Genomic DNA, 144,179 nt, shown 5'->3' on the forward strand with positions numbered 1-144,179 from the left:
GACATATATATGAAAATTCACTCCTTATTCTGAACTTCTAATCTACTCTCTGTTAAAAGGTAGAAATCATACTTCCTTCATCTATAATGTTGGAAACAACCTTCCTATCAAGATCTCCACACTGTTACCACTGAAATTCAAGGAAAAAAATATTTTCATTTTAAGTCATTTAGTATGGGTGACCCCTAGGAAAAGTCATGCCCTTTTATACATTTACAAAGCCTTATCACTTACCCTGATTTGCATTTCCCTCCCCTATTCCTCCTTGACTGGGTGCTTCTCATCCTATCCAAAAATACCTAACCCCCCATCCCCACCCCCCAGCCTCAGATACTCGGCACCCACACAAAAATAACTGGCTGTGTAACCTTGAGCAAGTTACTTAACCCTGATTGCTTTAAAAAAAAAAATGTGATTCACCACCTCATTACATTTCATATCTCAGGCCCTACCCCATCCTTATTCTCTTTATACCTTATTTACTAAAAGAATAGCAAGTCATAAATACTTTTTGGTCCTAGTCACTCAGATTTTATGATCTCCATAGCATGAGAAAGGAATTTTCTCAATTACTAAGAGAGTTGACAAAAGTGGTGAGTTGAAGATTCCACCCAAGCTATCCATAAGAAAAGTCCTATTACCTAAGATTGCCTGGATTAATGGGTCTCTCATCCTTAGAGATCTTCACCTGGCTTACCAGTTTTTTTTTTTGACACAGGAAAAAGGCCTTCTCAGAGAACAAAGATAATGGATTCCAAACTACCTCTCTAGCCACAATTTTTATTTCCTGAAGTAACTAATAAGTTTTGAACAAATATGATTCCTTAGGTTTTGCATATTATGTTTTCTGTCGAAACAAAATTCCATCATCCCATACACATAAGTCTTCGGAAGTTGGGATTGGTCACTGTGTTGGCAGTTTTGAAATTTTTCAAGCATTGTTTCCTTTACATTTTTTAAATCATCCTACAAATTGTTCTCTTGGTTATGCTTCCTTCAGCATACACTATTTCTACAACCATTCTTTTCTGAATTTTTCACATTTGTCATTTCTTATTGTGGAGTAATATTACCTCACATTCATATACCTGTTCTGTCAATCCCCTGTCAGTGAAAACCTACTTGTTTTTAGTTCTTTCATACAATAAACTGTGCTTTTATAAAACTTATATTTATGGGGTCTTTTCTCCTGGAGATAGGTAAAATTAAAATTTTTGAGATACATTCTGTTTTGACTCAATGGGCATTTCCTAACAATTACAAGACAGCTTTCCCTCCTCAGAGTACATTTTGCAAAAGCATTTTAATAGCATTTAGGTGATTTATTTAACTTCCAGAAAGAGAAGCTGCTGCCTCCACTTCCTCACTTTTTTTTTTTTTTGGAGGGCAATTGGGGTTAAGTGACTTGCCCAAGCTCATATGGCTAATTTTTGTGTTAAGTGTCTGAGGCCAGATCTGAACCCAGCTCCTCCTGACTCCAGGGTCAGTGCTCTATTCACTGCACCACCTAGCTGCCCCTAACTTCCTCACTTTCTAGTCATTTCTCAACCTCCTATAATCTGAATTCTCTCCCCCATGTTCTGTAACCATGTTTCCAAGGTTACCATTGGCATCATAATTTCCTTATCTAATGACCTTTTCTATTCCTTATGTTCCTTGAACTTTCTGCATCATTTGATGCTATTAACTACCCTTTCTTTAATTCTCTCCTTTTTGGAGAAGTAACTGCTGCTCTAGCCTGATCCTCTTGTCTGACTTAGACACCTTTGCCAGCTCATCTTCCTCCTCCCAACTTTGAAGTGTGAATACTCTTTTCTTATCTCTTGTATACTTCCTCCCTAGACAATTTCATTGTATTCTTATATATAGTAATCACCTATATGCTGATGAACCCCAAATATATACCTCTTGTCCCAACTTTTTCCCGGGGCTTCAGTTCTTCATTTCCAACTATTTGCTGTATGTTTAAATGTGTTCCTAAACCTCAGATTCAGAATGTTCAGGAGAATTCTTTTAAAATAAATAGTAATTAACTAAAGAACAATTAATGTTAATAAAAGTCCTCTAAATGTGTAGATTAAATGACAAAATGCTTCTTAAAAACTTAAAAAACTGGGGGATTATTTTGGTATAATAAAAATGATACTGCCAGTGTCCGTTTAAATATTTAAACTGCCAATGAGATATTTAATCAATCTAGATAAAATAATTCATTTGGAGGAATAAAAAATATAGGTAATCAGGTGAAATAAGGTATGATTGAAGAGGAAATAACACTTCCTAATTTCAAAATATATTGTAAAGTGAGTACTTATCACAACCCTTTGGGATTGGTGAAAAGATGGAAAAATAGGTGTTAACAAGTTAGACAAAGGAAATGGTAAATAATTCATTAACCCAGTATTTGATAAACCTGAATGTAGAAATTACTAGGAAAACTGGAAAGCAGTCCGTCAGATAATACATTTAGATTTTTTTTTTTTAAGGGGCCGTCCCTTGACTCACTTCTTAAAGAGGCCTGTTCACTGAATGGGCCTCACTTCACTCAAAGTGAAAACCTGAAGACCTTAGCCTAAAATGGCCAGAGTCTCCCATTCTTCTCCTGGGCCCTCTCCAGTTGCCCTGATGAATATCAGGCCACTGGACCCAGATGGCTCTGGAGAAGAAAGTGAGACTGGTGACTTTGCACAGCTCTCCCTTACTCCAATCCAAGTCAGCTGCAAGTCATGTCATCATTTCCCTGATGGTTATTTCCCTCATGATCCTCTTCGAACCAGGGACAAACTCAACAGCAATATTTAGATCAGTTAATTAGTAAATATTTATTAAATATCTTCTGTGGGCCTGGACTAAGTGATAGGGGACAGGATCCCAATAGGTTCAGCAGGAATTCTGATCTTATCTAAGACCAGAAAACCTGCAATATCGTCTGGAAAGAATTCAAGGTCTCAGGCTTAATTGGAGTGAGAGTTGTAGAAGTTTATTGTTAACGCTTCTCATGGAAGCGGGCAAGAGTCCTTTAGGGGACCTGCAAGTGAGAGGGGTACATGCTTTTACCTTTAAAGGGTAAGGCTGCCATTGTCAGGGCTGACCAGACTGGAGGGGCCTCAGTGCATAGACAAAGGTCAGAGCTGACCAAGAGGAGCATGTGAAAAGATAGTTTAGATAAGATTTGGGCCAGGTTGAAGGAGACTAAAGGCAAGGACAAAGGAGGGTGTGGGCCAGGCCCAGAAGAAATGAAGAGATTAAGTAAGAGCAAAGGGGTCACAGGGTGTTGCCTAGGTGGAGTGTGGGATAGGGAGAAGGGGCAGAGCTCAAGGATGGGAAAGGACAAATTGCAGTTACAACTTTACAAAACAAAGTGCAGTTACAAAGTCACAGACTGGTTTTACAAGTTGGTTTCACAAATTGACATAGACCCCAGGTACCCCATCACTAAGGACTAGGGATACAAAAAGAGGCAACAGACCAACCCTGCTTTTCAAGGAGCTTACTATCTGTTGGAGAAGAGACACAAATATAAATAAAGCAAGGTATTTAGTGGATAAATAAGAGAGAATTAACAAAAGAAAAGCTTCCTTTAGAAGGTGGGATTTTAGTTGAGACTTAAAGATAGCCACGGAGGTCTGTAGTCCAGAACTAAAGAGGGAAAGAATTCCAGGCCTGAGGGACATTCGGAATCTTTGGAGCAGAGAGAATGGGATATCTTGTTCTTGGAACAGCTAGGAAGCTTTTGTTACTGAATCAGAGTATGCGTCCAGGAGTGATGTATAAGAAGACTGGAAAGGCAAGGGGGGCTAAGTTATGAAGGACTTTAAAAGCCCATCATAAAACCTCATTTTGTTTGATTATGTAGGGAGTAGGGAGCCACTGTAGTTGATTGGGTACACTCAATAATATATCTGACATGATATCAGACCTCCACTATTAGATGATGGATTTGGAGTGGAAAGAGACTCAAGGCAGACCAGGCCACCAACAGGCTATTAAAATAATCCAGGTGTGAGGTGATAAAGGCCTACACTAGAGTGGTGGCAGTGTCAGAACAAGGAGGCTTATATCAGAGATGTTGCAAAGGCAAAATAAACACACCTTAGTGTGTCCTTCCTCTCAGTTCTGACCAGGTCCCCATATGTTCCTCATTTTGCTCTCTCTTCACTGGCACCAGCCCTGGCTTGTCCTTCAACTATATACTGGTCTCTTCTCTCCCTCCCTCCCTTCCCCTTCTCCACAGGCAAATTGACTTTACATAAAAATCACTTTTTGTAGAGGTCTGTGGAACAGTCCACTTACATAAAGTGAGAACTATCTGTAAGAAGAGATGCTATTCCCCAGCAGGGCAACTGTCAAAGGGTATCTACAGTTCTCAAAAGAACTGAAAATTATAGCCATTAAATGTTCTAAATTCTAGTAAGAGAAATGCAAATAAAAATAGCCCTGAAAGAGGTGGCCAGGTAGCACAGTGAATAAGAACACCAGCCCCAGAGTCGGGATGACCTGGGATCGAATCCAGGCTCAGACACTTAGCACCTACCCAGAAACACCTGGCCCTGTAATCTTGAGCAGGTTACTTAACCTCACTTGCTTAGGGGCGGCCAGGTGGCTCAGTGAATAAGAACACCAGCCCCAGAGTCGGGGTGACCTGGGATCGAATCCGGGCTCAGATACTTACCACCACACCCAAAAATAACTGGCCGTATAACCTTGAGCAAGTTACTTAACCCCAATTGCTTAAAAAAAAAGAAAATAGCCCTGAAGTTTTACCTAATAACAAGCAAACGTATAAAGATAACAAAAGACAAGAAGAGTTAATACTATTAGAAGGGTTATGCTAGGATATTCACATTAATAATGCATTATTGGTGAAGCCGTGAACTAGTATGACCATTCTGGAAAATAATTTAAAATTATGAAAATAAAATGACAAAAATGTTCATACTATTTGACCCAGATATTCTACTATGAGATTTATACTCCAAGAAGGTCATTGGTAAGAAGTCTCCATATCTCTTCATATATCAAAAATAAATAGCAGCAAAATCAGACATGTTAGCAAAGAATTTGAAATAAAGTAGATGGCCATTATTTGGGAATTCTTTAAACAAACTAGTACATTCATGTAATGAAATATTACTGTGTTACAAGAAACAGTGAATATTAGTAACAGAGAAACATGGGAAGACTTAGATAAACTGGTGCAAAATGAAATGCGAAGAGCCAGGGAAAGAATGATAGACAAAGACTGTAGCAGTATAAATGGGAAAAAAAACTACAAAACAATTAAAACTGAATGGTGGCAGAAGTGTGGCCTCCAAGAAGCAAGGTGAAAAAGACAGCTCCCTGAACCTTTGCAGAGGTGAAGATTTCATAGGTGTGGAACATTGCTTACATAATACAATGTTAGAGGTCTTTTTGTTTTTTAAGGTGTTGATCAGTTTGCTTTTTTTTTTCCTCTTTTTAAACAAAGTTTTTTGATATGACAGATGGGTCTCTAGAGGAGAAAATGTAGAAATACAGTTGGAAATCTAAGCATGTAAGAACAAGATATCAATAAAAAGCTAGAATTAAAATGTCAATTTATAACCTTCCTACCTATAAAACAAAGTGTGCTCTTCTTTCTAACTTCCTTTTTCTGTTGATGGCACCACCATTTTCTCATAATTATTTTTGCTTCTTCATTCTCCCTCACTTCTGATTTCAAATCAGTAGTAGTCCAGTTATGTTGATTCTACCTCATCAGTATCTGTAGAATCCATCCCTATTCCTGCTTCATTCTTGTCTGAACTGATTTTTAGTCAGTATCAATTCCTCCTTGATGCTTTTCTTTATTCTCAAAGCTAGAAGTGATCCTTCCTGTAAGCTCTCAGCCCTCTCTGACCTCTAAAAGGCACTTGCTTCATCATTTTCAGTCTTGTGTTACTTGTGTACATCTTGCTTTCCACTACTACATTGTAATCTTATTATCAGGGACTGTATTCTCATTTTTTCTGTTCTTTGTACAGTGTTGTCCTTAGCAGGTACTTATATTTGTTGAAATTACTTATGCTTAGTATTAGTAGTCTTATATTTCATAATACTAGTCTCATAAGAGGAATTGTCCTCATAGCTTTTCTTGCCCATAGGGTTCCCATAGTTTTGGAAAAATGAATATGATTTCTCTCTAGGACTTGTTGTGATTGAGTTTGAGATTATGACAGGACATCCAAATGGAGAACTTCTAGAAGATATTTAAAAATCTGGAATTGGAGATAAATGCTTGAAATTTGGAATCCACCTGCATAGAAGTGATAGAAAGCTTGAAGAAAATGCTAAAGAATTGCTAAAAACTATACCTTGGAGAAAGCTTTACATTTAGGGTTAAAATTAGGAAGAGCTGGGGCGGCTAGGTAGCCCAGTGAATAGAGCCCCGGCACTGGAGTCAGGAGGACCTGAATTCAAATGCAGCCTCAGACACTTGACATAATTACTAGCCGTGTGACTTTGGGCAAGTCACTTAATCCCATTTGCCCTCCAAAAAACAAAAAAAAATTTTTTTTTGAAGAGCTGGTGAAGGAGACTGGAGGAACATTGAGAAATAGAACACAGATGATAAAAGCAATGACTGTTCAGTTTTGTCTTTGTACTCTTAAGTTTACCTCACACATTGCCTGACACATAGAAAGTAAGATATCTTTGATTGATTATCAGGGAAGCCAAGTGGAAGAGAGATTCAAAAAAGGCCATGCAAAACCAGCTTATGCTGCCCAAAACTTGAAAAGGAAAAGGGGGTCTTGAGTGAGAAAAGTGTAAGAGGCCTTGCTCTAGATTAAGAGATAGTGAAAAGTACAGTGAAATAAGCCATAAAAACAGGTTTGGGGTTTTTTGTTGTTTTTTTAATAGAGAAGTTTTTGAATAATGGCAAAACAGTGATCTAAAAACAACTGGGCAAAAAAAAGTAATGTTCTACGCCTTTTTTCTCCCTGGTGAATGTGAGAGACAAGCAAGGGCTATAAGGGACATAGCATTGGCAGGGGACGGCCTTTTTTTTTTTTTTTCCCACTAAATAGGAAGAGGTGAAAAGACTGTTCAAGGGGTTTAATACAGGTTGGAAACTTATTTACGTAGCATTAGGGAGCTAATCAAAAGGTTTCATAGAAACAGGAGACCACTACGTTAGACATGTGGAAAGGGTACACTTGAGCTAGAGAAGGAGGAATGGAGGATATTGTGCCTAGGTTGATAATTCTAGATAATAGGAATTAGAGAAACAGAAGTATGAGAGGTAGCCTGAAGATATCAAGAGAAAAAGTTAAAGAGACCGAAATGAGAAACTTGTGTCTAAGTAGAGATCAGTTCCCAGGCTTTAAATGAGGAAGTGTTCTCTAGTTAAACTATTTAGATTCCTATATGAGAAGATGATACTTGGGGGGCAGCCAGGTAGCCCAGCGAGTAAGAGCACCGGCCCCAGAGTCAGGATGACCCAGGGATCAAATCTGGGCTCAGATACTTAGCACCACACCCAGAAATACCCGTGTAACCTTGAACAAGTTACTTAACCCCAATTGCTTTAAAAAAAAAAAAAAGATGATACTTGTAACTCATGAAAACTTTCTCACTGTTAGGGCAGTTAGAAGGAGCCTATATATATAGACAGACCACATGTGTGAATTGAATGTGATGATCTAAAAAAATTAAAGGGTCAGAGGGGAAGGTACTGGGAAAAAGGGAAGGGAAAGAGGTAGAATGGGGTAAATTAGCTCACATAAAAGAGGCAAGAAAAAGCTTCTATAATGGAGGAAAAGTGGGAAGGGGGAAACGAGAGGGAGTGAGTGAACCTTACTCTCATCAGGATTGGCTCTAAGAGGGGATAACACACACACACACTCAATTGGGTATAGAAATCTCTCATACCTAGAAGGGAGGGCAGATTGCAGGAGGGATAGTCAGAAGTGAAACACTTTTGAGGACGAACAGGGTGAAAGGAGAGAGAATAGAATAAACAAGAGAGGGGGATAAGATAGAGGGAAATATAGTTAGCAGTAGTAACTGAAAAAAATTTTGAAGCAAGTTAATCTGATAAAGGCCTCATTTCTCCCCCAAAAAAGTGTTCTTTAAAATGTGAGACATAAGTTATCTGTGACCTGATGTTATAATTCCTAACAAGCTTTACCATGATGTATACAGTTGATATTTAGCCCCTTATCCTATAATTTGTCTTAATACACAGTTTAAATTACACAAAGCTTTCAAGTTGTTATGAAAAATAAAGGGAAAAGGGGGTGGAGATTAAATAAGATATCTTGATACTTAGAAATTTTTAAATTTCTGCATTTTGTCATTACTATAGAATAACATCATCAGGATTTGTCAAAAAACTGAGACCTGGAATTATTTCTCCATCATATATTGTTATACGTTAACAGTGATTAAACATGTTGTTATTTATTACGTCAGATGCTATCAGTTACTTATTCCATTTTTAATATTAACATAAAAGCATAATATATATCCAGCATGTCTTTTCTTGTCAGTTTTAATTCTGTTAACTAAAAATAATATTAAATTAATCTATCTGCAACTTTGTTTCCAATGCAATTGTTTTCTTTTCCTTTTTAGAGGTGCTAACTTTGTTTTTCTCTGACTTTGTTTTAATTCTTCTATCTGATGATGACCTCAAAAGAACAACTAAACCTACACCTCATTTAGATGGGTAAATATTTTTCATTTATTTGTCTTCTGCTACTTAGTTTTAATTTTTTTATTAAAAACCAAAAATTTAACATTTAGTTATTTGAATTTATCTGCATAGGCACCATGTTGTTTTTGGACAAGTGATCTCTGGTCAAGAAGTTGTGAGAGAGATTGAAAACCAGAAAACAGATGCGTCCAGCAAACCATATGCTGAAGTACGAATACTTAGCTGTGGGGAGCTAATTCCCAAATCCAAAGGTGAGGATAAATTAAACATTTCTAAGCATATCACAAATATTTAAAATAAGCAGTAACTCCAGGTTATTAAAAAAAAATCATTACCCCATGACTACTAATACAGAAAACATTCTTTTTAATTATGTCTTCCATTATTATTGTTCGTTCATTTAATTTATAACTGTGTTCCCTAATTTTGATTTCCAAATAATGCACCTTTCTGCTTTTACAATATTTTAATTGTTTCAAAAAAGGAATTAATGAGAAATTGGAAGTAAAAATGGATCAATTTTAGATTAATAAACTTTTAAAGGAATAAATTAATTCCTTTTCCTACTATATGAGCTGAGCTAGCATCTGATTAATGTTTGAGGAAGTATGTTTACTGCAGAAGGTAGTAATTCTATTCCTTACATTCATACTTTTATTGTCAACTCTCTTACATGCTATGCATAATCTATTTGAGATATTTTGTTGGAAAGTCCTTTGATTGAAAAATATCCTCTGTAAAATGGCTGTTACTACCATACACTTTCAACATTTAGTTATTCAAAAGAATGAAGGAAAACTACTTCCAAGATATTAGCATTAAGCAGTATTTAAGTGTTCCAGTATAAAACTAAGTCTGTTTAGTTGAATCATGCATTAGAATACCAATAGAAGCCTCAGAGTTCATAACCTTTCAGTGTCCTTATCAGTGTTGTTCAAAAGGACCCTTGTAAAATTGTGCTCTTGACTTTTTCAGATAAGACTGTTGTCATCAATGTGGAATCTTTAGTATTTTGAGTTTGTACAGAAACCAAAGCAAGATTGACATAGAAAAAGCAGAACCATGGTCCTTACTTAATTTTCTCTGTTTTCCAAGGGTTACAATTTATTTCTCCTTTCACCTAACTCAAGCCTTGATCACCTTGGCAAAGAAAAATTTTCATCCCTTTCTTGTCATTCCATACATAGGCTGGTAGTCTTCAGGGACAAAGCAGTATTAAATTTGGTCAAAGCAGTATTAAATTTGGTCTTGGATTCTTCAACTTCTGAACCATCATTCCTATCTCTTGCCTTGTCTTCCTTACATAAAAACAGTAGATATCATCCATTAGTTTGTCCTGCTTAATGCCCTAGGATACAGTAAAGAATGAAATGTTTGTAGAGCTCTTTTAGCTTCTTGCAGACAGGTATATCATATTAATTTAAGTAAAAAATAAAGGTAGCTGCTAAAGAGGATAAATGAGACTGTGAAACTTAAATTCTAGTATCAGCTTTGCCACTTAGTAGCAATATAAACCTGGGGATAACCTTCAACTTTTCTTGGTCTTAGTTTATCTTTAAAGGTATTGAACTAGAAGATAATCTCTAAGGCCTTCCCAACTCTTAACATTTTGGTGATTCTGGAGTTTTTGTTAATTTTATCATATTGAGGACTGACCCTAGGCTTATTGATGTTAGCTATTAACCATCTTAAAAGATATTCCTACAACTAGGATGTTATGATCTGTTAAGACCTACTTTTTACCATACTCTTAAACATTGATAAATCATTTACTATTAGCTTTTCTTTTAATTTTTTGCTCCTAAGATCTTTTGAGTTGGCATCTGTTCCCCAAAATTCGTTAGTTTAAAATGGTAAATTTCTTTGCAGCTTTAAAAAATAGAGCTTGAAAGAATAAAAAATATCCTTTAATATTTTCCATAAACAATTCATTATGTATTTACATACAGATACACTTTGGCTAATGAAAGGGTAGAGTTGATAGAATTATTTGATAGATAAAGAGATCATGAATTAAGACAAACCCTCATGTAATTTGATTTATATTACTTTAAAACAGCTCTCACTTTGGAAGGGTATTATGGCATCCCCAGGCATTGTTTGGCTCCATGTGACCAAGGCATCACAGTGTCAGGTATATTCTCATCCCTGTCTTCTAGAGACCAGATAAATTTTTAGAGAAGTTGGGGAAGATAGCACTCCTAATTCCTTGTGCAGACCTTTTCTGATGAGGATAGATTTATTCAGGGATGCTTATAAGACAGGTTTTCTGTGCCTCTTCATTTCTGATACACACCTGTTGAAATGAGCAGAAATATTTGTGGCATGAGCTTAATTGTGAACAGAGTGGATGGTATGTGCTTTTTTATGTTTCAGCAGTGCCATTCACAATGTTTGCCAGAGGGGCTTTTACCATGCTTTTGGAGGGTACAGGCAGTATAATGCAAACAGTTTTTAAGCCCTCTTTTCTTTTTGACAATTACACCAAATTGGAAACAAGAGAACAGCTTTGTTTAATATTGTAGGGTGTTCACCATCATTATATTTTAAAAGCCTTGTTTGAGAGTTGTGCAGTGACACCCCCACTTAAAAAAAAAATAAATACAGAATCTTTTTTTTTCTTTTTTTAACTGCCTGAAAGAAAACAAAAAGACTTCTGAAGAAAACTGACTGTCTGGGCCTACCTGTATATTATCTTGGTGAGTCCTGGGCACTCTTCTTGGGTCTTTTTCTCCCTTGCTCTGTTGGAGATCTGCTTCTTATAGTATTCCTATATGCCAGAATGTAACTGTTGAGATCCATGGATTAGGCTCTTATAACAGATGCAGAGATGGAATACTGGTGACTAGTGGAAGCAGGGATACTGTGTAGAGGTTGACAGTCCTCCAAGGGCAGAATGGATGAATAAAGAATATAGGCACATGACCCTCCTTATGATAGATTTATCTTAACAAAGGTACTATGTGGTTTATACAGGAGTTTCTTGTGACTTAAATAATTTTTGCAGATACTTCATAGGCTATTGCCATTGCTAGGAGGGATTTTTAAAATATTTCTTCATAATAGGAAGAAAAATAGTCAATGATAGCCCAAAACTGATTGCTTTTCAACACAAAAAGGAAGGGACAGTAAGAGTAATAAAGTAGAAAGCTACTGACTGTTGTATATAGGAACCAAGTGAAATAAACTAGCAGAGTCTAAATTTTGATGATCCTGGCCACCCAGTCCAGTGCCTTTATGATGTAGTCAAGAATAATGCAGTGAAATTGGTTGAGCAGATTGTTTTAGTGACACTTGTTACTGAAAGCATAGTGGGGAGGTTGAATGTAGAATGTCTAAGAGACACTATTAAGGGTAAATAAAGTTAACTTTAATAAAAGGAGAATTATTTCTAGGTCAAGTGGTATGAAGTTGATGTGGTTTCTTTTTAAGGTTAATTTTATGAAAGTCTAGAAGTAGTTTTCTTTGTGAAGGATAGAAGTGATATTGGTAGAAACAAATTCTGTATGCCACAAGAGTAGAAATTTTTCCCTAAAGATGTCTTCTCTCCCCCCCCCTTTCTTTTGTGGGGAGAAGAGAAGAAAGAGAAAAGGATACCTGACACATGATTTTATTTGTGTAGGGCATTTCTTGATAGAGCTTCCACTACCACATTGGCTCTTCTATAATATTTTTTGGGATGGTTAAGGAACAAGACATGAGAAATTGCCAGTGAGAAAGCTCCCTCTACTAAAGTAAATCTTCAGTTTATATCAGTTTAGAATGGTGGTATCAAACATGTGATCAGCAAGCCACACAGAGCCCACAAGACTCCCAAGATTTTTTTTTTTTAAGCAATCGGGGTTAAGCAATTTGCTCAAGGTTACATGGCCAGTTATTTCTGGGTGTGGTGCTAAATATCTGAGCCCAGATTTGATCCCCAGGTCATCCCGACACTGGAGCCGAGTGCTCTTACTCACTGAGCCACCTGGCTGCCCCTAAACAATTGGGGTTAAGTAACTTGCTCAAGGTTACACGGCCAGGTGTTTCTGGGTGGGTGCTAAGTGACTGAGCCCGGGATTTGATCCCCAGGTCATCCCGACACTGGAGCCGGTGCTCTTACTTGCTGTGCTACCTAGCCACCCCAAGACTCCCAAGATTAATATATAATTGGGAAAATTTAATAAAAATACAGTAATAGGTAATATTAGCATGTGGTTTTCTATGTCAATATATGGTTTACAAGGATCTTTATATATGGTTTAGTGGCCCCCATTTCCATGTGAGTTTGACACCAGTGATTTTAGAGAGTTTATCTGTGGGCACTAACTGTGATCTTGGTCTATGGTCCAGGAAGCCAGTTCTGTCTTATTCTGAGGCTACTTTTCTTTCCTTTGCATGGTACTGCCTTATATCATCTGTAACCCTTTGGTACACTAAGAGGTAAAGTGATTTGCTTATGGTAACAGAGACAGGACTCCAAAGCCTCCTCTCCCCCTTCTGTTCCCAAGTCCCTTAATGGGATCCCAGATTAATTGATTTTCTTTTTTTAAAAAGTTCGACAAAGTTAGGAACTTTTTCAATGTAATGATGAAGTCATAAAAAGGATGCAATAAGGAAAATTATTAAGCAAGTTTGAAGGCACTCATTAGCCAGTTTTCTGGTCTTTATTTAAGGATTAATTCCTACATTGTGAGTATCATCTGCTGTGAAAAATATTTTTAATGCTTTGCACTCCTCTGTCCCCTCTCAGGGGACATCGGAATTCTAGCATATCACTCCGATGTCCCCTCTCAGGGGACATTGCAGTTTATTAGTGATTACGGGGAATTGAGTTATTTCAACGCAACTTTTTGAGACATGCATGTTTCCCCGAAGTTTTATCTTGAAATGGCACAAGAAATTAAATCAAAATATCGTAAAATTACTAAGATATATACAAGAAATGTCAGCGGGTTTTGTGTTGGACGAGAAAGTGAGATGCATGCTCACGACGGTCCAAGCACTTCACGACGCCACTTGAAAAGAGCGATAAGGGGAGTTTGTAGAAGAAAGGTCGGTTTTCGAACATAGCGCGCACTGTATAGTGAGATATATAATTACAAATAAACAAGTCTACATCTGGAGGAAAAGATTTTCAAAGCTGAGCTCATTTTGGTTTGAAGCTTCGAGCAGTGCACATAGATCTAACGAGTGAGAAAATCGGAAAAGTGATTCTTTTCTTAGTGAATAAATTGTTTGGTGAAATCTATTTTGGTAAATATCATCTTGTCAGTCAGTAATAACAATTAGAAATTTTCAACCCATGCATTTATTCATATTTTTTATTAGAACAATGGCAAAGCGTCCAACCACGAATGAGTCTCATGACACAAGTAGTAGTGAAGATGAGCTCCAGATAGACCTCTATACAGACACGTTAGAAAGACTAACTGTAGAACAAAACGACAGCAGTGATAGTGATATCGTTCAACCTAGAAGGCGACGAATTGTTCGCATAGATAGCGAAAGCGATAGTAGTATGGAAGAAAACACACGGCAACATGACAACGTATCGTCAAGTGAAGAGTGGGAAGATGTTACCGAATCGGATGTTCTTCCAGCCACGATAAATTTTGATTTACACGAAGAAATAGCTGGACCACAAGTCCCGAGTAACATAAAAGAGCCCATAGACTATTTCACATTATATTTTACTGAAGAATTAGTAGACAGCATAATAAAAGAGACAAACAATTATGCCAAAGAAGAAATTGGAAAGAAACAGCTTTCCCGAAAGTCAACTTGGCACAAGTGGTATTCCAGGATTCCGCTACATTTATTCAAGAAATTATTAGAAAGAGTTCCTGATGCAAAAGGATACCACATGTTCACCGACAGGTACTATACCAGCATCCTTTTAGCGGAAGAACTGCTAAAGATGAATTGTCATCTTACTGGCACTATAAAGATAAATCGAAAAGGCGTACCGACACAAATAAACCAAAATTTTCAACCAATAAAACAGTTGCATACAGAAAGAATAATACTACGCTTCTTGCGTGGAAAGATAAAATAATTATTACCATGCTCACCAGTTATTATAACACAAACCTACAATCTACCCAGAGAACATTACGCGGTGGACATATCGTAACAGTCAGTAAGCCTGAAATGGTGTTAGAATATACGGCAAATATGGGTGTTGTGGATCGTGCGGATCAATACACTTCGACGTATTGTTTCCTCTGTAAATCGCTCAATGGTGGAGGAAGTTATTTTTTGGGGGGTTGGAAATGTGTGTGATAAACTCATACATAATGTATCGCATCGAAAAACAAACAAGTAATGAAACGCCAATGACACACCACAAGTTTGTCAAGACACTCGTTGACCAATTAAAGGGCGATTTTCGTGTATCAAGAATGCGTCCATCCGCATCTTCTGCGGACAATAGATTAAACAATAAACTACATATTCCCGATGTGGGACAAAGAAAACGGGACTGCATTGTGTGTTCTAACAGGAAAACACCTGGTGGCAGGCGTCAAACTACTTATTACTGTCAAACATGCACTAATCAGCCTGCAATGCATATTGGGGAGTGTTTCAAAACTTATACTGTACAAAATTATAAACAATAAAATATTGGGTTTTTTGCAAATATACATTCTTCGATGTGACCCAATTCATATAAGTCCAATATCATTATAATAAGTTACTTGGTTCCAAAATTATACTAAATAATATGAGGGTGTGTAAATGCATGTTTCTGCCACAAAGTAGCATCGAGTAGCTGGTAGCCTGTGTCCATAATGGTTCAGAGTGCAAAGGGTTAATTAAGGTTCAGATATTAACACTTAGATCACCTAAGAGAGTGGTTCCCATGATAGTAGCTCGGGTAGAAAATAATTTCTTTAGAGTGAGAAAGAAGAATACAAATCCCTGCTAGTTAAATGTTATAAGGACTTTAACCCATGACAGTACTTCAATTTAATTATTTTTCCTTCTTTCTTTTCTAAACACTAACCCTTCTTTGTTCCATTAAAAAATTTTTCTTTGTAGCTCAGCTGTTTAGGACAATATGATATAACAGAAAGAATGATGATAGATTTGGAACCCCAGAAATTGAGGGCTTAAATCCCACCTCCAGCACTTAGCTAAATGACCTTAGACAAGTCACCAAACCTTTTTGAATCTGTTTCCTTACTTGTGCAATGGGGAAAGTAATAGAGCAGGGGCTTTTAACATTTTTGTGTCATGGCCCGCTCTGGCATTGTGGGCAAGCCTGTGAATACCATCTCAGAAAAATGCATAAGATAAAATACGTAAGATTATAAAAGGAACCAAATACAGTTGAAATAGTTGCCACAGCATTTTTTATAGGCCTCAGATGTAAAAATCCTGCTGTAGAATCTGTTTCATAGAGTTTTCAAGGATCAGATGAGATACAATGTATGGTAAAATGCTTTTATAAACCTTAAAATTGGCATGTCATTCATGTTTTATCACATTTTAGGGGTTTGTTTTGCCTGTGTTATTGAACTTAAGAGTAGAGATAATGTCTAGATCACCACAGATAGATTAAAAAGTTCCCCAAATATTCAGGAGTAGGAATGTGTGTCATTTGCAGAACAATCTCACTCCACAGAAAGTACAAAATTGCATAAAGGTGCTCTGAGTGCCCTAAAACAGCCATTTTAACTCCCTCCACTTCCAGGAATCCCCTGTAGTCTTCCAACTAAAGCAGCATCCTCTAGTTTGCACTCCCCTGAAGAAAGGAAACCTATTTGTATTTGCTAAAGAGTCAACCTGTTACTTTCCCTCGCCCACTAAAATTCTAGTGAGCCCCTTCTTTGATCGTTATTGTTCCCTAAATGTTGTCAGGGAAATGAATGAACAGGGACAAGATTGGCTCTCCAGATAAACATGGGCAGGATCCTAGAATACTGGAGCTGGGACAAACCTGAAAGATTGAACCAGAGTATAGAAGCAAACATTGGATTGAGTCAGAAAAATTGTTTGCAACCATGACTCCACCATTTACTGCTGTGACTAGGGGCACCATCATTGGTCTTCTCTGATCCTTAGTTTTCTTATTTCTGAAATGAGGATAATAACTAACACTGCCTTCCTTATAGCTTTGTTTTGAAGAAAACCCTTTATAAACTGTATAGCACTACATTGTACTGGGTAAAATGCCACTCCATTAAAATGAGCTCTCTTTGAAAATGAAAAATACACCAAAAAATAACCCCAATTACATATGACACTCGGGTTTTAGGGAAACTATGTAGGACTGGCATTTCAACTAATAGAGTTTATGTAAAGATACTATCTAGGCCAGTGACTTTATTTTACACATTGGAAAAATTAGGCCTGGAGAAGTAAAATGCTTCACCTAATAACACACAGTGATTTAGTAGCAGAGCTAGAACTAGAACCTGGGTCTCCCGTTCTTCCTATCACACCATGAGTTAGATGCTACCCTAGTTACATTTTCATGGTGTTTTACATAAATTAGGTAGGTACAGTAGGTTGTGATATATCCCCATTTAAAGGATAAGGAAGCAGTCTTGAGAGTGGTTAAATGACCCTTCATTGTCATATGTGCAGTAATTTTTAGAAGCAGCAGTAGAACTCAGGTTTCTCTTGACTCCAAGTCAAGTGCTATTTTATCTACACCGTGTCTCTTCTCCCATTTTGGAAATGGATGCTGGTTAATGGGTACTTTGCCAGGAGTTTGTGTTTACTCATGTTCCTCTTCCCTTGAATTCAGTTGATTTTAGTAAACAATATGAAATTCCCTGTCCTTTTCCTTCTGCTTATCCAAATCAGACTTTATCCTTCAAGAACCATCCAGAAGGCTTTTCCACATCCTGAGGAAAATAGTCTTCCTCATCTAGATTCCTTTAGCAGTTACAGTTTGTACCATACAGTTAAACAGTTATTTATTATCTTGTGCTATTCAGTGTTGTTTCATATGTATTCGTCTTATCTTCCCACCTGGATTATAAGCTCCTGAAAGTTACAACTCAAACATAAGTACCCTAGTAGGACATAACTAGGTATAGTTATACCTTCGTCTATATAGCCATCACTGCTGAGCATATAATAGGTAATTTCATTAAGCCAAATATTCCGAGTAAGATATAGAATTTGAGATTCTAGTTCTGTTGCCAACTTAACTTCCCATAGAAGTAAATAACCACTTATTTGTTGCTTTACATTACTATAGTAGTCCTTCAGATACCACTTATTTTCAAAACTCATAGAGATGTTGATCCTGAATGGTATTTCTGTTGTTTGGGTTTTTTTTTCTTAGTGTCTGCTAGCTTACAGTAACATACATTAAAACTGCTTTGCATCACTTCCATTCAGATCCCACTTATTTCCTTCATGAATATGAACCTATTCTCTTTATTAGTGCTAGTTTTTCTTCCTTTTTTCCCTCCTTTATAGTTTGAGAGGAAAATGGCACCTAAACTGAATCCCATATACTAAATAACATCCAAAAGTACTCTTTGAGTCCTTTTATAAGAGGTTATTATTTTCCAGACTCACAGAGATGCTGATCCTGAATAACATTTTGTTTGGGGGGGGGGGGGTTGCTTAGTGCCTGCTACTTTACAGTAAAATTAGTTGTATTTATTGACCTTCCATAACAAGGTGTATATTGTTTTTTCTATAAATAAAGTTATTTATAATTCAGATTATTTATTTTCATGAGGAACTTAGTATTTTTAAGGATCTCTACAGGGACTTGGTAGAGAAGAAAGAGACCACCACCCTCTGCTCCCTTTTTTATTCTTCCAATTTCTTAAAGTGGGTCATATGTAACTATGGGGAAAAGTGTAATTTTGTTGAATAGACTTGAATTCCCCCCCCCCCCCAAAAATCATTTTTATTTTGCTGATTTTAGTTACAAATTTATGAGTTCATCAACATGAAGCACACTCTCTTTTCTAGATATCTTGTATTTTGGTCATGTAGATCTTTTTTTTTTTTAAGCAATTGGGGTTAAGTATCTTGCTCAAGGTTACACAGCCAGTTATTTCTGGGTGTGGTGCTAAGTATCTGAGCCCTGATTTGATCCCAGGTTATCCCGACTCTGGGGCCGGTGCTCTTACTCACTGAGCCACCTGGCTGCCCCTCATGTAGATCTTTTAATGCTAAATTAGCATATTTTAATTATTCTGTGCCCTCTTTTCAGATTTCCAGCTCAGTATATGTCCATATAACATAAATAACATTTTCTAAAAATGTTTTTGTTTGTTACTTTTTTCTTAGTTCTCCGAAATGCCTTGAAGTATTACTATATAGTATCTTTAAAATGTAATCTAGGCTATCAGTGAGAAATACTTATATTTACTCTTTTTTTTTTTTTTTTTTGAGCAATTGGGGTTTAAGTAACTTGCTCAAGGTTGCACGGCCAGGTGTTTCTGGGTAGGTGCTAAGTGTCTGAGCCCAGATTCGATCCCAGGTCATCCCAACTCTGGAGCCAGTGCTCCTACTCACTGAGCCACCTGGCCACCCCTATTTACTTACTCTTTACCAGAAGGTAATCTTTTTTTGGAGGAACTTCACAACAATAGTAATTTAACCCCTGTGGGACATTTTACAGTATTAGAAAAATCACATATACTATTGACAGCATCTTATATCATACTTTTTTCAGATTCCTTTTGATCATCTAGGAAATAAGCAGGGTAGGTATAGGTTTATAAAGCAGAATATTTGAGTCGGAGAGCCTATAACAATGTACATGTCAATAAATATTTGTAGATAGATTGACACTTGCCCAAAGCTCTAGTTGCTTAAGTGAAGCATTAAAACTAGAGCTATGAGCTAATACTCTTTCAAATATGTATGATTTTTTTTTTTAGCTTTTTCAATAAAACACTTGATTCTATTTTCTGCTTTTTTGTTTTTTGGAGGGCAGTTGGGTTTAAGTAACTTGCCCAAGGTCACACAGCTAGGTTTTTTGTTTGTGTGCGTTAAGTGTCTCAGGGCGCATCAGAACTCACATCCTCCTGTCTCCAGGGCCAGCACTCTATTTACTGCACCACTTAGCCGCCCCACTTGATTCTATTTTCTAAAAAACAGTGTTTAAGATAGCTTAGGTATTGGTTGGCATAATAACACTGGCCTATGATTCAAGATTTAGGTTCTTCCCTGATTTGATGGCTAATTATGCTATATGATATAGAACAAATTTAACTTTTGATTTCTAATAAGATTGCTCTAACAACTTATTTTCTACAGGAATGTATGAAGATAATTAGATTAAATGTACTTTTTGTGAATTTTTAGTATCTGAGTTTTTACTTATATCTCAATATAAAAATGTTTAATCAGAACGTTTAATCATATTTGATTAAAGCCAAGAAGGAAGAAAAGAAAAGACATAAGTCATCATCTTCATCCAGTGATTCAGATAGTTCAAGTGATTCTCAGTCCTCTGATTCTTCTTCTGATTCGGAAAGTGCTTCTGAAGAAAAATCCAAAAAAAGAAAAAAGAAACACCGAAAGTCTCGAAAACATAAGAAGGAAAAGAAGAAGAAAAAGAAAAGCAAGAAGAGGTTAGTCTTTTGCTATTTAGTCAGCAGCAAATGGTTCGTATTCCTTTCAGAAACTGATAACATCTTTCCCTTTTACTTAAAAAGTACATGTTTAATTCTTAGAATCATTTAAGGAAAAATATTTGATTTTCATAGTAATTTCTCTGTGTGGCACAGAATTATAATTTTGACATTGCCAAGATGTTTAAAGAATTAAATTTTGATACAAATACAAAATTTCCATTTTGTACATGATTTGTAAATCATGTAAATCCATGTCTTCTTAAAACAGTGCTCAAAGAAAAGGCCTCAGATTCACAGAAAGTTAGTACTGGAGGGAAACTTAGACATGATTTAAAATTAAGAAACAAGCTGAGAGAGAAGAAATTATTTGTCCAGGGCCCCAGCACTTGTAGCAAAAAGCAGAATCAAGTCCTGAACTCAGAATTGTCTTTTAACTCTTTGTCCCAAACTCTTTCTAATACAACATGATTCTTTCTTCTGTTACATAGTCTTTAGGTTCTTGGTTTTGTGGAGTTTTATACTAGTGGATCCTAGTACACTTTGGGAATTGGGAAAGATTTATAAAAGGTTATTAATTGTTATTCCTGTTAATTTCCCCAGCAATATTGTTTATTCCTTTTATTTATTTTTTTTTACATTAACAAGCATTTTCTTTTTCTTCCTACCTTCCTCTCCGTTGAGGTAGGGATATGAAAGAATATGCATAATTAAGCAAAAAATTTTCTTATTCATATCCAGAAAACAATGTGTCTCATTTTGCATTTTGAGTCTATTACCATTCTGTCAGGAAATGTTACATTCTATTTTTTGTTGCAACTGTGGTAGTAATGGGGAATAATGACTATGCTTGTAGTTTTATTAGTATGGAGTAATCCTGGATGCCAAAAATCCCTCTACTAATTCAAGTTAGCACCTTCACTGCAAACTCTCATCTAAGTTGCCTAGAGCTCTGAGTCATTAAGTAACTTGTTGAGGATCACACAACCCGTATGTGTTTAAGAGGCAAGACTTGATTCTAGGTCTTCTTGGTTTCAAGGTTGCTTTTCTTTCTGTTACTCCAAGTACTAACTTGGAGGAACAGTCTTCCTTCTTGGTTTCTCTCTCTCCATTGTCCCTAGTGAAATTTGGCCTAAAATATTTGCAACATTTCTAAAATGTTAGAGAACTTATTTCTGGATCTTTACTTTTTCTCTCAAAAGACGCTGCCAGTTTGATACCAGTTGAAAGTATTCTCTGCATTTATAAATTTAATTAGAAATTACCTCCGAAATTGAAAATATTTTGAACTTGAAAACAATCATCTTAATACTTAAAAAATGGAGTGCAAAGGAATTGATGTTGAAAGCCAATGAGAAAATCTTACTTAAAAGGACAGTATTTAAGGTTTTTGTATTTTATGAAGGAGGGGTAATTTTTTCATATTATGTTATAATTTTAGGATTAGAGGGGAGGCAAGGCATTTGGGGTTAAGTGACTTGTCCAAGGTCACACAGCTATTTAAGTGTCAGGTTCTGAGGCTGGATTTGAACTCTGGTCCTCCTGACTCCAGGGTTGGTGCTCTATTCACCATGCCACCTAACTGCCCCTTAATTTTAGAATTTTTGTTAATCATGATGTTGTAAAGAACAGCAACTTGGGTTTAGCGCATCTAGCTTTTGTGTGTTTGTGTGTATGTGTATTATATATATATATGTATGTATGTATGTATGTATGTATGTATGTTTCCATCTTTTCATTAAGTTCCTCCACTGAGAGTGAAGATGAAAGCCCTGAAGCACAGCCACAGTCTACTGTCCGTCCAGAAGAGATCCCTCCTATTCCTGAAAACAGGTTCCTAATGAGAAAAAGTCCTCCTAAAGTAGATGAGAAAGAGAGAAAGAATAGAGAAAGGGAGAAAGAAAGAGAGTGGTAAGTAGATCTTTATGACATATGATATCTTCATTTTATTGTGGAAATTAGAGTATTAGAGGAAAGTTTCCTGGTTTTCAGCTAGATTTTTAAGAAAAAGATTAAGAAACTTTGAAGTATTTGTTATCTATTATTATTATTACCTATTATAGAACTTTTTTTTTTGCCTTTTTGGAAGGCAGTTGGGGTTAAGTGACTTGCCCAAGGTCACATGGATAGTTTTGTGTGCGTGTGTGTGTGTGTGTGTCTGTGTGTGTGTGTGTGTGTGTGTGTGAGAGAGAGAGAGAGAATTAAGTGTCTGAGGTTGGATTTGAACTCAGATCCTCCTGATTCCAGGGCTGGTGCTCTATTCACTGCGCCACATAGCTGCCCCTGTAGAACTTCTTAGAAGCATTAACTTATATTATGCTTAAAGATAAGAAGGTTTTAGTTAAGCCTTAATTTGCCTTTCATAAAATGGAATCTGGTTTTTTTGGTATCTGGACAAAACTCTTTATTGCTAGGAAAATATATTTATTCTTTAAGAAATAACTGCATTGTAAGTTTGTCATGTGTGTTAATTTTCAAAAACTTATTTGGGCATGTAAAGATAACATTGATTATAAATCTTTTTTTAATGAATGTTTCATAAGCACCTCTACTGGACCATATTTTTCAATTTAATAAATATAAACATACACAAAGGACACTGTGCTGATGTTGAATTAATATCATATGACTAAGATATATTGCTTCCTTCAAGTAGCTCATAATTTAAGGAATATGACCAGTTTACAATTGTGTCACAAGGCTTCAGAATATGGAAAGTGTCATAAGAATGATAGAAGCTAAGAGCTCTGAAGGTTTAAGCGAAGAAGACACTAAGAAAGACTACATGTTATTTTACCTTGAATGATAGGATTTCTGAAGGCAGATGAACAAGGTTGGTCATTGCAAGTAGAATGACATAGCATTGGAAGGAACAGAATATATAAGGCATCATTGAATAACCTAGTTTGACTGGCTAATGGGTAATGTTTAAGGGAATGGGAGTGATAGATTTCTAAAATGATACTGCCATATTTTAGAAGACCTTGAATGCCAAGGCTAAGAAATCTAAATTTGATTCATCAGGCAGTGGGAAGCTATTCAACTTTCAGGAAAATGAAATTATCAGAGTTCTTTTTGGAAAAAAAAACAGTCAGTTGATAAATTGGATTGATTGGGGGTAGTGGAAATATAACATAAGATGTAAGACCCAGTAAGTTACCTGAGAAATAATGAGAATCTAAATTAGGGTGATGGAAGTACTACATAACCTATTGTTACTCTTTTTTTCCTTATCTGTGGAAAAAGATTTGGACATCATGCTCCCTGAAGTTCCTTCCAGTCCTAAAATTACAAACTTGTATGACTTGATTCAATGGATTTGAATTTGAGAAAAAGAAATTTCAAAAATATTTTGACCAGGTTAAAACCAGTTTTAACTGTTAAATAGAAGTGTTTTGAATATGTTGAATTTGAGGTGTTGATAGGACGTCTAAGAGAAGAATATAGAAATGGAACCTGGGGACCATCAAAACTAGAGATAGAAGTTTGTGAGGTGTGTCATTGAGATGAGAATTGAAACCAAAGGAAAAGATAAATTCTCTAAGAAACTATAGAAGGAAGAGAAGGTTCAGAATAAATCCTTTAGGAGCATCCCTCCTTATGTGGATTTTGAGGAAGAGTAGCTTATGAAACCATCAGTGAAATCATGTTAGTGCATTTGAATATAATTAAATCACAGTGGGGTTTTTTTTGGTTTTTATTTTGTTTTTTTAAGCTTTTAAAAACTTATTTTTATAGGATATTAAAATTTGAACTGCAAAGGACCTCAATGATTGTGTGATCTGTGCTCTTCATTTTACAAATAAGAAAACAAATTCTAAAGGTTATATGATTTGCATAAAGTCACCTGGGTGTTAAATAATACAGCATGTATTTAAATTCGGGTTGTCTGACTCTACATCTAACCTTCTTCCCACTGTACCACACTATTTCCTTTACTTTAGAGAATGACCAAATTGGCCATTTGTCAGAGGTGTGGAAAGGGATTCATGCATCACTTAATTTGGTTTGGATGACCTCCAAAGTCTCTTTCAATCCTGGGGGTTTAGAATTCTCACGACTTGTCATCTTTGGTTGTTCAGCAATATAGCATAGTTATTTTTTTTTAAACTGTATCTGCTGAATAATAGTACACTGTTGGTATTTTTTCTTTAAACTTGGTCCCTTAATAATTAATAAAAATGAAGTTATTAGGAAATGGTTATTTTAAATGTTTAGCTTTTTTTTTTTTTTTAAGCAATCGGGGTTAAGTAACTTGCTCAAGGTTACAGGGCCAGTTATTTCTGGGTGTGGTGCTGAGTATCTGAGCCCGGATTTGATCCAGGTCATCCCAACACTGGAGCCGGTACTGTTACTCGCTGAGCCACCTGGCCACCCGGTTATTTTAAATGTTGAAGGTTTATAGGAATGAAATAAACTATATTGTTATAGATCAAGGAAACTATAACAGTTGGATTTACTTTTTATAAAATAGTGGTTTTTAACTTTCTTTTTACTTCTAGTAATCCATCTAACTCCCAGTCCTCTTCATATCAAAGGCGACTTCTAGTCACCAGATCTGGAAGGAAAATTAAAGGAAGAGGACCAAGGGTAAGTGTTTCTTTTCAAGGGAATCTTCTTGGCATTTTTTTCCTTTCTTATTTTTTAATTATGTAGTAAGAAGATATTCTTTATATAGTATATAAAATTTGTGCTAATAGACATACTCGTGTGACTTGCTGAGTTGGAATTATGGCTTTTAAAAATAATGTTTTTTGGTAGATTGTGTTATTTGTGTCGTAGAACAAAAATGAAAACTGATGAAACATCCATACAAATGATGTGTTTAATTGCTTAGTAGCTTAAAATTTGAGAGCAAGTCTTTACTAGGTTTTATGGATATTGTAGCTATCCTAAGAGGCTCTTAGCTATGTAACACTATATAGAGCCCACACTTCAGACTATAATATCCCAAAGTCATACACACTAAATTTTAGTCTAAAATTACCCCCCAGGAACTCCACTGTGTACCTAGAACTCCTAGAACCTTTTTAGTTTACCTTAGATATAGAGAACAGAGGAGAGGAAACTAAGGTATCAACTGTCTAATGTCTTATTTCAGACACACTCCAAGCATAATTTTTTAGACTTTTTTAATGAAATGTATTTTATGGGTAACATTCTGACATTCTTTTGAGAGTAATAGTATATGAAGGAAATATTAACTTAAATATGAGAACTCTTTTGGCTGCCATTTTTAGCGTACTTGAAAACTTTTCACTTTCTTTTCTCAAGCGCTATCGAACACCTTCCAGATCCAGATCACGGGATCGTTTCAGGCGTAGCGAGACTCCTCCACATTGGAGACAAGAGATGCAGAGAGCTCAAAGAATGAGGGTGTCAAGTGGTGAAAGGTGGATCAAAGGGGATAAGTAAGATATAAAATTTCATCTGTACTATATTATGAAAAAAATCTTTCATTTGTAAATATTATTGTTAATTGTGCCTGCAGTTCATTATATACCTTAAAATAATGAAATCAGTACTTGCTATAGCTGTTGGATCTTAACTGACACTGAGATTATTCTTCCTAATAGAGCATTTCCTAAAGCCCTTAATTTTTTTTCTTTTGTAGGAGTGAATTAAATGAAAATAAAAAAGAAAATCAAAAAAGTCCAGCAAGAGGAAAAGAGAGAAAAATATCTGAACACAGACATGTATCAGAAAGTCCAAATAGAAAAGGTGAAAAGGAAAAGAAAACGAAAGACCACAAATCCAACAGTAAAGATAGGGACACAAGGAGAAATTCAGAGAAAGATGACAGATACAATAAAAGCAAAGCAAAGAAAAGGGCCAAATCTAAAAGCAGGAGTAAAAGCAAAGAGAAGTCAAAAAGTAAAGAAAGAGATTCAAAGCATAACAGGCACGAAGAAAAGAGAATGAGATCAAGGAGCAAAGAAAGAGATCATGAAAAAGTAAAAGAAAAAGAGAAACATTCTGATTCTCGTGGCAAAGAACGAGAAAAGAGTAGGAGTAAAGAGAGGTCTAAGAGAGCAGGGTCAAAAAATAATGAACATGACCATAGCAGAAGTAAAGACAAGGATAAAAGGGCCAAGTCAAAGAGTAGAGAACGGGAGGTGACCAAAGGAAAACACAGCTCCAATGGCCGGACAAGGGAGCGAAGCAGAAGCAGGGACAAAGGAAGAAGAGCCAGAACTAGGAGCAAAGACCGAGACCGTAGTAGGAGCAAGGAGTACTATAGGAACAGAGAGAGGGAATCCAGGAGAAGGGCGAGATCAAGGAGCAAAGAAAGGAAAGGAACACCAGAAAAATCTAGAAGTAAAGATAGGAGGAGGAGGAGAGAGTCGAGTTCAGGGAGAGAGGAGAGTCAAAGCAGAAATAAAGAAAAAAGTAAAAACCAAGAAACAAAGAGTTCACACAAAAGAGAGAACTCTGAGAGTGAAAAAAGGCATTCAAGAAACCACGATAACAGTAGCCGAGACAGCAGTAAAGAGAAAAAAGCAGACAGAGATCACAGTCCAAACTCAAGAAAACAAAATAGTAAAGACAGAGAATTAAAGTCCTCTACATACAAAAATAAGGAAGAAGAGAAGACCAGATGCTCATTAGAAAAAGAAATCAACCAAAAATCAAAGAGTCAAGAAAGAAACCATACACGTGGTAAAGATAAAAAATCTGATCATGAGTCCAGCCCTGGAACTGATGAAGACAAAAGTGGATGAGTGAGGGCTTTGAACTTTGTATTTCCATTTTTCTCTTTAGGTTTTAGAGACTTGCTGAAGAACATCCTTTTTTTTTTTTTTCGTTGTTTTCCTCTTCCTTTTTGTTTTGGGGGTTGTTTTTTTTTTTTTTAATGCGGACTTCATTAAGTTTGATCTTTTGATATTCTACAACCTGAATAATTTGTACTGCTAAAGTTTTAATAAACTTGAAATGAGAAAAAAACTTTTGTGTAATATTGTGTGCTGTTTAACTCTTCCGTTTCTCTCTGTGTTGTAGCTGCCAGCCAACAGCTACCATGTCTGATATACATCTTGATCTGTTAGATCAGCCTGTTAGAAACAAATACAATTGTTAATTGCAATAGTATTTTTTATAAAAGTTTGCACTTCTCATGTTTTAGATATTTTTAAAAGCCATTAAATTGAAAGAAAGTCATACTGATATTTCTGCTTGTATTTTAGAATGTGACTGATGTTCATTGTAGAAGCTTACAAGAGAATTTTTTTTATTTTAAGAAAAAATGCTTATCCTTTGATTTTTCTGAAAAATTATTCTTAAATTTTGATCTTGTAAAATATCTATTAACCTATTGTGTTTTACTTTACACCTGTTTCTTTGTATTTCAAACTGTGTAGTTCATTCCTTACAAATGTTTTCTGTGGGGTTTTTTATTCACTTGTCCTATAGAAATTAGATTCAGTTATACTCTTTAGGAAGGTCATGCTTATCTGATCAGTTGACATAAGTAGAGATATTCTTGGCTTGTTACCCAGCATCAGACAGAATCAATACTTAGGAAACAGATTTTAAGTATTTTTTTATAGATTGTCCCTTTTTTATTCAAGACTAATCAGAATCAGCACTAGTGATATTGGTTTTCCATTCACTTATTTTCCAAGAAAATGTTATTATGAGGGGTGGCTAGGTGGCACAGTGAGTAAAGTGCCAGCCCCGGAGTCAGGAGGACCCTAGTTCAGTTCCGGCCTCAGACACTTAACACCCACACAAAAAAACTACCCATGTAACCTTGGGCAAGTTACTTAACCCCAATTGCCCTCCAAAAGGCAAAAAAAGAAAAGAAAACATTCTTATGAGCATACATTTACATACACAAGCCCTTATACATTAGTCTGGCCTAAATATAACTAGCATTGTTATATTAATTTTTGAAATTTGTCCTAATTGGCACCACATGTGGATCATAGTTATTACTTTGCATGCTTTAAAACAGCCTAATTTTTATCTAAAGTCTTCTTGGAGATTCAGATGTCAAATGGAATTCAGGTGTCAGGTAGGAATTTGTTCTGAACATTTTTCTTACAGCAACGCTATAGCATATTTTATCAACATAAATTTTTGAGAATGACTTTAAAACTGTTCATCTTGATTTCAACTTCAACTTAGCATTTACAAAATGTCGCATAGTTCAGAAAATCACAAAACTGTATAGCACCATCCAGATATGACCAAAAGTCAGTTTGGAAGTGGAATTTTTTTTTAACTGTCTTCTCTTATGGTATGTGGCTTTTCCCCTGTTTTTAAAAAAAAAAAAAGGATCGCTAAACAGACACAAAAGTGATTTCATTGTGGGAGTGGGGGAGGCTTAAAACATCTGGGATCTAAGAGCAGCTAGAGACTTTTGTAGTTAAGATAGTGTCAGTTCTATTCATAATGCAGCTTCTTAGTAAACCAAATAGCTATTGAATATTGCTTTTTATGGATAGTAAAACAATTGTACCCAACACTTATTGTTATAGCTTTAATAAAGGAATAATGCTATTTGCATTGTGTTATCATTTAATGATATAGAATCAGGGGGACACCATATGCTTTCTGTCCCTGGGAAAGAAAATTCAAATTAGATTTTAGTGGGGTAGTTCATTCAGAAGGAACTTTGGACCTAATCCCTTATCAGTGACAACTTTAGGTATTATTTGACATACATTTAAAGAATTACATTTAAATAATGTTTGTTGTAAAATTGTTTCAAAATAGCTGGATAAGAGGTAGTACTTAAAGGCCCCTGATGTTAAGTTAGTGTGATCAAAAGATAGCTAATTCCAAATTTTAAAAAACACTTGGCGATTGCTTAAAATTGGAATTTTCTTGTAAGGATTATAGCAAATAAGTCTCCATATCTGCTGTATGTTCTTGTGTTATGTTAGCAATTTTATAAGAACAAAAATAATAATGTGGGAGAAACTGGAGACTTTGGCTGCCATAGTATTGTAATTAAGGTGTATTATTCAGCTGTGAAGAAATAAGGTAGAAAAGACAATCAGTTGAATTTTGCTTTCACAATTTCAATGTCAGCAATCAGATGAAATTTTTATGTATCTACATGCTCTGTATGTGTTTTTGAGTCATAAGAGGACTGACATTTTCTATCACTGAAATCCTAAATTTTTTCCTTGTGTTTTGAATGGTATATATTATAATGTGTATCTTTTTACATGTTAGTTATGACATTGAACATACTCATTTACGGTTTGCTATCACAATCTTTGCTGTTAAATTTACTTTACAATATTTACTGTCCAAAATTAAAGTTCACTTGAAAATATGTTTGATTTGATGGCCTTTAAAAAATAATTGTTATTGTTTTTTTTTTCTAATTGGATTACATAGTTTTGTTCCCTTTGGTTGCTTTATTAGAGTGATCCCTTAATACACAAAATTTTGGAGTTTTTGTGATATGAATCCTTCAAACTGGAATTACTAGCCACACTAAAAATTGATGGTAGTGAGTTAACTTAAGATTTAATATCAGTTCTGTAAGGAAAAATTATCTGTTTTTGAAAAGTGTATTGAATTTGTATAGTAAATTAATTATCTATAAGCACCTAATTGAAGTGCTTAAGGAAATTATACAAAATTGATGTGATAAATCTGAATTTGCACATAGTGACTTTGCAGAGTTACTAGGAATAAGCAGAATTTTTGACCATAAGATTTTCCTTTGTATTGTTAGATAGCAATTAATTTAATCTGGAATAGTTCAGACAGTCGTTAATTGATATTGTAAACATAAAAACATGCATATGTACATAAATATGTGTGTATATGTGTATACATATGTGTATGTGTGGGGATATGAGAAAGAATGGTACAGAACATAATTTTAAAATTACATTGATTATTAGAATTGTAATATTGTCTTAATTATAAAAATATTTTTAGATAGTCCCTGTATTCATTCCAGACAGTAATAGTTTTATTGTGCCATGACCTTCTTTTTAAGCCCCATCCTTAAAGGAAGTTGTGGTTGCCTTCACTAACAGTCATCCTTTTAATTTTTAAAAGGTACTCTATTTGTTCAACTAATTGCTACAATTAAACACAAATAATGTTTTCCTTGTTATGTTCCTTCACTTAGCTTACCTATTACAATTTAGTAGGGTATTAAAAGTATTATATTGATAAATTCTGCAGGAGTTTTGCACTCTATTTGTTGTGAAGTATATTTTTCTTAAAAATAATTGTTTGTTTTTTAAAGAAGAAAAATCTTTTCCAGTATGGTTAAGAGTAAGAGAAGTTACTGGGTATTTTAAGGAAAATAATGTTTTTAAGCACTGCCCTCTTCTTTTTGTGTGTATAGCTTTTGGGGCAAATGAAAGGAAGGGAAATTGAGTATTTGGGTATGTAAAGTTGAGTGTTATCACTTTATGTGACCACTCTGCTTGTTGAAGGAGAAGTGTAAGTGAAGTTAATGCACTTCATTTTACTTAACTCAGAAGTCACTGTGATGTATATTTTTTTAAACTAGAAACAAAACTCAAATGTAAGGTTAGTTCGAAAACACTGTATCATTTATTCTAGCAATTGTTAGTTCTCAGCAAACTGCATTTTGCAAAATTTAAACTTAAAAAAGTAAGACCCCTGAAATCAGGGGATGAAACAGAGGCCAGTTTTATAATTTGCTTTGTGGACACTAGTTTTAGAGATATTTTAGAATCTAGTGTAAATGTCTAATTACACTGCCTTATATTACAATGTATGTATCAGCCTCTGAGCTACCCATAGAACATAGAGTGCACTAGCTAATTTGCTTTATTATATTTTGGAAGGTCCACTTTTTAAAACCAGTTCAGATTTTGCTACATGCAGAATGTGTCTGCAGCAAATCTTGCATCCATGCTTGACAATTTTATTACCTTTGTAAATCTATATAAATGTTGCTGATTTGTATGTAACATCTACTGGTAGCTCTAGTAAAGTTCCAATTATTTGAGAAGAATATATGTTTTAATACAATTGATTTGGGAGTTAGCTAGTCACTGAGAATAATTTGTGACAGATAAGGAAGCCAAGAGAAAAATGTGCTGATCATTAAGTAGATTTATACATGTAACATGGAATGCATTAACTGGTTAATTTTATTAGTCCTAAAACTTTGGAATATTTTTTTTTTAAATACGACTATTATAAAACAGGAGAAAATGTAAAATGTGAGCACTTAATATGGACTGTGTAACTTGTGTATTAAAATATTTATTGCTTTTCATACTTTCACTGACTTCTGGATTTGTTCCCCTCTTTTGTTTCCTGACCTTTTAGTGGTCACTTATAAAAGGTACTCATCTTCTACCTCTTCTTGGCCAAAGCTCTCCCCTTATCCACTTCTACAATTCTATAAAACTTTGTTGTTCCCCACAATTTTTTTTAACTAAGTGTTTATGTAGTCAGGGTAGCAAATTAAATTATATCATTGTGATTCCAAGTTTCCCACACAGTACTGATCATCAATTAGAGAGGCTTCTTAAATTAATAAACACTTAAATGCACATCTGAAGAAAACTAGAGTAGGAGAGGTGATCTAACCACTCAACCCAGCTCAAACAACCCTTCTAAACCTTACTTTCCTCCTAAGGTAGGAACAACAACTTCACTTCTTATAGGATTGTTAAGAAAACCAAACAAGATGGTTTATATAAAATGTTTTGTAACCTTTAAAATGCTAATGGAATTCAGTCATTTTTATGTCTAATTAGTCATGTACTGAAATTTAAACCAAAATGTACCAGTTAAATGAAACACATAAAAGAAGTTAATTATACTTTTTTGTGTGTGTGGCAAGGCAATCAGGGTTAAGTGACTTTCCCAGGGGTCACGCAGATAGTAAGTGTCAAATATCTGAGGTCGGATTTGAACTCAGGTCCTCCTGACTTCAGGGCTGGTGTTCTCCGTGCCATGTAGGTGCTCCTAATCGTATACTTTCACTAACAGAACAGCTATTTTAAAACAAAATTAAATACATTCATAATTTAGCCATAAAACAAATTTGTCATGTTTCTTCTATATGATGTTGTACGCAAAACTTTTAAAAAAGAACTGTGTAATAAACTATTCAAAGGAAAATAAATTATGATAATCCTCATTAAGAGTAATTCAAATAATTACCAAAATCACTTATTAGACCAGAAAACTATTAGTCGGATTTCTTTAAGATGGTGATGCACATTGACCCTTTAAAGCTAGTCAGTATTTCTCAATACATTTTCATTTTTAAAAATTTGAAACACCATTAATTTTAAAGAACTCAATCTCACTTTTAACTATTCGTTTTTATTTGTGTTTTGTTTTTAAACTAGTTTGTTAGTGTGATAGAATGCTATTTTAACAAAGGTCAAGAAGCACTTCCTCCTGCATCTTTTTAATATTAATAGTCACCAGTTTATAATTGATAGGTAAAACTTCTATAATAAACTATATATTCTATATATATAAATTAAATTCTATAAATAAAATATAAAATAAACTCAATATACACAACTTTATGGAAATAATTTTACAAGCAAAAATCATTCATTTTCCAGACCAGAAGTCAAAGAATCATATGATATATGATTATATGCGTATTTGCAAAAAAGTGACATGAGTAATTTGCTCTCTTGTTAGCATGGCATGATGGGTAAAAGCACAGGACTGGATTTAGTTCTTTCTCATGTTGTGTTCAAAGGCAAGACATAACATCCTGGAGCCTCAGTTTTCTATAAAATTGAGATACAATAATCATGTATTGCTTACTTCAAAGTACTTTGAAAATGCAAGTTACCAGATAATATAGATATCTGAAGAGTGCAGTCTGTTATAGTTGACACTGAAGTGAAAAGGGCACTGGATCTAGAGGATCTGGGTTCAAATCCTTTTTTGACTTCAGGCAATTCATTTAATCATTGTGGGCCTACATTTCATCAAGTATAAAATGAGGCTGAGTTGACAAGGTGATAACTTAGTTACCTTCAGCCTCAAGTCTATGATCCTATTTAAAAAGTGGGAGGATATTCCAAGAGTTCCATGAACTATAAGTGGATCTGTGATTATGTAAAATCAGTGTCCAAGATGGTCCACCAGTATATAGGTTATCAAAATTTTAAATGTTTAAAGTGCTACAAAAGAAAAATTAGATGGAAATATTTCCCACTACATTTCTGACATACTCATTGTACCACAGTGTTAACTGTTGTCATTAGCATCCAGATGTTTCACTTGTCAATGTTCTATCCATTCCTACAGGAATATCACTTCATTTGTACAATCTAGGTTAATTAAGATAATAAAATTATTTTTATTGCAGGAGTGTACCTGTTGCGCCAAGATCTCTCAACTTTCACCATCAATATTTTTCCTTTAAAGCAGATACTTAATCTCTATTTTGTTGAGCTGTGGGGAGGTCTTTCTGGTCTCTGAACATGATAAAGTATGATATGGTATCTAAACTGTAAGAAGGCATGGGATTCTTTGGTCTTAGCATTTAGTTATCAAGTCCTACTGACCATCCAAAAACAACTTTTAGAGTTTAACTTTTAAAATTGACTATTTGGTATATATGGATATACATGTTTTTGATAATCATTGCTTCTGGGTTTTGGTAAAAATTGCACAGTATAGAATTTCTCAGTTATAACTTTCTGTACTTCTAGGTTCTTTGCAATGAATAGAGACAAAGAAACTTGACTTTTGAAAAGATCTAATAGTTTCTCACCCACTCATTTGTGATGAAGTTCTTTCTGAACTGATGGTTTGTGCTTGAAAAATTGAGTGTACTTTGAAAGTTATTTCCTATTCACTTATTAGGGTGTGATCATGATATAATGTGATTTGAATGTTTTTAAGTGTCACATGGTTTGAGCATATAAAAGACAGCCAAATGATATTTTTAAATGAAGATATTTCCTCATAGAAGTGTCTTTAAAAAAAATAAATATGTATCTTTCTAGAGAATATTTTGACACTGGACCAAAAAGGCTATTTCTTATTAGGTTCATGTCTATTACAATTAGCTCTCGTCATTTTTTTACATAAGTAAAGTTTGAGTCTTAAAATCTTTGTCCTTCCTGCAAACTCAATATCCATGCACTCCCCTGCACGATAAGGTAGCCAGCCTTCACTGCATCAAGTAAAGTTCTTTAGTGATAATTCTTGTAAAAAGTGGAAATTTTGGTAATTGCATGAACCAAAGCACTTCAGAAGATGGTTCACTTCTGTTGGAGAAAAGTGACTAATGTCATGAAAATGGTGGTACTTTTCTTTTGTTATGCATAATTAGTGTAGGCTTCTAGAAAAACAATAGCAACAACAAAGGGGCTTCCCCAAATTATCAAAAATATCTGGAGCCAAGCCCTAGAGACTAAAAAGGTAATGGTACTAATAGGTAATCAGGCTATTGAGGCTTTAGAGCAAATTGGGGCAAAAGGCTGAAAACCTCTCTGGTTACATACCTCTTCTCTGCCTCTCCCCTTCAAAGTGGATAGATGGAATGTGAAGTCACTGTTAAAACCTTAACCTTAGATGTTAGTCCCTTTTCCGACTTCCTGGTCTTAGTTCTTTGTAATGGAAACTGGTATAATTAAGCCATAAATTAAAAAAAGAAAATCCTTGTGCTGTTCTTTTTTGTAATTAAAAGACTTAATGTTTGTTGCATTTTTTTCTTCTGTTAGTAAACTGGAAAAGGCAATTTAGTAAATGGATGATAGTGACCTAGAAAATCATTTCCCAAGAAGACTGCATGATAATTGTATGACCTTCAAGTCACTTTTTCCTCATCAGTACAATCAGAGGGTTGAACTTATCTATAAGCTTTCCAGCACTGATGTGTTTTATGAATCACTATTGATTTAGAAACAAATAGAAATTTGATCTTGCAACTGAAGTTCTGTTTTAAGGGACCTCAGATTATGATGACTTAATGGTACCTGAATAGGGGTTCTCTGCAACATCTCAGGCAGTCATGCAAGCTTCATTTGAAGACCAACATTGCTGAGTTATTCACACCCTTTGTAGGAAGGAGGCCAGTCTACTTTGGGAAAGTTCTAATTATTAGGAAGTTTTTCTATGCAACAAAAATTTGCTTTCGCAATTTCTATGCGTTGCTCTTTTGTTGGGGGTAGGGGGGCAAAGCAAAATTAGTCCCTCTTGCACAACAGTCCTTTAAATATTTGAAGATGGGCCCTCTTCTCCCTAGACCACGGTCTCTTCTGGCTAAACACCCTGAGGTCTTTTAACCACTTTTTTTTAACCCCTTTTCAATTATTTGAATCTAGACATAATCTAGTTAACCTGCATCTAACATGCCTTAACTATTAAACTGACATCCACACTTAGGACCATTGCAACTTTAGACAAACTTCCTTGGACATGAAAAAATACTGAAAAGGGTAGTTTCTGAGGTTATAATTCTGTAAGCACAAATACTTCAGTTGCAACCTCACAAGAACAGAGTACAGTAAATTAAAACACTTTCATTCTAGACGGCTTCTGTAAATCTAGCATAATATCAGCTTTTTGGACAGGTATTACAGGTCAGTTCCTATTGAGCTCATAGTCCTCTAAGAAACAGGACTTTCAACTTCTTGAAAATAAACAACATACAAAATTTTATGTAAATACTTTTACAAGCAAAAATCATTTCACATTCCCAAGACCTTCAAGCTGCTTTCTGGTTGGAGACGGCTGGAACTGATTGTTCAGTTTACAGCATGAGCACTTAAAACTTGGAAGTAAGGCAAATGCTACAGATCAAGCCTGCATTCTTTTGTCTTCTGCATTATCTGGACATAAAGTAATGGAGGAAATGTTGATAATGCAGGTTAAACTTAAAGTTATGCATAATTTGTTTTTAGTGAGATAGTGGTTAAGCTTTATCTGCATACCCTTATTTTTTGTCTATCATTTGTCTACTTTGTACTTATGTGGGTGATTTGAGCCCAAAGCATTTATTTTCCCCGTTTTATTTTGTGACCCAACTATTACCAATAGTTTGCACCAAACCTCGTTTGAACCTTTTAACAAATCTACTAAAGATGTTCTCCACAAAAAGAGGAACTGGAAATTCAGAAAAGGTTAACTGCCTTGACCGTGGTCACATAGTTAATAGGAGTCAGATACAAGATAAGAGCCTGGTCTTGTTGACATCATCTGCTAGACTCAAGCTAACCTATGCAGCAAAAAGAAGTGTTACTCCCAGAGGCCATGGAAAAAAACACAGGGTTTTGGATTATACTCTGCCATTTGATCTTTGTGTGACCTGAGACAAATCATTTATCCTCTCTAGGCCTCAGGTCCTCATGTATAAAATGAGAGGTAGGACTAAATGAGCACTAAGATCCCTTCTAACTCTCAACCTATAATCTTGTTAGAGACTTCCTTCCAGGTTCTAATTAGTTGCTGCTATTTGGGGGGTTTGGGCATTCAGCCAATTCCAAGTAAACCAAAGCTATATTATCCTGTCTGCAAAGAAAATGTGAGAGAGACTGCAAAACATTTGACTCCTGGACTCTGGTCTGTTGAGTTCTTGTTTGCCAGTCCAGCAAACCTAACAAAAGAAACCAGGTTTATCTAGCATGATTTGTTTTTGGTAACTCCTGTGGATTCTTAGTTATCTTCCTTTTTAAGTGCTAATAACCCATACCTGTAGCAGCACTTTCAATATTTTAAGTGCAATAGATGTAAGACCTCATTAATATAGGGTCCAAAGTATCCTTTGTGACCATTTTCCATATCCTCTAAAAAGAATAATGGACCTGAGCTATCTATTCAATTGTACACTATCGTTTGGATGGTAGGCATTTTTCAACCATTTCCTTTTCCTGGTACAGTTAATCTGAACTCTAGAATTATGGATCATATTTAAAAGAATCTGCACTATCCCGAACTTAACGCATCATCTGCAAACAAGCATCTGGACACCTTTGCCATCCATAGAGAATCTTTCCATTGTGATTGTTCTGGACAGCCTCTATGATGGTGGCAAACACCACTGGCAAATGTACCACTCCCTCTTTTGTCCTTTGCTTGATGCTGATCATTGGAAAGGTCATCTAATAGTTTCTTTGTTGCATCTTTCAAAGAACTCTTTTATGATTTTGACGTGCATGGAGATACCTGATAAAGGAAAGCAGTATTTTGCTCTTCTAAATCAAATCCTTTTTTGTTTATATCAACAAATATATTCCTTGAATTTTTGGATCAATTAGGTGACCAAAAAGATTGTTGTAGTAAATTATCAGAGCCCACTTATTGTCATGTGTACATTTTCCCCAAAAAAGATTTTATGCAGATGGAGAAATAGTCATATGGGCAGGCAGTTACATGTAATCTTAATGTAACATGTTTCTGAGTGACATCTTCAGATACAAGAATCATTCCCTCAACTCCTTTACAATTGTATTCTCTCCAGCGTGAATTCCTTAATAGTATACTTTCTCAAGTTCAGCTCTCCTTCCTGTCTTTAGAACGGTCTCCACTTCCTCATGCATCACATGAGGACTGTTGATGATGATACAAATGTGATGGCTGTGCTGTCATTGGTGGAGGGAGTGGTCGTTGATATCTTTTACCAATATGACAGTGATTTCAGGAAATAGCCTCTGTACTTGCCCTCAGAATTGAACCCTTCCTTGTAGCAAAGAAAAACTGGTAAGCAAAAGCACATGTTAACCTGACTACATGTGGTAGCGCCTACATTTTGCCCTACTTCTCTGCTTCTGCTGAGGGAAGGTATGTTTCATTGTCTATTCTAGACCATTAGTGGTTTTTCATTTGTTTTTAGTTCAGCTTTTTTATTTTCATTTGCATTATTGTAATCATCATATGTGCTATACCTTTGGTTCTGCATTAGTTCATATAAATCTCATTTCTATTAATTACTCATCTTTGATATTACTGTAGGATAATAATTCATTACATTCATATACCAGTTTATTCAACCATTTTCAAGTTATGGACACTATTTTTGGTTGTCAGCTACCACACAAAAGTACTGCTATGAATATTTTAGCATATGTTAGGCCTTTATTTCTGTCTTTGATCTCCCTTTTGGTATAGGCATAGAAGTGGAATTAATGGGTCAAAGTATATGAATAAGTCACTTATATAGGCCTAAATTGATGTCCAGAAGACCTGGACCAATTCATAGTTCCACCAATAAGGAACTGCTATACCTTTCTTTTTTTAAGTTTTTTAAAATTTATTTTTAGTTTTCAACATTCATTTCCACAAGATTTTGAGTTACAAATATTTTTCCTGTCTTTCCCCTACCCCCACCACAAGATAGCAAGCCTATGAGTGCCCTTTCCCTCAATTTGCTCTCTCTTACATTATCTCCCAATACCCCTCTAACTTTCTAATAGGGCAAGATGGATTTCTATACCCCAGTGCCTGTATATCTTATTTCCCAGTTGGATGTAAAAAATAATTTTTTTTAACATTTGTTTTTAAAACTTTTATTTCCAGATTCTTTCCCTTCTTCCCTCCTCACCCACCCCCATTGGGAAGATAAGCAGTTCAATATAGGTTGTACATGTGTAATTACACAAAACATTTCCATAGTAGTTATATTGTGAAAGACTATTTCCCTCCATCCTATCCCGCTCCCCATTTATTCTATTTTCTACTTGACCCTGTCCCTTTTCAAAAGATGTTTGCTTCTAACTACCTCTCTGTCAATCTGCCCTCCCTTCTATCATCCACACTCTTATCCTCTTCCCCTCTGCTTTCCTGTAGGGTAAAATACCCAAATGAGTATGTTATTTCATCCTTAAGCCAAATTTAATGAGAATAAGGTTGACCCATTCCCTTTCACCTTCCTTCTCTTCCCCCCCATTGTAAGTTTTCTCTTGCCTCTTTTATATAAGATAATTTACTGTATTCTAACTCTTCTCTTCTTCTCTCATATTCCTCTCTCACATCTTAATTTTGTTTTTTAGATATCATCCCTTGCTATTCAACTGATGCTGTGCCCTCTGTCTATGTATACATGTACACACATATACACTCATATGAATTTATTCACACATATTCCCTCTTGTACATACATATATATATATATATATGTATGTATGTGTACATATGTATTCCCTTCAACTATCCTCATACTGAGGAAAGCCTCATGAGTTGCAATTATCATTTTTCCATGTGGGAATGTAAATAGTTCAACTTTAATAAGTTCCTTATGATTTCTTTTTCCTGTCTACCTTCTCATGCTTCTTGAATTTGAAAACAAAATTTTATGTTTAGTTCTGTTTTTTTTCATCAAGAATGCTTGAAAGTCCTCTACTTCATTGAATATTTTCCCCTGAAGCATTATGCTCAGTTTTGCTGGGTAGGTGATTCTTGGTTTTAATCCTAGCTCCTTCGATCCCTTAATGTAGAAGCTGCTTGATCTTGTCATACCCTGATTGTGTTTCCACAATATTCAAATTGTTTCTTCCTGACAGCTTGTGATATTTTCTCTTTGACCTGGGAACTCTGGAATTTGGCTATGATATTCTTAGGAGGTTTCTTTTTGGGATCTTTTTCAAGAGATGATTGGTGAATTCTTTCCATTTCTATTTTGCCCCCTGGTTCTAGACAATCAGGGCAATTTTCCTTGAGAATTTCTTGAAGGATGATTTCTAAGTTCTTTTTTTGATCATTGCTTTCAGGTGGTCCAATAATTTTTAAATTATCTCTCCTGGATCTATTTTCCAGGTCAGTGGTTTTCCCAATGAGATATTTCACATTGCTTTCTATTTTTTTTTTCATTTATTTGGATCTGTTTTATAGTATCTTGATTTCTCATAAAGTCATTAGCTTCCATTTGCTCCAATCTAATTTTGAAGGAATTATTCTCTTCAGTGAGTTTTTGAAATTCCTTTTCCATCTGGCAAATTTTCTTTTTGGGCCTCCTTTGCCATTTCAGTTAGTCTATTTTTTAAGGTGTTATTTTCTTCAGTGTATTTTTGAGTCTCCTTTAGCAGGCTGTTGACTTGCTTTTCATGATTTTCTTGCATCATTCTCATTTCTCTTCCCAATTTTTCCTCCATTTCTCTTACTTGATTTCCAAAATCCTTCTTGAATTCCTCCATGGCCTGTACCCAATTCATATTTTTCTTGGAAGCTTTTGATGCAGGAATTTTGACGTCATTGTCTTCTTCTGGTTCCATGTTTTGATCCCTTTTTGTCCCCAAAAAAGGATTATATGGTGTAATTGTGCTTCCTCTGCTTGCTCATCTTGCTAGCCAATTACTTGACTTTTGAGTTCTTTTTGCCACCATTCCAGAATGGAAAGAACGTTGTCCCAAACTGCTGTCAGAGGTCTGAGGCAGGTGCCCTCTCTAGAGACACCCCAAGCTCTGGCACACTGGCCACACACCCCAGGACCACTGCCCAAGATAGCGACCCAGATCCAAGCAGGTCAAAGCAAGAGTGATTACCCTCTGAATAGTGACTTGGTCCCCCTACAATTTGCAAGCCAGGAGTTTCAGAGGCAGCCACACTGCAGCAGCCTTAGCTGCTGTGTCTCCACCACCTTTCACCCCAGGGGCAGGGGCCTAACCCTTCTTCCATCACCCAGTTCCAACAGAGTTCCCCACTGACCTTTTACTTTGCCTTTGGCATTTATGGGTTGAGAAATCTGGAAACCACCGCAGCTGCTGGTGATTCATTCGTCTGAAGTCTGTTCCAGCGGATCTGTGCTGCTGGCTGGAGCTTCTGTGGGTCTGGGACCAACTGCACTTGGCTCCCATCTCAGTGTGATAGCCCCTTCCTGTCGGCCTGCTGGGCTACCTTCAGCAGGAGATTTGTTTCTCTCTGTCACTTTGTGGGTTCTGTAGCTCTAAAGTTTGTTTAGAGTCATATTTTACAGGTATGGTGCCATGGGCTGCTCAGTGTCCAGCACTTAGCATGATTTGGAGACGTGAATAAGAAATGACCAGGCCATGTGGCTAGTTCAAGGAAGAAAGATGAACTCCATTTATTGATTCTCAGGATAAGGTTTTTATAGAGCAAAAGAGAGGAAGGAAGAGGACTCAAGTTTTCTAATCATTACCTAGTCTGTTGTATCCTGGAAGTAGCACAGATTAGATAATTTGATAAGGATTTGTTATCTAGGAGACTAAAGTCTTAGGGTAAGACCTTTGGTCTAGGCCTCAGGTACCTGCTAATGCAGCCACAGTCATAAATGGATACAATTGAGAGCAGACTTCAAAGCCAAAGCTGCAATTCTCAAAAGACATCACCACCCAAAATGACCACCCAAAGATACCTGAGTGCTGAATCAAATATTTTGGCTCTGAATAACTAAAGTCTTGGGATATAGCCTGTTGGTCTCAGAACTCAAAACAATATCCTTTTAAATGCAACCCATATCAAAAGAACTCAGGAGCTAACCTAGTGAAAAGTCGCATCTCAAAGACTTCTTTCATATTCGGGTCCACTGATATCAAGGTAATTATCTGAAGTCCAGGCTCAGGCCTCTTTGGCTCCCAACAGTATTGGAGGTGGTTGGAGTGGGAGCTCAGACAATTTCCTGCTTTTATTCTGCCATCTTGGCTCAGCCTTTATACCTGTCTTCTCACAACTCCCAATAGTGCTATCAGAATCTTGAAAGGTTTTGTTTTTTCTTCTTTTCCTCTGCCAGGTTCATTCCTAAATAATCAAAAAATGATATGACTTTACTAGATTTCTTGCCAAGCTTTTTATAAACTTGCTCTTCAATTGCTTATTGATTGCATTTTTATGGGATGACTCTTGTTCATCTTCTTCCATGCTCCTCCATAATATTTTGCAAACCAGTTTGTATCAGTGTTCCCTTTGTCTGCCATATCTTTCCTTTGGCAAGGAAATTGTGTTCACAGCCAAGTCAGTATCTACGCTCTTTGTCCCTTTATTGTTGTGAATAGTTTCTGTTGCTTAAACATCCTTAGGAAATAATGATAGATAGTGGTAATTTATGTTCTCTTACCAATTCCCATTTTTCAGCACTAAGCTTGGTTAAATGGGTCAGGTTGGAATTAATTCACACAACACCTTCTTGTTTTTATTATTATAGCTTTTAAAATGATACAGATTTTTATCTTCAGCATTAAAACTGATACTTTATTGGTAGGAGTGATATTAAAGAAGAGGCATTGACACCTGTACCCTAAGGACCATGAAACTCTCCATATGATTTGCAGCTGTAGCCTTCCGTGTGTGCTGTCTCCACTATTAGAACATGAACTCCTTGAAAGCAAGGGACTGTGTTACCTTTTGTATCCTGAGTGCTTTGCATTTAAGAAATGTTTTATTTTTCATTAACATGTTAACAAATTGATAATCTAACTATCCAGGCAGCTTTTTAAGAAATGACTCCTAGGAAATGGCTAGGTGGAGCAGTGAATAGAGCACTGACCCTGGAGTCAGGAGGACCTGAGTTCAAATTCGGCCTCAGACACAACACAAAACTAGCCATGTGACCTTGGGCAAGTCACTTACCCCCAATTGCCCTGCCCTTCCCCCTCCAAAAAAAGGAAAGAAATGACTTCTATATCAGTGACCAGTAATTTTACATCAAGATATAATCCACTTTGTTTTTTGTTATATAATTTGATACTTGCCACATTTAGAGCCTCCTGACTCTTACCTTGAAGAAAGTCATGTTCCATAAGCATGGGGCTTCTGTGGAGTCTACAAGCCTTTGATTCCTTTAATTTCTTACTCCCGGGTCATACTTCCCAAAATAGTTTCTACTGTCAACGGGCAGGTATTTATGTGCCCCAGCACTGTACTATGTTAAATCAATAAGCATTTTTAAGCCTCTTCTATGTGCCAGGCACTATGCTGAGCACTGGGGTGCAAAGAATGGTCCTTGCTCTCAAGAAGTTTAATAGGAGATACAACATGCAAACAGTTATGTACAAGATATGTAAAAGATATGCAGAATCAGTTGAATATAATCTCTGAGGGAAGGCACTAAAATTGATAAAGACTAGGAACTAGGAAAGGTTTCTTCAAATACATTTTTTTTGCTTTTTTTTTTTTTGGAGGGGCAATTGGGATTAAGTGACTTGCCCAAGGTCACATGGCTAGTAAGTGTTAAGTGTCTGAGGCCACATTTGAACTCAGGTCCTCCTGACTCCAGAGCCAGTGTTCTATTCACTGCACCACCTAGCCACCCCCTAGGAAAGGTTTCTTGCAGAAGGTAAGACTTTACCTAAGACTTGGAAGTCAGATATCTGGAGATAAAATATAAAATGAAATTATCCTTGCTCTGAAGGAATTTACATTCTAAGGGAGATAGAGAGAGATAGGAGATAATATGTACTTACCATATACTTATGTTTTTATATGTATAAATGCAAAATGAATATAAGGTAATACTGAGAGGAAACTATCAACTGGGATTAAGAAAAGTCCTCATGTAGAAAGTGATTCTTGGGGCAGCCAGGTAGCACAAGCCCTTTTATCCCTCAGTGTAGAAGCTGCCAGATTCTGTGTTATCCTGATTGTATTTCCACAGTATTCAAATTTTTTCTTCCTGGATGCTTGTAATATTTCCTCCTTGATCTGGGAACTCCAGAACCTGGCTATAATATTCCTAGGAGTTTTCTTTTGGGGATCTTTTTCAGGAGGTGATTGGTGTATTCTTTCAACCTCTATCTTGTCCTCTGGTTCTAAAACATCAGGGCAATTTTCCTTGAGAATTTCTTGAAGGATGATTTCTAGGTTCTTTTTTTGATCATGGCTTTCAGGTAGTCTAATGATTTTTAAATTATCTCTCCTGGATCTATTTTCCAGGTCAGTGGTTTTCCCAATGAGATATTTCACATTGCCTTCTATTTTTTCATTTGTTTGGATCTATTTAATAGTATCTTGATTTCTCATAAAGTCATTAGTTTCCATTTGCTCCAATCTAATTCTGAAAGAATGATTCACTTCAATGAGCTTTTGAGATTCTTTTTCCATCTGGCAAATTCGCCTTTTTTAGGCATTCTTCTCTTCACTGGCTTTTTGAGCCTCTTTTGCCATTTAAGTTAGTCTATTTTTTAAGGTGTTATTTTCTTCAGTCAGGTTGTTGACTCTCTTTTCATGATTTTCTTGCATCATTCTCATTTCTCTTCCCAATGTTTCCTCCATTTCTCTTATTTGGTTTTCAAAATCCTTCTGAAGCTGTTCTTTTGCCTATAAGCAGCTTATTATTTTCTTGGAAGCTTTTGGTGCAGGAGTTCTGACTATGTTGTCTTCCTCCTGTTCCATACTTTGATCCTTTTTGTCCCCAAAATAGGAGTGTAAAGTCAGATTGCTCTGTGCCTTGCTTCCCTTGCTTGCTCATGTTGCCACTCAATTACTTGACTTTTGAGCTTTTTGCCACAGTAGGACTCTGCTACCAGAGGGGGGAGCTGTGTCCCAAATTGCTGGGGTTTTCTCAGCTGCTGGAGCTGTTAATTGCCTGCCCTCTCAGAAGCCTCCACAAGCTCTGGCACACTGGTCACGAACCCCAGGACCTCCACCCCAGACAGATCCAAGCAGGTAAAACAAGAGCAATTAACCCTCAGACTGGTTGCTTGGTCCCCCTACAATCTGCAGACCAGGAGCTCTGAAGCAGCCATGTGGCAGTGGCTGCATGTCCCCCATGCCTCAGCCGCATGTCCCTTTGGGGGCAAAGGCAGGACTGTACTCCTGAATTCCCAGATCCCAAAGTCCACGCTGCACTGACCTCCCTCCTCCCCACCCCAAGATAGCTTAAATTTGATATAGGTTCTACACATATGTTCATATTGAACCTATTTTCACATTAATCATGTTGTGAAGAAGAATTAGAACAAATGGGAGAAAACATGAAAAAGGAGAAACACCCAAAGGGCTATAAATACTTTCATACCCTTTGATCCAGCAATACCACTCCTAGGGTTATATCCCAAAGAGATCATAGAAATGGGAGAAAGACCCATACGTACAAAAATGTTTATAGCAGCTCTTTTTGTTGTGGCAAAGAATTGGAAATTAAGGGGGTGTCCATCAATTGGGGAATGGCTGAACAAGTTGTGGTATATGCATGTTATGGAATATTGCGCTATAAGAAACGGGGAGCAGGCGGTCTTCATATTTACCTGGAGAGGCTTAAAAGAACTGATGCTGAGTGAGAAGAGTAGAACCAGGAGGAATTTGTACACAATTACAGACACAACGTATGTGTGATGACCAACTTTGATAGACTGGACTCTTCTCAACAATGCAGGGATATAAGTCAATCCCAAAAGACGCATGATGGAGAGAAAAACGTGCATCCAGAGAAAGAACTAGGAAGAACTAAATTTATATCCAGGTGGAAGCAAAATACCTGATCTTTTTCGTTCTCTTATTTGATTTTATGTCCTCTTTACCATTTTTCATTCCAGCTGGTACAATCCATCCTTATAACCTGACCATTGTATAATGTGAAAGTATTTACAGATCCTATACTTGATTATAAGACGCCATGGGGAGGAGGGGAAGGAGGGGGACAAAATGTGAAATTCAAGGAATTGTGGAATTGAATCCTGTAAACTAAAAGGAAACAAACAAATTAATAAATTAAAAATTGAATTTAAAAAAAAAGAAAAAGGAGAAAGAAACAAAAAAAGAAAGAAGAGAGAGCAAATAATATGATTCAAACTACGTAGTTATTTTTCTGGATGTGGACAGCATTTTCCATCATGAGTCCTTTGGAGTTGTCTTGGATCCTTGTATTGCTAAGAACAGATAAGTCTATCAAAGTTAGTCTTCACACATTGTGACTGTTACTGTGTACAATGTTCTCCTGGTTCTGCTCATTTAACTCAGCATCAGTTCATTCAAGTCCTTTCAAGTTTTTCTAAAGTCCACCTGTTCATCATTTCTTATTAGTATTCCATTACATTCATATACCACAACTTGTTCAGCCATTCCCCAACTGATGGGCATCCCCTCAATTTCCAATTCTTTGCCATCACAAAAAGAACCAAAAGCAACAATTTCTAGAAATAAAAAAGAAAAGTAAAATCACCAAAGAAAATAAAACCCTAATTAAAAAAAAAAATAGTCTAAGAGGAGTAAGGGGGGGGAGGGGAAGAACTCTACTAGTTAGGATATCAGAAACATGAAACACATTTAACAGTTGCCCACAAATGAAGGATAACTTGAATTAAGTGGTTTAAAAATCTGAGGAAACACTGAATGTTAAATACAGCTAAAAACAAATCTCTGACAGTAATAAAAACAACCAAAAAAATCTCTGGAGCATATAATGAAAAAAACTTATCAAAATAAAAACTGAGCTAAATCATGGAATCATATTTAGGCTTGCTATTAAGAAAAACTTCCTAACGATTCAAGTGATTCCCAAAGTGGAATGGGCTTCCTCATTGGGGAATGGGTTCTCCCTCATGGCTTATAAACTTTTTCCAACTCAGATTCTGTTATCTCTGATGTTCAGAACCTACAAAGAACTGATAGAAATACAAGAACCACACCACATTCCCAGTAGGTGACTGATAAAAAATATATGAACAATTTACGAAAGATCACATATTTGTAATCTAATAAATGCCAATTAGGACAATTTTGAAGTAATGCCTTTCACACCCATTAAACTGGCAAAGATAAAAAGTGATTTAAAAAAACAATGTTGGTGGCTGCAGGAAAACACGTTAATGATGAAATTTTAATTGGTGTGTAGTTTTGGTGCTTGATAATTTGGTGTACAGGTAAATTAGGGAATTTATTGTATACTTTGACTTTATGATACCATCACTGGAAATATACTTTATGGATAAAACTTAAAGGAATGAAAGACCCATCTACAAAACTGTACATATTTAATGAGTGTTTATTAAACACTTGCCCTCTGCTAAGCACTGAAAGACAAAAGTCAAACATCCTTGCCCCTGGAATTTTCAGTCTAGCCAGGGAAGACCTGTACATAAAAATAAAAATAAACAAGATAGTTGTAGGGGAATGGCACTTGAGGATGGAAATATCTGGAAGGAATCCATGTAGAAGGTGGCACTTCATCTGAATCTTAAAGTAGGAATTTCGAGAATCTGACGTGGGGAACAGCCAGCGCAAAGACACTGAGGTTATAATCACATTATTTGTAATACAGAAATGCTGGAAATATGTCTTCTGGTTTTGGAATGGCTGAGTAAATAGTAACATATTGATGTAATAGAATAGTGATAAAGTGATAATGTTTAGAAAAAAACATGTAAAGGTATATAGAATGTGATGAAAACCAGAATACAACATATGTTGTCTAGATATGTTTTTTATAAGTACAGAAAGACAACAAGGTAAAGGGATGGAAGAGATCATAAAATTTCTTTTTAAATTTATTCATTTAAGTTTATTTTTATTATATTTCTAATGTTTTTCTGAAGTTGGAGTTTTCCTGTTCAAAATAAGTTTTGATTTTTGTTTTTAATTGCAGTATTAGTACTTTCTCACCTGACGGTAGCACACACACACGGAGTCAGTCAGAGATGGGAAAGTGGAGGGGGCAGTGAGAGGCAAAGAGAAGCTAGGAGAAGAGAAAGGACAGATAGAGAAGGGAAAGGGGGGAGGGAAGGGAGAGGAGAAGGCAATTAGAAAACTATAGAAGTAGAATGTTGCATATGCTTTCCAAAATCTGTCATGCTGTGAGTTGGTTTTAACCGTTTTGCACTAGTTTAAGGGAGAATACAGTGGTGGTAGATGGCATCAGGAAAAGATCTTATTGTAAAAAAGAAGTCGTACAGGGGTGGCTAGGTGTCGCAGTGAATAAAGCACTGGCCCTGGAGTCAGGAGGACCTGAGTTCAATTCCGGCCTCCGACACTTAACACAAAACTAGCCGTGTCACCTTGGACAAGTCATTTAACCCCAACTGCCCTGTCTTCCGCCCTCCAATAAAAAAAGCAAAAAAAAAATTAAATAATTAAAAGAAACACAAATCGCATTGCTTGAATATGGTATGATAAAAATCTTACAAATGTTTCTTGCCAAGTGGAATCTTGCTGCATATGACAATTCTTCAGTTGAAAGAAATGGGAGTAAATCACAGTGAGAAACTGTTCTGAGGAGCCAGACTGTTGTTGCCTCTAAAATAAATTTCAGGATAACCAAGGTTTCCTTTCTGTGCTCAAACTAATCTTTATATCAGAATATTTATTTTTTTACTTCTGTTGGCAAGTACAAATATTCAAACAAGCACAAAATAAAAATTAAGAAAAACCAAAATGCAGAAATAAATGATTTGCACATATAAGCATGCAATTGTTATTGTTTTAAAAAAAAAAAGTTATGTCCATTCACTTTAATCAGGTATTAACAAAATCATCCTGTTTGTTAGTGTGATTCCTTATGGAAAACTCTCCCGTAAAATAGTTTTGTTTGTGGGTTTCTTCAAACCAGACCTCGGATTTCATTGGTTTAGAGAATTCCTGTGGAAAAACACCCCCTCCACCAACACAGATTGTGCAATTTGCAATAAGTTGCCTGCCAGAGTTTAACTTGAGAGGTTAAATGACATCGTATTTACATAGTTATAGTCAATTTGTATATATGTGCGTGTGTGTGTACGTATACACTATATGTATATATACTATGTATAATAATATCTATATGTGTATGCACACATACATTACATAAGTACACATATACAGACACAAATGTATATACCAGATACATATAATTTTGTTTCCATTTCATTATGCATCACTTCATGTCTCTCCGTATCTCTTTCAATTTTTCATCTTCATAGTTTATGATAGTAATATTTCATTAAATGTATGTTTGTTTAGTCATTCCTTAATAGTAGGCCTTCTAGTTTATTTCCATTTTTTTTCCTTTTTTTTTTGTTTTGCAAGGGGGAAGGTGAGGCAATTGGAGTTAGGTGACTTACCCAAGGTCACACAGCTAGTTAAGTGTGTCAAGTGTCTATAGCTGGATTTGAACTTAAGTCCTCCTGAATCCAGGGCTGGTGCTCTATTCACTTATTTCTAGTTTTTGCTAAAACAGTGTTACTAAGAATATTTTTGCTTTTGAAAGGAGGACTTTCTTGTCAACCACCATGGGCTATAAGCCCAACAGTGAGAACACTGGGTCAAAGGGAATGTATTATTATATTATTATTGATCATTCCATTGTCTTCCAAAAAGATTTTTAACTCTTAACATCATTATGATAATTTGTTTTACCACTGTCATGCCAGTACTGAATATTGTCTTTTCTTATCTTTGCTAATTTGATGCGTATCAGTGGAATCTCAGTTTGCTTTAATTTGCATTTGTCTGGTTATTAAATATTTTGAAATTTTTTCATGGCTGATAGTTTTTAATTCAATTAAATTCAAAAGTCACTAGGATATAAAGACTAAATAAAAAAATGAAAGATAATCCCTACCCTTGAGGAAAGACCATTTCAAGAAACTGAGATTCTTAACTACAGGATCAGAAAAGGCTTCCCAGAGGAGGAACCACCTGAATTGGGTCTTCAAGTGAAGGACTGTCATAGATAGAGATGAGATAATCATAGGCATGTAGGACAACAGAGGCAAGAACTGGAATGCTTTCTAAAGGAACTTTCAAAAACATGTCTATTCATATCTTTGGCCCACTCATCTAATGGGAGAATGAATGGCTTTTGCTTTTTTAAATCTGCATTGATTTATTATGAATTTCAGATGTCAGAATTATTAGAAGTGTTTAAGCATAAGGTGTTTTTTTTTCCTTCCACTATCTTCTTTCCTTTTTATTCTGGGTATATTGCTTTTCATTGTGCAAAGCTTTTTTTTTTTTAAGTTTTACATAATCAAGTTAATTTTATTTCACTGAAGTCATAGCTGATTAATTCATCCCTTTGCCACAGTTATAAACAGAATGATCTAACATTACCATGATTTTCTAGATTTTTTCATTCTTTAGTTTTGAAATTTTATTGATATATTTTGTTTTCACACCAGATTCTTCATTTAAAACGTTAAACTCCTCCCCCATTACCCATAGAGCCATTCTAAGTTTATACCAAAAGATAAAAAAAAGCAACATGAGGGAGAGAAAGTTTATCAACCAATCATTGACAATCCTGATTTAATTCTGCATGTAAGCCTAAAAAAGGTTGGAGTTACCCAAACAGTACTTCCAGCTCTTGTCATAATGTATGGGAGTTGTTGTTTTTTTTTAATATAAAGGCCTTTCAGAGGATTCCAAACAATTTATTACATTGATTCCTATTCTACTTGAGAAGCTACTTGAATTAAAAGAATCTGACTCAGAATAATGAAATTAAGGGCTTCATGTTTCAAGGTATAACATGAACAGTTCATCACTATCATACACAGAACAGCAGTATTTCAATGAACAGTCATTTTATTTATACAAGTAGAATTGTAATTCAATGACATACGCAGTGAAAATACCTCTTCTGTTAACTGCATTAAAATTTTGAGACAAAGTCCTCCTTAAAATGAAAAAATAAAATTTGTTTTCTACCATGTAAAACCTAGTCTTCCTTTAGTCTTTCCAATACCATCACCTTCCACTGGTCTCCTAGAGGCATAACTAGGGAGCTGGGTTCCATAGAAATCCCTTGACTGATAACTGGGCCTGATTCCACCTCTCTCTTTAAAAGGTAGTCCTCGGCCACCTCCCGGACCAAACTTTACAGCTCTTAACAGAGGGTAAATATTTTTTGTTAACTTAGATTCAGATTCAATGACTTCTCTTGCATACTGCTTAAATTCCTTCTCCTTTTCAAGAGCAAGAACTTCAGTCTCTCTGTCATATTCCAAATCATCTTCCATTTGTTGCTTTAAATTAACCTTCTTTTCAGCCTATTTGAAAAAGAAGAGAGACATTACACATTGGCTGATCAGAATACTAGTTCAATTAAACTTGTTTTATGAAAGAGTTGTGCCTGACTATACACCAAGCCTGTTATGGGTTTAAGATACAAATCAGAAATTTTCTAAAATTTCTAAAGATATGTGCCAACTAAAATTGTAACTATAATCTTAAGGCTTTCAAAATCTGTTCTTATCTAAATGAAGTCACACAAATATGCCTACTGAATCCACTACAAATTTATTTCAACTGGGCCCTTACAGTATATACTCTATTGTAAATGTATGTGTGTGTACATATATACACACACACGGAATAGTTTTATTCTTCCCTGAAACACTCTACCACACTCCTCACAGAGGCTATTCTAAACCTCTTCTATCTTCAGTTTCCTATACTTCCTTCCCTTGTCCCTCAACAGAGCAGTCAGCCTTACCTATTTTACTGAATTAATTGAGGCCATCTGACAAAAGCACCTTCCTGCTAATCACCCCCTTGACACTGGCCCCCATTCTCTTCTCCAGGCCATGGCCAAGGCCAACAACTCCATTTAGTGCCCTTGATTCCTTCTCTTTCCATCATTCAAGTTCTCTATCTTCCTAAACCTGACCATGTCTATTCACTCACTCCCCATTGCCTACAAAAACACTCATCCTTAACCTTTACTTACCCCTGCCATCCTTCTGAACTATTTTCCTAAGTCACTTCTCACCCTCACATCCAATCTCTTAGGAAAAAAAAAATCATCCACTGCTTCAATTGTTCTACCTTCAATTCCTCAGTTCCTTTCAATGGCTTCTACATACTAATAAAACTATCTTTACCAATGTTCTTTATTTTTTTGTCTTTTGGAGGGCAATTGGGGTTAAGTAACTTGCCCAAGGTTACATGGCTAGTTTTTTTTTGTGTGGGTGTTAAGTGTCTGAGGCCGGAACCGAACACGGGTGCTCCAACTCCGGGGCTGGAGCTCTTACTCACTGTGCCACCTAGCTGCCCCTACCAATGTTCTTTAACTGCTAAATTTTATAGTGTTTTTTTAGCCCTCATCCTTCCTGACCTCTCTGTAGCTTTGGACAAAGCTATCCGTCTCCTTGGATACTCCCTCCTCTCGGCTTCTTTCTATGAGACATGACACTTCTCTCCAGATTCTTTTCCCACACGATTTTCCTTGGAAAATCACCTCTGTCCTCCAACCTTCTAAACGTTGAGTATCACTCATGATTAGGGCCTGGGGTCTCTTAAATCTCATCATACCTTCTCTTTTGTGATCTCACCAGCTCCTGTGGGTTACTTATTGCCTCTACATAGCAGATAACTCCCAAATCTATATCTACAATCCTAATACTTTTCCTGAACTCAAGTCCCACATATCCAGCTGCATGTGGGGCAATCTATTTCAAACATCTTAAACTTAACAAGTCCCAAACTAAACTAATTTACCTTCCCTATAAACCCTACCTTCCTCCAAACTTCTGATTTCTGATGAGAACACCACTATCAAATCCAGTCATAGTGGCTACTTCTTTCTTGCTCACTCCCCTTATTCCATCAGTTGTCAAATCTTACCCATTCCTTACACAGACTCCTCCTCTGAAGCTCTCACACCCATTCCACTCACCCTGCCATCAGCCTAGATCAGAACCTTATCACTGCTTTTGTGGATTTCCCTCTCTAATCTATCTGCAGAGCTGCAATACTAATCTTCTGAGCTGACCATGTCATTCCCCTGCTTAAAAGTGTTTTTAATTTATTTTTTTGGTTACATTTTAAGTTCCAAACTGTCTTCCTTTCTCCCCACCCGGGACCAGAAAAGGCCACCATTTGACACAGATACACACACGGGGTGTGTGTGTTTCTGTGTAAAACCATACTATGCATACTTCTCTGGAGGTGGATACCATCTTCCTTCTTAGGTCCTTTGTAGTTGATTTGAATATTCATAATACTCAGAATAGCTTAGTCATTCAGTTATTCTTCAAATGATAATTGCTATTACTGCATGCAATATTCTCTTGATTCTGCTTACTTCACTCTATTACTTCATGCAAGTCTACTAAAAACATACATCCAAACTTCTCAGTCTGTCTTTAAAGCCCTCCACAATCTGGCTGCATACATTCTTGGAGGTCCCTGCCAGCTCCACATCTATGACTCCATGATCACGTGACCCTACCTTCTCAAGACTTAACTTCACTTCTTTTTACACATCCCACTTTCTGGCTGAACTGCCCATCTTGGTGTGCTCAACCTAGTCCAAGGCTGCTGCCAGGCTGTTCCCTGGGCCCTCCCTCTTCCCTGCAGCCTCTTGGGATCTTTAGCTTGCTTTCTTCATGGCTTAGCTCAAGTGCTGATTTCTACAAGAAATTGTTCTTGAACCTTCCCACATTTTATGCTCCTTGCACCCTGTTAGTGCTCTCTCAAATTATTTTCTATTTATCTATTGTACTCACCAGCAGAATGGAAGCTCCTTGAGAACAGCATGTTTTTGTTTTTGTTTCCATAATCTATATATAGTAGATGCTAGATCCATGACTGGAGAACTGAATTATCCAACTATTTTAGGAACTCTCCCATATATTGCCCTAGCATAATACTGTGCACAGTACCTTGCACACAAAAAACCTCCATAATATTTGTTGAATGAATACCCAAGATGGAAGATATTTTCATATAAATATATATAGTATGTATATGTATATATATATATATATATATATATATATATCTATACACATATGTATATGTATGTGTATGTCTGTCTGCCTGTATGTTACAGACTTCCCTGGTACACATGGCTGAATTTCTGTTACCATAATTTGCTTCAAAAAAGGAACTTGTGAGGTTCCTCCCCAATTTCATGTCTATATTAAGGGATATGCATGCAAAAGACAAATGAAAGGATAAAAATCTCATGGCCCTCTGTATTTTATGTTTTCTGTAGTTTTGTGCTGAAAAAAAGGTTACAAGTACAAAGAAGTATGAGAAACATGCCATTTTTTCAGCTTATAAAATTAACAATGCATAAAAATTTCAATTTAGTTAAAATAATTATAAAATCAAAATTGCTCCTATAAGTTATTTAGTTTAAAAATCTCAGCCCCATAAACTATCTCATACAGAAGAGGCAAGGGAAAATGGTTACAATGGAAGGGAAGAATAGGAAGGCAAAAGGGAATGGGTCAACCTTATTCCCATTGAATTTGGCTTGGGGAGGGAATGAAATACACACTAAATAGGGTATCTCACCCTCCAGGAGAGTAGGGGGCAAGGGGATGACAGGGGGGATGATGGAAGGGAGGGCAGGCTGGGAGGGAAGGAAGTTGGAAGCACTCACTTTTGAAAAGGGACAGGATCAAAGTAGAGAATAGAACAAGTGGGAGGTGGGATAGGAAGGAGGGAAATATAGTCAGTCTTTTACAATATATCTACTATGTTACTGTTTTGCATTAGCCACACATGTACAACCTATACTGAATTGCTTATCTTCCCAGTAAGGGTGGGTGACAAGGGAGGAAGGGAATGAATCTGGAATTCAAAGTTTTAAAATCAAATATTCAAATATATATATATATATATATACTATTATTAATTCTATTTTACATGTAATTGGGAAATAAGATATACAGGCACTGGGGCATAGAGATCCACTGGAAAAGTAGAAAGGGGTATGGGAGAAGATATGGGAGAGAGCAGATTGGAGGAGGGGATATCCTGTGGGACTGCTATTTTGAGGCAGTGGGTAGGGGAAAAATGGGGAGAAAATTTGTAACTCAAAATCTGGCAGAAATGAATGATGTAAATCAGAAGTTAATAAAGCATTTGAAGAAAATACCAAAAAAAAATCTCAGCCCCTCCTGAACTTCCCCAGTAAATATGATAATGTACTGTTAGTATACTTGAAAAGGCAAAGAAAAACATGCTGTCCATGCTATATGTTGGACATTATGCATTTTTATAAGAAAAAAACATTTAGGGATTAGAAGATTTGCATAATTACTATCTGATGAATGATGAATGTCTGTGTCATCTTCTTTTCCTCATCCACTTTTCGCTGTTTTTCCTCTTCATGCTTCCAAAACAATTTATCTGCCTTAATGAGAGCTTTCAAGGTTTCTTCAGCTTCTTTTTTTTCTTGCTTTTTAAGTTCATTTTTGCTTTTTACCTAGATGTGTACAGGAAGAAAAACAAATACACATTTTTCAGTCAACTAGAGGAAAAAGAGAAATTTATGACTAGTCACCTGGCAAATGAACTTTCTTGTTTTCAAAAGAAATACAAGCTAACAATAACTCTAAGAATAATGTTCTAAATCACTAATTGTTAGTGAGTGATTAATTCAGTTATTTAATACTGCAAATTAAAATAATTCTGAGGTTTTACCTGATTGCCATCAGATCGGCAATGACAACAAAAGGCAATGTTACTTTCTTATAAGTAACAATGATACTTTCTTATATTTTGTTAATTCCAACTCCCAGTTGGAGGAGATGTGGGGAGACAGGCACACTTCGTAGTTATGGGGTAGAACAATAATTCCAAAAAGCAATTTGGAATTATACTAAAAAAAGTCACTAGACTTTGATGTTGCAATATCATTGACAGGCATGTAGACTCCAAAGAGGTCAAAGACAGAGGGAAAAATCCCATATATGCTAAAATATTTGGAGGACTACTTTTTGTTGTAGCAAAGAACTGGAAAGATAAATTGGGGAAATGGATGAACAAATTATAGTATATGAGTGTATTGGAATATCATTGCAGCATAAGAAATTATGACTAAAGAATTCAGAAAAATTTGGGAACTGATAAGGAGCTGAGAAAACAAAATCAGGAGAACAATTTACATGATGACCCCAAGAATGTAAAGGAAAGAAAAGATTGAAATATTTTAGAACTCTGATTAATGCAGTAATTAATCATGATTAGAATGATTAGTTCATGATAGTGAAGTACACTTCTTGCCTCTCAGGGAGGTGGTGGACTAGAGATGTGGAATGAAGACATGGCCATTTTCAGACATGGCCAATATCTTGATTTGTGTGTTGTGGTGGGAGAGAAAGGCAGAAGCCATTGGGAAGTGGCAATGTTTTTTGTTTTTTACCACATCAATAAAAATATTTTTTAAATGAACCCGACTGAGTAGTGAATCGATAATGAAGCCATGGCCTAAGGGCTAATTCCCATATCGGTCAGTTAGTTTTGTTATGGTCTATCTGGTCTGGTCTCCTAATTCTAAGCATCATGGATCAAATACATCCCAGTTGTGAAAAAGAAACCCTCAGGATAATGGCATTTATATAGTGTATCATAGTGTACAAAGCAGTTTTACATACATTGTCATTTAATCTTCTTAACAACTCAGTAAAGTAAATCAGATGAAGAAACCTGGGGCCAGAGGGATTAAGCAACTTGTCCAAGGCCATAAAGCCAGGCAGTCGTGGAGGGGCAGAAGCCTTATTCCAAATCCACTGCTCTGTCCACACTAACTCACAGCTACTCTGCGATGGACTATGAGCACAATCTTTGTATGAGCACATATACATATAATTGTTATGAAAATTAGACATTTGTGTTCATTTTGTACTCTAAATTGAAAAAAAATTTATTTTGACCTACAGTTTTTCTAGAGAATTTAAATGAAATGTTTACTTGGACAATAATAATTTCTTATATTTTGTTAATTCTTTGTTAAATTAGTTTAATAGCTATGAATAACTTGAAATAGCACTATGATTTGAAGGGCCACATGGTTTACTGTCCCTATGCTACATAATCCTTGATTCAGGAGGCAGAAACCTCAATTAATAGGCTTGTAGTTTTTTTTTATTCTTTCTTTTTTTGCTCTTTGGAGGGGGGAAGGCAGGGCAATTGGGGTTGTGACTTGCCCAAGGTCACATGGCTAGTATGTGTTAAGTGTCTGAGGTTGGATTTGAACTCAGGTCCTCCTGACTCCAGGGCCAGTGCTCTATTCACTATGCCACCCAGCCTCCCTGATAGGCTTGTTTGTAGGGTTGATAAGACTAGAGAGTTCTTGCAGCCCCCTTTTTTCTTTCTGAGAAACAAAACAATAGACTGAAGCAGTTACTGAAATTATTTATTCGTGGTCGGACTAGTAGGAGGAAGCTAGATCTTCCTTTCCTCCCAGTTCCCCTAACTGAGCTTACTGGGCCATAAGGTAATGAAAATAACCCTGGATTGGGAATCAAAAGACCTGATTTTTAAGCTGGTCACATTTCTGTGGTCCTCAGTTTTCTCTTTAGGATGCCTGCAGTCTAATATGGGAAATAAGGTACATAAACAAATAATATTCTAAAGTAGAACACAAAACTGTGATGTATCTAAATTGGGGTTTGTGGGGGGGGGGGTCTATTTTTCCCATACAATTTACCAAATGATGGGTTGTAGTAGATGATCAGTGAGGTTCATTCCAGCCCTGATATTCTGTGATGGATTCCACAATTCTCTAAGTTATTAATGTTATGTTATCTCTGAAGTATAAAAATACCTTAGTGGGTTTTTTCTTTAAAGTTTAGCTTTGTAGGAAAATTATTTTACCCATTCCTAACTCTGGACACTTCACTTCTCATACAAGAATACTTTGAATACTTTACCACGGCATCTCTATATTCTTCAATCTCTTTTATTTTTGCTTTCTTTCTTTCTTCTTTTTCTTTTTCGGCCTGTACTTTTTCAGCTTCAGCTTCTGCAATATCTCTAGCAATAAGGTCATCTTTATTGTCTAGTTTCTTTCTATTAAGTTCATTCAGGAAGTTAAAAATCCTTTCTTTCCGTTCTTCCATCAGCCTACAATACAGATGCCAGAGCTTGTCACGAAGAGGTTAGGATAGGCTTGTTAGAGAAGTGTTGTAATTTAATGAAGGAATCTCAAACATTTTCTAATTCCTTGCTCTTTCCTTTACATTACTTGGTTCATAAAAAACCTCATTAAGTACTCTACAATTCTGCTTTTTTGTTTTGCATTTCCCAAGGCCCTTAGTGCACCACAATGTCCTGAAGTTTTCATTACACTGTCAGCTTATTATGGCCTCACAACAAATATGGACCATATGAATATATTTACAAACAGAACAAATATTACAATATGCATTTCTTTAAAGCAGACTATTGCTGAATATATAGAAAAACCAATGGCAGCCTGGAAGTGGGGAGACCTTTTGCAGTGTCCCCAAAAATTCATAGGTGTGAATATGAGGAAAACACCATATCAGGCTACAACATATAATCTTGGAGTTAGACTGAATGATCATTATAAATTAAAAATCATTATTATATATTATTATTCCATCCATTATAAATATATAAATAAATGATCCTATGACCTGAGACTTTGACTATAAATATATCACAGGAAAAATTCAGATGAAATGAGATAATGTTTGTAAAGTACTTAACGCTGTGCCTGGAACATCATAAGTGTTTGAATGCTTTGTTGCCTTCCCCTTTCACAGGGTGTTTACTTTTAGAGAACTACGGAAGTTTGAAAAAGTGACTATTAGTTTGTGTTTGATATTCAACCATACTTATAATTAATGGGGAAAGGTTTACCTTACAGATTGAGCAAAACCAAACTCTAAAATATAAGTGTGTGATTCATGTACTAAATATTTTCTGAGAACTTGTGTACAAGATAGCATACTATATAATAAGAATAATACAAAGATGAATAAAATATAGTCCCTGCCTTCAGGATGCCTGCAGTCTAATATGGGAAATAATAAAATAAATAACATTCTAAAGTAGAACACAAAACTGTGATGTATCTAAATTGGGGTTGGGGGGGGAGCTTATCTATTTTTCCCATACAATTTAGCAGTAAATTCTCTCTAAATGGCTAGCTTCTCTATTGTGCTATAAGAAATGATGAACAGGTGGACTTCAGAAAAACCTGGAAAGACTTATATGAACTGATGCTGAGTGAGGGGAGCAGAATCAGGAGAACATCATACACCTGTTACAGCATACCAGAAAAATGAAACAGTCCATTCACAAAATTTATTGCTAATGGTCTAATTTTTATTCAGTTGTTCAATTGTGTCCAACTCTTTGTGATGCCACGGACTTGTCTATGGGGTTTTCTTGGAAAAGGTAATGGAATGGTTTGCCATTTCCTCCTCCAGGGTGTCCCCATTTTACAGATGAGGAATTAAGGCAAAGAGAGATTAAGTGACTTGCCCAGGGTCACACAGCTAGAAAATGTCTGAGTTCACATTTGAACTCAGATCTTTCTGACTCTAGTCTGATACTTTATCCACTGCACCACCTAGCTGTCCTGAAGGCCTAATAGTGGGATTAAATTTGGGGTGGGGGTGAGGTGGAGTCATCTCATCTTTGGTCTCAAATGAATGGGAACATAGCTGCTGATGGTCTCTAGTTTGGTGGTATGTTCCTCTCGGTTTGAGGAGGTTGGGGTGGGGAGTGGGATATCTGGCTTTGGTTTTCTATTGATCCCACTGGTATAAGCATATAACTTACAAAGCAACCTGAAGGTAGGATCTTTGATTCTCCCTTTACACAAAAAAATGTTTTTATCAGCCTTCTGTAAGTCTAAGATCTATACCATATAGGGCATTCTAGGGCACAAAGGTCAAACTGAAATTTTGCTTCATTCTTTGTTTTCATAGTCCTTGGACCAAGAAGTATAAAGATACATTATTATTATTGCTTTTTGGAGGGGGGAAGGTAGGGCAATTGGGATTAATCGACTTGCCCAAGGTCACATGGCTAGTTTTAAATGTCTAAGTCTGAGGCTATATTTAAATTCAGGTCCTCCTGACTCCAGGGCCAGTGCTCTATTCACTGTTCCACCTAGCCGCCCCATAAAGATATATTTATTATCTGCCCATGAGTGTGGGAGAGGAAAAGAGATTTGGGGATTCATAGCTTTGTCAACACAAAGCACAGGTGTGTGAGGGATAACTTGCAGTGAAGTTTCCCCATTCTGAACATCATGTATACATTCTTATTACTTCCTTATATTTTGTAACTAATTTCAGTATTGTTTCCCTATATATATGTAAGTCATTGTGTATTTCAAAGTGATCTAAGAGTTATTGAGTATTAATACAATTGATTGGATTAACTATTGAGACCAAATTAGAGGTGTTTTTAGTTTGGGGAAAGGAATGGTAGTGTGAGAGGTAGCAAAGGGTTAAGTTTCTATAGAACTGCAAGAATTGCTGAAACAAGACTACTGATAAAAAGTACCAGACAGTAGCCTTGGGAAGAAGTTGAGTTCCCAGTTCCCAGAGAACTCCTAGATAAAACTAAAAATGAAATAATGTAGAATAAAAGGAGCTGGCAGCAGCAGGTGGATTTGACCAATCAGAGAGCAGACAGCGGCCTTGGAACACTCAGGCCCAGATAAGGACACATCTAGATTGGACTGAAGGGGGTTCAGTATTCTGAGGTTGTTACTGCGCCTGCATAGTGTACCTCATGTATTATGTATGTTATCTAACAAAATTAGAGCCTCATTAGTAATAATTAGGTTAATGTTTGGGAGGGGCAGGTAACCCTTGTTTATTTAACCCAGTTTCTGCTCCTGTAAGGCAGCTTCCTCTCCCTGGATTTCCCAGTGACTGGACTGCCTGCTTCTCACAAGATTCTAATAATATTTTCTACCTTCACTTTAAGAGGTCTCCGAGTAGTCAATTTGGGTTAGGGTCTCTGTACCCCACACAGGTGGAATCTGTAGAACCTCAGGAATTCAAGGCTAATGATAACCAAGAGAACACTAAGTGAAGCAGAAAGGCCAAAGCTCTGAACAGGGAGAGGGACTGGACTGTTGCTTTCACCTGTAAAGGGAACTCCAGGGGAGCAATCTGTCCCTGCTAATCTTCTTTACAACTTACTATCTGACTTGGCTAAAGGTGCACAGTCAGTGAGGGTGAAAGAAGTACCCAGTGATTCTGGCTTCAAGGCTGGCTTTCTATCCACTACACTGAGAAAATCAAATTGGTTCGGATTCCATGTTATAATTGATTCTATTTTATATTACCACCAACATTTTGTTTAACTTCTTAAAGTCACACTGCTTTGTCTTTAAGTTCAGAAGTTTAAAAATTCAGCTTTTCTCTCTGAGTTAAGTTTAAAAGTTCAGCTGTTCTATAAATCACTTTTAATTGAAAGAAACCCATTATATCTATACCATCAGGTTAACCAATAGAGGAAATCTGTTAATCTTATGCCACTAGTTATTATTGGGGGATGCAGGTGAGCTCAACCAATCAGCAATTTCCTGGCAACAAGATGGGAGGAGGGGTTGTTGCTAGCCCTGCATTTCTGATGTCCGTTATCTAACCATACTGTTTTCCATACTTATGATATTTTTGACTTTGTAACCAATTATATTGTTTTCCCCATCTATGATGCTGCCTTCTAATTTGGAGTGCTCCTTCTTTTGTCTAGAAAAACTATCTTTCGGGGAGGAGCCAAGATGGCGGAGTAGAAACAGGATTGCTGCATGGCTCCCGCTTCTACCTCCTCTAACACATGTAAAAAATGACTCTAAACAAACTTTAGAGCTACAGAACCCACAAAATGACAGGATACATACATACATATATATGTCTATATAGGAGGGTATATGGTCCTTTGAATACATATGTGAGTGTGCATGTGTACATGTATACATAGACAGAGGGCACAGGACCAATTGAATAGGAAGGGATGATACTTAAAAGGTGAAATTGAGAGGTGAGAGAGGAATATAATGAGAGGAGATGGGGAGAGACAGAATGGGGTAAATTATCTCATATAGAAGAGGCAAGGGAAAACTGCTACAATGGAGGGGAAGAACAGGAAGGCAAAAGGGAATGAGTCAACCTTACTCTCCTTGAATTTGGCTTAGGGAGGGAATAACATACACACTAAATAGGGTATCTCACCCTACAGGAGAGTAGGGGAGAAGGAGATGATGGAGGAGAGAGCAGGTTGGGGGGGAGGGAAGTTGGAAGCACACACTTTTGAAAAGGGACAGGGTCAAAGTAGAGAATAGAACAAGTCGGGATTAAGATAGGATGGAGGGGGGGGCAGCCAGGTAGCACGGTGAGTAAGAGCACCAGGCCCAGAGTCGGGATGACCTAGGATCGAATCCAGGCTCTGATACTTAGCACCATACCCAGAAATAACTGGCCGTGTAACCTTGAGCAAGTTACTTAACCCCAATTGCTTTAAAAAAAAAAAAAAGGATAGGATGGAGGGAAATATAGTCAGTCTTTCACAATATATCCACTATGGAAATGTTCTGCATAGCTTCACATGTACAACTTATATTGAATTGTTTATCTTCCCAGTAAGGGTGGGTGACTAGGGAAGAAGGGAAAGAATCTGGAATTCAAAGTTTTAAAATCAAATGTTTAAAAATATATACATATTAATATTTTTTTTTTCACATGCAACTGGGAAGTAAGATATACAGGCACTGGGGCATAGAGATCCACCGTGCCCTACTGGAAAGTCAGAGGGGGGATGGGGGAGGATATAGGAGAGAGCAGATCAGGGGAGGGGATATTCAGTGGGATCACTGTTTTGGGGTGGTGGGTAGGGGAAAGATGGGGAGAAAATTTGTAACTCAAAATCTTGTGGAAATTAATGATGTAAACTAAAAATATAATAAAATTGCTCTGAAACAAAAAAAAAAAAGAAAAAAAAAGAAAAATGATATGTCAGCCCTCGCTAAAGGTCTTTGGCTTGCTGAGGAGCTGAAAGACCCCTTTTATTGGTAACTGCTAGCCTAACCAATAAATTGATCATGCTCAAAGATCTCTGTCTCAGCTTACCATAATGGAAAACTTTGTTTATATTGTTAGACTCTACTGATGAGTTGATTAGTTTTTCTGAACTGCTTCTTTATTTTATTTGCTTTTTACTTTTTGTTACAAGGGATAGTTAGTTCATTGAACAGAGGAGTTGAAAAAGATTTATTTAGAAGTGAATGTAATATAAAAACAAATGACATCAATAATTTTTTTTTAAAAAAGGCCTGGTCCCCAGCACAACCAAAACTAATCCAGCTCAAATCAGAAGAAAGGTAAGCAAATGAGGAAAAAAAACTGCAGCAAGTTTCTCTGAAAAAAGACTCATTTCTAAGATATATAAGGAACTAATTCAAGGTTATAAGAAAAAGAGCCATTCCTCAATTGATAAGTGGTCACAGGATATGAGTAGGCAGTTTTTAAGAGAAAAAATACAATCTCTCATATGAAAAAATGCTCCATATCACCAACAGAGGAATGCAAATTAAAATTCTGGAGTTCGACCTCACACACATAAGATTGGAAAAGTTGACCAAAAAAAAGGCAAATGCTGGAAGGGATATGGGAAGTCAGGGACATTAAATCTGTGTTGGTAGAAGTGTAAATTTGTCCTGCCATTCTGGAAAGGGATTTGGAACTATATCCAAAAGGCTACTCAAGTGGGCATATCCTTTGACCCAACAATACCACTACTGGGTCTCCACCCCAAAGAAAGAGGAAAAGGACCAATATGGACAAAATATATTTATAACAGTTCTTTTTATATTGACAAAAAATTGGAAACTGAGGAGGGGTCTGTCAATTAGCAAGTGGCTGGACAAGTTATGTGTATATGTGATCGAATTTTATTGTGCTGTAAGAAGCGATGAAATGGATGTTTTCAGAGAAACTTGGGAAGACATATGAATTGAAGCAGAGTGAAGTAAACAGAACCAGAAGCACAATTTATACAATAACAACAATATTGCCAAGACAAAAAACTTTGAAAGACTTAGGTACTCTGATCAACACAATGGACAACTACAATTCCAGAGGACTCAGGATAAAACATGCTACGCATCTCCTAATAGAGGTAACAGACTCAAGAGTGCAGGCCAAGACATTTTTTTTGGACATGGCCAATACTGGAAACTTTTGCTTGACTATACTTTAGTAACAGGGATTTTGTTTTTCTTGCTTTTTTAACTGGGGACAAGAAGAAAAGGTAAGAGTGAGAATATAGACCTGAAAATCAAATTTAATTTAAAAAGAAAAGATTAAGTAGTAATTGCCTGATTTCCTAAAAGAAAACTTTTTTGAAGATTAAAATTTTTTTCAGACTTTATTAATTTTTTTAAAAAAGACATGAATCCTAACTTCAAGTTAAAGAAGCTGACATTTTATGCAAGAATATAAAATAGAAATAAAGTAAAGATACATAAAGAAACATAAACAAAGTACTGTGAGAATTCAAAGGCAGGAGAAATTGCTTCTGGCTAGAAGAGAAGAAAGGTTAGACTTTTTTATAACTAGGGGAAAAAGCTAGGAGCAAAAAATGAAAAAAGTTATATGGAGGTTATATTTATATATAAAAAGTTATATATATATAAGTTATATATATATAAAGTTATATTTATATATATATAAATTGGCTCAGAGTGAAAATAACTTTCTTTTTTTGTTACTAATTTTTTCCACTTAATAGTATTTTATTTTTTCCAATTACATGTAAAGATAGTTTACAACATTAACTTTTTTTTTTTTAAGCAATTGGGGTTAAATAACTTGCTCAAGGTTACACGGCCAGGTGTTTCTGGGTGGGTGCTAAGTGTCTGAGCCCGGGATTCGATCTCCAGGTCTTCTCAACACTGGAGCCGGTGCTCTTACTCACTGTGCTACCTGGCCGCCCCTCAACATTAACTTCTATAAGATTTTGAGTTCTAAAGTTTTTTGCTCCTTCCCTCCCTCTCCCCCTTCACCAAGATGGCAAGCAATTTGATATAGGCTACACATGTACAACCATAGTAAACATAGTGAAAATAACTTTCTACCAGGCAGAGCTGTTCAACAACAGAATCAGCTAATTTGCAAAATAGTGAATTTCTTCTCACTGGAAGTGTTTCAGCAGAGACTAGATAACAAATTATCAGGAAATTCTAAGGGTGATTTCTTAATTGGGTAAGTCGGCGAATTAAATAACTTTAAGGTCCGTCTCCAACTCAAAGATCCATGATAATCTGAAATCATCCAAAATATGCTAACTCCCCCCCCCAACCTCTTCCACAGCCTGCTTATAAATGTAAATATATTATAATTAAGGTCATTTCTCCAAAATACATCTGGTCTGGATACAACCAAAGTATTTTCATCATAAGATTATCCAGTTACATACTATATAATAAGCAACCATTGTTATTCTAGGTCTTCTATGTCATTGTCGTATCTTCACAATTATCAATAATTATTTCAGATACCATTGATTATTTAAAGTGTAGCCTACTTGTATGTTTCGGCATCTTTTTCTCTTCTAATATTTGCCAGACCCTTCTTTGCTTTGACAAATTTTCTAATTTTTTCATCTTCCTCCTCTTGTTGTTGTTCTTCTATTGCTCTGACTATACTTCTATTCTCCATGGTTTCCTTGAAAAAAAAAAGAAATTAAATATTTCAGTTTTTATAAGAAAAGATGAAAAAAATGTTCCTATTAGTACATATAATTCCATGGCCACAGACTACTATAAGAAAGCTATTAAAGGTGAAAACCTCTTTTAGTTAGCCATTTTGCAAAGAGGATCATCAATCTAGAGCTAGACAGGCCCTGAGAGGCAACCTGGTTCAACCCCTCTTTTTAGAAATGAAAAAACTTAGGCCAAAATGTTGTGAACAAAAAGGACTTAAGTAGGTGATTCAATTTCACTGCCCAACGGGTTAACACAGCTTAAAATCCATGCACTCTGAATTATAGTTCAGAAGCGTCATCTATTCAAAAGTCATCTATTAAGCACCTATATCAAACAGCATGGCATAGTGCTGTGGCAGAAACAAAATATAAGAGCTAGTCCCTGTCACCATGGACCCCATAGTCTCAATATGGAAATAAGGCATACGAAGTGTAAAGTTAATTAGCAATAAGAATTCAATAATAAAATCACTGAAGAGACATCTCAAGGCAGCAAAAATGTTAACTCAAAGTAGTTTAGATAATAAAATATAAGAAGTTTAGAAAAACATCACTTGAGCTAGAAGAGTCAGAGGAAAATTTCATGAAGGATATTAATAATGAAAGTTCTTTGAGTTAAACCCTGAAGGACAGGATGGCTTTCTACTGGAGACTAGAAGAGGATATTTTGGATGAGGGGTGTATGTAGTAGGAGAAAAGAAAAAAAAAAAACAAAAAGAACACATCCTGTATGATCCAGAACCATGTTTTAAGTGGGGGTAAAAACGGGAAAGACTTAGGATAACTGTAGTGCCAATGCAATATTCACAGTGCCAGTGATGACTGTAAATATGCCAGCATAGTTCTCAACTATAAAATATAACAGACTCTCCATACATAAGACAGAAGCAAAACACTTATTCAAACACCAGAAAACCAAATCCCAACACCAGGAAACCAAATCCATCATAGTAACATAGAAGTTAATACACCACAGCACAGTAGAGAGCCACACCATCCTTTAGCCCTCCCACAAACCAACACTCACAAGCCTAGCTGTCTCCCTGAGTGTCTTCTCTCTCCTACCTTCTAGTTGCTCTGACTCCGAGCTTCCTGTGGGCTCTGCTAGACCCTTCAGCAAAGTCCTCCCACCCTGAGGTTCCATGTGATTACATTCAGCCTACTGGGGGCAGGGAAGAGCTTCAAATTCCAATTGCTATTACAGTTACCCGAAAAATTAACCCAAATAACTTAAAAAGCAGTAACTACATACCCCATCTGTTGCCATGTCTTGTTACTTCCAAGTTTCCTTCTCTCCACTCACACAGCTGTTACCCTAGGGCAAAGCCTTTAGCATCTTGGGCACAGAGTATTATCACAATAGCCTGCTGGATGGTCTCTCCCCACTCCCATTCATCCTCCACTAAACTGCTAAAATAATCTTCCTAAAGTGTGGGTCTGCCTATGCCAAAACTCTAATCAAAAAACCCCAATGGTTCTCTATTGCCTCCAGGATCAAATATTAAAAAGTCTGTTTGGTTTTTAAGGCCCTTTAAACTTGACCCTTTTCTACCTTTTCAGGTTTTTTTTGTTATTTCCCCCTATATACTCTACAATCCAATAACACTGGCCTTGCTGTTCCTTATACACAATACTCTATCTCCTGATTCCCTTTTTATTGATCAAACCCCATGCCTAGAATGCTCTCCCTCATCTCCTCTCCAGGTTTCCTGCAAGACTCAGCTCAAATCCTTCTTCTCTACTGTGGCTGTTTGTCCATCATTCTGGAAGAGGGCCAATGACATCAGCTGAGTGATATCTTGACTTGCAAGTGAGTTGGATTTAAGTGAGGCAAGGCTGTGAAGAGTTACCAGCCTCACTCTCTCCTCCAGAGCCATCTGGCTCCAGTGGCAAGACATGGGTCAGGACAACTGGAGATGTCCCCCAGCTCAAATCCTACCTTCTATGAGAGACTGCCATTATACTTCCAGTGCCTTCTGGGACTATCCCTCCCTTTTGCATCTCATGTATGTGTGTACATAATTGTTTGCATGTTGTCTCCTCCATTACACTGTGAACTCTTTAAGGATTTTTGACCTTTTTATCCCCAGTGCTTAGCAAAATTTCTGGTACAAAGTAAGTACTTAATACCTGTTGATTGTCACTGAAGCCAGTCATCAGTGGTAGCAATGAAACTTAATGAAAAGGATATGAGACATTACTAAGAAAATAATTGATAGAATTTGATAACTGATTGGCTACAAAAGTTGAAGGATAGAAAAGAATCAATAATGATCTGAAGTATGGAGCCCCAGTGATTATAAACTGGATAGTACAGAAAGAAGGAAGTCATCAGGGAACCAGATTCTTTATATGTGAAGATTAGACAGCGGAAACATAGAAAAATTGTAGCTTCCCATTGTCTAGCATTCCTTTCCTTTCCTATGGATTGGACACTGTACTCTTAGTCATGTCATGAACTTCTCACACAAATGGTCACTCATTCTCTTTTTTAGGGGCTTTCTTGGAACAATTGGATAACCTATTTGTAGGTCGACTTACATTATGATGAACTAGCCTACTGAGGCTTAGACCCTTTTCCCCAAAAATGTGCAGTCTTCCATTTTTAAAAAAACACAAAATAATCTTATCCCAATGAGAGCTGAGTTCTCATCCTTTTATAAGTTCTCCTTCAATGCAAGGACTACCTGGCTAATATTTACTTCTCTATTTCTGTCCACCAACCTTAAGACCCTCTCCCACTTCTTACTTCCTAACTGTCTCTTCTGGCATAGTTATTCCTCTGAGTATCTCCATCATTTCTTCAAAACCAAAGGAAAATCTCTTCCTAAAGTTATCATACCCAAATTTTACTATCTAAAATAATCTAAAAATTGACAGAAAACATACTGATTCACATTTTTTTAGTTTTATCTTAAGGTTTTATCTCAGGTTGCATAAATGGTACCACTTTACCCATGAGAAGGCAACCTGATTAAGAAATAGTAATGTAAGCAAAAAAAAGCTCTCTTCATAGCCAAAGCAAACATCATAAAGTTCATATACTAAAGCTAATATTCTTTATACTTAAGAGACAAACCTTCAAGACTTGCTTATTTACTCTTATTTTACACAGAATTTTAGTAAGTTGTTTGCTAAGAATTAGAAGGGGGTAAAAGAATTGCCACAGGTAGGCACACTGAAAGTAGAAAGCAGGGACAGCTGACAGCAAAGGAACAGAAAAATTTTAAGATCCTAAACCAAAAAGTACAGCAATTTGGGGCCATGTAATATAGGGGCAAACAGCCTTACACAACTCAAAATGAATTGCGAGGATAATTTTTACCAAACAGTAGAACTGATCTGCATAATAATGACCCTGAGTTATCAAATAAAGATTAAAAGATTTTCAGTGTGTGCTTTACATTTGAGACTCCAATACAATTTTAAAAAGTTTTAATCCCTAAAAAGGGCAAAACCCTCAGTCACCCAGTAAATTAAAATAGCTAAGATGATTCATTCCCTCAGTGCTCTCAATAACTAAATTTTTACTATATTTTTTTCTCCATAAAGAATCACAAACTAATGACCTGGGGATCAAATCAAATGCTCAGATACTTAGCACCACACCCAGAAATAACTGGCCGTGTAACCTTGAGCAAGTTACTTAACCCCAATTGCTTTAAAAAAAAAATCACAAACTGGACATTAGAGGACATCTAGTTTAACTGTTATAGATAAGAAAATGGAAGTTATTGTTGGTAAACTCATGCAAGGTCACTTGGCTAATAAGTTGGGATGTGAACCAAGATCTTTGACAGCCAAGTCCAATGTACTATACACATTTACATGTTTGCTGTGGTACGCATGATTAAATAAGAAATAAAGTTGATCTACAGGACTTTGTGTATGTATAACTTTGAGAGTCTATGATTTTATGACTGCCAAACATCATTTTGTGGAAACAGCAAAAAGTATTCTGATTGCTAATTTTGAAAACTACAGATTCTTAGTTTAAAACTATGCTAACTATAACCAAGGTTTAGGCTTAGGAATGTTTATAGTCTTCTTTTATGGACTTATTGGGTTCCCATCAACCTCAATGTTACTACCTCTCCTTCCCAGTTTTAGCTTAAAGGACATAAGCTAGTCAGTTAATTCTGTTTTTACGCTTCTAAATAATCAAGGGATTTTCTCCTTACAAGATGCATTCTCTTGCATTCAAGCATCTTTTCTTCCTTCTTTTCCTGTCTCTTTGCCAGTTCTAATTCATGTAATTTAGCCTGTTTTTCTATTTCTTTGGCATCTTTTTCTTCTTCTCTTTTCCTCTGTTCTTCCACCTCTTCTCGCTCCTTCATTCTAAAGTATAAAAATAGTGTAAAGAATGAGAAGAAAACTGGTTACTAAGCATTTATGGGAATTACAGTCTACTCTGAATCAAAATTAATATGAAAATACATTCTTTCTCTTTGGAAAACAGAAAACTTGAAAAAACTTCCCAATTTAAAGCATTAGTTGAAAATACTTATTTTTTACAGGTAAAACAGGGAGGAAACTCTCAGAATTATCCCAACTCGAAAGCAGCTTTCTCTCTATATTGCTTTTAATGCCATATTAAAAGGAGTCAGTTGAGCTCCTATTCCTTCCAACTTCTTTGACAAATACTTGAGTTGCAAGATGGTTATTTGGTAGCATTTATAATGGGTAAGTCTTTTAAACTCCCTCTCAATTGCATTTCTAACTCTCCTCCTCTTCCTTTTCAGTACTAACCCTTAGAAATAATGCTGTATCCATTCACTGTTTCCACTTTGCCATCAACTTATTTCTCAGATCCTTTCATGTGGCTTCCAATCCTGTTGCTCTAATCAATCTCTAAAATCACCGATGACCCCCTTATTGCTAAATCCAAAGTTGGTGCTGTTAAATCCAGTGCAGCATTTGACACTCTGTACTACCTCATAATTCTTGAACTTTTATGACTGCTATTTTGGTTCTCCTACTTCCTACTTCTATGACCACTCCTGTGTATTTTGCTGGCTGTTTACCTTCTTCCTTCCCTTTAAATGTGGGTGTATACTGAGGTATGAAATGCAAATGTGCCACAAACTACTAATAATAACATTTTAAAAATAAATCTGTGGAATTTTAATATCCTACAGAGTCAGACTGTCACAGTACATAATGAATTATATTTTCCAAAAATTCAAATACTGCTAGGAAGTATGCTGGTATGTATATTGGTATCAATTCATTATATGATACTGCTTATCTCTTAATACCTAGCTATACTGAGAGAATGGATATTTTGATTGACAGGAGGAGAAATAGGTCATTTTGGGGTACAGAACACTTTTGTGATACAGGGCAATCCTATGGTCCTAAGCACCATGATACAAAGCTCAGTGAAATTTTAAAAACACTGGGTGCTTCAGGGTATGGAAGGAGGTAGAGGAGGTACAGTGAAGGAGGGCAAAGGCAGCCACAGACAAGTTTCATCTATTTTAGAATTTTGTGTAAGGTGGATCCTGTGTCCAAGGAAAAAAAGAAGAAACATTCTTTTTCATCCTCCTTCTCCTTATACCAATCAAAGTGGTTAGGGAACCCAAAACTCATTCTATTACTAGAAATTAGGTATGGTGGTACACAGCTTTAATCCCAGCTTCTGGGAAGGTTGAGGCTGATGAATCTTTTGATTGAGGGAGTTTTGAGCTACTTGAGGCTATGCTAATCAACATGTGCACTGAGTTTCACATATACTGAGGCACCAAGAGTAGAAGGGCCACCAGGTTGCCTGAGGAGAAGCAAACCTCTTCACGTCCCAAATAGAGGAAATCAAAACTCCCATGCCAACTGAGAGTGGGATGGGGCTATATACTTCCAGCCTGGGTAAGATGGGAAATCCTTAATAAAAAATAAAAATAAATTATGAATAAAAGACTCCTATTCCACAAAATTCATCATATATGAATACAATTCTGTGTGTATTAGTTTATCTAAAACAATTTATAACAAATGATTGAAAATTATCAGTAGAGATTGTATTAAAAAAGCATGATCTCACATACTGTTTAAGATGATCATTTGCAAGTGCCATTCTGTCACTTCGACGTTTGTCTGCTTTTTCTTGCTCCTCTTGAAAAGCTTTTTCAATATTTTGCTTCAATTGTTCCTCCCACTTTGCATCTGTTTTTAACTTATTCTTCTGGAACTGAATCTGAGCATCTCGCTCTTTTAGAACTTTACTAAGAAGAAGTGCACTCTATACAAAAAAATGTGCAACATGTCACGTAAATAATGCCCAACTATATACAAGTAATATATTACATAGATATGAAAAGCAAGTAATCAGAGATAGTACATGGAAAGTCTTCACTCTATCTGTCTGGTAATATTGATATATTTTTGCACTCTCAATGGCCTCTTTTCTTTCTTGTGCTCTATATAATGCTTCCTCCAAGTCAATTCTTCGCCTTTCATTTTCTTCATCTTGTGCACGCAACTCTTTAGCTTTAAGTTTCTGTTTTCGCATTCCCTATGAGAAATAAAACCAGTATTCATTTTCCAGAATTTTGGCAAAAAAGAATACTTTAAAAACAATACAACACAATTCAGAGCTTCTATTACAGATTTCTATTGTATTTTTATGTAAGTTAGTCTCTAAAACACCTAAGGTTAGCCAAAGTAATTCTTTCAGTAACTAAAATGTTTTTCACATAAAGAATATGATAGCAATTTAATTGGTGGAGAAATAAATTCAAATGCATATTGTCAAAAATGGAAAAACATCATCATAGCTATGTTATCAATTAGTAGTCATAACCCCAAAACTACACTGTCTTTTGCTAAATCTCACAGCATCCTATACTTTCTTTTTTTTTTTAATTATAAAACAATTGGGGTTAAGTAACTTCCTCAAGGTTACACAGCCAGTTATTTTGTGTGGGTGCCAAGTATCTGAGGCTGGAACCGATCCCGGGTCTCCCGCTGCTGGGGCTGGCACTCTACTCACTGCGCCTCCTGACCGCCCCCATCCCATACTTTCAATGTCATTAAAAAGCTATCACAAAGAAAACAACATCTTTCAAAAAACAGAAAGATAGATCTAGCAAGAACACATATAACCCAGTATATCTGATCAAATATGAATTATTCAAGAAACAAAACTAAAAACACTTTCCTGCTTTTATATGAAATCATATAATTCTGTTCTACAGAAAAACATGATGGAGTTGAGTAGGGTCAAGTGATAATAAAACTAGTCAGAAACTGTGAATATTAATATTTCAACTGAGCCTATTAGGCTCATAATTAAGTTCTGATTACTAATCTTAATGCCTTTGTCTATATAAGTGTGTGTGTATGGAGTCTCACTGTCCTATTCAAGGCCTAACCTCTAACAAGGACATCAATAATTAGAAATATCTTAGATAAGACTCAAGATAAAAAATAACTGGACTTAAGCTCAACACACTAAATGCAATGGCCTTTTCTCAGTTCTTCTCTCCGCCCTCATCTCTCTGCAGAATGTGACACTGGACCCTCCTCTCTGAAACACTTAGGATACTGATCTAGTCTGACACTAACTCTCTGACCCCTTTACCAGTTCTCATTCTGCCTCCTTAATGTTGGCATTCCCCAAGATCCTATTTTAGTTCTTATCTCATCTCCCTTCATTCATTCTATCCCTGAATGATCTCATCAATGCCCAAATCTTCAACTATCACTTCCATGTTTGTAATTCCCAAATCTTTTATCTTTAGTCTAGATCTCTTCCCTGACTTCTATAAAATGGACCTTCTCCTTGCCAAGGCCAACTCCTCTGTGTACCTTTAATATCATTCCCTCCCATTTTCTCTAGCAGATTGCCCCCTCAATTATATCTCCACCCTCAAAAACCTCATCCTCTGCCAATCTACTGGATCCTTCCCTACTTGCCTTCAAAACAGCCCAAGTCTCTCATCTTTTAAAGAAAAAATAGGTCCTACCTAGGTTATTGTCCTATTTTTCTCCACCTTTTCACAGACAAAGTCTTATATAAAGCTGTCTACACTAATTCCACTTCTCTCACTGACTCCTCAACCATTTAGTCTGGTTTCAGACCTCATCACTAACCTAAAACTGCTCTCCACATATCAATGATCTCTTAATGAACACATCTGATGATCTTTTATCTGACACTGGACTGATCAGCTTTCCTCCTTAATACTCCCTGGGTTTTCATGACACTGCTCTCTCCTAGTTCTCCTCATACTTGTCTGACCAGTCTTCTTTGCAGATTCATTATCCACATCATGCCCCCTAACTGTGGATGTTCTCTAAGCTCTGTCCTGGAGCTATTTTCATGTCTCTCAATGTTGTCATCATTTCCTATGAGTTTAATTAACATATCGGTGGTGTAGTTGACTCCCAGATCTATGTGCATAGCCCCATTCAGAAAACTTAATTACTATCATCTGCCAAATAAAAACCTGACATCCTTAGCCTAGCATTCAAAGTCCTTCATGATTTGTTCCTTCCTTTACAACCTTATCCCACACTAATCTTCTCCACAGGAGTCAATTCATACTGTATCTTATTCTTTTAGCATTCCTCATGGTTTCCCACCTTTGTTCACGAAGAATGTCTCTATTCATTAACTCCTACCTTCATCACCTCCCTATTCAAATACTCTCTCCACAACACATCTTCTGACACCCAGAGAGAAGTGGTCTAATAATCACTCCCCCCCCATCTAGTACTGTGATATCTGGTACTAAATTTTCACATTAAAATGTATAGTTATTTGCATCATAGATTATGTCTTCTTCTAGACTATAAGATGTATAAGGACAAAGCATGTATCTTTGGGGGGAAGTGTTTGTATCTCTGAGAGCAACTGACTTGAATTGGCTTGTACATAATAGGTACTCAATTCTTTAAATGAATAACATGAATTTCAATAAATTTGTATAATTTTCCTCACAAACAATAGTAATTCTTCAATGATTATGTATTCTGTATAGTTTATTACTTACTGCATAAGTATTGGCCCAATGTTTCACCATTTCTTGGGAATTTAAATGCATATCTTTCTTTGCCTTCTTTTCAGCACGAAGTTGTGCTGCTTTTCTACTCAACTTGTCCAGGCTATCTTGAATTCTCTTCCACTCATCATTTGGAAGTATAGTAACTTGACGAAGATCTACTCCACTTGGTAAAAGAGTGCCACATGGAATTTTGCTGTCAGTCCAGGAATCAGTTTCCACTAATGAGGTTCCAAAAAAAAAAGTTAAAGGTAAAATATTTTTTCTAGATGCATTAAATATTTTTCTCCAAAAAATTTCTACATTGCTGTGATATCTAGAAAGGCTTTAAGCTAATTTTATTACTATTTTTTTAGTTCTTGCTGTTGTTCATTTGTGTCTGACTCTTCATGAACCCATTTTTGGAACTACTGTAATAGTTTTCTATTTCCTTTTCCAGCTCATTTTACAGATGAGGAATTGAGGCAAACAGGGCTAACTGATTTGCCCAGGGTCACACAGCTAATAAGTGTCTGAGGCTAGATTTGAACTCATTAAGATGAATCTTACTAATTCTAAGCTGAGTCCTCTATCCACTTCACCACCTAGCTGCCCCTTAGTTCTCATTAATAGTATCAAATTTAAACATATTTTAAAGAAGTTCATGGAGTTTATGAAAAGTTATTTATATGTAGTCAGAAAGTGTGGTTTATGCCATCGCTCTGACTCCTGACATAAGTTAAGACTGAGAAGTCTCAGTTATGGCTAGTGAGCTGGCAGCTCTCAGAATGAAAGGAACATGATGAACAAGGGCACAGGGAAGGAATATGAATTACTCAGGTCATTTCAACATTAAGCATCTATTATCAGCAAGATATTTACCAGAGAAGTCTATAGAGAAGAGCTATTCCCATTCATCAAGATCATCTGCCTAGACTCATTCCCCAATGGTTAGCAACAATCCCTCTTCACTCTCCCAGTACCACTGAATCACCAACTGCCTTGAAAAAAAATAAAAAAACCCATGCCCAGACCCCCAAATACCTCCTCTCTATCCTTATCTATCTTTCTAATGTTCTGCTTCAGAACTGCCTATCCCTTCCCCTGTACACTCTGTACAAGTTGTAATTTAACAAACTTTCCTTCTTCTTAGCCCCGTTCTTCTCATGTGCTTTACATCTTCTGGTACTCAGAGAAACCTGTCTTTCCTCAGATGACAGAGAATCCCTGGTCATCTTTTCTGGTACTAGTTATACCTCCCCCCGCCACCATTCCCCAATTTATATTGGTCCCAGAAGGGAAATCAGAATGCTCCTTATTCCTCATGGCCATTTTCTAACTTTCCTATTACCACCATCACTCAAGCAAACTCTCCTCTTCTGAGGTTCACTCTAAACAAATCTATCACCCAATCTAGTGTGCTAGCTACTAGCTCCTCCCCTTCTGAGATTACCTTCTATCTACTCTGTATATATCTTATCTGTTCCTAATTATTTAAATGTTGTCTCCCTCTTTAGAAAGTAAGCTGAACTGAACTAAGCACTGCTTTCCATTGCCACTGCAGGTGGTCTATGCTGTTCCAATGCAAAATAGCCTTAACTACTGGGAAACTAAAAATTTGGACCTTACGGCTGGTGAACAAAATTAGCAAATGATGGAGTACCCTAAATAAAGTGACAGTTGGTATATATCCAAATACAGGGAACTGAGAAGACCTACAAAGGTTAGTGATTTGACCATGGTTACATAGTAACAGAATTTGAACTCTAGTGCTCTAGCTCCCAATCCAATGTTATTTTTATCTTAATTATCACCTTAGCAATATGGTTTCACACATGCTAATGAGGCAGAGAACAAAGGAATCAAACCTCACAAGGTGAATTCAACTCCAACAAAAGATTATTATAATATACTTGAACCACAGTTCAAACAACTATTTTCGATAACTGAAATACCTATATTTTAGTAGCACTTTTTACTTTTTGATATATTGTCATATATTACCCCCAAAGTAACTAGCAGTAATATATCTTCACAATATTTTAAAATGAAAACTATGAACTGCTAAATAGGTTTTTTAGTTGTATATTAAATTAAATTAACACAATAATAACAAAACAGCAACACATATAGGTGTCTCATTCACAACTGACTTTTGCTCTCTTTGGTATATATTTTTTGTTTCACTTTTTCACTGATACTATTCTCTTCCTTTCCTCCTTTTGCCTTACTCTCATTACCCACCTCTCCTTTGTAACCAGTAAGTATTGTCAAGTAGATCAAAACAACACATTGGTTTTATCTGAAACAACTGCCTTTTGGATTTTGGTTATGACATAATTGCCGTGGGTTTTCTGTGAGGGGGAATGGGTGTAAGGATGGGTCTATAAAGGAACCAGAGTTGACTTGTGGCATCCACTTTGGGGCAGAGCTGGGAAAACGCCTGGAACTGACCTACCTCAGAAGAAGCACTTGACTTCTCAGTTCTGGAAATAGGGAATTCTAAGAAGTGGAGGTAAGGAAGAGGTCTTATTCTAGGTATGGGGGGCAATGCCAAGGCATGGAATTGGGAAATGGAATACTGTGTTCAGAGAGTAATAAGTAGGCCAATTTGGCTGGATCATCTAGTGTGGGAAAGGGAGTAATTTGTAATAAGTCTGGAAAGGTATACAGAAACCAAATAGTGAAGGTTTTTATCAGTTTGCATTTCATCCTAGAGGTAATTGGGGGGGTAATGTGAAATAAGTGTTCAAAGGTAAGCAGAAACCAAATTGTGAATGGCTTGTCTTTTTTTTTTTTTGGAGGGGGAGGGCAGGGCAATTGGGGTTAAGTGATTTGCCCAAGGTCACACAGCTAGTTCTGTGTTAAGTGTCTGAGACTGAATTTGAACTCAGGTCCTCCTGACTCCAGGGCCAGTGTTCTATTCACTGCGCCACCTAGCCGCCATGTGAGTGGCTTTAAATGTCAGTGGTTTTGTATTTCATTCTAGGGACAACTGGGCAGTTCTTGGCAAGGGAGTGAGTGATATGGTCATTCCTTCACTTTAGAATTATTGCTTTGTGTAAGGACATAACTCAAAGCCCGGGTCTCCTAACTTGCACAATCCAAGTCGGCTTCCGCCAGCTCCTTCTGCCTGTGGTGTACATCTTCGCGGCTACACAAATAAGGTTCCTGCGTGATCCCTATTTTCCTTCCTGCCTGCCTGCCTGCCTACCTATCTGCCCGCCTCCCGGGTTTGAGGGAGCCCAGGACAGACGGATCAGAGGGTTGTTGGCCCGGGGACGGCGGAGAAGCCTAAGGCCCGCGCTCAGCCTCCCATGGTGGTCCGAGAGGGGGCCATCCCCTCTCTCCTCACCTGGGGCTTCTCGCGGTTGTCCAGTCCGCCGACCGAACCGCACCTGAGAGTCGGTGAAGGCGCCCATGGTGGCCATGGCGGCCCGCAGCTCCAAAGAGCCAGAGCCTGGGGCCGAACCGAGCCGAGAGCGCTCCCCCGCCGCCGCTCGCAGCCTTAGCCTCCTAGTGTTTTCCTCCGACGCTTCGAGTTCCTTAGCAACGCTACCGGAAGTGATTGGAAACCGTCAGCGGGAGGCGAAATCCGATTCCGGGGGGCCGCACGGGGGCGGGGCTGGGGCGGAGTCACATCCGGGAGGGGACGGTGTGGCCTTTACTAGGGGCGGGCGGAGCGGAGGCCGCGGCTGGGCGGGGAGCAAAGGGCGATGCCTGTGAGTGCGGGAACTGGGTCCAGCCGGTGCCGGGGGCGCCAGCGGAGGCGGGAGGGCGGGCCGCGGGCCGGGCCGGGTCCCCTCCCTCGAGGCGAGCCCCTCTCCTAAGGTCCGGGGGATGGGGAGCCCCGCGGACGCAGCCGCTGCGGGAGCCGCAGCCTCCAGGCAGGGAGAGCCGGCATAACCCGTTCTGTAGAGAGTCGGAGGGGGCCGGGGGCTGGGGCAGTGAGGGCTGGGGGGACGCCCTGAGGGGAGCCTGGAAGGCCGTTTATGCTCGTGCCACCCCAACCCCCCTGGAGCTTACCCCAAAGCGTCTTGAATCTTTTGGCTTCCAAATCCAAAAAGCCGGGGCTCTTCCGGAGGAGGGGAGACGTTTCCCAGTTGTCACCATAAATAAGGACTTTACCTCACTGGGACTCAAGTTTCCTCATTTGTAATATGAGGGGAGATTGGCCTAGATGGCCTCCACCACCCCTTGCAGGTCTAGATAGGTGGTCCTACGGGCTCCGGGGGAGATAAACCTGGGGCTCTGCCTCTGCCCTCCCCGCCCCCACTCCAGGCCCGAGGCCACTTGACCGGGGGCAAGGTGGGGTGGCCAGCTGGTGACTTGTGCCCGGGCGCCTCTTGGCAGGGTTGTGAAAGGATTGCGTGCAGTTAAGCTTCCCTGCACTGATAAAGCACAAAATCAGCCCCAAAAGTTTATTTATATATTTTAATAAAGAGACTAAGCTGGTAGTCGGGAAACCTGAGCTTTGCCACTACCCGGATTGGTTATGACGAGTGATTTCATCATTCCAAGTCTATTTCTTCATCTGTAAAATGAGGTGGTTGGTCTAAAGTTCACAGGTTCTTAACCTTTTTTTGTTTATTGGACCCCTTCTCAGAATAATATTTTTTAAAAGTATCAAGTAAAATGCATAGGATTATAAAGGGTTTAGAAAAATAAATGTATTAAAGAAAACCATTTATATTAAAATGAAGTCAAAATATTTTGAAAAACAAGCTCTCGGAGCCCGGTTTAAAACTCCTGGACTAGATGATCTCTAAAATCCCATTCATAGGCGCATAGATTTATGGCTAGCAGGAAACCTTGGAAGACATCTAAATCAGCCTCTCATTTTACACGTGAGTGAAGTATCTCCGAAAGAAGTTATTCGAGCAGGGTCACAAAAGTAGCAACAAAAATAGGACTGAAATTTAGACCAGGTTATATAGTTCAACAGCCTTTCCATTGTGCTAGGCTGCCTCCTATCTGCTTTTAAGTGAAATTCCCGATTTGTCCTGGAATGTTGATATAATAAATAAACTGTAAGAAATAAGTACTGTTATAGGGACACTATCAGGCAACTCCAGATTATTCATAATTTAGAGACTATATAGGGACTAGACAGGCATACTGGGATTAAAATTTGTTAGCTAAGATTTATAAGAACTAAACCTTAAGGACCTACCTCTGTAAAAATCCCTCCCAACTGACATTAATATACAGATTATTTCATTAGCAAAAATGCACTTTAGATCCTTCACTGTGACCATTTAAAAAGTGAGGAATAGGATTTTAACTATTTTACGTAGATATAATTCATTTCCTTTCGAAATTGTTTCTACTTTTCTCCTATTTCTTTGTTTTTCATAGGATCATAGAGCTGGAAAGGAAGTGGAGGCCAAATCCCTCATTTTGTATATGAGAGAATTCAGAGGCTTGGGGAAGTTAAGTGACTTGCCCAAGGTCACTTAAAGGTAGTTAAACAGCAGAGGCAGTTTTCAGTTTTCTTTTGATCCATTTTTGATCCATCTTTGACCCACTTTTTGATTAATGTTAAAACTTATTTACTAACATTGAAAAATACTTCAACGAACTTTATAACTAATAACATTGTTTTGCAGCTATCCAACTTAGACCAGCCCCATTGTTCCAAGCTTTAAAAGATTTAGCTTTAAAGAACTATATTCTGGAAAATTAAGAATTTTTTTTAATAAAAGTTGATGTTATGATCCACAGCTGTACCATATTACTTCAGGCTCAAAACCATAAGTTGTACTTCCATATGACATAGGTAAGTAGGAGAAAGGTTAGTGAAAAATAGTTGAAGAGAGAAATTATTTTTGTATATACAGTGTTTGCCAGATGACAAAATTGTAACCATGCAATACTAGTAATTTTGGGTATGTATGTTTCGTTTTAATATGTTTTGGAAAACTAGTAGGTAATTTTAACTGTGTAAGTAATTAAAAATTATTTACCATCAGACTGACTATAGGGTGATGGATTTTTTCAGCTACATCTCATGAAGACCTTCTGTTAAGGCATAGAGGGGTTGCAGTTTGCATGGCATAGGGGTGGGGGAAGGAATACAGAAAATGGTACTCATCCCTGTGAAGTCTTAGTTTCACAGAAGTATTGAAAAAGTATTTATGAATACTTATGGGTAGTAGAATATATTAATAACTTTTTATATGACTTTACAAGTGAGTCTTATAGGCTGCATTATATATTAGTGATAGGGAGTAAAATATAACATGAAATTGTCTTTCCACTAAGACTGTTCCATTTCTAGCTCAGTCAGCTAGCATTTATTAAGTACCTGCTGTATGCCAGGGACTCTGTTAAGCCCTGGAGATACAAAGAAAGGCCAAAAAAAACCCCAACCAGTCCCTGTTTTAAATCTTGCAGTAATAGGGGAGGTGAAGCATTTAGTATGTGCCAGACACTGTGCTAAGTGCTTTACAAATATTATCTCATTTGAACCTTGTAATATAGGTGCTGTTAAGATCCTTTTTTTTTTTTTTAAACCATTGAGGATACTGAGGCAGACAGAAGTTTAAGCGACTTTCCCAGGGTCACATACTCAGATACTTACTAGACTAGGGCTAGATTTGTACTCAGGCCTAGTACTCCATCCACTACACCACCTAGTGTGTACAGACAAACTATATTTAGGATAAATTAGATGGAGGTGAAGGGGGCTGAGAGGAAATCTCAAAAGGTAGGCGGTGAGAGTAAAGAGAACCAAAAGGCTTCTTGTGAAAGGGAGGCCTTTAACTGAGACTTGAAGGAAGCCAGGGTAATTGGGAGGCAGAGATAAGGAAGAAGATCATTGCCGGCATAGAGGACAGCCAGGAAATAACAGCTGGAGGAAGGAGATGGAGTATTGTGTTCAGGGAATAGCAAGGAGGCTAATGTCAGTGGAGTACATGGAGAAGAGTAGAATCTATGAAGACTGGAAAGTTAGGGAGGATCCAAGTTCTGAAAGGCTTTGAAAGCCAGAGGACATAAATATAAATCTGAAGTTCTTTTTTTCAATCCTCTCTATTCTTGACCTCTCTGCAGCCTTTGACACTGTCATCTCATTCTCCTATTGATATGCTCTTCTTTCTAGATATGTCACACCACTCTTTTCTGCTTCTGATGGTGTCATCTTGGACTTTTTTGCTGTGTCTTCAGCCAGGTCATAATCACTAACCATGGGTGTCCCCCAGGGTCCTGTCATATACCTTCTTGTCCTTCTATACTATTTTATTTGGTAATCTCATCAGTTCCTATGGATTCAGTTATCATTCTCAATTCTACCTATCCAGCCTTAACCTCTTTACTTACCTCCAGTCTTACATCTCCAACTGCCTAATAGATATTTGAACTGGGTGTACTATAGACATCTTAAACTCAACATGTCCAAAACTTGTTATCTTTCCCCAAAACCTCTCCTACCTTCCAAACTTCCCTATTACCATCGAAAGCACCACCTTCCTCCCAGTCCCTCAATCTAGATATCATCCTTGATTTCTTACTACCTCTCACTCCGCTTACTACCTACTCACCAGTCTATTGCTTAGGCCTCTCAATTTCAGCTTCGCAACATCCCTCTAATATACCCTCTCCTGTCCTCTGATACTGCCCCCACCCTGGTAGAGGCCCTCATCTCTTCACACATTCGCTATTGCAGTATCTTGCTGATGAGTGTGTCTGCCTCAAGTCTCTCCCTACTCCAATCCATCTTTCAACTGCCAGAGTGATTTTCCTAAAGTACAAGTCTGACCATGTCACCCTCCTTACCCAATAAACTCCAATGGTAACCTGTCACTTCCAGGATCAAATATAAAATCCTCTGTTTGGCATTTAAAGCCCTTCACAACCTAGAGTGCTCCCCCTTCCATAGTCTTCTTATACCTCATGCCCCCTTCCCTACTTTTCCAGCCTTATACCTTACACCCCTACCCTCTACATATTCTTCCATCCATTGGCACTGGCCTTTTTGCTGCTCCTCAAACTAGATTCTCCATCTCTTGACTCTGGGCGTTTTCACTCTGAAAATTCCGTGCCTGGAATGTTCTGCCTTCTCATCTCCAATTCCTGGCTTTCCTGGCTTTCTTTAAGTCTAAAATCTCACTTTCTACAGGAAGCCTTTCCCAAATCCCTTTTAATTCTAGTGCCTTCCCTCTTATTTCCTATTTATCATGTTTCCTATTTATAGAAGCTTGCTTTTACATATTTTTTATATGTTATCACCCCCATTAGATTGTGAAGTTCTTGATGGCAGAGACCGTCTTTATATTTCTTTGTATCCTTGACATTTAGCACAGTGTCTGGTACATAGTAGACAATAAATGTATATTGACTAAATGATTGACTGATCTTGGAGGTAATGCAAGTGGGGAGAAGGGAAAGAAGAAAATAAGCATTTGTGTAGTGCCTATTATGTTGTGCCAGACACTGTGCTAAGTACTTTACAAATATTTCATTTTATCATTACAACAACCCTGTGAGGTAAGTGCTGTTATCCCTATTTTATAGTTGAGGAAACTGAGATTAAGTGATCTAAATATCTGAGGTCAGATTTGAACTCAGGTCTTCCTGACTCCAGGTCCAGGGCTCTATTCACTATGTCATCTTGATGCTACTTGAGTTTATTGAATAGGGAGGAGAGGTTATATCTGACGATACGTTCAGACCTGCATTTTAGGAAGATAAATTTGGCAACTCTTGAGGATGAATTCAAATGGGAAAAGTTGAGGCAGGGAGACCAACCAGCAGGCTATTGCAGTAGTTCAGATCTGAGGTGATGAGGGCCTGTACCAAAATGGTGGCAGTATCAGAAAAGATAAGGGGTAATATGTGAGAAATACCATGAAGGTATTTTTGACAGGCCTTGGCAATAAATTTCATGGGTGGTGGGGGTGGAGTAAGGGGTCTAGGATGATACTTAGGGTGTGATCCTGGGTGATTGGAAGAATGGTAATATCAATAATAATAGGGAATTAGGAAGAAGGGAGAGTTTAGAGGGAAATTGTCAGTTCAGTTTTAGACATGTTGAATTTAATATTCCTACTGGACATCCAATTCAAAAGGCATGACTAGAGATCAGCAGAGAGTTAGGGCTGAATAAGCAGATCATCAGCATAGAGATGGTAATTTAATCCATGGGATCTGATGAGATCACCAAGTGAAATAGTATAAAAGGAGAAGAGGTTTCAGAACAGAAACCTGTAAGACTCCCATGTTTAGTGGGGATGACCTGAATAAAAATCCAGAGAAAAGGAGACTATGAGAAAGGTCAGGTAGGTAAGAGGAGAGCCAGGAAAAAGTAGTGCGAGAAGGTATCCTAGACTTTTCTGTATTGACTGTGCATCTTTCCTAGTGTTAGAGATCCATGGATTTGGGTAACTCTATGAAGTATAGAAGACAATATTCAGTGGAAGACTATATAGTATCTTCCTATGCATTATGACACCTCAGAGGCTCATGCTAGAGTAACCCAAGTCCCGAGTGAGCAACGTAAAACTGAACCAGCTTCCTTGATGATCAAAGACTTATATAATCCTTTCTGTAGCTGCTGAATGTAGATTTCACCTGAGCTAAACAGATATGTATAAAAAAGGTGATCCATCAAATTCATTTTTGTGGGTAAAAGAAGAAAGGCCTAGATGTTCTCTGATTTGGTAGAGAAGTGAGATGAATCTAGAGTTGTTTTTTTTACTATTAAAATTCTGAATATTTGTAAAACAGTTCCAAATTCTGTCATTAAATGTTCTTATCCTATGATTCTTTGCTAGACATTAAAATCTAAAAGAAATTGGATCTGGAAATCTCCACATTATTGCTTTCACATCTATTGAGTGTTTTTATTTCAGTTTCATTTTTTCAGTTATGCTTATTTTTTTTCCTATACTAATATGTGTTATCTTAGTAGAAGTGGAAAGAGGAGGAGTGGGATGTTATGTGACACATATTAAGGTATTGGTTTTCAATTTTAGGTGGTATTAAGAAGCCTCACTTCCATTGCTTCCAAGCAAGGACTGTTCCTCATGAAAGTGTATTGAAACATATTGACAAATAACCTGCATGGTATTTAAAATGAGATGGTTCTGGCCTTTGAACTCCTGCTCTAAGGTGAAATAAAACATTGTTCCCTTGGAGAAATTAATTTGGGTAGGTATCTCTTCATTAGTTTTTTCTCTTTACATTTATTACAGTAATAATTGGGTGCTAGAGATAGCATGAAAAATGGACAGTAATCAAAGAAATGAAGCAAAGAAGAGCAACAGAAACATCTCTTATTAGATAGATATAAAGTAGACTAGTGGAACTAAGTTAACTAGACTAGCAGTTCATCCTACTTGGGGGGGATTGATAGCTACAGAATTTTAGTAACCTCTTCCCCACTGTGGCTAAAATAAATCTAAGTCACTGGTAGTCTTCAACTTAGGAAGGGTATGTTTCAAAAGTTCATTTTTAAGCCTATAATTTGGAATTCAGACTGCATTTTTTATAGAAACAGTGCATAATTATTAACTCTGCTAAATTAACTCACCTTTCTGATCTCTGTGTGTTCTAAACTCCAATTAGGGAATGATCATTTGCTTCTATGAGGTTGGGGAATATCTGGATTTGAACTTCTCTACTATTTGTTCATCTGTACAAGTCATTCCTAAGTCAAGGAATTGCCCGTTTTTAAATGTTAGATATTTCAGCTCTTTTATTGATGTTTTCTTTTTTATATTGGTTGTGTTCTCCTTTTTCTTTTTAGGTACTTTTTGCTAAAAATCTCTTAAAGGTTAAAAAAATCTTAACAAAGTTAAGATAGGTCTCATATAGGAATGTTTTTGGTTACTTTGTGCTTTGGAGCTTATTAACATTTTCAGGTAAGTGTTAAACTTTACCCAAAAAGTATTATTTCCTTTTATCTCAAGTTATTTTTATGGTATGATATCCCTGTCTATAAAAAACCTTTTCTTTTTTGTTATTTATAGCTACAAGTAGTCCTTATTTATTGCTTTTATCCTCTTTATTAATATATTCAGTCTAAATTCTCCTACGTTTACCTTCTGTTTTGCAGTATACTCATTACCATCTGTTGTCTTTTCCTTTGGTTTCTTGTTAGTCTTCTTATAGCCCCACTGCTAATCCCCATCTGTTCTTTCAGGCATCTTCATTCTCTTTGAAGACTTTTCCTAATGGAATCTGTGAATTCTTTAATAGCTAGAGTGGAACAAAATAAAATTATAAATAATCCTTTTATCATAATCCATTTCCCACCAGTGTGATAGACCATGCATGTACCTACCATTTTTATTTGGCATGTTAGTGCCAGATTATCTATAAATTGCATATCTCTTACAAAATTGTTACCAGAAATTGTTTAGGATCAAGTGTCCTGTTTTTTCTTTGCTGTTTAGCCTTTGTTATCAACACAATATTAATATTCCAGTAAGCATTGGAATTTAAAATTAATTATTAAACTAAATATCTTTAATAATTTTTAGAATAACAATTTAAAATTGCAAAAATTCATACAATATAATATTTTGGTCAGAATTTAATGGTATACCAAAACAGCAATATTTTAAAACTTTTTTAAACAAAGTAATTTTGATGATTAATATTGAGTGTTTTAGTAGGCATAGTAAACCTACATTTTCTTTCTGTTTTGCTCTTCTGGGTTTTTAATTTAACTGTCTCATAATAACTCATGTTAGAATAAAGTACTAAGTATACTTTCATTTCAATTTAAAGATAGCCTAGCCCTATGGTCCCTTTTATACCTGCCCTTTAGACTGTTAGCTTATAGAATCATACCAATAGGAATTCAATAATATGGATATCATTTTAGATGATAAAGTAGTCAGATATGATCTTTTGGACTTAGATAGATACTTATATGTAGTTGCAGTTTAATTAATTTTAGTATTCTCAACACCAGTATAAATCATAACCCCTCTATACCTTCTTATCTTGTATATTTCTCTTTCATATCTTTGCTTAAATCCTCCATATGGTGGGAGGACGTGTGGGGGTTCACTCAATGTCCTGAAGACTTTCTTTGATTCTTTTAATATCTCAAAAGTACCATGGAACATTTTGCTGTCCATTTATTTTTGATTCTCACTACGTGATTCAGCTTACACATATCTTTAATGATATCTTCTCTACAAATATGCCTATTTATACCTTGAAACAGTCTTGGAATCATCTACAATTTTTATTAGTAAGAAATTGTGTTGTTATTTTATTTGTATCCATTGAATGCTATTGGTATTTAAAAATTGGAGTTTTCCAGCAGCAGAATCAGCAGAGGTGCTATAGTTTGACAAATGTGATTCAGTCTGATATCCTTTACTTAATTTTGAACCTAGAAATTGTTCTTATGCAACACTTTTCCATGTATAGTTGAACAAACTAAATGGGCTTCCTTTTCCATTGACTGTCATACTTTGGACAACATGTGTTTTTCATCTGCCTTGTTTTTCCATTTTGGAGGGGTAAACTAGTCTTTTAAAAATTATTAACAGTTTCACTGAGGAGCCTCTGAAGCAGATGATGATTTGAAGCAGTCATTACAATGTATTCTATGGATTGGAGCATTTGGAAAGCCTTACCATTAAAAGGGAATCATTTCTGTTTGGTCTCTTTACAAGATATCCAGTGCACTGGCAAACATCATAGGTGAGCATATATATCCCTGGTATATGCTTCATATGATGTCAATATTCAGAAGGTTGAAGAAGGTTTATCTCCATAGGCACAACAGTCCTTAAATCTTATATAGTCTTAACTTATTTTCTGTTCTACCTCTACTTCCTTAAATCTTACATAATCTCAACATGTTTTCTCTTTTACCTTTGGTTATACATTCACTTAGGCCTAGAATAGACTCTCCCTACCCCCATGTAGATCTGTTTGAGTCCATGCCTTTTTTCCAGCTTCTCCATGAAAATTTCCCTGACACTCTTTTCCTTCCCCTCCATTCCAAGTGAAACCATCCTCATCAAAATTCTTGTGGCATTTTGCTTGGACCTTGAATTGGCAGTTATCTCTTTCACATCACAGGTGTTTTTTGTTTTCTTAATGAACATTTTTGGCCCTTGTATTGGATTGTTACATCCTGGAGAGTAGAGTTTTTGTTGTATCCCCAGGGCCTAGCACAATGTCTACTGATTCTTGTTTGAGATAGGCCTATAAAGTTCTCTTTGGCTTTGTGTAGTCATATGCCTTTTTAAATCAGCAATAGATATAGCAGGCTCTATATTCTCTACATCTGTCAGTGTGGGACTATGAAGATACCATCTGCTATAGAAAATTGCCTGCAAAAGCCTGCCTGGTCCCATCTCCTGTTTTCATCAAGAATACTCTTCTGCATAAACCGTAAAGATTTTATAGAGATGAGACTTTAAACATATTATGAATTGGCAGTGGCTGATGTCTTTGCAGTCACCCTTTTTTTGGTAAAAGAACCAACCACAATCTTTTCTATTATTTTGAAAGCTTCCCTTTAAAATATATCCAAAATTGATTCTTAAGTACCTTAAAAACCATGTTGTCTCCACAGATTCATTTACCAAATATTTACTAAGAACTTACGTGCCAAGTACAGTACTAGACATTGGGGATTAAGAAACAAGACAATTCCTGCCCTTTAGGAGTTTACAATCTATGGATGGTTGCATTGGGATGACACAATATGAATATAGAAAATCAAATGTTAAATATAAAAAATATTTTGGGGGGTAAATGGGAGTGGGTGGGGGAAAAGAAGGATCTAGCAGTCAAGGAAAATAGGATAGGCTTCCTATAAAAGATTATTCTTGAGGTGAGCCTTGGAAGAACTGAGGAATTGTAAGATGAAAATGTAAGGAGGGAGTTTTATACAGAAGATATTTGTACAGGTCACAGAGACGAGATGGATGTGTGCAGGGAATAGCAAGGCCATTTGGCTAAAATATAGAATTCTTGAAGGATTCAGCAAAGTAAACTGAGGTAGAATATCTACGTAGATAGTAGAACCAAAAGAGAGCAAAGTGATGAAAAATCCAGGGAGGAGAACATATCTAGAATGAAGGGACTACCAGCAATGCCAGATGACACATAGAGATCAAGGAAGATAAAAACTGTGAAGTAATATGTGGCCATATAAACTGTCATTTACTGTATTGGTAACTCAATAAGCATTTATTAAGCACTTACTGTGTGCTAAGCACTATGCTAAGTACTTGGGATGTAAATACAAATAGAGGCCCTGACCTCTAGGAGCTTATAGTCTAACAGGGGAAGATAACACAAAAGAAAGCTGAAAGTGGAGATAGAAGTGGTGCTAGGTGTCTTGATGGAGAGAAGTGCAATTGAAATGCAGCTGGTGGGAAATGGGGGTAAGACTGTGTTGGGCCCCTTCCTTAAATGGAGGTTTTAGAGCTTCTGGTCTAGTCCTCCAGCTAGAGGGTCCAAGGCTTCTGATGAGATTCAGTTTGTTGTTGTGGTACAATTGTTTCAGTCATGTCTGATTCTTCATGACACCGTTTGGGATTTTCTTGGCAAAGATACTGGAGTGGTTTGCTATTTTCTTCTCTAGCTCAATTTAAAGATGAGGAAACTGAGGCAAACAGTGTTAAGTGACTTGCCTAGAGTTGTACAGGTAGTAAGTATCCAAGCCCAGATTTGAACTCAGGAAGATGAGTCCTCCTGACTCCAGGCCCAAAACTATCCCCTTAGCTACAGAGATGTCAGTATCAAGTCTGACTTAATCTTGCAGGATAAGGAGATTTCCTGTTACAGAGTTTCATTTGGATGATGTGAAGTTGGGAGCCAGGTTGCTTAGAGGTTAAAAAAGTGAGAGGAGAAGTGAAGGCAGTGAATGGCCTTTTCTAGGAGTTTTATAGTGAAAGAAGGGAGAGATAGAAGACCATAGTTTGGCAGTGGGGAGAATGGTTGGGTTAAATGAAAGGGTTTTTTAGGATCTAGTAGATTTGGACATGTTCATAGGCAGCAGAGAAGGATCTAGTATGGGAAGATAGAAAATTAAAGAGCATGATTGTAGGGGCAAGCTACTGGAAGGAATGGGATCAAGGAAACAAGTAGAGGGGTTAGCTTTGGGGGAAAGGACCACCTCAGAAACAGGAGGAAAGGATGGGGAATGTTGATCATAGGATTTTTAGATATAGACAAGGAGGGAATAGTAGCTATTTAAAATGGCCTCCATTTTCTTAGCATAGTATTTTGTATGATCCTTGGCTGAGAGAAATAGAATAGAGGATGGTTTAGGAAGCTTGAGAAGAGGTTTAAAATTGCAGCTGTGGGGAGTGTGATAAGGGAATACATTAGGAGAAAAGGAAGAGGTGTGTCTTGCTGCAATGTAGACTCTGGTAATATTAGATTAACAAATTCATAGTGCAACTAATTAACCTGCTGATGTGAATTCCTCTAGCATCCTTCAACAGCACTTGACTGAGAGCCTGAAAAGCACATGGTCTGGGTAAACCAGGGTTGGGCTTGACAAGGCATCAGTGAGGATAGAACAAAGGGTCAAAGATTTTTTCTTTATGTATTTGGACAGTCCTAGTTTTCTTCCTGACTTCATCTTATGTAGAATTGCTGCTTGTTCACATAGATATCTGGTAGCACTCTGGGAAAATCTGAATGTGTTAGTTCCACTGAGGAAACTAGATTACCATAGAAATGTCAGCAGAACTGTTCCATTCTGCATCTCCTTTTCTGGCTTCTGCATCTATAAATCTACATCTATTTCAAGTATAATTTGGCCTAAGTGTCACATGAGGTTCTCTGCAAGCTTATTTTCTTCACTGTTTATTGCTATATTGTGAGGTATTACCCGTGGGTTTCTTTGTTCCTCTTCTATAATGTCTTGTCAATAGCTTATACTTTAAAGTAGTGTTATCCTTGGCTACTGTATGTTTCTCCTTAGAAAAGATGTTAAGCTTTTTTTCCGATTTTGCTGTCTTCATGTGGTTTCTGAACTCTTTCAGCCTCTTTCTTGTAGTAACTGTTTTGCTCTGGTTCACTTCTAAGAAATGGTATTAGAAACAATACCTTTGTTTTGTTCATTTCTCTCTTTTCAGAATCAACAAGTTGTTTAAACAGGTCAGGTTAGAACTGTCATAATTATATGGCATATTCTCAGCTCTATCCTTTCTTCCAATTTTGTATTTACTTTGAACTTTCCTCTTATTATGTAGAGTCATTCTGAGATGACTGCTGCATCTATAATCAATTACTTCCTGTTCAGTATAGCCAGTTTCATTTTTGTGATGCTATTTGTGATTGAGGCTCCAAAGTAGTCTAGAAAACTTTGGCTTTTTTCACTTCTTGATCCAGAAACATATTTTCTAACTTGATTTTTGCCATCCTTTCTTTTGCCCAACTTTGCATTGAATTCACCCAGTTTCAAAGTGTATTTTGACTTAGTTTGGTTAGTTTGATTTAATTTTCAATCCAATTCAGCAAGCATTTGTAAAATGCTCTATGTGCCTAACACTATGGTAGGCCCTAGGATACAGTAACAGAAATGAAGTAGGGGAGTAATTCTCCACTTCAGGGATCTTAAACTCTAACACCGCATACACAGATAAATAAATTAAAAAATAATGTACAAAGTAAATTCTAGGTAGTTTTGGAGAGATCATTAACAAATTAAAGAAGACAAGAAAAGTCCTTGTATAAGAGAAGGGAGTATTTTGAATTGAATTTTGGAAGTAAGAATTCCAAGAGGCAAAAATGGGTGTGAGGGGAGCACTCTAGGCACGCAGTACAACCTGTACAAAGACAGAGGTGGGAGTTGGAATACAGTATGTAAGAAACAGCAAGTAGACCAGTTTAGCTAGAGCATAGAATGCATGAGGGAGAGTAATGGGAAATTAGTATGGAAAAGAGATTGAGGCCAGATTGGGGAGGATTTTAGATACTATGCAGAGGAGGTTATATTTTTATCTTAGAGAAAAGAGGAAGTCACTGGAGCTTCTTTGTCCAGGGGAATAACGGTTTGGTAGTTGTATAAAGGATGGATTGGAGAGTGAAGACACTTAAGGTAAGGAGGCTATTACAATAGTCACAGTGAGAAGATTTAAGGAGGGCATGATTAAGAATTCACATAAACTCATGATCAACATATAACAACAACAACAATAATAATATATAACCCCTACTATTTGACAGACACTGTGCTAAGTGCTTTACAGATAACTGATTTGATCCTCACAACAGCCCTGAGAGGTATTGTATGGATGAGAAAACTGAAGCAAACAGGTTAAGTGACTTGCCCAGGGGTCACACAGCTATTAAGTGATTGAGGTCATATTTTAACTCAGATCTTACTGAATCTAGGCCCAGCCCTCTAACCCTGCACTACCTTGATGCCCCTAACAAATATTTGTTGAATCCAGTTAATTTGGCAAGAAAGTGTTTGATAGGATGCCATTCACACTGATAGAGGACAGAGTCTTTTTCATATTAGTGAGATCCTAGATCCATTGGAGGATCTTACCAAGATTTTTAAAATAATTTCTCTACATCCTTTGCACTAAATATTGGTATGTAAGCTATAAGGAATAAGCACCTTGATAGTGCTTCATGGTAACCTGGCCAATTATCAAAATATCAGTTTTCTATCACTTTAACCATAGACTCAAACCAACTTTGCCAAATCTTTATTTATCTCTCTAAGAAGAACCTTTGAGCCATACTCTCATTTAGCCACATCCTCCCCATGTATGCTAGTTTTAACAAGATATATGTGGTTCACTTCTATTAATATATTTTCATTGGTCTTTGGACGAAGATTATATACAGTATCAAAAGCTTAATGTTTATTTAAGAACTGTATCATTCTTGGCCCTTCTCTACTTTTCTGTCACTACCACTGACACCGAAAACATGGAAAGGTTATTTTGCATTTTTGTCTTTTTCACAACTAGCTAGCCTCTTACTGAGCCTTTCTGTACTTATCTAGACTCTTAATTACCATTTAGTAGAACCTGTCATAGTTTATACTCCACTGGCATAGCCTTCAAGAATTTAGGATTATTTCCATGCCAGGATGATATAGCAAAATAGTACTTTTGTGGAGGAAATTTCTATCTCCCTAATGAAAAATGCTGTAGTAGTTTTCATATATCCATAGGTGAGAAAAATTTAGCCTCTTATACATTTTAACTTTTTATGTTTTCAAATTAAATATTTTGATAAAATTGTTTGATCTAAGTATAGAAGGGAAATATTTCAAATAGAATGTATTTAGGGAAATAACATTTCTTCTTTTTCAGAGTAAGACAAATCTTATTCTGCAGCCATGAAATTTCTACTGATTTTTGACTTTGACCATACAATCATAGATGACAATAGTGACACCTGGATTGTGAAATGTGCTCCTGAGAAAAAACTTCCCAAAGAACTAAAAGATTCTTATGAAAAAGGAAGGTGGAATGAATATATGGGCAGAGTCTTTAAATATTTAGGAGATAAAGGAATAAGGGAATATGAAATGAAAAAAACTATGACAGAAATACCTTTTGCTGAAGGAATGATAGAGCTTATAAACTTTGTTGGAAAAAATAAAGATATTTTTGACTCCATAATTATTTCAGATTCAAATACAATCTTCATAGATTGGATTTTAGGAGCTGCCAAAGTTCGTGATGTGTTTGATGAAGTGTTTACAAACCCAGCAGCTTTCAATGACGATGGTTATCTTACTCTGGAAGGTGTTCATGTTCATCATTGTGATAAGTGCCCAAAGAATCTCTGTAAAAGAAAAGTTCTGGTAGAATTTATAGATAAACAATTACAAGAAGGAATAAAATACACCCAAATTATTTATCTGGGTGATGGTGAGAATGATTTCTGTCCAGTGACCTCTCTAAGGAAGAATGATGTTGCTATGCCTCGAAAAGGATATTCTTTACATAGATTGATTTCTGAATTGCCTCAAGATGCTTCTTTGGAACCTTCTGTTATAGTCTGGTCATCAGCTTCTGAAATACTTTCTCATTTGAAATTACTTATAAAGGAATGATCCATAACAAAATTGGCGATGGCTTAAATGAATAAGAAAAGTAGCTTATATTTAAATTTTATATAGTAGCAGAAAAAGTAATTGTTATATTCTAAAAGAATATATGCAATATCAATATGTCCCAAATTCTCATACTTTCCTTTTGAAATGAAATGCAACAAAGTGTGATTTAAAAAAAAAATGTTTCTAGTTCACGTCATAAAATCTCATTTATTGCTTTATAGGGAATAGGTTTATTCACTGTGCATATTGCATATGATGCTTGTCAATGTAATCTCCAGCAACAGAATTCAAAATTCTTAGGAATATTAATTAATAAGGACATGTTATAGTAACCATTTTAAAAGGTTGTGCCATTGAAATAAAGTCCTATTAAGACAATTATACCAAAACATGTTAATTTTAAGGATCTAATTTTTAGTCTTATCTGTCCAGCATGTAATTACTCTTCTGGTTTTTATTTTTTCCAAATTATTAACAGAGTCCCTTAGCCCCTAAAATATGTGCCTAGAATAATTTAATGTGGAAAAAATGTGTACCATTTATTCAGTTATTTTGTAAATGTAAAACATAAATAAACACATCTCATTTACCTTTATTTGTTGTAGAGAAAGTGACTTAGAGAACTAATAGGTCAAATTATGTTGGATCACATCCAGCCTTACAGATAGCCATCTGTCTATATGTCAGACCTAGTAGTTGTTTATAAAATTTCAATAGTAAAGAATGTTTTAAAAAATTTAGAACTTTATACAGTACATACATGCCCTACATAAAATTGTACTAACCAATATCTTTTGGCAGTAACACCAGTAATATGTTATTACAATATTCTGTCTTAATTCTTGAATTTCCTCTGTAGTATCCTTTGGCCAAGATTAGCCCAGGCTCATTCAACTCATGTCCATCCCAGCATTTGTCGCCCCCTGCCAGTTCCATGGTTAGAACATCTCAGTTCCTACCTCCTCACCCAGTCAGTTCCTGTAATCCCTTGCCTCAAGTCACCTAGGATACTCTTCCACACTGACTAGCTCCACTCTGTAGAGCCCTTAGTACTAAAATCTGTCTTCTTTCCTTCTTCCTCCTAATATCTCATTTTATGACATTGTTCCTATGATCTCAATTATAATATATGTCATCTAATGTCATGTGATTAGGGGAATGAACCAACATTATCTAATATGTACAGAAATGTATTCATATACAAATATGATAGAAAACCAAAGAGAGAAAATGTAGTTTTAAAGGCCTTAAGGTGATAAAATATTCTTGTCCTAGTAAACTTTTATTTTTTTTTCTGTAAACCTGTACCTTGTTTCCTGAAGGTAAGTTATACATTCGAAAAGAATACAAACTTCTTCAAATGACTAGACTATAATTTTCTGCATCAGTATCTTACTGAATGATACTCTCATAGTCATGATTCTCCATGTGGTATTTTGATATTTATATAGTTAATACAAACTAGTTTTATCTTCCTCAGTGTCTGTGAAGTTCTATGTAAGCATTAGACTGCTAGCGTGCTCTTCCCAATTGATGTTATTTACTTTCTGTCATCTCTTGCTAGTACATGTATCCTGTAAAAAAATTAAAAATAATTTATCCTGCAATCTTAGCGATTATCAGAGCTTATCTGGTCCAATTCATGTCTAAAGCATGAATGCCATTACAACATCCTTGACAAGTGGTTAGTCAGCAGCTACTTGACAATGTCCTCCAGTTACATAAAACTCTCCTGTCCCGGTTCCATTTTTGGACAGTTCTAATTCTTGCAAACTTTTTCCTTGTGTTTGATCAATAAGTATTTGTTCACCCAGACATTGTGTTAAATGCTGGAGATACAAAGGTAAGAAAAACATAGCCCTTAAACTCAGGTAGCTCACATTCTGATGGAGACAGCACGCAAGCAACAATGTACATATAGATTATATATAGATTGTAAATGTTGGTCCTCTTAGAGGGAAGGCACTAGCAATGGGAGGGGTCCAGGAAAGGCTTTTTTTTTTTTAAAGCAAGTAACTTGCTCAAGGTTACACGGCAAGGTGTTTCTGGGTGGGTGCTAAATGTCTGAGCCCAGATTCGATCCCAGGTCATCCTGACTCTGGGGCCAGTGCTCTTACCCACTGTGCTACCTGGCTGCCCCTCAGGAAAGGCTTCTTACAGAAAGTGGGATTTGAGCTCTATTTTGAAAGAGTTCAAAGAAGCCAGAAGGTAAAGGCAAGGAGGGGGCCTGAAAAAAAAAAAACATCATCTGCTTATCTGTTACTTCCACTTACTGTTGCCTATTACTACCTTAACAATCAAGAAGACTGGTTCCTCTTAGGCCTTCAAATATTTAGTACAATAATCATGACCCTTCTAAGTCTCCTTCATGCTAAAGATCTCAGGTTTTGTTTTTTTTTTCCCAGTGAGCCACTGTTTTGAGTCTCCTCACCATCCTGGTCTCTGTCCTTTAGACTAATTCTAGTTTGTCCTTAAAATGTGGTATCCAGAACTGAACAGAGTTCGCCAGATACAGTCAGGTTAGAACAGAGTAAAATAGACTATCACCTCTCTCATTCTGGACCCTGTACTTTTATTCATGCAGTCTAGTATCATGTTAGCTTTTTAGATGTCATGTAATACTGTTGTTTCATGAGTTGCCACATTGGGAGGACCTCGTGGCAAACTTATGGGACGACATGAACAAGTCACACAAGATAGGCATGCATAAGGTTTGAGTCTCCATCTTTAGAAGGGAGATCTAAATAAGATTACAGATCCATTTGAATATTTAAATTATCTTATTGGTTCATTGGCTTTGCCGCCCATGAAAATGCCCAGGTACTTTTCAAAAGAAATATTGTTTATCCTTCTTTCCTGGTTCACTGACTGCTCTGACCCTACAAGCTGTGAGTATACCCCAGTACTCAGCCCTGGATTCTTCTATTTCCTCCATACTTGTCTTACTTGATCTCATTAATCCCTTTCTTTCAATTATCTCTATGTATACAACCCCCACATCAGCATGTCCAGCCCTCATCTACATCACAAACTAGTACACATTTTGAATGTAAAGTCCTAGAAAAATCTCAAGAAATACAATAAAAACTACTTAATTTCCTTTTTCCTAAAAGCAGTCCTCTGAATTTAGTGCCATCAAAATCCCAACTGTCCTTATAGTCACCCAGATGTGTAACCTCCATCCTTGACTTCTTGCTCACATATACAATCCAAATCCAAAGGCCAAATGTCCCTTATACCTTTACCACATCATATACATCTTTTCACTCATCACCTTTTGACTATTGCAATAGTCTCCTAATTGGTCTCCTGGTCTGAAGTGTCTCTCCTCTCTCCAGTTTATCTTCCACAAAGTTGCCAAAATAATTTCCCTAAAAGTACAAGTCTGAGCCATATCACCTTTTCTACTCAATAAACACCAATGGCTCCCTGTTATCTCCAGGAATAGACACAAACTCCTCTATTGAATTTAAAAGCTTCACCACCCAGCTCCTTACTCTCACTCCACACTTCTTACACATTACTCTTTTTCATGAATTCTGTGGTCCAGTAGTACTGATCCACCTGCTTTTCTTCAGACATAATGCTCAGTCTTCCATCTCTGTGCCCTTGTACTAGGTGTTTTACATGCCTGGAAGGCTCTGTTTTTCCCCTTACTTCTTGGAATCACTGATTTTCTTCAGGATTCCATTTAAGCATCTCAGTCCTCCTTTCCCAGTCTATCTAGTTACTGCTTCCTTCTCTTAAATTTGCCTTGTGTCTACTTTGTATATATTGTGTACATACATATATCTATGTGTTGTCTGCTTAATTAGAGCATAAGCTTTTTGAGGGTACAGTTTATTATTTTTATCCCTAGCAATTATTACAAGGCCTGGCACATAGTAAGCATTTAATAAATGCTTGTTGGTTGATTGTGCAGTTGGCTTTTTGAACCTAGGTGCAAGATTTTACATTTATCTCTACTAAATTTAATATTATTAGTTTCAGACTTGAATAAAGTTTCAGTCTTGAATAATGGCTCAAGAACCATGATATAATGAAAACTTCAGTCTAGGAATTAGGAGATCTAAGTCCAAGTTCTGACTCTGACACTAATTAGATATGTTTTCCCTGGGATTAAGTCTCCTCATGCACAAAATGAAATAGGAATTTGAATTGAAAGGGATATTAGGGATCGTCTACTCTGCTGCCTTCATTTTAACATCAAAGAAACAAACTCTGAGGGTTACAGCGGCTTGCCCAAAGTTATTCATAGAGAGAGGTAAATAAATAACATGAACTGCATAATAAACGTAATACTTTTGAATACTATTAAATTGATTTTTCAAATTAAACAATTCTTTATACTTTTAAATTTTTGTTCTGAGTTTAAACAGCAAAGAACATTTACATACACAAAGCAGAAGACAAAAAAGGATTGCATATGAAACCATGAATCTCCATTTCATTCTACTTTACTTTTTTTTTTAGTATGTAATGAATTCTACATATTACTTTTTTGTGCTGCCTTCTAAAGTATCTGTTCCTTGCATTCTTAGAAATGTTACAGTGACTCTTTTGGGGGTGGCAACACTAATACTAAACCTCTTTCCCTCCCATCACCTCTTCTACAATTAAAAACCAAGATAAGAAAGAAAAGAAAAAAGTACCCTATGATGAATATACACAAATCAATCAAAATCCACACAGTGGTCATGTACAAAAATGTGTCTTTCTTGACCTTTAGTCCAATACCTCTCTTTCAGAAAGGGGGTAATCTGATTCAACATGGGTCTTCTGATCACTGCATTGACCAAAGTTCCTAAATCCTTCAAATCTGTTTTTCTTTGCAATGTTGCAGTTGTAGAAATTGTTCTAGTTCTGCTTTACTCTGAAGCAGTTCATAATACCTAGGATTCTCTGAAATAATCTTTTTTGTAATTATTATTCTATTATATTCATATACCAAAATTTGTTCAGTTATTCCCCAACTGGTGGCCAGCCTTTTAGATTCTTTTTCTTTTCTTTTTCTGTTCCTTTTCATTCCCACTTTGACATCAGGAAATTTTGTTTTGCTTGTAAATATTTGCTTCCTGGTATTATCCTCCCTCTTAATTCCTCCCCTCTATTCTTGATTATTTCTCTTTTAAGCTTAATGTATTTCTACACTAAACTTCTCTGTGTGTATATGTTTAACTCTCTTCTGGTTCTAAGATTATTTGAGTAGTTTTCATTTCTGATTTATTTCTCTTATGATTTCTTGAAATATAGTGTCCCAGATTTCTTTTTTAAATGATTTTCAGAGAATACAATTATTAAATTCTCTCTCAATCTACTTTCCAAGTCAGTTGTTTTTGGTATTAGATATCTTATATTTCTGTGTTTTCAATATTTTAATTTTGTTCTACTATTCCATGCTATCTCATGGAGTCAGTGGTAAATGACAACTAACAGTGGTCAAAAAGTATTTTTTTATCTATTCAGATGGACTAAGGACCTTCCTTGTGATAACAAGACTGGCAAAGGAGAAAAACTACCTAACCCCAATTTTCATGTTGTAGTTTTCTAGAAAATAAAGAATTATAAAATCTTTGAATTGAAAGATTGGTGACAGTAAGACAAGTTGCCTTATAAAGTAAGATTTTCAAAATCACATTAAAAACATATAAAATTTTAAAAAATCAGCCCTCATCAGTCTCCCAGACTCGTCTCTACCTGATCCAATCCATCCTTCATATAGCTCCCAAAGTGATTTTCCTGAAGGTTAATTCTAACCTAACTCCCCAATTCACTAATTACACTATGTCACTTTTCAGTTATTACGTTGGCAAGAACAGTAGCTAGTTTCATGGACACAAAACAGACACTGAGCCACCTAGCCACCCCCCTGCTAATCTGTTTTTAAGTGTATATCAAGTTTAGCACAATATTAACAAAACCGCCTTGCTTGTCTGTGTCACCTTCTGAATTTCCTTTTGTTCTCTTCTGTGTATCTTTCATGATTTAAATTTTTCTTATTTTTTATATCACAATAATCTCTCTCTCACACACACACACACCTCTATAGAGTCAGATAAGTATAGTAAAAGCAAAACAAATCAATACATTGGCTTTGTCTGCAACAATTGCCTTCTAAAATGACTTGGGTATCTCCATTTTACAGATGAAAAAATTGGGGTCTAGCAGTCAAATAACTTACTCTTATGTTACACAACGAATGAGAATTTTATTAAACATCTATTATGGACCAGGCACTAGACTAGGCACTAGGGACACAAAGACAAAAACAAAACTATTTCTACCCTCAATAAGGAACATTTGTGAAAATGTGTAAATGGAGCATTTCCCGTTGGGCCTGTCAATTGAATCCCCAGAGGGCGAGTGTTAACTTCAGATTCTTGAGGTAAACCTGCAATTCTGCATTTCTAACACCACAGTTTAAAAGCCATCACTGGAATGCTTCTCATGAACAGTGATATTGTAGACTCTATTATCTCTTAACAAAGGCATTTTCTCAAAAGGGATAGGAAAAACTAGGGACAAAACATACATTACCCTGGAGTGCATTATCCCAGAAACATGTAGAGAGGGCGGGCACCAACTCAAAGTACAGTGATTGTGAGCCACCTCCCTGCAGCCAAGGTGCTGCCTATTTGTAGAGTTTTAATGAGATTTAGCACTGGAAATGGCATCTGTGCTAGGCAAGTTGATTTCTCTGCTGGACGGATTGCTCAGCTGAACTTGATCCTTCCAATATACAGCATCCCCACTGAAAGTTTAACCTGCTGTACTCCCTCGTCTTGTTTTCTCTTTTATAAGCCTCTGCCTTCAGGATGAGCTGCAATCTTTGACTGGAGTACTAGGCTACTGTGCTCATTTATATTCTATATATTTTGCTTCTAATCTGCTCAACTGATAAACCTCTCTATTTCTTAGTCAGTATCAAAATATTTGATGATTGGGGCAGCTAGGTGGTGAAAGTGAATAGAGCTCTGGCCCTGGAGTCAGGAAGACCTGAATTCAAATCCAGTCTCAGACACTTAACACTAGCCCTGTGACCTTGGGCAAGTCACTTAACCTCAATTGACCTGCCTTCCCCCCTCCAAAAAGCAAAAAAAAAAAGTTTGATGATTACTGCTTTATGGTTTAGTTTGAGATCTGGTCCTGCTAAATCCCCTTCCTTTCCACTTTTCTTCTATTAATTTCCTTGATATTCATGACTTTTTAATCCTCCAGATGAATTTTGCTATTATTTTTCCAAGTCTATAAAGTAATAATTTGATAATTTGATTCATATGGCACTAAGTAAATTAATCTAGGTAATATTGTCATTTTTATTATATTGGCTCAGCCTAAGGTATCTCCAATTACTTAGATCTGTATTTGTGTAAAGAGTGTTTTCTAGTCATGTTCCTATAGTTACTATGTGTCTTACTTAGCAGGTTGACACCCAAGTATTGCATATTTTTGGTAGTAATTTTAACTGTAATATCTCTTCATGCTGGATTTTGTTGGTAATATACAAACATGTTGATGATCTGTGTGGGTTTATTTTATATCCTATAACTTTCCTGAAATTGTTTTTTTTAATTAACTAGTGTTCTCTAAGTAAACCATCACATCATTTTCAAAAAGCAATTATTTTGTTTCATTTTTCGCCTGTATGTATTCCCTCATTTTTTCCTGTCTTATTGCTTTAGCTAGCATTTCTAACACCATATTGAATAGTAATAATGATAATGGACATCCTTGCTTTACCTTTACTCTTATTGGAAAGGCCTCTAGTTTTTCCCCATTATAGATAATGGTTTTAGGAAGCTACTACTTATTAAAGAAGGAGCTCTAGGATACCTTATCAAAAGTTTTTTCTGCATTTATTGATATAAGCATATGATTTTTGTTGTTCTTGTCATTAATATGGTCAATTATGTTTATGGTTTTTCCAATATCAAACTAGCTGTGCTTTCCTGGTATACACCCAATCTTTGTGATATGTTGCTATAGTATTGTTCTTAATATTTTATTTAAAAATTTTGCCTCAGTATTCATGAAGATTATTGATCTAGACTTTAGTTTCTCTATTTTTACTTAGGTATGAAAACCATTTTGAAAATCAAATTGATATTTTCTCCATTTTTGTAACTGATTCATTCTGTATCACCACTGACATTTTATATAATTGCCTAAGTCACATTTCTTTGTCTCTGAGTTAGCTGAGAAGTTCATAGGTTCAGAAGTTCAGTCTTCCTTTCTGAGTTAAGTTTAAAAGTTGTATCCCTATAAATCACTTTACTTAAAAGAAACCTATTGTCTCTATACCACTAGCTATCTTTGACCAATTAGAGGAAATCTATTATCTACATACTATTAGTTATTCTAGCAGGTGGACTAAATTAATCAGAATTTCCTAGTGCTAAGATGGGAAGTGGGGTTGCTAGCCCTACATCCCTGATTTCCAATCAGTCATATTATTCCCCATGCCTTTGATGCTTTTCACTTCGTAACCAATCATACTGTTTTGCCCTTCTATGCTATGACACTACAGGATTCTGAACTAAGCAGATTGTTTCCCTCATCTGCAATTCTGCCTTCTGGTTTTTGGATGCTCCTTCTTTTGTCTCTAAAATAATCTGTCAGCCCTCATTCAGGGTCTTTTGGCTTGCTAGGGAGCTAAAGACCTCTTTTATTGGTAACTGCTAGCAACGTGCCTGTGGGCTTCTCTGTAGTTGGACATTTCAGTAGCTGTTGCTAGATTCAGTCAATTGATTCCATTCCCCTTTGGTCTGGGATTCTTTTACTGGTTATTCTACTTCAAGCTTCAGACTGAGCAGGAGGCTGGAACTGAGACCCCGATCTTCTGCTGTCAGAGCCACACAACTACTGTTTGCTTCTTCTCTCTGTACATGGCCTACTACTCAAGACTGCTACTAATCCTACAACACTACTTCTAGGTACTTCCCCTTCCTCAGGAACTTGTATTTATATCACAGAACCAGGTAGTGAATGATAAAGCTGCCATTTGGCAACTGTCTTTATATCTAACACAAGGTTAGAGTCCCTTCTATTGAATCTGGGACCTCATCTTACCCAGATGTACAACCTTGGTCATCTTTCAGTTCCTGCACCTTGAAATGACCCTAGGGATGCACCCCTGCCAAGAACCTATCCCCAGGGTCCACAGACTTTCTTGTCTGTATCCCTAATCTGACAGGCAAAAAATATACTTCACTTTGTTTTTTTTTCTTGTATTTCCCAGTCGTCAGTAAAGCTGGTGCATTTTCTAGATCTTTGTGAAGCAGTTGTATGGGGAGTCCACTGTACTTCTTCCTGCTACCAGTCCATCTTGGTTCCACTATCTTTCTCCAGTTTTTTTAAATACTAAAGTTTTCCAGTTGGTGTCAGCAAATGGTGGTGGTTAGGGAAAAGGTACAGAAGTTACCTGTGTCCTGGGAAAAAGTTCCTCTTTTTGCTTGTTTGTTTTTTCAAGTGACCTGGTCATATGCAAATGAACTACTCAAAGCCTTTCACCATTTACTAAATGCACACCTCTAAACTAAGAGCAAATGCCGTCCAGTCTCAGTGGAACCAGTCCTTACACACCTCTTAGGCTCTGACATTGATCTGCAAATTTTCTAAGTCAGAAAGGAGCACTTCCTAGGTTCTCTTTAGAACTTTAGATGGGTCGGGAGGGAAGGGTGTGACTAGATTGACATACCCCTTCTAGGAACTTTGATAGAGGTAATTTAGTAGAGAGTAGGTAGGAGCAGGAAGGGAACGATATACCTGCTAGTCAATTGGCTGGGAGACTATTGAGGAGGTGGCTTGAGAGGAATAAAGCATAACTGAGGCTATTGACAAATAGTGTTGCAGGAAAGGCAATCACCGATTAGGAGAATGAGAACCAGTAGTAGAGGCATGCCTCAATTTATTGTGCTTTACCTTATTGCATGTCACAGACATTGTATTTTTTACAAATTGAAGGTTTGTGGCAACCCTGTGTCAAGTGAGTCTATCCATTTTCCCAACAGCATGTGCTCACATCATGTCTCTGTCATATTTTGGTAATTCTTGAAATATTTAAAACTTTTTCATTATTATTATATCTGTTGTGGTGAACTGTGATCAGTGATCTTTGATGTTACTATTGTAATTGTTTTAGGACACTAGGAATGGAGCCCATATAAGACAGTAAACCTAACTGATAAATGTTGTGTGTATTCTTATTGTTTTACAAATCAGTAGTCCCTCCCACCCTTCTCTCCCTCTCCTTGGGCCTCCCTCTTTTCTGAGACACAGTATTAAAAATAGGCCAATTAATAACCCTACAATGGACTCAAGTATTCAAGTGAAAAGAAGAGTCAATCAATGTGGCAAAGCTCATTGTTGTCTTATTTTAGGAAATTGCCACAGCAACCACCATCATTATTAGTCAGATGCCATTAACATCAAGGCAAGACCCTACATGAGAAAAAAGATTATGATTTGCTGAAGACCCAGATGATAGCATTTTTAGCAATAAAATATTTTTAAATTAAGGCATATACATTGTTTTTTAGACAAAATACTATTGCACACTTATAGACTACAGTATAGTGTAAAGATAGCTTTTATATGCAGACTTGCTCTACTGTGATGTTTTCTTTATTGCAGTAATCTAGAACAGAACCTACAATATCTCCCAGGTATGCCTGTATGCTGATGAGTATAAAACAGCCAGCTCTGAAAGAAGGAAATAAAGGAAGAAAGAAAGAAAGAGAGAGAGAGAGAGAGAGAGAGAGAGAGAGAGAGAGAGAGAAGGAAGGAAAGGAAAGAAGGAAGGAAGAAAGGAAGGAAGGAAGGAAGGAAGGAAGGAAGGAAGGAAGGAAGGAAGAATCAGAACACACTGAATACACTTTTAAATTTAATCCATATTATTAACATTTTCTACATTGCCTTCCTAAGTCTTGATCATCAATAAAACAATAAAGTAAGCCTTAATTTGTTAACATTTGTTCCATTTGAGGTGTAGATGTTCACTGGAAATTTAACAATTAGCTCTCAAGTTGGTTTCAACTGGTTTCAACACACCCCTGCTGAGAACTGGATAGAAATTCCTCTAGGTAATGGTCTCTAGTGTGAGTTTCTGGATGGTTGCTAAAGAGGCTGTGGTGGTAGACAAGAGAAGAGTCAAGTGTTTGCTGACTTAAGGGTGATCTCTGTATATCTTAAGCACAGCCTCAGACTCTTCAACTATTTTTTATTTGTATTGGGGAATGGAGTGGAATATAAGCCATATTTGGGAAGTGAATTGGAGCTAGTCTCTAGAGGATGTATCTAGCTACAGCTGTAACATCTTGACCTAGACCCTTGTAAAAATACAGTGCATAGTTGTGTGACCATCCTGTTGTCTCTATTTTTAGGTAGTTAACATAACTGCACAATCTTCAGGGACACATGAAGTGATGTTCTGGACCCGAAGTTAGATTCATCCTAGTTGTTTGTATTACTACATAGTGATGTCTGTGTGGTGATGGTTCCCATGGAAACAAAATAATAACATCACTTCCCAAAATGAGAAATGCCTAGAAACTCCTATGGAAAACTTGCATTTTATTTCCCAATCTTGCTAAGCTAAAATCCATTGTGCCTTTTCTGTTTAAATAAAAGAAACATTAATTAATAAGTATAACTAGATTATTAATAAAGGCATTTTGCTGTTTTGAGGTAGGCTTTCTATTTTACTAAATCTCTTTAAGTTAATTTTGAATATTACAATAAATCTTTGCTAAGGACTTCATTGAACTGTGAAAACATTTTCTCTGAGGCTATAATTTTTAGAACCACATTAGACTCCTTTTCCTAGGATACTTATGGGAATTGAAATGTCTCTGTACCTGGAATAGGATAGTTAAGGTACTAAATTGAACCAATAGAAAATCAATTTGAATACAGTAAAAGAATTCCAGAATAAGTATTATAAAACTATTATGTTGGATGAAATAATTTTGTAGGAAAAGTCTTTTATTAGCAACAATTTTGCATATAGCCTCATATTCTATGTGGGCCAGAATTTATAATTTTAGTATTTTAAAAATGATTATTAACCGGGCAATACAGAACAATTGAAATATGCAAAAGCATTTGGAAAACTCTTAATTTTGCATGGTCATTTAAAAAAAATACTCAATGGCTCCTGAACAGTATATTTAATAATTAATAGACACTTTAATATATATATGGATATATAAGATATACCAATAGTAGAATTAATAGCTTATATAATTGTGTATCATATATACATATATATTTAAGTATTACAAAGTATTATTACAAAACCCATAAAATCTGGAGTTCATATGAATGAATTAACATATAAAATGTATGCACAGAGATATAGGTCAGGAATAAATTGAATTTTCATAGTAGAAAGTAGGGGTTAGTCTATAATTATATTGGACATCACCAAGCACACCTGATAGAAAGACAGTCAAAGTTAACTCAAGAACTTGTGCACATATTCATGAAGTAAATAAATCTTGGGATGAATGAAGTTGTTTCTATGCAGTGTTTATGAGAATAAAGTGTTTCTTTTCATGTACCAAAACAACCAACAAAAATATTTAGAATTAAGCTAAATATAGTTGCTACAGTCATGGAAATGAATAATCAATGTAATATTAACATTAAAGTTTAAATAATCATATTTCTACCAAATTCTACACTTAATTTTTGGCTTTATTTGTATAGACCTTAAAAAGTTAATTTAACTGTTGCTGTCTTAAGTTTTATCCCTAGTTCCACAGGATTCCAGTGCTCTTGTCCACTATGCCATGGTCAAATCACAAAATTCCTAGAGTTGGAAGAGAACTAAGAAATCCCCCGGTATGACCTGCATCTGACAGAGGGATCCCACAGTCTTCCTCTTTTTTTAAATACATTTATTTATTTTTCAACATTAATTTTTTAAAGATTTTTGTTACAATTTTTTTTCTCCCTTCTTACCATTCCCCCTCCCCAAGACAGCAAGCAATCTTATATAAGCTATATACGTACAATCATATTAAACATTTCCACATTAGTCATGTTGTCAAAAAAGAATCAGAACAAAAGGGGAAAACCACGAGAAAGAAAAAAAAGTGAAAATTGTATGTTTTGATTTTCATTCAGACTCCATAGTTCTTTCTATGAATGTGGATACCATTTTCCATTGAGTCTTTTGCAATTATCTTAGATCATTGTATTCCTGAGAAGAGGCAAGTCCAGGTGTGGGGAACCCATGACCTTGAGGCCACATGTAGCCTCAAAGCCACAGGTTCCCCACCTCTGGCCAAGTCTATTCAAGTTGATCATTACACAATATTGTTGTTACTGTGTATAGTGTTCTCCTGGTTCTGCTCACTTCACTCAGCATCAGTTCATATGAGTCCAGGTTTTTCTGAAATTTGCCTGTTCATCATTTTTTATAGCACAATGGTAGAATCCTACATTCTTAACAAGTAATCATGTAGCCTCCATTTAAAGTCTCTAGTGAAGAAGACAGCACATACTTCCTCTCTAAGACAATTCTTTTAGACACTGTTAGCTATAGGCGGAGTAGAAGCACGACCTTCCCGCAGCTCCGGCTTCCACCCTCCCCAATCCATGTAAAAAGGGGACTCTAAACAAACTTTGGAGCTGCAGAACCCACAAAATGACACAGAGAAGCTGGCCTCCCGCTGAGGACAGCCCGGCAGGCCGGCAGGAATCGGCCAGCGCAGCGCTCTGGGAGCTGAGCCCAGCACCACGCCGAGGCTTTAGCCCCAGGACAGGCCTGACCAGCCGCCAGCCAGAGGGACTCCAGATCAGCAGCAGCTGTGGCCATTTCCAGATTTATCAATACATAGATGCGAAGGACAAGGTGAGAGGCCAGTGCAGTCTGGACTTTGGGACCCAGGAAGTGGGAGTGCATGGCTTTTACCCCCGGAGTGAGAAACCACTGAGACACCAGCACAGCCTGCCAGTGCCACTTGGCGGCTTCAGCTCCTGGCCTGCAGAGTGTAGGGGGACAAAGCACCAGTCTGAGTGGTCATCGCTCTTGCTTTAACCTGCTTTGATCTGGACTGCAGTCTGGGGTGGAGGTCCTGGGGTGTGTGTCCAGCTTGCCAGAGCATGTGGAGACCTCAGAGAGGGCACCCATCTAATACCTCTGGCATCTGAGAAAACCCCAGCCTTTGGAACGAAAACTCCCTTGTCTGGTGCAGAGTCCTACTGTGGCAAAAAGCCCAAGTCAAATCATTGAGTGGCAAAATGAGCAGGCAAAGGAAACAAAGCAGACAGAAGATTCCAACATTACACTCCTATTTTGGGGATAAGAAAGAGCAAGGCATGGAACAGGAGGAAAACAGTGAAGTCAGAACTCCTGCACCAAATGCTTCAAAGGAAAATACAAGCTGGTTACAGGCCATAGAGGACCTTAAGAAGCAGATAAGAGAAGTGGAGGAAAAATTGGGAAGAGAAATGAGAACAATGCAAGAAAATTATGAAATGAGAGTCAACAGCCTGACTGAAGAAAATAATACCTTAAAAAACAGACTGACTCAAATGGCAAAGGAGGCTCAAGGAGGCAATGAGGAGAAGAATGCCTTAAAAAGTCAAATTGGCCAGATGGAAAAGGAGTCTCAAGAGCTCACTGAGGAGAATCATTGCTTCGGAATTGGATTGGAGCAAATGGAAGCTAATGACTTTATGAGAAATCAAGATGCTGTTAAACAGATCCAAACAAATGAAAGAATGGAAGGCAATGTGAAATATCTCATGGGAAAAACCACTGACCTGGAAAATAGATCCAGGAGAGATAATTTAAAAATTATTGGACTGCCTGAGAGCCATGACCAAAGTAAGAGCCTGGAAAGCATCCTCCAGGAAGTTCTCAAGGAAAACTGCCCTGATATTTTGGAACCAGAGGGCAAAATGGAGGTTGGGGGAATCCACTGATCACCTCCTGAAAAAGATCCCCAAAGGAAAGCTCCTGGGAATATTATAGCCAGGTTCCGGAATTCCCAGATTGGGGAGAGAATATTGCAAGCAGCCAGGAAGAAACAATTTGAATATTGTGGAAACACAATCAGGATAACCCAGGATCTGGCAGCTTCTGCACTGAGGGATCGAAGGGCATGGAATGTGATATTCCGGAGGTCAAGGGAGCTGGGATTAAAACCAAGAGTCACCTACCCAGCAAAACTGAGTATCATGTTTCAGGGGAAAACATGGTCATTCAGTGGAATACAGGACTTTCAAGCATTCTTGCTGAAAAAACCAGAGTTGAATAGAAAATTTGACGTTCAGATGCAAGAGGCAAGAGAAGCATGAGAGAGTGAACAGGGAAAGGAAATCATAAGGAACTTATCAAAGTTGAACTATTTTTTTTTTTGAAGCAATCGGGGTTGAGTGGCTTGTTCGGGGTTGCATGGCCAGTTGTTGTTTCTGGGTGTGGTGCTGAGTGTCTGGGCCTGGATTTGATCCGGGTCATCCCGGCACTGGAGCCAGTGCTCTTGCTCGCTGAGCCACCTGGCCAAAGTTGAACTATTAACATTCCTACATGGAAAAACAATAATTGTAACCTATGAAACTTTTCTCAGTAGTTGAAGGGATTAGAAATATATATGTCTTTATATGAGGGTATGCGGGCATATGAATACATATGTGAATGTGTATATATACGTTTACAGGTATACATAGATAGAGGGCACAGGACCAATTTAACAGGAAGGGATGATACTTAAAAGGTGAAATTAAGAGGTGAGAGGAATATAATGAGAGGAGATGGGGAGAGACAGAGTGGGGCAAACTATCTCATACAGAAGAGGCAAGGGAAAATGGTAACAATGGAGTGGAAGAATAGGAAGGCAAAAGGGAATAGGTCAACCTTATTCCTATTGAATCTGGCTTGAGAAGGGAGGGAAATACACACTAAATAGGGGATCTCACCCTCCAGGAGAATAGGGGGGGAAGGGGATGTGAGGGGGGATGATGGAAGGGAGGGCAGGCTGGGGGGGAGGGAATTTGGAAGCACCCACTTTTGAAAAGGGACAGGATCAGGGTAGAGAATAGAACAGGTGTGGGGTGGGATAGAAGGGAGGGAAATATAGTCAGTCTTTTACAATACATCTACTATGTTATTGTTTTGCATTAGCCACACATGTACAACCTATACTGAGCTGCTTGTCCCCCCAGTGGGGGTGGGTGGCAGGGGGGGAAGGGAATGAATCTGGAATTGAAAGTTTTAAAATCAAATATTCAAATATATATATATATATATGTGTGTGTGTGTGTGTATACATATATATATATATATATACTATTATTAATACCATCTTACATGTAATTAAGAAAAAAGATATGCAGGCACTGAGGCATGGAGATCCACTGGAGGAGTTGAGACGGGTGTGGGGGAGAATATGGGAGAGAGTGGATTGGAGGTGGGGATGTCCTGTGGGACTGCTGTTTTGGGGGGATGAGTGGGGGAAAAACGGGGAGAGAATTTGTAACTCAGGATCTGGTGGAAACGAATGATGTAAATCAGCAGTTAATAAAAAAAAATTTAACAAGTAAAAATAAATAAATAAATAAAAAGAAATAGACACTGTTAGCTCTAACTGCTAGTAAATTTTTACTGACATTTCACTTAAATCTTCCTCTTTAGAACTTACCATTTGCTCCTAGTACTACGATATGAGTCCAAGTTCAATACCTTTTTCAATTTTTTTTGTTTTATTAATGTCTTTTATCATTATGTCACAATAATTTTTCTAACCAACCATAGCAGATTAAGCCCTTTCTTGTGACAAAGCAAATTGATCCCATACAGATACTTTCTCTGACAATGTAGCAATAGTGAATCCTCCCTTTCTGCCATAAGGGAAGAGGGATGTTTTATTATTTCATCTCCAGAAAAACTTCACTAGGTTTTTTTTTTTTATTACTCAGAGTTCAACTTCTTTTTAGTGTTACACCATTGTAGCCATTATGTAGATCATCCTCTTGGTTCTTCTCATTTTGCTCTGTATCAGTTGATATAAATCTTCCCATTTTTCTTTAACTCCTCATATTCATTTCTAACTATACAGTAAATTGTTTATTACATTCACGCACCATAATTTTTCAGCCTTTGTCAAAGTAATGGGCACCCATTTTACTTCTAATTCTTTACTACTACCAAAAAAAAAATACTGCTATGAATGTTTGGGTATACTGCTTCTGTCTTTCACTTTCTGGGTTATATGATCTATCATGGGATTACTGGGTCTAAGAATATAAACAGTTTAGTCATTTTTTTCTTGCATAATTTTAAATTGCTTTCCCGAATGACCTCTAGTCTATTTTTTCACATAGCCGAAATTTCCCACTGTATCCTTTCCTTTTCCTACTCCCAGATACCCATCCCTTATAGGAAATAGTTTTGATTTATATATAGTCTTTCTTTTTATTACTGAGTTCCTTAGGGTATTTTGCCTAGTAATAGAATCCCTGAGTCAAACGTTCTGGACATTTTGGTGACTTTATCTGATGAACTCCATATTGCTTTCCAGAGTGGTTGTTCTAATTCACAGCTCTACTAACAATGCCTTAGTGTACTTATATTTCCACAACTCATCCAAAATTGACTATTCCCACTTTTTTCCTAATCTGCAAGTCAGTGAAACTGAAAATGTGTTTTAATTTGCAGTTGAGACATGTTTCCATGTAATTGTAGTTTGCAAATCTTCTTTTGAAAATTAAATATACTTTGACCACTAAGTATTATCTGACTTATGCAAGATAGCTGTCTGAATATTTGAACATATACTATGTCCTCTCAGCCTCTCCAAGTCTTCTCTTATCCAGGATAAAAATTCCTAGCCTCTTCCCCCATATTTTCAAGTCTTTAGTCCCTTTACCATCCTGCTTGTACAATCTTTTGGACCCACTCCAGTTTGAGCAATGTACTTCCTAAAATGCCCAGAACTGAACACAAAACTCCAGATGTGATCAGACCAGTGCAGAGCACAGCAAGACAATTACCTCCCTTGTTCTAAGCCTTATGCCTCACTTAAAGTATCCTAAGGTCAAATTATCTTTTTTGGCTGCTGTGTCACACTGTAGTGGAAGATATCTACTCATGTCCCCTTCTTGTGGGCTGGGCCAGTTCTTTTCCTTAACTTGTATCAAAAATTGTCCTTGAGCCTTAATAAGCTCAGGGGCCTACGACTTAAGGCTTTTTGGCTGCCTTGTAGACAAAAAACCGGGTGGCTTTAGACAGCTGACCCAGCAACATGACCAACTAGAAGCAATGCTCAAATGAATCAACCCAGTGTCCTTGATAAATATCCTTGTTGAATATTGTTCCCCTGCCTATTGCTAAGTAAATCTTGTTTTGTTAGCTGCTAAAACTTCTGTGAGTTTCATTTTGTTCCAGATCCTAAACTACCAGGAGACTATCCCAAGAAAGGCCTTCCCTACAACACTCACTGTCATAATAAACTTACAATCTATTAAAAAACCAACTCTTTTTTTTTCTTACATGAACTGCTATCTAGCTATGCCTCCCTCAACTGTGTACTTGTGCAGCTGACTTTTGGAATTCAAGTATAAGAGTATTTATTCATCCCTATGAAATTTCATTTTCATCCTAGTTCTGACCAGGTTAGTGATTCAGGACAACCTCATTGCCCCCTTAAAGAAAATCTAGCCCAGCCTACTTTAAGCAAATACTGCTCCTACTATACTCCTTTTGTTCAACTCTGGGTTCAAGTCATTGTCCATTCTGCTGTCTGTCTCAGATATACATACAAATTCAACAGATTTGTCCTTTCAAATGCATGTTAAAATTTGAGCACTAGACATTGTTCATCCACTTGGGCTTTCCTGTATACATGATCAGGCCAAACTTTTGAGTGATTAGAGAGTTCTTTCAAAAGTCTCTACATTGTTCTGGGGCTTGGTGAAATCAACACAACATCACCTACAAACAGGAGAATCCAGAGAACCTCACAAGAAACCTCTCTTCAACTTAGTCTCTGCACTGGATCTCCCATCAGAGTGGTGAATGGCAAGTGTATATTTCTGTTTATGCCTTACCTGATGTGTATGATTAGAGAGTCATTGAACATTATTATATTTTTTAGTGAATCCTGGATGATTTAATGCATGGATGGGAGAACACCTTCTTGAAAAAGAATTTGTAAAGCGGTGTTTGCTCTATCAAATTCTTTTTCATAATCACCAAACAAGCATATATTCTTCATGTTTTTTAGTCAATTGTGAAATGGTAAAGATGTGGTCCATTGTGAGAGTTTTTGTATTTATTTAGTATTTAATTTTTACATGTTGTAAGCACAAGCAAGGTGGGATTTTTGTTGTTTTCTTTTTGGAGTTCAGTTTCCCAGGCCCAGGCTAAATTTTAAACATCTGAAGGATTAATCTCCTTTGAATCCTGATAATTCACAGTTGTGCTGAGTCATGTAGGTTTTGTGCCTTCTGACTCTGAGCCAATCAGGTGCAAGTCTTTGTTATAAATTCTGGAGGGTTAGTGTTTTGATTTGGGGGTTCATTCATCAGAAGGATCTTTTGATTTCCTGGTGGGGACTCTGAGTAGCCATATGTTCAGAGTCCCCCAACTGCTTAGATGTCTGTGCTCCCTCAATCTAGTGATGTACATAAAGTGTATAGCAATCTTGCTATGTTCAGACAGCTGGAGCTCTGTCTGTTGGTCTTTGAGCTAATGTCTCTCTTTGTATTTTTTCTGCTTGTATTTTCTCCATGTTCAGGGTGCTGACCTTTCCCCTGAACTAGTGAATGTAATTTTAAAAAGATTATTGACCCCTTAAAAGTTGCTTTCCTTTAAGAAATGCATATCAAAGAACCTGTGCTAGCAGGACATCCTGGGCATACTAGGGTGCCTGCTACTACACAGTGAGTTACAGGAGGGAATAGCAAGCCTATACTAGTAGGGGACTTTAATTTTCCCCGCTCAGAACTAGATAAATCTAACCATGGAATTAACAAGAAAGAAGTTGAGGTGAACAGAATTTTAGAAAAGCTAGATATAACAGATCTCTAGAGAAAATTGAGTGGAGATAGAAAAGAATATACCCTTTTAATCAGCAATACATGGCACCTATGCAAAAATCGACCATGTATTAGGGCATAAAAGCCTCAAATTTAAATGTAGGAGAGCAGAGATATTAAATGCCTCCTTTTAAAATCATATGCCATAAAATTTACATTCAATAAATGTCAGTGAAAATATAGATCAAAAATTAATTGGAAACGAAATAATCTAGTCTTAAAGAATAAGGAGATCAAAGAAGAAATCATAGAAATAATAATTAAAAAGGATAACAACAATGAGAAAATATATCAAAATTTATGGAAAATTTATGAGCCAGGTGGCTCAGCGAGTAAGAGCACCGGCTCCAGTGTCGGGATGACCTGGATCAAATCCGGGCTCAGATACTCAGCACCACACCCAGAAATAACTGGCCGTGTAACCTTGAGCAAGTTACTTAACCCCTATTGCTTTAAAAAAAAAAATTTATGGAATGCAGCCAAAGCATTACTTAGCGGAAAATTTATTTTTCTAAATATTTACAGTAAGAAGACAGAGAAAGACTAGATCAATGAATTGGGCATATAACAACAACAAAAAAAAACAACTAGAAAAAGAACAAATTAAAAATTCTCAACTGAGCACCAAATTGGAAATCCTGAAACTGAAAATCAAAGGTGAGATTAATAAAATTGAAAGTAAGAAAAATAGTGAGTAATAAATAAAACCTTGAACAGGTTTTATGGGGAAAAAAAGATAAATCATTGGTTAATTTGACTTTTTTAAAAAGAAGAAAATCAAATTTCCAGTATCAAAAACAAAAGGGCTGAATTCACCACTAATGAAGAGGAAATTAAAGCAATCATTAGGAATTTTTTTGCCCAACTATATGCCAATTAATCTGACAATCTAAGTGAAATCGATGAATATTTATGAAAATATAAATTGCCCAGATTAACAGAAGAGGAAATAGAATACTTAAATAACCCTACCTTAGAAAAAGAAATTGAACAAGCCATCAAAGAACTCCCTAACAAAAAATCCCCAGGGCCAGATGGGTTCACAAGCGAATTCTCCCCAACATTTAAAGAATAATTCATTCCAACACTATAAAAACTATTTGGAAAAATAGGTGGAGTCCTATTAAATTCCTTTTGTGACACGAATATGGTACTAATACCTAAACCAGGAAAACTTAAAAATAGAGAAAGAAAACTATGGATCAATTTCCCTAATGAATATTGATACAAAAATTTTAAATAAAATACTAGCAAGAAGATTACAGCAACATATCACAAAGATCATACACTGTGACAAAGGGAGATTTATACCAGGAATGTAGGGTTGATTCAATATTAGGGAAACTATCAGCATAATTGACCCTATCAATAACAAAACCCACAGAAATTATACGATTATCTTAAGCGATGCAGAAAAAGCTTTTGACAAAATACAGTACTCATTCCTATTGAAAACACTAGAGCACAGGAATAAAGAGTGTTTTCCTTAATATGATAAGTAGCATCTATCTAAAACCATCAGTAAGCATTATCTGTAATAGAGATAAGCTAGAAGCTCTCTCAATAAGATCAAGGATAAAACCAGGATGCCCATTATTGACCACTTTTATTCAATGTTGTACTAGGAATGTTGGTTTTAGCAATAAGATAAGAAAAAAAATTGAAGTTGAAAGAAATTAGAATAGACAATGAGGAAACAAAACTGTCACTTTTTTTTTTTTTTTGCTTTTTGGAGGGGGGAAGGTATGACAATTGGTATTAAGTGACTTGCCCAAGGTTACATGGCTAGTTTTTGTGTTAAGTGTATGAGGCTGGAATTGAATTCAGGTCCAGGGCTGGTGCTCTATTCACTGTGCCACCTAGCCACCCCAAAACTATCACTCTTTGCAGACAATATATTGGTACACTTAAAGAATGCTAGAGATTCAACTAAAAAAGTTACTTGAAATAATTAACAACTTTAGCAAGGTTGCAGGGTATAAAATAAACCCACATAAAACAGCAAGAGATAGAAAAAGAAATTTCATTTAAAATAACTGTAGACAATATAAAATACTTGGATGTCTACCTATCAAGACAAACTCAGAAACTATATAAACACAATTACGAAATACTTTTTATACAAATAAAGTAAGACCTAAACAATTGGAAAAATATCAATTGTTTATGGGTAGGCTGAGCTAATATAATAAAAATGAAAATTCTGCCTAAATTAATTTACTTATTCAATGCCATGCCAATCAAACTACCAAAAATCATTTTTATATTATTTTTATTTTAGCAAAATTCATCTGGCAGAACAAAAGGTCAAGAATATCAAGGGAATTAATGAAAAAAAAAATTACAAAGGAAGGTGGCCTAGCCATATCAGATCTCAAACTATATTATAAAGTGGTAACCATCAAAATTATTTGGTACTGGCTAAGAAATAGAGTGATGGATCAATGGAATAGATTAAGTACACAAGACACAGCAGTAAATTACAATAGTAACCTAGTGTTTGACAAACCCTAAGAACTCAGCTTCTGATATAACAACTCACTATTTGATTAAAAAAAAAAACTGCTGGGAAAACTGGAAACAATGTGGCAGAAACTAGGTATAGATCAACATCTTACACCATATACCAAAATAAGGTCAAAATTGGGGCCGCCTTGTCTCCAACCAGCAGACCTCTGGGCATGGCTGTGGTGGTGGTGGTGGTGAGGAGAAGGAGGAGGTCCAAGAGGACAAGGATGAGAATAAGGCACAGCTGCGGCCAACATGGACACTCCTTCTAAGAAGGGTGGGTTACGATCTACCATTTCAGCTCTCCTGTGACATTGAGGATTCCCTTCTCCAGCAATTGCTCAATAAATACTGAGTTGGTCTGGAAATGTTATTTTTCCAGGCACATGATTAAGTATAAAGGATGATACCATAAGAAAATTAGGAAATTATGGAATAGTTTATCTGTCAAATCTATGGAGAAGGGAAGAATTCATGACCAAACAAGAGACAGAGAGGATTATGAAATGCAAAATGGATAATTTTGATTACATTAAATGAAAAAGTTTTTCCACAAACAAAACCAATGCAAACAATATTAGAAGGAATGCAGAAAGCTGGCAATCTTTATAGCAAGTGTCTTTGATGAAGAGCTCATTTCTCAAATATGTAGAGACCTGAGTCAATTTATAAGAATACAAGCCATTCCCCAATGGATAAATGATCAAAGGATATAAACAGGCAGTTTTTAGATGAAGTCAAAACTATCTATAGTCATATGAAGAAATGTTCCAAATCCCCATCTATTACAGAAATGTAAATTTAAACAACTCTGGGGCACCACCTCATACCTATCAGATGGGCTAATATGACAGAAAAGGAAAATGATAAATGTTGGAAAGGATTTGGGAAAATTGGGCTACTCATGTATTATTGATAGAGTTGTTATCCACCATTTTAAAGAGCAATTTGGAACTATGCCCAAAGGGCAATCAAATTGTGCCTTCCCTTTGATCCAGCAATACCACTACTAGGTCCACATCCCAAAGAGATCATAAAAAGGGAGAAAGAACCTACATGTACAAAAATATTTATAGCAGCTCTTTTTGAAGTGGCAAAGAATTGGAAATTGAAGGAATGTCTATCAATTGGGGAATGGCTGAATGAGTTGTGATATGTGAATGTAATGGAATTTTATTGTGCTATAAGAAACGATGAGCAAGATGATTTCAGAAAAACCTAGAAAGACTTACATGAACTAATGTACAATGAAGTGAGCAGAACCAAGAGAATATTGTACATAGTATCAGCAACACTATGTGATGGTCAACTATGAACAACATAGCTCTTCTTAACAATACAATTATCCAAGACAATTCCAAAGAGCTCATAAAGGAAAAGGCTATCCAGATCCAGAGAAAGAACTGATGAAGTCTGAATGCAGATTGAAACATATTATTTTCACTTTATTTTTTTTCATGATTCTTTTCCTTTATTCTGTTTCTTCTTTCACAACACGACTAATGGAAATATGTTTTACATGATTGCACATACATGATCTATATTAAATTGCTAACCATCTTAGGGAGTGGATGAAAGGAAGGGCAGGAGATAATTAGAACTCAAAAATTTTTTTAAATAAATGTTAAAAATTGTCCTTATATATAATGGGAAAAATACTATTAAAAATTTAAAACAGCATAGAATTAAGGAAAAAACCCTGGGATACTCCTTCAGAGACCTTCCTCCAAGTTATTATAAATCCATTAATAGCTAACTACTCTTCAACTCTGGTCATTGAACTGGTTTTGAATACAACAAATCACTGTTTTCCACATAATTCCATCTTTCCAATAAAAATAGCATGAGAGACAATCAATTGCTTTGCTGAAATCTAGGTAGCATTGTTTATGGTATTCATTTTATCAAATGTTCTAGCAACTCTGTCCAAAAAGGAAATTAATTTGGTCTGTCACGACCAGTTACCAATAAAGTCACGCTGGCTCTTAATGATTACTACTTCCTTTTTCTCCTTGCCATTTATTCAAGTGCTAGACTCATTCTTGAAGTCTGATACTTTGGTAGATGATTGATCTCACTGACATAACTAGTACAGATTCTTGCCAAGTCACATCTTCTTTTCCTATACAGTTCTTATCCCTACTCTTCCATAAGTCCTTTATAGAAGATTTACCTAATGCACTAGAGGCCTTCCACTAGTCTAGGTCTTTAAAAATTTTTTGGATAGCAATAAAACATCCATACTGCCTACTTGTCTTCCCTAACTCTGTACATAACTACTCTACCTCCTTTTCTGCTCATACATATTGTTCTTCATAATGTGTTATCAACTTCAGAAATGAATTTATTTTATGTTGTTTATTTGCTTTCACCCCCTTTTTATTATGTAGTGCTCTCCCTGGGCTACTCCTTTCTCAACTCAAACTCACAGATTGGGTCCACAGAGAAGTGATTACCCTCAGATCCAAGATACTCCATAGGTTTGCATTCCTAAAACTATAGTTTGTGAATCCCAACGGGTACACTTAACCTTAATATTCAGCCAGTAGACTCCTCAATTAGCTCAAAGCAAAGGCATTTATTGAGATGGCATTTTAATAGCAATAGGAACAAAGCATTCTCCCCCCACCCCAAAAAAAAACCTTGAAGTTTACTCTTTTACAATTACACACAGCATAAGTGGGAAGAAAGGTCACATATTTAGAAAGTCACTAGTTTAAGGAACACTGAACTAAAGCAATTCACATTGTTACTGCAGAAGTCAATGTTCTTTCTCTTCTCAGAAAAAAGTCACAATGAGTTGTTTGTCCAGCCTAGTTGAACAGAGGGAGACCCTGAGGTCTATGGACGCTAGGGCCTGGGCTGGGCCAGGAGCAACACTCCAGTGTCCAAGGAAAGACTATGCGTCAGAGCAAAAGGAAGTCCTAGACCCATGTTAGGACACCATCAGACCCATTCTGGAATGTATGAGCTGGCAGCTTTGTCGCCCACCACTCAGTTTCAGGTCAATGATCCAAGGGATATTAAACAAGTACCTGCACATGGGGTGGCATTCCCTGATAGAGACACACTGTGTGAGGCACTGAGAAAGAGAGTTCAGAAGCTACCAGCGGCTGTGTGGCTCAGACCCCAGGAGCACAAAGGGATACAAAGGAATACCTAAGGCAGGATCCCCAGACCAAAGGAGAGTCTATAATTCTGCTGTTTTGAATCAAAAGAGCTTTCCAACTAGCTGATACCAGCTGAGTCCTGTAGTAGTCTGTTGCTTAGACCCAAACCCAGGTCAGGAACTTGCAGAATTCAGAGCAAAGGTGCAGGAGTCAGATTTATCCTGGATCAGACTACTTTGGGAACTTTGAAAGCTTGCAAGTCACCAGTCTATACTGAGATTCTGAAATAACAATATTCAATACTAAGAAAGCAATAGGACTAGTCGAGACCTTCCCTCCAAAAGTATGACAAAGTCCTGCCTTAATGGCACATCCTAACATCAAGTCTGAAATCAGGAAGTAGACTGGAAGAGTGAGCAAATGAAAAGAGAAGAGCTATTTTGATGGCTGGGAAGCTCAAGACACAAGCTAGAAGAGAATGATTCCAAAATAGCTATAAGCAAACCTCAGATTAAAATACAGCTTGGGCAAATATTCAACTAGGATTCCTGCAGAGATGAAGCAAGAGTTTAAAAAAAGAGTTAAAATGTTTTTGTAAATGAAATGAGAACTCTTGAGGGAAAAATAACTGAAAAAAAATTTAAAAAGAAAACTAAGGAAGAAGGATTGGAAAGGGAAATAACAGCTTGGCACAACTAATACAAACCTTATTCAAGTCACAAACCTCCCTGAAAATTAAACTGAACCAAATGACTCTGTGAGACAAAAAGAAATATTTTATAAAATAAAGTAAAAAGAATGAAAATATAGAAGAAAATGTAAAGTATTTCATAGCAAAGCAGCTGACCTGGAAAACAAATGGAAGAGAAAAAAATGTGAGAATCATTAAGACTCACCAAGCACCATTACCACCACCACTCTCCAAAAGACTAGATATCCTATTTTAAGAAATCTTAAAAGAAAACTGCCCAGGGGTGGCTAGGTGGTGCAGTGAATAGAGCACCAGCCCTGGAGTCAGGAGGACCCGAGTTCAAATCCCGCCTGAGACACTTAACACAAAAACTAGCCGTGTGACCTTAGGGAAGTCACTTAACCCCAGATGACCTCCCTTCCCCCCCCAAAAAAAATAACTTACCCAGCAAAACAGAGTATAGAGCTTTGGAGGAAATGGATCTTAAATGAAATAGAGAATTTCCTAGCATTCCTGATGAAAAGACCAGAGCTGTGTAATGGTAATTAATTTGAATTTGAAGATCCTTTTGTGATGGCAAAAGTAGCAGGTACTTAACACTTAGTAATTGATCAAGCCTCTGTTGGGGAAACAGAAGGTATGAACTCCTGTCTCCTGTTGCTGACATAACAGGAAGGGGTTGTCCGAAACAGGAAGCTAATGCTGTGTGTATATAAGGAAAAGCCCCAGGAAGGGACAGTCAGAATTTTTTGGGAAAAGAATCTGGAGGCAGAGCAGCTACAGAAGAGAGAATTGAGAACTGAGCCAGAATTTCCTGAGAACTTGTGGTGGTGGAGCTTCTTCTGAACAAGAGCCAGGAGCCCAGAAGCCCAGGAACCTAGTTGACAGAGGAGCCAAGGAGTCCAGGAGCCCCCTCCCCTCAGGCTGGATAAGGTGATTCTGATTTTTGAATGAGCTGCAGAAGACTAAGGAAGCATGACCAGGATTAGGGAGTTTATTTGTGGCTTGGTTGAGCCTTGAATTTCCAGGAGCAGAAATTGTGAAGGATTTGAGATGGACTGGACCCTGTGAACTTCAGTGTGGAGCAGGACCTACCCAGAGAGCTGGACAAGGAACTGGGAGCTGTCTGCCATCGAACCCAGGTAACAGTCTGGTGAATCCAGGTAGAATCTGGGACCATGGAAGGGGATCCAGGGAATCTGAGAACAGGCCCCAAGTCAAAATGAAAAGACATCTCCATGGATACTGAGTAATGATGAAACTGTAGTTTACTAGTGACCTAGAGGTGAAGGGTCTATGTATTTTCTAATGATTATGCTTAGTGATTAATGATACTTAGTAATTGATTGCTGAATAAGTGTTAATTTAGTGTGCCCCATGAGTGGAAGACTTCAATTATTGTGCTTTGAGATGATTGTTCTTTGTTCTAAATATTGTGACCACTTTGGTGAAAACTATGTGGCCATTTTAATGATAAGCTGTTGTGAATACTATATTGTGATTTTCTGTGATAAGCTGTAATATTGTGAATGCTGTACCTTGATTTTCTATGAATGTTTTGCTTTGATTTGTTATGGAATAAATAGAGTGTTCATTATACTGTGTAATCAGAACTTTAAAAGCTGTTCACAGTAGCATTCTTCTGGAAAGCTGCTCGTGCATGGTGTAACAAGCTGGAGAAAAGAAACATAAAAAGATAAACATGAATGAATAATAATAAAGGATTAAAAGATAAACTGCTTATATTCAAATATGGGGAAATGATACCTGCGTCACCTCTGAACCCTATTGTCATCAAGAGTCAGAGGGAGCCAGGCTTGGCAGTGATTTTGTTATGTCTTGATGAACTTAAGAGAAGAAGGGAAAGGGGGTGGGGGTGGAGAGAAGAGGAATATATTAGAGTTGGAAAGGGAGAAGAAAATTAGGGGAAATTATCTCACATAATCTATGCACTCAAGTAGAAGTTTATAAAAAGGAAGAGGGGAGGAGAGAGTAACAGACACTTGAACTTCTTTGTCATTTGAACTTATCAGAAGAAAAAAGAATAAACACACATTCTAGTTGGGTACAGAAATAAATTTCACTCATCGAGGAAATAGAGGGAAAGGGAAGAAGAGGGAGAAGGGGGAGGGTGACTTAGAAGGAGGGCAAGATTAAGGGACAGATTAGTTCTAACAAAAACAAACTCTAAGGATATACAAAAATATTTAAGGCTCCTTTCTGGATGGCAAAGAATGGGAATCAGAAATGGGTGCCCATAAATTAGGGATGAACGATGGTATGTGTATGTTTATGTATGTATGTATGTGTATATACATACCATATATTGGTATGATATATAAATGTGATGGAATACTAGTTTGTGTGTGTGTATGTGTGTGTGTATGAAACTGACAAAACATGTATGAACCGATGCAGAATGAATGAACAGAATCAGAAGAACAATTTATACAATTAAAAACATTATGAAAAAGGCAAACAACTTTGAAACACTTAGCAACTTTTATCAGTATAATGACCAACCATGATACCAGAGGACTAATGAAATGGAATTTGCTACCCACCTCCTCACAGCGAGGTGAAAGATCAGAGTGCAGAATGAGAAGTGTTTTTATTGAACATAGTCAATGTGGAAATTTGTTTTAATTGACTATACATGTTTGTAATATGTTTTGCTCTTCTTTTCAATTGAGGGGAGGGTTAGGGATGTGAGGCTGACAAAATAGATTTTTGTTGATTGAAAAAATAAAACAAATATATTTTTAAAAATACTTAAATATTTTGCTTTTTCTGTTATTTTCTGTGATTACATCAGCTAGGATAGGAGAAGGGGTATAAATTAAGGATATTTTCCTCTCCTCCTTTACTATGACAACATGCATTACCAAACTCATGAACAAGTTGGTTTATCTCCACAAAGTTCAATTGTTTATAACTCTGAAGGTATTTTCCATGTGAGGAAGCTAGGTGGTTCAGTGGATACAATGATGGTTCTGGAGTAAGGAGGGCCTGAGTTTGAATCCAGCTTCAGATACTTACTAGCTGTGTGACCCTGGGAAAATCATTTAACCCCTATTTTCCTTAATCCAATGGAGAAGGAAATGACAAACCACTCTAGTGTTTTGGGGTTTTTTTGCTTTTTGAAGGGCAATTGGGGTTAACTGACTTGCCCAAGGTCACATGGCTAGTTTTTGTTAAGTATCTGAGGTTGGATTTGAACTCAGGTCCTCCTGACTCCAGGGCCAGTGCTCTATTCACTGTGCCACCTAGCCACCCCAAACCACTCTAGTATTTTTGCCAAGACAACCCATGGACAAGATGGTCCATAGGGTCATGGTGAGTCAGACATTACTGAACAGCAACAAATTTTCCGTATAAACTTTGGGGCCCTGCTTCACCCTAATAATAAACAGCAATCAGAAATTAAATTGAACCTGAAAATCATATCTCTTAACTAAATAATATTTAAGGGAAGAGACAGATATAATTGTGGTCCAGTACTTCCTCTCTCTCTCTGAGGAGGGCAGAGTGGTCAAACCTTCTGGCCCCAATTTCTTACTTCCCCTCTTGGAAGGAATTAAAGTCTCCTTTGGAAAAGAGTGGGGGAGGAAGAGATGAGAGATATCTATTCTGCCTCTGGCACCTCTAAGTTATATGTGAAGACAGCCCTTACCACATGTATAATATATATACACATAGGTATACATATGCATATATACCCACACATGTCTAATGCCATTCACAGCAGTACACCTGAGGATTTCTGCTTTGAATAATTTCAAGAGTCTAATTGCATAGTATAATGAACTCTCTATTCATTCAGCAATAAACTAAAGCATAACATTTACAACATAACATATTACTAAGGTGGGCCCATAGTCTTCAACAAAACATGTCATTCAGTATCTCCTATAACATTCCTCAGAATCCCCACACAGTATATATTATTGTATCTCCAAAGTCAGGGGGTCTCAGGCTAGGGTTTTCCTAGCATAATATATCCTTAAGGGGTAGCAGAAAATACAAACACCATCCACCCCTAGGTAATAGTAAGTTACACTCTCCTCAGTCAATACAAAGTGTTCAAGTAAAGTCCTCTTTCATCTTGACTCAAGATTGACTTCCAAGTCCCATGGCTCTTCCTCTGTGGGCTGATCCTCCCAGCTCTTGCCTGAATTCATACAACTCTTGCCTGGGTTCAAATGTAAGCAGCTCTCTGTTCCTGCTCCTGGTTTTAGTTCACAAGGGCTGCTTCTCTCCAAGCTCTTCCTGCTCCTAATTGACAGCAGGCTCCAGAGGTTCCTGCCCATAGCTTCTGTTTCTAGGAAGACAAAGCTTAACAGGGCTACAACAATATTTATATACTTTACCAGCACCATTAGGACTTCTGTCTGAGAAATCAACACAGACAGGGCTTCTGTCTGACAAAGTAACACAGATCAACAGAGTGCCAACATCACAAACATTCTTTCTGTTAGGCCTCCCCACAAGTAAGATCCCCCCGCTAGTCTACTCACACTTGCTTCTTTCTCTTAGCTCTGCTGTCTCTCTCTCAGCTGTTCTCTCCTCCCCCTATAAGCAATGCAATATATACTGTTTCCAACCAAAGACTCTTAATTCAGTCAAAGGCTCTTAATTCAATCAAAGGCAAGGCTCAATCAAAGGCACTTGAATGGTGTAATGTAATGCCAAGGAAAGGCAACTTCCCAAGGCTCAAAATACCAGCATAGGTGCTCTCCATTTTATTCAGTGACAAAGTAAGAACAGAGAAGATCAAAACATGACATCATTCAAAATACAGCATTTACTAAGTGTGATTAAATAATCTCCCAAGTACTACCCCACCCCAGGACCTTCCAATCATTCAATCAATTACAAAGTCCCTGTTCTAAATACTACTCCACCCCAGGCTGAACCTTCATTTAGTCCACCACAAAGCGCCTCTTCTCAAATGGAGATTAGTTTCCAATCTAAGTAAAGTACATTCATTTGTTCAACCATAGAACACAAAAAGGTCAAAAGTTCCCCACCCCTGGATCACAATTCAATCTACCCCAGAGTTACATCAAGTTTAAGCACAGCACTTAATACCCAAATGGAGGTCTTTTCTTCATCTTGACAGGAGGCAAGTTCTCAGCAATCTTAGTTCCTGGGGAGACAAGGTTTAGCAAGGCCACAAGATACATTGCCAGTCTCTTCATTAATTCATCCTCTGTCTGCAAAACAGTCCTAGAACCCCTGAAAACATTAGCCAAACCCTCTCCCAGGATTTCTGTAAACATACAACAAGAAAATCCTTCTTCAGGGCTTCTGAACCAACAGCAAGGTTCCCAGACCCCTGCAACAACAGCACTGTCCTTCACCAGTGGACAGTATTCACTCTCTGTCTGCAGGACAGTCTCAGGAGCTCTTAGCCAACATCCAGGTTCCAGGACTTCTTCAACAAAAGGACTGTCTTTCCCAGTGGACAAATCTGGCAAAACAACATCAAAACAGACAGACAAAGAACCAGCAAAACAGCCATGTCTCCTCAGTCCTTGGCAGCTCAGGGGGCAGGTCTCAAAAGTCCAGGGCAATTCAAAGTGGCCCCCAGCAATTCAGTCTCTCTCTCTGCCTCCACAAGGTGCTGCTTCCAAAAAGTTCTTCTGCCTCTCTCTTGTCTCTCCAAATCTATGTCACCAGCTCCTCCCAGTTCAGAACTCTCTTTTCACATCAACAAGTCCATCCCACAGGTGGAATTAACAAGCCCTGGGTTTTAACACAATCAATTTGAAAACCAAGCTAATACAGGGGAATCTTTATGTTCCATTACTATCACATATGGCTAAAACTCAATCCAGAAAAACAGCAAAAAGTCCTACTTTTCTTGACATTACAATTTATCACACATATGTGTGTAAAAACTAGGGACAAAAAGTGAATTCATTCCATTCATTATCTTATTGGCCTCTTCATATACAATTCAGCTATTCATATCACCCACCCTTTGAGGTTATGGAATATCTGTTTTGATTCTGAGGCTGTTCATGTTGTAAGGTAACCCAAATCACATGCCACCTGATTTGGAGCCCACCATTAAGCCACCATTAAATCCCTTTGTATTTTTCTTTGTCTTTATCCTAAACCCTGTAACTGCTTGTCACAACTTAAAGACATAGTCCTGGGCAAAAGTGATTCACCCAAGGCATAGTTCCCTGCTCTGTTATCTTTCCCCTAAGTTAGTACTTCCCTAAATCAATAAGCCTTGAAGCAGCTTTTTGTGTAAGGATTATGGTACAAGTCTGTATAGAGATCATGGGGCAAGTCTATCCCATGCAAGAGACTACCCTGTTCTGGGATGCTGACCCAGAAAAGTCCTCCACCCAGAACACTGACCAAGCAGGGTCCCCCAAACCCTTTACCCAGAACATGACCCTGACCTGTTCCATGACCCCAGCCTGTTCGGGAAACTCCACTGCCCCTGTGCCCTCCACCCTGTACCCTCCACCCTGTTCTAGGTGGGACCCCTATCACATGGAGGGTCACGGCCTTGTACCCTTGCACCATGTTTCCCAAATTAGCCCTGAGCTTAGATCCAACCAATGGCTGTTCTTGGATTCTGTATATCATTGCTTATGCTAGCTCCCCTCCTCAATTGTGGTTTTTGTGGGTTTTGCCTTTATAAGCATTGCCTGTATCTCAATTCAGGGCTGCCTGATTTGAGTGTATACTCCAGGCAGTTGAGCTCTTGATTAATAAATCTGCATCTAAATTTATCTAAAATCCAGATCTCATCTTGCTCTTATTTTCTTCACAACATTCACACCTCCTACACTCCCTCCCCACCTGAACCCTATCCAATTTATTTCCGTAGATCCCAGAAAATACTTGTCAGACACTGCTAAGCAGCAAGGATACAAAGAAAGGTAAAAACATTGTTCCTGCTCTCAGGGAGCTGACATTCTAACAGGAGACACTGCACATAAGCAATCATGTTCATGCAAGATATGTATGGGAGGTTTAAATGGAGGTGATCTGAGAAGAAAGATCCAATGAGATGTGGGATTGGGAAAGGGCTCTTGCAAGAGATAGGCTTTGAGTTGTCCTCAAGAACATCAGGCAGATGTTCAAAGTTCAAGAAGACCAGAGGTGGAGGTAAGGAGGGATAGCATTCCAGGCATGGGTGAGAGCCAGTGAGAAGACATGGAATTAGGAGATAAGAGTTTTGTGTGAGGAACAGCAAAAAGACCAGTGTTGCTGGATCATAGTGACCAACGGTTGGGTTTTGTATGTAAATACCCAAGTGAGATTAGTCTAGATTTCAGATAAAAACTTAATTTTGGCTATTTACAGGAGCTGGGGATAAGCAAGATCTCTGAGATTGAAAAGAAAAACAAACCAACAACAGATTGGAACACTGAGTGGGAATGAGGAGATGGGACTGAAGCAGGGTACTAATGCTGGGGTGCATCAAACACCAGCATCAGAGGGATTTCCCATTCCCTTCTCCCTCCCTATTGTGAGGGATGACTCACAGGGAAGCTTCCTCATTCTTCTAACTCCCTGTACATTCTCATCTCTTCTCTATATTTTGTAAGCCAGTTCAGTTTTGCGAGCAACTCATGATTTCCCCGAAATGAGGTAATTTGAAAGAAAACCATATTAGTTCACTTCTGATTGGGTGCTTCCAAATTTGATGAAAGGAAATGTGTGATGAAAGATCATAAAACAACTTTATGATAGGGTAGAGATTAGCTTTGAATAATTAAGATAAAGAAGGATTGAAATTGCTTTGCATTGATTAGTTAGCACTAGTAAAAGATTGTGGGCTTGCCTCACCAGCCAAGGGTGAGGTAGACAGGTGTTAGAGGTAGAGTTAGGATCAGGACAAGGGAAGCCTGCTAGCTTCTGCAATTTGCACTGCCTGGTTGTCTGCTTGAGCAACAAGGGTTGTGCCCTTTCTCATGAGAAAGTATAAAGACTTTTCTGGTCTCCAGTTCAGAATCTGAACTTTTTCATCCCACACACCATCCTCTGACACTTGCCAGTCCTGTCTGGTCTGAGTTCTGCCCTGGACCTGCCCTGGGATGTTAGGTAAAGCAGAGCCTGAGTAGGAAAGGCTCTCCAAGATAGGAGTCTGGAGAGTCAGGGAGGGGGAGAAGGAGGGAGGAGAAAGGAAGTAAAAAAGAACAGTGGCAATAGAAGTGAGGCTCCTGTTTATAGAAGGGACCCGATAAGTTAGGCATATATAGTTAAAGGCTCTATTTGTTAACCACTAATAATAGCTCACAATGTCTGAAAAGCCCTCCCAGTATTTGGACTAACACTACATAATATGTCTTCTTTCTAAACCTTTTAATTTTGAATCATTATTCCCAACCTCCTGACATTCAAATGTGGATTTTTGGGTAATTTTTAAATCTCTCAAATTACTTACATATGTTATAATTTGTAATTTTGGTAGCTGAGTAGAGATTGGCTGTAATCCCAGCATTTAGCACATAGTAGGCCCTCAATAAGTAAGTGCTTGTTGACTGTTTCCTTACTTCTGAAATGATTTTCTCTTGAAAACTTAGAAATCTAATGTCCCTCCAAAAGGATGCAAAATAACTTCATATGATTTTTTTTTTAGAATCTGGCTCTCATTCAACTGGAAAAGGTCTTACACCACTTTACAATACAATAATTTATTTTCTATTTATCCGGAAGTCAAACGTCAAGCATTGATTGTCCTGAGGCCAGCAAATAAAACACTCCCCCATAACCAATACCAACCAACAACCCTTTCACATCTGAGAAGAATTGTTGTCCTTCAGCGGGGAGCCACCCTTTGGCCAAATTGACTTAAAATTGCTTGTAAGAATAATTATAGTAGAAAAGGACAGATGACAGAAAAACCCTTCCTTCTTTTGTATAGAGAAGTGACAGGCTACAGCTTCAGAATGCTGGGCATACATACTCGGTTGGCTTTAATTTAATTCTTTGTTCCAAGGTAAGTTTGGTTCATCATGTGTTAAGTACTAAATAAGGAATTAACTGTGGTTAAAAAAAGGAATTAACTGTTAAAAAAATCAATAAAACTTTTTAAAATTAAGACAACTACCTAGAAGCACCATATAAACACAGATGCCAAAGGAGGAAACAGAAAAACTATGAAAGCAAAGCAGTTTAGTATAGATTCAAACAATTGTATATACTTTGATAATTGTCTTGCTGTCACCCTATTTGGCCTGGGGGTAACACTGTACAATAACTGATATTTATAGTTAAGGCCATGAATCATCAATAAGTGATTAAATCATGTTCAAAATATGTCCTTTTTAATGGACCCATTCATATATTCTGATGTTCTGTGTCCACTAGGGGAGGGAAGGGAATAAGCATTTATTTATTTATTTAGGAATAAGCATTTATTAAGTACCCACTATGTGTGAGGCACTTTGCAAATATTTTATTTGATCCTCACAACAACCTTGTGAGACAAGTGTTATTATTTATCTACATTATACAATTGAAGAAACTGAGACAAATAGAGGTTAAATGACTTGTTCAGAATCACACAACTAGTAAAGTAAAATTTGAACTCAGGTTTTCCTGACTCCAGGCCCAGTGCTTTGTCCAAAGTAGCAGCCTCCATGTTTCTTAGCCCCATCTTGATCTTTCTGTTATGTAGAAGCTACTGGGGGAGGTGGGAAAAAGGTAAGGAGGGAATCAGAAATATGCCAATTAGATCTCTCACTTATACCAACTCTGGTCACCATCCCAGATGTTAGAATTGCTTGGGAGGAGTGGGAATCAAGGAGGTCAGCATTAGAAGCCAACAGATATTGGTGCTCGCCAGCTAGGCTTACCTGGCTAGGATTCTTTCTCATGTACATTCCCTAATCACCCTCCTACTTCCACAAAGCAAGTCTCAGAACACAAGGCATAAACCTATCCTTTCTAGGGATTTATATGCTAACCAATCTCCCACAAGCCACTTGGGATCTATATCTTCATATTGCCCAGAGGTCTACTCCACACACATTCCTGATCACCTCAAACTCATACATTGACTCAAAAACACCTAATACAATACTCAACTTTCACCCAGTGAGGTTACTTAGTTGTTCTTTTGTGCCCTCATCCAGAGACTAATTTCTACTTCCACATCTTTCATATATTCCTTTCTCCACATACCCAAACTTTGCTTTCAGCACATTCCATGACAACACCCAAGGACTGGCTTCTAACCATACCTTCTCCAGTAGTTAACAGCATCAGAAGAATATTCTGATGCTCTCTTATTGCCCAGTGGGTGATTTACTAAACAAGGAGTCCCTTTCACCTTAGTACAGAGCTGTTGCCTCTTTGAGGCCTATTAAGCATGCAAGGACATTTATAACACATTTTAGAAAGATTCCCATTAAAATGGTTAAAATTAAAAGGAAGTGGTGATACTAATTAAAGGGGTTAAGATTTATGTGTAATTTCACTTGAGTTTTTCATTCTCTGATGGTATCAGATAAATGTATCATTAGCATGATGTCCATATTTGATAAACAGATCAATTTTTATAAATTTCATCTTATATTGATTATCAGACTAATTTCCTGTTTCATAAATGAATAATTACACAAATTAAAACATTATAAATTGTTGATAAAAATTCTGTATATTAATTAGTTATTCCTACAGTGATAAACACATCTCAGTGCTTAGCTACTCTGAAATAATATATGCCACATTGTTTAAGAGGAAAAAAAAACATTTCCCTCATCTTAGGAAATAGAAAAAGAATAGTTTTGAGTAATTTAATGTTACTAAATTTCTTCCTTATCATCTTCTGTTCTTTTTCTTGTAAGTTGTTACTTGATCAAATCAATAGTTCTTGATTCAAATAAATAGCTAATCATGAGAAGAATAAATGCTTTCACATCAGTGTCCCACAGTGTAGTTTACTGAGGTAATGAGCACTAAAATCAATTGTGTTTGCTTGTTTTTTAGACTCATGTTGAAATAATGATCATACAAAATCATACTTCCACATTTGTTTTCCAATCTAGTCAGCTTTCTGATTTTGCATTGGTTTATCTGTCACTTGTCAATAAACATAGAAATACACTTTTCTGTTTCTTTTTTTGTCATTGTTTCTTTGTTTTTGTTTTTGCTTACACCAACTAGTAACTTCCCATTCAGTAGCATACTCAATACAAAATGACAGCTGATGATATCTGATGGTTGATCTGACTGACAGCCATTTATATTGTATCTCATCAAAATTGTAGTAATTAGGTACTTGTGATTATTACAGACCAGAGGTACTTAGGCCAGTGCCAAGTCCTCTAACAGTCATTCAGGAATTTGCATGTACCGTGTTTCCCTGATAATAAGACACTGTCTTATTAAATTTTTTGGACAAGAAAACACCAGAGGGCTTATTTTCAGGGGAGGGCTTATTTTAATGAATATTGACAGCAATTTTAATAAACAGGTAAATGTGAACAAAAAAAATGTACCTTTATTCAATAAGCAAATCACTGGGGAAGAACAGGATGACGCGCTCACTGCTGCAGTTCTGATTGGATGCAGCTCGGAGCGCGGAGTGTGTTTCACGGGGGGGGGGGACAGTGCATACAGAGTAACGTAGCGTGTAGCGCAGGGGATCACCTTCACTACAGTAGCAATCTCAATAGGGCTTATTTTCGGGGGAGGGCTTATTTTAGGGATAGGCCTTATTATCGGGGAAACACGGTAGGACTCATTCAAGCTCCCATTCCATTGTTACTTATCTTTGTCTATCATATCTCTCTAGAAGTATGACTCAGCCTCTGCTTGCTTGCCCTACTCTTTCCTTCTCTTACCAACCTGTTATCCTAATCAAAAGCCTCTGCAAAAATGGATCATTACTTTAGTAAGTAGTTTAATTGAATTAGATGAGAGGATAATAAGGTGCAAACAACAGATACATATATCTCATCAGTAGCTGCTCTGGCAATCATTTCAACCCTCCACATGTGGAACCTCATTCTAGCTAAAAAGTAGCTTTCAATGGAAATAACACATCGTGCCCACTGGGGAGCAACAGAGACCCTCCACCTAGCAGGGAGAAGGTCCCAGGTGAGCAGCCTGATGGCATCACAAAAAGATATTAGCAGGCTTGTAGCACTGGAAGTAGGAATTGTGCCTTTATGTATGTGCCCTGGCTATGTTTCTGTTACATCCATGCTTTTCCATGTATACCCTGGTTATATGTGCTCCTTAGGTATGTGTCCTATACATGATCACTGTGGGCATCTGCACTTCTCACTAATGGTCTGGCTATTTGTGAGAGAGCATGAATCAGAGTAAACAGGAAATGATCTATTACTTATCTTATATATTTCACTTAAGGGTTTGCTTTGACAAAATTATGAGCTCTGATTGACTCAACAAAGTTGAGGTTTGTGTGCTGTGGTTTTGAGTGGATGTAGATCCATAGAACACTCTGGACCTGGGGCAGTATTTCTAGGGGCTCACATGGGAAGTTGCACCAAGGGCTGCCTCCCTCTTCCTCTGTTTACGTATATACAACAAGGATATGCATAGCATATACACAAAGTGACAGTCATGTCAATGTAAATCATTTCTTTTTACCATAGCATGACAGAAAATGAAACCTTAAATAAACTTACAAGTCTTGCAAAATAATTAAAAAAAAAATCTGATCCATACCTATGATCCAGTGTAGAAACTCTCCCTCAAAATGTTGATCAGCAAATCATTTGCAATTTGTAGCCTTAGAGATTTTCCTGGAGAACTGGAAGTTTTAAATGACTTGCCCTGGGTCACCCAGCTAGTGTGTAATACAGGCAAGACTGGAACCCCAGTCATCCTAACTCCACTCAGCAACAAAAGACTTACAAAGTATAAGTGCTTAGGACTGAGTGACCTGAATCTGGTCCTGATTCTTTGCCTTTTCTCTTCCCTTCATACATATCCTCTTGACAATCTATCCCCTATCACGATTTCAATTATCACTCTATACAGAGAACTCCCAAGTCTATATGTCCAGATAAACTCTCCTTAGAAACCAGGCCCCATTTCTGCAGCATGGGCATACCTGGATGTTCCATTTACACCTAAAATTTCAACATGCACAAAATTAAATTCATTCTCTCCACCTCAAAACCTGGCCCTTAATTCTCACATTCTTCAAGTCACCAAGGAAGCCATCAGTGTCTGTTACCTCTTTCTCTCCCCTCAAATGGGATCAATTGTCTAATAATGTTGATTTTGCCTCTGTTAAAGTACTTCTTGCATCTGGCACCACTCTGGCATGGATCTTCCTCATCTCTTGTTTAATCTCATGTAATTACCTTCCAGGTGGCTTACCTGCCTCCAAATCTCTTTTTTTCCCTATTGATTCTTCACACCATGACAAAGTAATATTCCTAATGACCAAGTCTGATCTCATCCCCTCTTGTGATCATTGCCTCAAATATCCAAACTGATCTGTGGTCTTATTGATGTAGAGCTTCTCTTCAATCATTCTGATTGCCTCTGTCATCATCATCCTGTGCAACTCTTCTGCGAGTCCTCCATATATTTGCCCCAAGGGTCCATCAAACATGATGGCAGCCTTCCTCCATCGCTCCTGACTTTCCAAGGAGACCAGTGGGGAACTGAAGCCACCACATCTATCTAGACATATCACCAGACCATTAACCAGACATTTCCCTTAAGACATCTTTATTCCAGGTCTGGGCTGTTTTTGTTTTGTTGTTTTTTGAGCTAATTTCATAATCTTCCATTTAATCTTTGTAAGATTTTTACAAATGAATTCATATTCTAAACCAATATTACCAGTGATTGACTCTCTCTTTGCTTGGTAATTGTCAAGTGTTTGCTGATTAATGTATTTTTAGGTTCATTTTTGTGTCCTTGTTATGGCAATTGATTTACATTGCTTAAACTATTTTTTCTTTTAAATGGTATTTTACTTTTTCCAATTATATATAAAGACAATTTTTAACATTTTTTAAAAATTTTGAGTTGCAAAGCTTCTCCCTCCCTCCCTCCTTTCCCTCCTCCCTAAGATGGCAAGTACATTGCTTAAACTTATGTCTTTTAAATCTAATTATTTTTATTTTTTCTTTTAAATTTATTTACTTTTAGTATACAACATTCAGTTCCACAAACTTAAACTTCTATATGAAATGTTCTGTGACTCTGTGCTTCTTGAACCCAGTATCCATTTTTCATTTTCAACAACTTGTTTGAATAAGTCAAGATTGAATTGTTTTAATTGCATGCCATTTCCTTTTCTCATTTTTATTCTTTCATATAGCTTTGTTTTAACTTTGGTCTTTTCTCTAACAAGTTGGTGGTCCTTCTGTACACGGGAATGATATCACGTAAGTGAGAAGTCATTTTCCATCTTTTAAGGTATAATCAATGGCATTATTTTGTTATGTTTCTTGGTGTTCAGCACAATCAGAGCTCAGTGATTTTTTTCCCTGAAGACATTGTTCATCATACATAGTCATGATATTTTTGTATAGTCTACAAAAACTTAGCTTCTCTCATTCCTTATTCCTGATCCATATTTTCCAGCACATTTTAAAAACCATCATCTCCTATTCCTATATTTACAGTATCAGAGTACACAGATCTAATTTAAGGATCTTATAGAGTTCATAGAATTTCTCTCCATCAAAAGATGTTGGTGAATAGACTGCAATGATTTTCACAGTGATCTTTTTGCAACTCCTTATCATGAACATTGAGAATAATCAAATATCCCATACATCGTGACATTTCTTTGGGAACAGAGTAAAACCAAGTCTGTCAATTCTTTTATTCGCTTTTCCAAGAAGAACCCATGAGCCACCTTTCCATTGAGCTGCAGTTTCTTTCTGTCTAACTTTATTTATAGTGAGAATACCAACAGTGATATCAGTAGCATGGCCGCTGAATGGTCGATGGATAAGGCTCTCACAATTTAGAGAATCAATAGCTAAGTCAAAGTTTATAGATGGTTTAAGTAGGATATGCCTTTTAGAACCTCTGCCCCTTTTCCCCAGGCCTGCCACTGTCATTGCAAAAGTGGAAGGGAGCCACTTAGGACTGAGGGATACTTCGTGACTTTGTTTAATGACGTGAGTTGCCATAGCCAAAAAATTCATCAAGTAGCTAGCCTAATGGTCATATTTAGCTATGCTGGTCCTCAGAAAGGAGACAGTCTGTTACCTGAATTATATTCAAAGCTTTTATAGTCTACTTATGGCACCTACCAGAGCCTTTAAGAAGCCCAGGATCATCCACATTTTACTTGGAAGCATAAGGGTAAGACTTTGTAGAGAACTACATTTCCGAAATAAGCGCTAATTCCTCACCCTGGCATTCAAAGACCTCCATAGTCAAACTTCAATCCCCTATATGTAATCTTATTTTGTACGATTCCCCTTTACATGCTATTGCATTTCAATCTTACTGGACAATTTGCCATTCTTTCATCTCACTCTGTCCTCTCCTTTCTCCATGCATTTACAAATGCCATCCTACGTGCATAGAACAGACTCCCCTTGCTTCTCTTCCTGCTGAAATCATACTTTTCCTTCAAGGTTCACCTCAGATACCACCTCTCCCATGAAGTCTTTCCTGATTCTCTCAGCTGAGAGTTACCCCTCTTCCTTCAAATCTCTCATTCTATTTTGACCTTTCCTATGTACTTAATTGTATTTTAATGTGTATTTGTATACATATATGTGTATATATATGTATATGTCTGTGCGTATATGTACTTTTATCTCCTATATTCCATTATGTGCTCTTTCAAATAAGGGACAACGTCATCTTTGTTTCCCCAGTACTTTGCATATACAGTTGCCCCCAACAAAAAGCATTTCATTTTGCAACTTCATATGCCATAACTAAACCCCACCTTAAAATTTCTATGCCATGACAACATGGCAGTTATTCTAGTCTCTAGATAGCAACCCAAGAGGATTAACTAATTTGTCATAAAGAACTTAGAAATGGGGTGACTCATGATGTGATCTAGGAATACTGACAGGTCCCTAAACACACTATCAGCAACCATAAAACTGAAGAACAGGACTTGTATGAGATGGGAAAAAGATGGTCATCATTCATTGCTCTTCTAGTCCAGATGGTCAGATACTAATCATGTTATCCTTCTCAGTGTCTTCAAATGGGTGTTATTCAGAGAAATATATTTTAGTGATGTACTGATATTTTTTTTGAAAAACAAAAGCCAGTAGTGTTTATATGGAATATAAATTCGACATTTATCAAATGACCAACAGCGTGGTGTCAATATGACATGAACCTTCAGATAAGTATAAACAGGAGATTTTGTGGAATACAGGTGGGCTAGAACTTGAGTGTGTCATATGAAGCAATATCATGAGATAAGACTGGAAATTTAGATGGGAGCTAGGTTGTGGAGGACTTGAATTCCAGGACATAGAATTTGATCCTTTTTTTTTTAAACTGCTGTGTTAGGCAGCATTGAACATTTTTTAAAAATTAACATTCATTTAAAAAAAAATTTCAGTTTCAAACTCACTTCCTCCCTCACACCTCTCTCCAACCCATTGAGAAGAGAAGCAATTTGATACCCATAGAGGAATCTCATCCAGATTATACCCATGTTAAAGATGGTTTGGAAGTGGATAAATTAGCGGCAGGAATACCAGATCAGAAACTATACAATAGCTTTGGCAAGAAATAACATGGCTTGAACTAAGATGGTGTAGCAGCAAGCACCCCAGTGTCCCCAGGGTGCCTGCTCACACAGGTTCTTGGATCTGCTTTGTTAAAGGAAAGCAACTCAAAATGGGTTAACAAGCTTACTTTAATCAGTCAGACATATATCGTTTACCTTGTTCAGGAGAAAAGATCAGCACCCTGAACCTCAAAGTATACAGGCATAATTATCAAGACAGAAGCATCAAGTAGACAGATTTCCAAACTGTCCAACCATTACATCCATACCCAGTCAACATCTGGGTTTCCACATTCTGGGTTTTTCAAAGCCGGGGGACTCTCAACAACGGCTTCCCAGAATTCAGATCAAATCACAGAACACTTCTCAAAGTGAGTCCCAAAACAAAGCTACACATCAGGGCTTATATAGCTTTCTCCTGGCTCAGATAATGTAACAACCTTATTGACTCACTGACCAATCAAGAAGTATCTACTGAAAAACAAGCCTCCCTCCCCAGGATTCAGGTGCATTTTAGCCTAGGGGCAGGGAAGATCTTCCAAATTTGCATTCCCCATTACAGATGGTGGCTGTGGAAGTGCAAAGGGGGAAAAAAATGAAAGAGATATATTGTGGAGATAGACTCACTAGGACTTGGTAAATGATTGGATGTTTTACTTATGCGTGGTTGATTATCACAAAATGGTAAAATAGTATTGCTAGTAATGAAGCCAACAAATCTGTAAAATCTCTGAGCTCTGAAGCTACTTTTCCTGAAGCTCAGCTATGCTTGGACAGCAAGTGATTCATTCCAGGATATCTAAGCAACTGCTCTTGGCAAGCTGAAGCAGGGTGATTGCAAGTAGAAGTGTACAGGACAAACACTAAATATATACACAAGCACTTCAGACAATAAGTCATAGCTCTGATGTGTTGGGTAACCATAGAAGCCAAATGTTTAACCTGGTGCATACAGCAATCTGAAAAGGAAACTGCTTGAGGAACAGTCTTAGCTCATTCATTCATTCATTCCACAAACGTTTACTGAGTGCCTCCTATGTGTGAGACTGTGAAGAATCAGAAAATCAACAGGCTCTGCAAACAGCAATTCCAGTCACACCGAAGGACGCTTCATATAAACAAAGCACTGCTGACTTGCCACGAGGCTTTTTTTTTTTTAATTTTCATTTAAATTTTTAAGAACTATGAACTTTACAAATACCAAATAAAACGTGCATTTCCATATATTGCAGAACAGGACTGCACAGCACACGAAACTGAGAATGTAAAGCTTGCTTGTCTTTTAAAGTCTATAATCAGTTCAACATGTAACTTTCAAAGGGGTACAGCTCGCCTGGGAGTGCTTCTGGCCTTGCTTCTGTTCTCATCTTTTCTGGAGGAAGGAGACCCTCTATCTCTAAGCTAAGTATTGGCTTCTGTGGGAAGAAGAGACTGAATCGTTCCGGGACTGCTGGAGCTCGTGGGCATCCCGGTGGGATGCAGTCTGTAATCTGCGCGGGGGGTGGGGGTGGATTGTGTACAATCGGTAGAAGATCTCGGGAGGGCTCGGGGGTGCTGCTGCTCTGCTACAGAAGGACCCTGGAGTCGAGGCAGCAGCAGAACAGCTTGGCCTCGGCCCTGGCGGCCCCAGGTTTTTCCTCCAGGCTTCCAGTTTAATCCCTGCTGTGCGGGTCAGACACTGAGGGTCTTGCCGAGGGTGCCGGCTTGCTCAGCCCTGCTAGATAACATGGGGGCGTTTGCAGGGAGGAATCGGGGGTGGGCGGGCTGTGTCTAGCACAGGGGGGCGGGGTGGGCGAAGACCCTCTCCCTGGATTTTCGCTTCGACCCTCCCCCGCTTCGCCTCGGTCGTGGGGAGCCAATCAGGGCTCGATCGCGCCGGCCGAGGTTGCCTTTCCCGGGGTCTCTGCAGGAGGACTTTTTGGCGGCAGGAGGCTGGGTGCGTGGGTAACTGAGCCCTTGGGGACGCCATCCCCTCGGCCGCCTGGGGGCGGGGGGGTGCAAAGCACCTTTCTGGCGTCCCCGGCTGCCGTCTCCGCTGTCAGCCTGTGTGTGTTGGGGGCGGGGGGGCACGGGAATGACAGCGGGGGAGGGGCCGGCTTGGTCGAGGGGCGGGGGGAGCGGCTGAGGCACCAAAGTAGGAGCGGCCCCGGGGCGCGCTCTGTGGCTGTTCCCCGCCGCCGCCTCGCGGGTCCAAAGATGGTCAGAGGGGCGGGAGGAGCTACCGCATTTGCCTCAGCGTACGCGTCTCCTTAATCCTCAGGGCCCTCAGCCCAGCCTCCGGCCTGCGGGGGAGCGCTCGCGGTAAGTGGGGGGTGGGAGGGGTTGCTGGGGGGGGGCAGCCCGGGGACGCCCCTTCGGAGGGGAGAGAGAGCCTCTGGCTATCCTGTGCCCCGGAGGGAGAAAGAGAGGCGGACAATGGCCGGGGCCTCCCTCGCGGGCCGCCCGCCCGGCTGAACGGGTTCTGCACCTGCTTGGGAGCTGTGAGGCGAGGGGCACCGCTCCAGGCGCTCCAGGACACGGCGCCCCGGGGACTCCCCGAAGCTGGGGCGTGAGCGCGGGAGGGACGACGGCGGGGGGAGCAGAGTCCGGCTGCCTCAGTTTCCTAGTCCCGAAAAGGGGGGCTGTAAGTCCACAACTGGGGGGCAAGAAGAAGGGGTAGAGCCCGAGGCCGGCCCGCGCTGCCTCCGTTTCCACATCCAGAAAGGGAGCTGTGACTCCACGGCCGGGGTGGAGGGAGATGGGACCCGGATCAGGGCCGGGCTGCCTCAGTTTCCACTACCCATTAGGGAGTTGTAACTGCACTGAGGGGGGGAGGGGGGCGGTGACGTAGACGAGCCCGGCAGGCAGAGAGGTCCCTGGGTGGTTTGTACGCACGTTTTCTTTCTCCCTTAAAAAAAAGACTGCAAATCCTCCTCCCCGCAGCCCCACCACCCCCTTTGTGAGGCTGCCCTTTGACCAGCCCCTTCCCGGGGTGATCGAATTTTAAAAGGAGGCTCGGAGCTGGTGGAACAAACGAGCTACGAGCTCGCGAGCTGAGAGTCCCCTCTGTGGGAGCAGCGACCAAGGCAGCTCCCCCCACCGCACCTCCCCCCTTCTTCTCCGGGAGCGACCCCCTAAAGGGCCCCAGACCCCCACTCCTATGATGTGTTCGGGCACTGCCTTCTTTGTTGAGACAGCTCTCTAGAAGGCAATTTGTATGGATTTGTGTGTATGTGTGTTTAATTTTGGGGGGAGGAAAGTGGCAAATGGGCTTTTCTGTTTGACCCTGGTGGCCGGTTTCACATCCTTGCATCCAGGTTCACATAGTACTACTGAATATCGTGCCTCTTTGCAGATTGGACACCATATTCGATTACCACTACGGAACAACACACATTTTGAATTTGTTCTAGTTGCTGTTGTTTTAGCAATATTACTGTAATTCCTTGAGAAGAGGCCTTTGGACTACAGTCAGCCTTAATCGTTATGATGATTAGAATATGTGGCATTGATAATTTAAGGTTATCTGCAGAATTTTAAGTGAATATGTTTAATTTTTTTTTTTCAGCAATGGCACTTAAAGGGCAAGAAGACTATGTCTATCTTTTCAAAGATCCTTCTCATCCTTTGGATTTCTTAGAAGCATTCAGAACATTCTACCTTGATGGATTATTTACTGATATAACACTTCAGTGTCCTTCAGGTGGTATCTTCCATTGTCATAAAGCTGTTTTAGCTGCCTGCAGCAATTATTTTAAAGCAATGTTCACAGCTGACATGAAAGAAAAGTTTAAAAATAAAATAAAACTCCCTGGGATTCACCATGAAGTTCTAGAAGGTCTTATAAATTATGCATATACTTCACAAATCAGAATAACCCAAAGAAATGTTCAAAGCCTCCTTGAAGCAGCAGACTTACTACAATTTTTTCCTGTCAAGAAAGCTTGTGAGCAGTTTTTGGTTAGGCACCTTGATGTTGATAATTGCATAGGAATGCATTCCTTTGCCGAATTTCATGTGTGTCCAGAATTAGAGAAGGAATCCAGAAGGATGCTTTTATCAAGGTTCAAGGAAGTATGGCAACAAGAAGAATTTCTTGAAATCAGCAGTGAAAAATTATTCTTTATTTTGTCCAGAAAAAATCTAAGTGTTTGGAAAGAAGAAACTGTCATAGAACCAGTTATTAAATGGACAGCACATGATGTGGAAAAGCGAATTGAAGGCATATATGATCTGTTGAGCTATGTAGAAATAGATGTAGATCAAATGTACTTGAAGACTGCATTGAGTCTTCAGAGAAGACACCTATTAACTGAAAACAAGTTGAGAGCGTTAATATATAATGCTCTAAGTCCTATGCATAAGGAAGTTTCCCAGAGGTCCACAGCTACTATGTATGTAATTGGAGGCTATTATTGGCATCCTTTATCAGAGGTTCACATATGGGATCCTTTAATAAATGTTTGGATTCAGGGAGCAGAAATACCAGATTATACCAGAGAAAGCTATGGTGTTACAAGTTTGGGACCCAACATTTATGTTACAGGTGGTTATAGGACAGATAACATAGAAGCCCTGGACTCTGTCTGGATCTATAATAGTGAAACTGATGAATGGACTGAAGGTTCCCCCATGCTCAATGCAAGATATTATCACTGTGCAGTTACTTTAAGTGGTTGTGTCTATGCCTTGGGGGGTTACAGAAAAGGAGCTCCAGCAGAAGAAGCAGAGTTCTATGATCCTTTAAAAAAGAAATGGATTCCTATTGCAAATATGATTAAAGGTATGTACAGATTTTGTATATTATATATTATGTGGCCTTTTGAACTTGAGCCAGCCTTCCTGTTCTTTCAGTGAAAGTGCAAGGCCCAAGATACTGTCTCAAGTATCGTGTTACTGAGTTTGGCATCACTCTTTTATCAAGGAAGTAAAGTGGAATACACAAATAATGTAGCATAGAATGCTCCAAATAATATTTTTATGATTCCAATACTAAACCTAGAAAACAAGTGCAACCTCATGACTTTTTTAGATAAAAAAAGCCATTATTGACATTTTTAAGCCAGATTTTGCTTCCTGATAATTTTTAAAGTCAGTATTAAAGATAATCTAAAATTAGAAATGTAAATGGCTTTATTTTATATTATTTAATATAAATGCTACTTAATATTTATTTTAGCTTTTTTCTTGCTCTTAAGTGACTTTCTCTTTAAATTTTTAGCTTCTCTACGACCATACCAGATCATTTTCCTTTAAATTGAAAACTGAAATTAAAAAAATTTTTTTAACCATGATAAAATCTAGTTATTTGGACTTGCACAGAGTGTAACAAATATTTTATTGGTGGAACTTTTCATATTTTTGTTTTGGTGATGTCTCATTTATAATAATCACTGTAAAGTCTTGGAAGCAAAAGCCATGCCCTGTACAATGCCTGGTATGCTGTTAGTATTCAATTTTAGGAATGGGGGAGGGATGGGCAAATACTTCCTTGCTATATCAAAGGAAGTTTAGTAAAATGTTTGATTTTTCTTTCCTTTAAGTCATCAAACTATATTTAATTTTAAAACTGGAGCTCTGATACTTCACCAGAAGAGCTTTTAAGTTGTATGGACACAGTACAAATATTTCCAAATTTGCATTATTTCATCTCAAATGCTTCCCCTCTACTGCTTTCTTGTTCTTTCTAAGGAGCTAAAGAGAGTGTGGAAATCTGTGTAGTTGTGGCCCACTACAGTCAGTCAAGAGACTTGATTTATGTCTGGAAGTTTCTCTTCATTATGAAAGATCAGGTTGACACAAATCTTTTGATAAAGTGGTTTATAGCACAGAAATGCTCCTCACATTCAGAAATTAATATTCATATTCAAAATATACAAGTAAATTCCTACTCAAAATATTTGTTACTTTCTAATATGGCCTAGGAGTACAATAATGTTTTATAATGTGGGACAGGGTAAGCTGGCTACAGCAAGAAGAGGGGACAGGCTAAAATACCTGTCTTTTTTTGGTACCTTACAAACTTAAGCAAGTTATTTCCATCTCCTGTCACTCATAGAAGATGCGAGGGAATCTGAAATGTCAGTTTGGAAAGATATGAGAAATCTGGAGTTTTTTTCTGCCTGTTGTTCTTTGTGATTTCAAGATGTGATTTTATAACTCAGCATATATTTATCATTAGGTCATATGCTTTATTGTCAGCTTTCTAGCTTATTCCCCCCCCTCACTTAATAGTATTTTATTTTTTCCAATGACATGTATAGGTAGTTTTCAACATTCATTTTTATAACATTTTGAGTTCCAAATTTTTTTTTCTCCCTTCCCCCCGTCTCCAAGACGGTATGCAGTCTTATAAGGCTATACATGTATAATCATATTAAACATATTTCCACATTAGTCATATTATGAAAGAAGAATCAGAACAAAATAGAAATACCATGTTTCTAGCTTATTTTTAAAATTCACTTGATACTTTATTCACCATAAAAGAAAATGCTAAAACAATGTGTTGACATTGTGTAGGGACTCCGTGCCTTTCCAAAGCTTCTCCAGCAGTTGACTGATAACCTTCATTCCTTTTATCCTGGATAAAATTGAAATGTATCATGGATAGTTACACTTTAATCTGTTATTTGTTATTCATACCTTTGCCTTATCTCAGCCCTGAGGAGTTCACATGCTGTATTTTTTGCTTCTTACTTTGCTCTAAAGTAGATGAAATATTTTCTATAATTTGTTTTATTTCCCAAGTCTCATAAGTCATATTAAAAGTTTTTTCTAGGTAGTATGTGTGTTAAGAAGAGGGGCTAAGAAATGTAACCTCAGATGTTACGGAAACAAATGACTCTAAAATATTTTTGATCCTTCACGAAGGTCCTCCTTATAGCTCTTCTTTTAATTTTTTTCTTCATTTATTTCAAAGTAGAAGTTAATTAATATGTTAAACCAATAATCTCACCTAAACTAACCTCATTTTGTTTCCCCAAGCCATCTTTTCCTCCTCTTGATTTCCTTGTTTTTATTATGAAATCTGGGAGTTATCTTTCCCTATAACCTTTTATCCTTCACTTCCCACATCTGAATCATCATCCTTCCAAATCTAATTCCAAAGTGCCTTTTTAATAAAAATAGTAATTCACATTGACCCATTCGTTTAAGCCTGGGAAGTAGGGATTACAAGTATCATCCTTATTTCACAAATACAAAAAATGAGGTTCCAAGAAATTAAATTACTTGCCCTTGGCCACATAGCCAATAAGTGGTAGTGATCATGTCTTTGCTTTCCATTGTTCCATCCCCAGTTCAAGTCTTCATTACCTACCTCCTGGACTACTTACTGCAGTAGGCTATTTGATTTTTGTCTCCAGTCTCTCCCCATTTCAATCTATCTTGCATATTAATAATAATAGCTAACATTTATATAATGCTTACTGTGTGCCATGCACTTTGCTAAGTACTTTACAATTATTATATCATTTTATCCTCACAACAACCCTGGGAGGCAGGTATGGTTATTATCTCCATTTTACAGATGAGGAAACTTAAGGCAAACAGAGGTTCAGTGACTTGCCAAAGGTCACAGAACAAGTAAATGTCTGAGGCCAAACAGGCCTGGTATTCTCCTTTGCACCATGTTGTTGCCCACCCTCTGATTAACTTTTTCTAGAACAAAGCATTGAACCTCACCTTCCTGCTCAGAAACTTC

At 37.2% G+C, this 144,179-nt stretch overlaps 4 protein-coding genes across 23 annotated transcripts in view; 3 read left to right on the forward strand and 1 right to left on the reverse strand.

Moving 5' to 3' along the window:
- PPIG (peptidylprolyl isomerase G) overlaps positions 1-27,162 on the forward strand; it is a 96,994-nt gene extending 69,832 nt beyond the window's left edge. For all 4 annotated transcript variants that reach the window (XM_069079944.1, XM_069079945.1, XM_069079942.1 and 1 more), the window contains 7 exons: positions 8,660-8,689; positions 8,789-8,928; positions 20,019-20,217; positions 21,961-22,128; positions 24,720-24,807; positions 25,492-25,628; positions 25,832-27,162. In XM_069079944.1, coding sequence (XP_068936045.1) covers positions 8,660-8,689; positions 8,789-8,928; positions 20,019-20,217; positions 21,961-22,128; positions 24,720-24,807; positions 25,492-25,628; positions 25,832-26,939 — 1,870 coding nt within the window. In that variant the 3' untranslated portion in view covers positions 26,940-27,162. The remainder of the gene's footprint in view (positions 1-8,659; positions 8,690-8,788; positions 8,929-20,018; positions 20,218-21,960; positions 22,129-24,719; positions 24,808-25,491; positions 25,629-25,831) is intronic.
- A 16,011-nt stretch (positions 27,163-43,173) lies between these two features.
- Positions 43,174-77,962, reverse strand: CFAP210 (cilia and flagella associated protein 210). Of its 2 annotated transcripts, none has more exons than XM_069080164.1 (9): positions 77,831-77,962; positions 74,445-74,674; positions 71,789-71,962; positions 71,496-71,689; positions 69,633-69,789; positions 65,272-65,411; positions 57,627-57,819; positions 55,013-55,177; positions 43,174-51,005 (listed from the first exon to the last, which is right to left on the reverse strand). In XM_069080164.1, the coding sequence occupies exons 2-9, from the start codon at positions 74,493-74,495 to the stop codon at positions 50,661-50,663; spliced, it is 1,419 nt and encodes a 472-aa protein (XP_068936265.1). In that variant the 5' UTR covers positions 74,496-74,674; positions 77,831-77,962; the 3' UTR covers positions 43,174-50,660. The 2 variants fall into 2 exon arrangements, with proteins under 2 accessions (XP_068936265.1, XP_068936264.1); XM_069080163.1 differs by having other exon boundaries at positions 43,196-51,005; positions 77,788-77,920.
- Positions 77,861-105,923, forward strand: PHOSPHO2 (phosphatase, orphan 2). Of its 13 annotated transcripts, none has more exons than XM_069080173.1 (7): positions 77,861-78,154; positions 79,791-79,894; positions 80,157-80,211; positions 84,407-84,581; positions 85,180-85,294; positions 86,942-87,095; positions 104,832-105,913. In XM_069080173.1, exons 1-2 carry the CDS (start codon positions 77,862-77,864, stop codon positions 79,840-79,842), a joined length of 345 nt encoding a protein of 114 aa, XP_068936274.1. In that variant the 5' UTR covers position 77,861; the 3' UTR covers positions 79,843-79,894; positions 80,157-80,211; positions 84,407-84,581; positions 85,180-85,294; positions 86,942-87,095; positions 104,832-105,913. The 13 variants fall into 13 exon arrangements, with proteins under 13 accessions (XP_068936274.1, XP_068936275.1, XP_068936273.1 ...); XM_069080166.1 differs by lacking the exon at positions 104,832-105,913 and adding an exon at positions 92,699-94,045 and having other exon boundaries at positions 78,050-78,154; XM_069080174.1 differs by lacking the exon at positions 80,157-80,211 and having other exon boundaries at positions 104,832-105,923.
- A 32,387-nt stretch (positions 105,924-138,310) lies between these two features.
- The window catches only part of KLHL23 (kelch like family member 23), a 16,657-nt gene continuing 10,788 nt past the window's right edge, over positions 138,311-144,179 (forward strand). Inside the window, exons 1-2 of one of the 4 annotated variants that reach the window (XM_069080771.1) lie at positions 138,311-138,431; positions 140,043-141,257. In XM_069080771.1, the coding sequence (XP_068936872.1) occupies positions 140,045-141,257 (1,213 nt within the window). In that variant the 5' untranslated portion in view covers positions 138,311-138,431; positions 140,043-140,044. Of the gene's footprint in view, positions 138,432-138,598; positions 138,797-138,844; positions 139,119-140,042; positions 141,258-144,179 lie in introns of those variants that run through there. The other 3 variants (XM_069080772.1, XM_069080769.1, XM_069080770.1) reach the window with 3 other exon arrangements.

This window comes from Petaurus breviceps, unplaced genomic scaffold, assembly GCF_028583685.1.
Source record: "Petaurus breviceps papuanus isolate PSGF00001 unplaced genomic scaffold, PetGlider_PUasm1.0 91133, whole genome shotgun sequence".
Classification (NCBI taxonomy): Eukaryota; Metazoa; Chordata; class Mammalia; order Diprotodontia; family Petauridae; genus Petaurus; species Petaurus breviceps.

Excerpts from the sequence above, each read along its gene's own strand:
- CFAP210 (XM_069080163.1), bottom strand. The coding sequence starts at position 77,863 with ATGGCCACCATGGGCGCCTTCACCGACTCTCAGGTGCGGTTCGGTCGG. Across the intron at positions 71,690-71,788 it reads ATAGAGTGAAGACTTTCCAT|AGTGCACTTCTTCTTAGTAA; the intron begins GTACTATCTCTG and ends TTTTTTGTATAG. Across the intron at positions 69,790-71,495 it reads GCAAATGATCATCTTAAACA|AATGAAGGAGCGAGAAGAGG; the intron begins GTATGTGAGATC and ends TTTATACTTTAG.
- PHOSPHO2 (XM_069080166.1), top strand. The coding sequence starts at position 92,725 with ATGAAATTTCTACTGATTTTTGACTTTGACCATACAATCATAGATGAC.